At 41.0% G+C, this 114975-nt stretch overlaps 1 protein-coding gene, 1 long non-coding RNA gene and 1 other non-coding gene across 6 annotated transcripts; 1 reads left to right on the forward strand and 2 right to left on the reverse strand.

The window, feature by feature from the left end:
* Window positions 1–13286: 13286 nt before the first annotated feature.
* On the reverse strand, window positions 13287–90908 carry Jph1 (junctophilin 1). 4 transcript variants are annotated; one of them, XM_020177098.2, is made up of 6 exons: window positions 90280–90908; window positions 84732–85488; window positions 31652–31770; window positions 22847–23490; window positions 15808–15902; window positions 13287–14437 (listed from the first exon to the last, which is right to left on the reverse strand). In XM_020177098.2, the coding sequence occupies exons 1-5, from the start codon at window positions 90656–90658 to the stop codon at window positions 15822–15824; spliced, it is 1980 nt and encodes a 659-aa protein (XP_020032687.1). In that variant the 5' UTR covers window positions 90659–90908; the 3' UTR covers window positions 13287–14437; window positions 15808–15821. The 4 variants fall into 4 exon arrangements, with proteins under 4 accessions (XP_020032687.1, XP_020032685.1, XP_020032686.1 ...); XM_020177096.2 differs by having other exon boundaries at window positions 13287–15379; XM_020177097.2 differs by having other exon boundaries at window positions 13287–15382.
* Window positions 20736–21573, forward strand: LOC141421674 (uncharacterized). Its single transcript, XR_012446347.1, has 3 exons — window positions 20736–21150; window positions 21232–21321; window positions 21415–21573. It is a non-coding gene; the product is annotated as an uncharacterized lncRNA (long non-coding RNA).
* Window positions 72244–72377, reverse strand: LOC141422279 (small nucleolar RNA SNORA51). The gene has a single exon (XR_012446872.1). It is a non-coding gene; the product is annotated as a small nucleolar RNA SNORA51 (small nucleolar RNA).
* Window positions 90909–114975: the final 24067 nt, after the last annotated feature.

Genomic DNA, 114975 nt, shown 5'->3' on the forward strand with positions numbered 1-114975 from the left:
TCTGAGCAGAGCAAGGAGGGAAGAAGGGGCAGAGCTGGAGACAGTGTGTGTAGACAGTGAGGCTGGGAGATGGTTTTGTTCCACAGGTGGAGAAGCAGCAGCATCTTCAAAAGCAGGCTAATTGCTCTGGACTGTGCGACCCTCTGTGATGTATTGTGGGCATAAGGCATGATGTTGCTAGGACTGGGAGAAATACACCTGAAGAGCCACAGGACATTGTGGACGCTTGGTGTAGGTGTGCTGCCTAAATAAATAACCCCATTTATGGTTGAGATGTTTGGGGCTGAGAGACTAAACAGCATGACCAGGCTGCTCCAGCAAGTAAGAATTCCAGTCAGGATTTAAGGCCAGAGTCCACATTGTCCCCCAGAACCACACTGCTGGGTGGGGAGAAGGTCAGCCATAGAGAAAGCAGTATAAACACAGTTTCCGCTGCCAGGGGAAAAGTCGGCCTTGTTCAGCGTGGAAAGCTGGACCAGAAAACAGGGCCATAGAGTTGTGGTGCTGAAGGGCTCGAGGGAGGCGCAGTCTTGAGAGAGGCAGTGGATTCAGCTGAAAAGAAAGGGCACAGAGGGAATTCTGGGGTGCTGACAGATACCCTATGCCCTTCTTAGGAATGGGATCTTACTCCCAGGCTGTGGGGTGTGCCGCCCGCCCTCTGGGGACTGCTGGTCTGCAGATAGCCTCCTGGCCAAGGCTTCACCTCCTCTTGCTCCTCATGCCTGACAGGACCCAGACCTGGGCTGCTCTCCCAGCTGGTGCTGGCTCTGGAGACTCTCAGGATTATGGTCCCCACAGGGTTCCTGGGGGTCCTTCCTGCCTTCCCTTCCTCCTGGGCTGGCCCAAGAACATTCCCTGGAAGGTGTCTGTGTGCCAGTCTGTCTCAGCCTGCCTATCTAAACACAACCTGTGACATCCTGATGATATCTGTAGTTGTGGACTATACCTAAGTCCACATGACACTGCCCAAGGGCTGAGATGGACATAGAAGGCTTGGACGCCCAAGAGCCCACTGGTGTCCTCCTACAGGACCTGAGGACTGGCCCTGTCCACTGACTGCTCCCTTAACGTTCTTGTCTGGGTGGGACATGTTCTTTAATGCCAGGTGGACCAGAGTTCAGTGTGTGTGTAGCATGTGGGAGAACTGTAAGTAGAGGCGGCCATCTTCCAAATTCCTCTGTAGCAGTTCTGTCGGGTGGGGAAGGAGGGAGTGTGGGAAAGGAAAGTCTGGAGGGACTCGCTGAGGAGCACAGTGCTCAGCAGTAAAGAGAATCAGAGTCCGACAAGGTCACTTAAGGGGTCTCAATCTTTTTAAAACTTGTGCTCAACACAAGGGAGGGGTGAGGATAGGGAAGACACCTAAAAAGCTAGCTAGCATTTGTTGCCCTTAATGCAGAGAAACTAAAGCAGATACCTTAAAGCAACTGAGGCCAATAGGAAAAGGGGACCAGGAACTAGAGAAAAGGTGAGATCAAAAAGAATTAACCTAGAAGGCAACACACACGCACAGGAAATCAATGTGAGTCAATGCCCTGTATAGCTATCCTTATCTCAACCAGCAAAAACCCTTGCTCCTTCCTATTATTGCTTATACTCTCTCTACAACAAAATTAGAAATAAGGGCAAAATAGTTTCTGCTGGGTATTGAGGGGGTGGGGGGGAGAGGGAGGGGGCGGAGTGGGTGGTAAGGGAGGGGGTGGGGGCAGGGGGGAGAAATGACCCAAACCTTGTATGCACATATGAATAATAAAAGAGAAAGAAAAAAAAAAAACAAAAAACTTGTGCTCACTTTTTTGAGGGGGTGGGATAGGAATGGAACCCAGGGCCTTGCTCCTGTACCCACTTTTGATGGATATAAAAATGTGGTGCTTAGTTACAAATACGAGAGTAGTTTCATTTATGTGTTTTTTTTTCTTTTATGTTATTTTAAAATCTTTTATTTAAGGTATATACTGTGATATTATGAGATATCTGCATATAGCAAAATGGTTACTATAGGGAAACAAATTAACATATCCATCAGGCTAAAAACATAATGAAGCAGGCTTAAATAAGTAGGTATCATAAGAAAAAAATATCTGCCTGAAAAGATGGCAGACATGAAAAATGGAGAACCCATCTTCTGTGAGTGATGGCTCAACCTGGAGGGAGGATGTTTTCATTGGAGTTCATTTCCTGCAGTTTGTGTTATGTAAGAAACCAGTTGTTCTTTATTCTACCTTATGAATATAAAACGATTATTTGTAAAGCTGAGGCTCAGCATTAGAAGTGCTCTTAGTATTGGGCAAGGCAGTATGTAAAGTTTGAACACCTGTGTGGTCAGTTCTGTGGTGTCCCCTTGGTGCTGAGCAGGTCCTGGGAACTCAGGGTCCCAGGAGTGATCTTGTGCACAGTGACAGGAGGGCACAGGCCTGGCAGTACCGCAGGACTGCCTGGCGGGCTCGTGGCTGGACAGGGTCAGCTCTTGTTTCCAGTGAGCTCTGTCACACTGACCAGGACCTGCTCTCTGATGCTGCCCTGGATGAGTCCTCAGAGCCAAGTGCTGGCCAGGTGAAGAGCCAAGACCCAGCAGGGGCACTGGCTCCCACGGCAGGGGGGAGGGGCGAGCGTGTGGGGGTGGCCATTCTTCTTTAGACACCAAGAACCTTGGGTCAGAAAGTGAGACCTGGTCCCGCCAGCACGTAGGGGCCTTTCCCCTATTTTTTCTAATTTCTAGGACAGCAGAAAAGTTGATTTACATCTTTGAATAAGGAAGTGGGTAGCTCAGAGCTCAGGTTTAGAGAGACTTGGCTTTGTCCTTTGTTGAGTCCTGCAACAGGACGGGGACCAGCCTGGGATCACCCGATGGTGGTGATAAAGAGCTGAGTTAGCAATGGTGGCAGTGGGAATGGAAAAGAGGAGACCAGTGGAGACACTGGAGCAGAATGTGTGAGAGGTAACCATGGCTTGGACAGACAGAAGTCCCAGTTCAGCCCCGAGGGAGTAGTGACTGGCAATACTCTTCAGAAAAACTGGGAAGTCAGTTCTCACAAATGCTGTGAGACAGGCTTCAAAAATAGATTCTGGCTTCAAATTCTAGCCCTATTACTATTAGCTGTGTGGGTGCCACTGGATATACTAGTCACCCTATGGAATCTGATTTGGGTTTTTTGTTTTTTATTTGTAAAATCTGGGATGATGATTATCTCATAGAGTTATTTATTGCAAGGAATAAATTAAATGAGAAAATATCATAAAGCAGTTACAATAGTCCAGCACACAATTGGCACTCAGTAAATGATTGTGATTACTGTCATTTGTGGGGTGGCAGCTGAAGCAGGGCTTATAGAGAGGGGGACATTCTAGTGAAGCTGCTCAGGTAATTCTGGGTAGGGGTCAGATTTGTGTGGTGTTTATTTAGGGTCTTTGATGTTCTATAAGACCAGTTCCCTGAAGCACAGAAATGAGTTGGTTTATGAAACGGTCTCATTTTATTTTTTACAGTTGGATGCAAGTGACAAGCAGGAATATTATCGACAAATTCTTTTATACCTAAAATTGAAATCATTTTTTCCCTCTTACTACCATTTTAATAGCAGGTGAGATTTTTAAAAAGGGGATCAGACCATTTATAATTTACTTAACATGAAAAGTTTAACAATATTATAAAAAATCCAGGCTTTTCCAATTTTCTGCTTCTCCATCCTTCTTGGGTTTTGGTCTTATACCTGCCTCATGGTTACAAGATCATTGTGAGAACATAAGACATCACATCTACATTAAAGATAGAAAAGAGAGAGAGGGAGAGAGGAATGTGCAGCACAATTGAGTTGTCTACTATTTATCCCTTTTCCCAGAAAAGCAAAAGGTTTTCCAGAAGACCCCTCTGAGTGTCTTGACCAGAATCAGGTCACATGGTCACTCCCAGGATTATGTCTGGGAAAGCAAGTATGGTTCTCTACCCTAGTGCGAGAGTTTTAAGCAGGTGAGATTTTGGTAACTTAGAGTTTTGGCCCATTCAGTGATTTATCTTTTAACTGTAGATTAGTGGACATCTTTGTAGATGAGAAGGTAGTTGCTCTGTTTCCAGGGGATAGGGTAACTGAAACACCATTTGAGAAAAAAGATGTTTTTCCTTTTTTAGCTTCCCCTGGGGTCCACAGAAGCTCTAATTCTCTTTCCTTTCTTTATTTTCCTCTTCTTTTTTTTTTATTTCAGTAAGTAGAGGTTCTCTCCAACTAGATAATAACTATAAACTATCAGTTGACTTCAAGATTAAACCCGTTGTCATCTTTTAAGTTTCTCTTGACTTCAGTAGTGGACTCAATTGCATAAGAAGCTGAAGGTACAGAAAGGAGGACGAAGCCTGTTCCACCTGGGCCACAGAGATTAGTGGATTTCCCCACTTGTGTCCCCAGGCCTGATGGCAATCAAGGCCCAGGTTCCTCACTGGGGCACACTGTGACATTTACAAAATTCTTAAAATAGATCATACTTGAATTCACCACTTCCATCATTCTCCTTTACTCCTCTTTCCCCATTCCTGGCACAGTTTCAACATATCTAACTTTTCCATTTTCATACATGCCCTGCTCCTTCTTGACTTTCTTGACTCTTCATGATTTGGCTAGAGATAGCACAAGCATTCACAGGTATTGATGTAACTTCATCAAATTCCTTGTTATAAAATTAATTAGAAAAAATGTATTTGTGATATATTCAGTGATTTCAGATTCAGTGATAAAACAGGTTATTATTGTGACTTCAAACACCTCTGTAATTGTATAAAGGGCCTAAATTAGTGAAATTGATTACAAAAAGTTGTTTTTGAACAGAGGCAATTAAAAACAATCTCAAAAAAATCTATTGAAGGTGGATGGTTGAACAACAATGTGAAAGTATTTAATGCCACAGAGCTGGAACATGATAAATTTTATGTCTATTTCAGCACACACATACACAAAAACTGACAAAGTACTAGCTGTAGCTGTGCTGAGGGACCTGCTTAAATGGATGTTAATGGATGTTTAATGGATGTTAATGTTTGTTGGGTTGCTGCCTCCTCCCCTCTCCCTTCCCTGTCTTAGTTAAGTGCAACAACAGGAGCCCAACTGGTCAAGGCAGAAACTTGGATGTCATTCTTGAATCCTACTTTTCCCTACTCTCTGCACCAAATCAGTCAGCACTGATTTAATTCTAACTTCTCAGCATTGCTTTAATCTGTGCATGTCTTCACCTCAGTTGGCATTCTGAGATAAACAAGGAATTTGGATGGCTCCCTTCTGAAATAAGCTCCTCTTATTCATTCTGCCATCCACCAATCTTAAATGAGATGGGTCTTTCCAAGGTGCTAAGAAATCATTTTTCTTAGCCTTTCTTGTTGACCTTATTGGATATGATCAGGTTGCTTCAGTCATAAGTTTTTTTTTAAATATTTTTATTAGTTATGTTTTGAAAACTGGAAATATCTCAACAAGACTTCTGTATATGCTCAAAACATCTTCCTCTTCTACAAAACAGTCACTCCCTGCCCCCTGCAGCACACTGACAATGAAAAGCAAAAGAACTGGGCGGGGCGTGTTATGGAAAATGGCTATCTTACATTAGCATGAGTCATTGAAGGGCGATGTTATTTGCTTTATTAATGTATTCATCAGTTAATTAACATTGATTCACCACCTATACGTGTGGGACCCTGTTAGTGGTAGACAGATGGAACGAAGCCTCTGCCTGGAGGGAGTGCACAGTCTTGGGTGGAGACAGAACAAGAGGTGATTGCTTTATAGAGTTACAGCTAACAGGGCAAGACGTCTGGGGTCACCGAGGAAGGGCATTCCCTGCAGCCTGGAATGGTCAAGGAAAGCTTCTCAGAGATCTGAATTTGAAATTCAGTCCTGTCCACATCTTGGGCTTTTTCCATTTCATCTGAGCATATAATTGATGTGACAAGCCCTGGATTTTAATAATCTCATTTGTATTTCTCCGGCTACCAGCCAGGCTGAACATCATTTCATGTTTGCTTCTGTATTTTCCATGTTGTCTTAACTATTTGTGGACAATCTCATACTGAAAGGTACTTTGAGGCAGATAAGGAACTTGTCTTTGCTCTTTAAAGAATTGATTTCCTAAATTCTACACATGTCTGTGGATAAAAGTAAGGATCAGGATGTTTTTCTAAAAGTTGCCTTGCTTCCTGCCAATCTCTGCCTTCTCTCTGATAATTTGGCTTCCTCTTCTGGCCTGGTGGTCATTGATGGAGGTCAGCAGGATGTGATAGGAGTTGTATGTGCAGACACTGTTGTCATTGTTTTTATTACTTTTTTAAATCAGTCAAAACTAAGGGAGAAAATCTACACAGATGAACAGAGGAAGGTACATGTGGGCTGGCAAATGTGAGAACTCTCTGACAAAAGCTAAGTATTTGAGTGTGCAAATCTTAAAAGTATGAGGCCCAACATCATATCTGGTTGGAGAGAAGTCTATAGAGAAACTGCTACAAAGCTCTTCCACTCATGTCATAGAAAATGGATCACCTTCAACCTCAGGCATCAACGTTTTGTCTCAATCAACACGGAGGACTCAACTTCCTGTTAGCATGCCTGATGGCAGTCAGAAGGGCTCTCCAAGTGTGCCTTGTGTCTAACCACTTGGCGATCAGAGGAAAGAATCCAAGCTGCCTCAGACGGAGGGTAAGGAACATCCAGGATTTGAAACCAGAGGTACCTGGCTAGGAATCTTGGTTCTGTAACTTATCCACTGTTTTGTGAAGCAATTCTCCCTACCTCTCTGGGCCATGGTGTTCTCATATGCAAAATGGGAGAAACATTCCTAGTTGTTATTGTGAGCATTAAATAACACGATAATGAGTTGCTATGCGGATATTAGGTGTGTATTCCTTTTCACACCTTCTATCTTCTCTTTATTATATCATACATACAGTCAAGCAAAGGGCCTTGAACATAGTTGGTGATGAATACTTGGATGCTGCTTGACTAAAAACAGCAGTGGTTCCATGAAGAACCACTCTGAGGACCACTACTATGTGAGTCCTCACCAGCAGCATGTGTTCTATCCCGCCAGCATATTAGAAATGCAAATTCTCAGGCCTACTCATCAGAAACTGCCAGAAAGGGCGCAGAAAGTTGTTGTCATTTCCAGGTGATGCTAAACCTTATTCAAGTTTGAGAACCACTGAGGCAGCTTCCTTCCCATTGTGGCCAATCCATAGTAAGATTTGGTGAAAGAAAAAAAACAAGTGTGTATTAATGATATAAAAGCCATTTAAAAGTATCAGGGGGTGATTTTTACCTGTCAGATTTTCCTTAAAATAATGAATGAAACACGTTTCAAGCAGAATTGTTTCCTGTTACTTACTGAAGAAAAGCACAAAGAATGTATATTGGTTTGAGATAAGCTATCTGGATGTCTCCACTGCACCAAGCAGATGTGGTTCATTCTCTTTTCTGTACTTTACATACATTTATGGCAGAATTTACAAGCTAAGTGTTGCTACATTGACTAGTTAGTGCTGGAAGATCTAACAATGTCATTTTGGTATGTTGTTATTTTTGATTAAATATATCTTAATTTTATTTAAAACCAGAGCCATTTGCCTGTGTTTATAGCACAATTAAATATACCAGTTACACTTATTAACACATTTCTGCATTTCAGTGATAATCCTGAGGTCCTGTGCATTGGGAGTTCATTCCTATAATCAGTATGGCAAGCCTTTGTAGGATCCTTTCTCACATACCTTCATTGTATCTTTTCAGCATATGTTTTTTGTGAGTAACAGATGTTAGTGAACACTAATACTTACTGTACATAATGAATGTTTTGTATTATCAAATATTCCTAAGGCTCTTATAGGAGATGCATCAATAGTCACCAGTGTACTTTCTAATGACCTTCAGAAGCTTTGAATTTCAATGCCATTTTCTTTTGAGAAGGAATCTATTTACTTGTGTAAACTATAAATAATTGCATACACAGACTACATTCCTTGGGGCGGGGTCTATGCTTAATGACAAAAAGGCTAGCAGACTTGCATTCCCATGATTGAAAGGCTTCAACTAAATATGTAATAAATGTGACAGAATAAGTAAAAATTGCTAAAATAAGTTATTTGTTGTAATAGTATCTATGTATGTTGAGTCTATCATGTGCCAGGGAGTTTATTTATTTTTTATTTTTTTATTTTTCCTTTTTCTTTTATTATTCATATGTGCATACAAGGCTTGGTTCATTTCTCCCCCCTGCCCCCACCCCCTCCCTTACCACCCACTCCGCCCTCTCCCTCTCCCCCCCCTCAATACCCAGCAGAAACTATTTTGCCCTTATTTCTAATTTTGTTGAAGAGAGAGTATAAGCAATAACAGGAAGGAACAAGGGTTTTTGCTGGTTGAGATAAGGATAGCTATACAGGGAGTTGACTCACATTGATTTCCTGTGCGTGGGTGTTACCTTCTAGGTTAATTCTTTTTGATCTAACCTTTTCTCTAGTTCCTGGTCCCCTTTTCCTATTGGCCTCAGTTGCTTTTAAGGTATCTGCTTTAGTTTCTCTGCGTTAAGGGCAACAAATGCTAGCTAGTTTCTTAGGTGTCTTACCTATCCTCACCCCTCCCTTGTGTGCTCTCGCTTTTATCATGTGCTCAAAGTCCAATCCCATTGTTGTGTTTGCCCTTGATCTAATGTCCACATATGAGGGAGAACATACGATTTTTGGTCTTTTGGGCCAGGCTAACCTCACTCAGAATGATGTTCTCCAGTTCCATCCATTTACCAGCGAATGATAACATTTCGTTCTTCTTCATGGCTGCATAAAATTCCATTGTGTATAGATACCACATTTTCTTGATCCATTCGTCAGTGGTGGGGCATCTTGGCTGTCTCCATCACTTGGCTATTGTGAATAGTGCCGCAATAAACATGGGTGTGCAGGTGCCTCTGGAGTAACCTGTGTCACAGTCTTTTGGGTATATCCCCAAGAGTGGTATTGCTGGATCAAATGGTAGATCGATGTCTAGCTTTTTAAGTAGCCAGGGAGTTTATTAAAATTATCTATTTTGATTTTTATAAAAACACTATGAGGAAGCAATTATGGCTCCCATTTTATAGACACTGAAACAGCACTTAGTGTTCCAAAATGGACATGAGTTTGTTGGTGCTGGGGAACCCGGTGAACACGGGGAAGACTTGAAAGAATGCATAGGGTGGGAACATAAACATGGCATCTGAGAAAGTGAATGTTAGCATGCCTGAATCCAGGATTTTTATGCTTCTTCACCCTTCAGACCAATCTCCACAACTACTCTGGGCTGCTTGTTAAGCCACATAGGTGAATTGTGGATGGAAACATTCTGGGGAGATGCATAAGGTGCTGAAGGGAGTTGCAATGCAGAGCCCAGGTTTTGCAAGAGGGTTAAGGCATTAAACACTGTACTGCTGAAATTCTTAAAAGCTTGGGCAGGGTAGCAAAAAAGTTCAGAGTGCTTCCTTTATAACTTAGGTAATCTTTAGGATGTCAAAACAAAGATAGATGAATTGACTTAACAGTTTTATTGGTTTCAGCAAGCTGATGGAAATCTCAAAATATGGTCTGCTAGGATTTTTTTTAGAATAGTAATACTATTTTGTGAAGAAAAGAAAGCGTGGTTATTAGAAAGCGTGGAGAGATGTTTCTATGCACAGAAATTCTAGTGCAAGAAAAACTATTCCCAAGTAAGGAAATACCTGAGAATAGCAAAGTTGACACTGAGCAATGAAGTTTCCCCGAATCCTTTGCATTACATGTATCATGACAAATTGGATGTAGATAACATCAAACTTTATTTTGAGCACAGAAATATTGTTTTGTGTGATATTACTCTGCAAATTCTTGCTTGGTTTCAGTGAAGAACAGCACACTTAAGTGTCACTGTTTATCCTTTTGAATAACATATGGTTTGGAACATTTTTAACATCTGCTACCTTTATCTGGCCCAATGATCTGATATAAAGCTGCTTTTTATCTTTAAAAATTATGTAATTTTTGAGATAGGGTCTGGTTATATAGCCCAGTCTGGACTTGAATTCTCTATCCTCCTGCCTCAGTCTCATGAGTGATGGGATTACAGGTGGTAAAGGTGCTTTTAAAAATGCCATTTCTAGCTCGTAGGTCATGGATTCTACTGTCTCGACAACAATGTAGCTCTATAGGCTTGAGCACTTTCTTGGTCTTTTGTCAACTTTAGAAGCGATTTGAACTTTAGGTAGTTGCTCTACTGGTTGGATGCTGTTGTCAAAACATGCCTAGCATATGAGAATGACTCTGTCCTCTTTCCCTTCTGTTTCTACTGCACAGGGTGGTGATACCTGTCAGATTTTCTTCCTAATGTGTGCCATAAGTGACAAGGTTGTGATATATACAGTCCGAAACAAAACACCCCACTTCCTTTCCTAATGCAAATATCATCACGAATTACACTCAGTGTTCAATATTGTTCTTGACATTTTATGAATGAGTTTGCCTGGGATGAGAAGGTGAAAGGAAGGACTTGCACATCAGATCTGAAATCTTTTTTTTCCTGTTGGTCCTGGAGATTGAACTCTGGGCCTCCACTGTAATCTTCCTCTGCTGATTTCTCTTCTCCCTCCACGCTTCTCAAGGACTGGTAAGTGCTGTACCAAGTAGGTGAACAACTTTATCAATCACCAACTGGACATAACACAGGCCTTTACTTTCATGCAATTCCACTAATAGTTTATCTAAATCAGACTTGTAGTCACAAGAACCCCAAGGAAGTTTTTGTGGAATATTGAGATACAGTGTGTCAAAAGAATACCACCTAGATGGTCTATACCCTGTTGGGTCTTCTAGGCACTAATGTGCATTTTCTGTTAATTCTGAGATCAAGTTCAAACAACATGTGCCAAGTTCATTTATAACACACCTTTTATTCCCAAATACCAATATATCGCATGGTAATCTTTAAGTAATAATTAGTACTCATAAGGTTCGTATGTGTCACATGTAGCACCTTACATGTAACATTAGGATTCTAAATACTTGCTATTCAAAGCTCTAAGTCAACTCCGCTAAAGCTGTACCAACTGAGTAGCATTAAGGGCTCATGATTGGCCAATAGGAGAAGGGGACCAGGAACTAGAGAAAAGGTTAGTTCAAGAAGAATTAACCTAGAAGGTAACACACATGCACAGGAAATCAATGCGAGTCAACTCCCTGTATAGCTGTCCTTATCTCAACTAGCAAAAACCCTTGTTCCTTCCTATTATTGCTTATACTCTCTCTTCAACAAAACTAGAGATAAGGGCAAAATAGTTACTGCTGGGTATCGAGGGGGTCGGGGGGAGAGGGAGGATGTTGGGGGCAGGTAAGGGAGGTGGTGGGGGAAGGGGGGAGAAATGACCCAAACATTGTATGCACATATGAATAAAATAAAAATTTAAAAAAAAGGGCTCATGATAGAGATATGGAAATAAATGGGTTCATTTCACCCACACTGCTACCTTGGATTTCATGGTATTTGCCTTATTTTTATTGTAGTAAAATGGGTGACAATGTGGAATAATGCCAGCCAACATTATGAAATGAAAAAGCACAAAATTTAATCAGATCTGGTACTCCAATACAAATTTTCAACTTTCTGGCTATGTGACGTTGGGCAAGTCATTTAACAGAGCAGCTTTCATAAGGGTGTTAAGAATCTAGTGAGGTGCTAATGTGGAAGTTTTTTGTGAGGCCAATGTCTCAAGATTCTCCTATACTGGAACTCACATGTGTTAGAAAAGGAACTCCAGGTACGGCCTTTGATCTTTGGTGAGACAAATTCACTAAGCTCTGCTTAGTTGGCTCTCACTGTTTCACTGTGTCTGAGACACTGGTAGGGATTTGTTTTCCCAGTTCTTCCAATTACCAAAACTAACACATATAATGAAGTTACTGTCAGGTGCTGCATACTGAACACTGTACATAGGCCATTTCATTCTCCGTGTCATCCTGTGAGATCAGTGCAATGATTCTGCCCATTTTGTAGATGAGGAAACCAGGGACCATGAATTACAGAACCACCACCAATCAGCCATGCCCACAGACAGAATCTCATCAATACCCTTTGTGTTCTGTATATTTGCTATTTTCTCTGACTTCTGTAAATCAGACCCCCACAGAGGCAATTCCAGCATACTGAAGCACTTGTCAGTGCCCTTGGCTTGAGGAAAGTGTCAGACAGGTAATTCCCAAACCTGGAATAATCCATCTGTCCGATGAACTGTTATACTTACTGGCAGGGATATGCCATGTCTTATAGTAACTTATTAAGTTGAAAGAGGCTATAGAACTTTCCGAAGCATGGGGGGAAAGCAGCACATGGAACTGAGTTATCTGCCTGGGGAGTCAGCTCACCATGACTCTGGAGATATAGTTATTGCATTTAGAGGGTGTGTGGAATATTTTCCAGATTTCATCCCTGCTCTGGCTGCAGCCCTGAAAATGTGTAGCTTGGACATGAATCTGGAATCAATAAACCATCTAACACTCTGTGTGTTCCTCGCCTGCTTCAAAAGCCTGTTTCAGTGCTCTTCTTTTTAGGACTGGCCAGGAGATGAATGGTTTCAGTTGACATCAGCTAAAACCTAGAGGTGATAACTGTGTGCGTTACTTATTTGGGGGTTCTACAGTACCTTAGCTGTCTATGGGAGTGATGAACCTGAGGGTTCATCAAGCAAGCTGTTTTGGTGAAGGACCTTTACCGCACCTATTGACAGGCAGTTGCCCACATGTCAAGCCAGCCTAGCTGGCACCTTGGATAGCCTTAAAAGGGGCACTGTGGCTGACAGTTCTGGTGGCAGCAAGTTGACTCAACTTCTTGCTGTGCCGGATCTGGGAGTGTGCTGCAGCAATAGGGCTATAGCAATGTATTCATTTATTTGCAGCACAATGGTCAAAAAACTAAATGAAAAGTACCCACACAGGAGAGAGATTTACTTCAACTGTGAGTTCTCCTTTAAAACAGGAGCATCTTAAAAAAAAAAAAACCTCAATGAGACACTAATCCAATTAAAAAATGCACTAGCCAAAGCAATGAATGCTATTTTTCAAAACTGTTTGAAAGGCCTCAGGTAAAGAAATGTAGAAATAGTGGAGTGGTGCATCTAACATCTGCCATGTGGCTTCTTTGGGCATTCTCCCCCTCCCCCCACACTTCTATTGATAGTTTTTCCTCAGATCTTTCAATACCACCACCACCAAAAATTTTCCACATACCTCAAGACAGTAATTTACTCACAAAGGAAACACCTCTGACTTTATTAATAACCAACTTTTTTTTTTATTAGAGCATACAGTTGTGAAAACTGTACATTATACATTTTGGTTTCAAGGATTATAAATAAAGGAACTCACAGGTAGGGAGTTCTTTTTCACAGCAAGAAACTTTAAATAAACAAAGTCATGTTTTATTAAGTACATTGGCAGACTTCATATGCTGTCCAAAATGTAGAGTACAGTATAACAACCCATTAGAAAGAGCCTTCATGTAAAATACAGCTGTGCACATTTTAGAAAAATACCAACAATTTGAGCTGTTTTAAAAAAGCTTATAAATCATACATTTATTTATAAATGGAACCAACATGCTCACTTTATAAACATACCCTTTAGTTATCTGTTACCCATTATTTCCAAAGCATTATTACACATTTAAATAAACACTTATAAGATTAAATATTTTTATTTTCTTTAAAAAAAAAAAATCAGCTTTCCCAGCATAAGGAGCTATGGGGTTGGGAAGGCGCAGTGAGAGCACTGAGGCCGACACAGGAACTTACACGTTTGTTCTTGGGTAAAAATGTACTTTCTAAATTGAAAAGTCGAAGCAAAATGTAAAAAATAAATATACAAGTTGTAATTTTTCATTTGCTCTCTTTCTGCCTTCTTTGTTCCATATTGGTCACACCCAGGATTCTCAACATATTGTACTTTTGTAAAAACACCACTGGGTTACTGCCCTGCAGCTGACACAGCATGCAGTCCACACCTGCGCTAACGTGGCATTCTGTGAGCTGACTCTTCTGCAGTGAAAAGGTAGCTTAACAAAGTAAAAAGAATCTGATTAAACCATGCAAATCGTGACAACATGTAGGAAGCGCTCCCCTTCCACACTGTAGTGTTTTAAAGAGACTTATGTACTATCCTCCCCAATTTCTTTTTAAATAATTACTTTTATAAAGACCATGAAGTTTCTCTAAGTAAGCATGCTTTTGAATAATGAAGGATAAATTATAAAACAGCAAAAACTCAGAATATGTCAGAATAACAAAGGACTGCAAAAGACAAATATTTAAAATAAAAATGTCTAGGCCTTTAAAATTCAAAATGAAGTTACAAAAGGACTTTGAAAAAACACAAAAGGCAGAAAATTGAGAAGCAGTGATTTAACAAAGCTTTATGCTCTACCTGAATACATCTGACAAAAATTTTAAGTTGGAAACAAACAAACAAAAAAGAACAGAAAAGAAAAAGAAGAGCAGTTATTAATAGTATCTTGCTTAACTTTCATGGGAATTAACATTAGCCTCTGACTAGATTTTACTTGGTTGTAAACTACGTCAGCAATGAAACCGAATCCTTTAAACACTGATTACTGCAATCCATGCAACATTTTGACCACAGTTCTTAGAATTCTGTTGTCTTTCAGCTTTTAAACTTTAGCACCTCCTAAGTGCATACATATTTCACCTTGGTAATGTTAAAAATTTTTAAATGAAATTATTTCTTAGAAAGGTATAAGGCCTTCAGATTTTAAAGATAAGTAGCCTTATCTTTATAGGTTTAGGAAGATAAAGTAGCCTTTTTTAAAGATAAGTAGCCTTTTTATAGGTTTAGGAAGAATAAATGACATGACAAATGATATATTGCTATCAAAACACACACATTTTCACTAGCATTTTGTTGTGTCTTTTCCTTGAGATGCAACCTGTGTATTTCTTCTGGCCAGGGCTGCAGGTGGCAGATGAGTATACAGCATATTTAAATCAACAGCAAAAATGAGCAGAGTCGTGCACAAGCAAACGTACGTTCTCTCCCAGAACATTCCAGGAGATGTTAAAGCAGCAGGTCATGGCAGAGACTGGTGAGTGATGCTGCTACCTATTTCTTCTAATGAGATAGGAGTGAATGTTGGAACCATGTCCACAGCAACACAATCCTCCGACCGCATTCCTCAGGCAGTCGTTTCCCCAGCTCACTACTAAAAACGTCAGATGGTAAAATAGTAGGGCAGCTGTTGACTTCCATCAAAAAAAAAAAAAAAAAAATGCAGCTCCATACATTTCCAGTTTAGTCACACTCTGCTAGGACAGATGGAGTAGCCAATGCCAAGAACTTCACCGGATTGGGCTGCTTCAGCAGATTTTAAAGAAGAATTATTATTATGTTTTGCTCTCCAACATGGCTGCGTGCTTCAGCTCTCAGGGGACCCTAAAACCACCAAAGCCTTCCCAGGGGAACTGAACAGGTCCTCTGGCTGAAGCTTCCAAGTTTCATTTCTCTCGCGATCTCATCCTAATTCCAAGCCTCCTTGCCTGTGTCTGTGCCATTTAAAGGGCTGAGGACACCATGGCAGAACTGTGGGCTAACACCACTAGTTATCATGACTTCACTGAAGGTCAAAACAGTTATAGCATTAAGTAACTCCGTTGAATCACAGTCAGGCACAGCCAAAATTAAAGTGAAGGACAATATGTCATTGTTAAAAAAATGCAAATTTGAATGAGCAAAGAGTGGTACTTATTGAAATTTTGTATAGAAATTAAGGCTATTCTTACCTGTCCTATTCCAATCAAGTTAGAAAGTGAACAAAAAGAATGGCCAACCCGATGTTCAACAGCATGACAAGGACAATCATGACTGAATTAGGGCCCTGGAAGGGAGACAGAACAAAACAAGCATAACATTTCCAAAATATGTTACACCAAAATATATTGTCAGAACTAATTACTGAAAACACAAGAACCCAAACATGGCTGCAGTAACCAAGGCACGAATGATGACAGCAGCTCCAAAAGGTAGAAACTAAAAATAGCAATGCTATGTTTAGATGGAACCATTGCTGAACTTTCACTTAAAGCGAATCTAGTCCTGAATTAGGTTAAAGATGTTTTCAGTAATAACCCCTTCCTTTTACCTCCCAATGGATGACAGCCTGGGTTGACACAGGTCACCACAGGGGGCTAGGAGCTGGTGGTAGTCAGACAGGTGTTTGTTAGGCAATTCAGAGGAGCAAGAGAGGTATCTGCATCAAAGCAGTCAGAAATGAGAGTAAAACCTGACAATGAAGCCTCCAAGGAAAAACTCTGGAAAACTCAAATTGAGGTTCCTCTTGCTCTTCGTCTCCAACTTTTTGGATCCTTCACATAGAAGTGCAAGTGAGAAGATGAATTCTTTCAGAAGCTCTACTTACAGGTTTACCTTTTCATTTCTCTAAACTATACCATTTCAGAAATCAAGTTCTATTTAACAAACTGCAGAATTCTTTTTGATAAATATCACTACAAGTACCAGGTAGTTGAAAGTCCCCAGACTCGGCTCATATGGTCCATCTGTTCAGATCTGGCTTGAGGAGAGGCCACCTTTGTTAGAAAGCCAGGCATTTACTATGAAAACTGTCTAATTCTTAAATGGCATTAGAAGCGTTCCCAACTGGCTGCCTAACTTTGTTCTTATTTTACAGATGAAGAGACAGTTATGCTATGTGTGGTTATCAAATACGCCTATATCAGAACAATGTTCTAGAGGCCTCACATGTACCTGTTTTGGTGTCAGGGTAAGAAGCAAGAAGACTGGACCTGCCATTGGTCAAATGCTAGCTCTTAGGTCTGAGTATGGGTCACCCGTCATTTACTGAGGACGTCTCCTCCTGGCCTAAGCCACACGTCCCTGGTATAGGTCAGGGTGCCCTGCCCTTTCTCTGACATTCACTCTTCACATTTCATAATCATTTGTTGTTGTATTGCCATCCCCCCACCTAAATTCTGAGCTGCAGTGGAGCTGGGGTCTGGTTGTTCTCCCACTGCATAGCCTTGCCTGACCTGTAAGGTGCCCAATTCATTCAGGCAGCCTGCATGTAATGAGAACCTCCTGCCTTCCAGCACTTTTCCAGATGCTCTGGGTGTGGCTGTTGAACAAAACAGATTTAATTACCTCATTAAAGAACAAATGAGTGATTAATAAAATGGGGGGAGGGAGTAAAACCCTCTCCCTTTGAGAGAGGAACTACTGGGAAGAAAACTTCCACTTCTCAAACCCTGAGTAAATGGGAAGAATGTAGGTTTTTATAATGGCAGGCAGAAGACTATTTTTTTTGGCAGTACTAGGGTTTGAACTCAGGGCCTTGCACTTGCCAGGCAGGTATTCTACCTTTTGGCTTTTAGGTTATGTTTCAGATAGGGTCTTGTGTTTTTTTGCCCATGCTGGCTTCCTACCTTTGTATAGATAGATGTGTCCCACCACTTATAGCTTGTTTGTTGAGATGGGGGTCTTTTTGCCTGGGCTGGGTTTGAATCACAACTCTCCCAATCTCTACCTCCCAAGTAGCTGGAATTACAGGTATGAGCCATGGTGCTCAGGCTTGGGCTAGGCATTTCTAAGTAGATTATTTTTTGTTTATTCTTTACATGTGATTAGTAAATTTAACAGAGCTCTAAGAAGGTAAGCATTCTAATAAAAATATTCAAATATATTCGAATATTTATGAATTACTTAGAACTATTTATAAGCTAAGGCCAAATTACAAATTAGAGCCAGAGCCAAACGTTAGACTGTCCACTTGGAAGCTCCAGGCTCTTTTATCTATATCCCTGCTAAAGCCCCAGGCCTTAGTTTAAAAACAATTTCCTATGAAGTTCTTAAAGACACTTTCATCTATATCCTATAATTCACAGAGTATTGCAGAAATACTATCAAATCTTGATATCAACCACCTGCTCTTTTAGAGGAATGTGTTCTAAATTAATAGGAACAAGCTTTTGCAATTCCTCAATTACGGCTAAGTTAAGACACAGACAAGATACAGAAAACTCTTGTAACTCAAAATACCAGAGATGGCCTTTCAACATCACACGTCAGTGCAGACAGTGAGGCAATGCTATTACTGCCATATATTTTGATTAGAGTTTGTTCATGAGTGTGTGAAGTTCATTTCGACTCTTTGGGGCCAGTGCATTACATCTGTAATTCTAAAAGGTAACTTAGTAATATGACAGATGAGGAAAAGTAAACTCAGAGCAGTAATGTAGTGTAGGATTCAGTGTCATAAGTAGACCCCAGAAAAGCAGGGTCACAGTGCCTTGGAAGACAACTTCAAAAGCTTCCTTCATGTAGAACTGGGGAACAGGCACTAGGCCTGGGCTCCATCCCCGGTGGAAGGAGACACACACTTAGGCGGTCTGAGTCTTTAATTCCCATCTCATAAACTGTGGTAAGGTCCCGTGAATTTATGTGAACCCTTTAGAACTGGTTAGTATTCTCAGTTTATAGCTTTGGTTGAATTTAGCAGCTTATTCTCTTTCTTCAAGTTTTCCTTAGAGTGATAATCTGGAATCAATGAACAATGAATGAATACTTTTTCCAGAAGGAGAAATACATATGCATTTTCTACTGAACACACACATATTTATCCTGCATATATTTCAGTACACATATTTATCCTTCCAGCGTAGCTCCACTTATAAAGCTATTTTTAAAGATGACTCAGGGAAGATAAGGGTAAACCAGCCACAGGAGGCTCCAATAGTTAACCAGGTGAAAAATAAAAAGCTGGGATGCTATGTTTAAGTGGTAAGACCAAGTCATGACTGTGTGTGTGCTTCAGAGACCCAGGCAGGCTACAGGGTAAAAAGCTTTAAGGTAAAGTCCCATAAATATGATGGAGGTCGCCAGTTGTAGCTTAAAATAGCAAAATGAAAAAAAGCTCAGTCTTACTTTTCCAGACTGACTGGGACAGGTGTCATGGAAGGAGTGGCAGCAGGGCAGAGTGTAAGTCCAGATCAGAAGAAACTTTCAGCAGTTAGGAAAATAAAACGAGGAGGTCAAAATGTGGACAGACTCACTCAAGAAATTATTCCTTTTCTTTTCAAGATCAAGAGACGATCTCTTGCTTTAAATTGTGGGGAATTATTAGGGGTTATTTTATTTACGTTAATCTAATTTCTCTAATGCATGCAAAGTTTAACTTAGTGTTAACAGCAAAGTTTGAATATATGTGTTTACTTTTTTCTTGGTGTGGTTCAAACTTGATGTGATAGATGCTCTAAGATTTAAACCAATTCAAAAAAAGATAGGATATATCTCAAAACGAGTAGTGAAGAGGTCTGGTAGAGATGAACCAATGTGGGTTGCAATACAAAAATACCAATGTGTGGAAGCAACGACAGGAATCTCTCTGTATAATTATCTTTATCTCAAACTAGCAAAAACACTATGTCTTTTTATTATCTCTTTAACAAAATTGGAGAACAAGAGGGCAAGAACAGGTTCTGCCTGAAGTGGGGGGTAGGATGGGGTGCCAAACAATGTATACACATGTGAGTAAATGTAAAAACGATAAAAAAGAAAAAAAAGCATCTGCCTGGGCACAGGTTCAGAGACATGATCTGTATGAAAAAAAAATCAAAATGAAAACAAATTTGGAAGCTGATCATAGTACTGGGTGAGACAACAAAGTACAGACAATTTTCAGAATGGTCGGAGATTCCTACTTGGAGGTCTCTTTTCTGTCTACTTACTAATAAGGCTTGAACAGTTCTAGCTCCTACAAGAGGGGGATTTCTACATGAAATTCCAGTATCATGTAGAATGTGTGCCCCTGGGATGGGAGTCCACACGCAACCACTGCGTCACAGGAGTCACAGGTTTGTTAAGGCTGGTGTAGTAGTAATCCCTGTGGTAGCCTCTCTTCTCCTACCTCTCACTCTCAGACAGTTAATCTGCTGTCAGTCTGTGTTTCTCAGGGATCAACATCTAGTGTGATCTGAGGATGGACCACATCTAGCAGAGTATTTTTGAACTATGCTTCAACTAGTACAGACAAACATTAATAAGAAATGATTTTTTTTTTTTTTTTCTTTTTGGCAGTACTGGGGTTTGTACTGGAGCTTCATGCTTGCTAGGCAGGTGCTCTACCACTGAGCCAATGTCTAGAGCCCTTTTTGCTCTGGCTATTTTTGAGATACGGTCTCTCTTTTAGCAGATCCCTATTCTACACTTTCCACCAGTACCTGGGATGACAGGCATGTGTTGCGACACCTAGCCTTTTCTGTTGAGATGGGGTCTAGTGAACTTTTTTGCCTGGGCTAGCCTAGAACCAATATCCTCCTGATCTCAGCCTTCCAAGTAGCTGGGATTATAGGGTGAGCCACCACGCCCGTTAGGCAATGCTTTTTGAGTACTACTTTGTGCTTGGCACTGTGCTAAGAACTTTATAAAAAGTTCATTCAATCTTCATAACTCCATGAGGTAGGGACGGATGAAGAAACCAAAGGTACAGAGCAGTTAGGACACTTGCTCAATCACAAATCTGGAAAGCAATAGGGCTGGGATCTGAAGTTTTGCACCAGGCCCCTTGTTCTGAGTTAGTAACCTGTACTGCCTCAGGCACATGCACCTGGCAGCTCAGTTGGACACGCAACCTACCGACAAGCAGAGATTCTGACTCCAACTAGATCTCTTGGCCGACCATGAAGACCCTTGACTGACTCATTCTAGGTCCCGCTCCCACATACCTGTGTTAGTGGAAAGTTCCTAGGAATTTTCAATTGTTAATTATCACTGCTACTTTGCAAAGCACCTTTCTGTCTCAGAACTGTAGTACTACCCCACTGTCTCAAAGCTCATTCGCTGACTACACTTCCTACAACTGTCCACTGCCTACTGTACAGGGAAGAGACGGTCCTCAGGAGCGTGAAAGGAAGCTTTCTGTCACCATTAGCAAGATAAATTTTCACAAGTCAATTCCAACTTCCCCGCAGTCACATCATCACACAGAGAGGCAGCATGAGTGCAGGACAGCTGCTGAGCCACTGGCCTACAGGGCTGTCTCTCCCTGGAGTGCTAGGAGGAACACTAGAGATGGAGGGTGCCTGGCCAACTCCAAGAACCAGAGGATTCTGCATGTAAGTAGAACAGATGACATTTCTAAATAAGGGGTCTGTGGCTTTACCAAATGTACCTGTAGTGCTGTTGTTTCCCTTCAGTACTCGAGATTGAACTCAGGATCTGCTGCTTTTGCCTGGCCCAGCCTTGGATCACAATTGTACTCCTGCCTCCTGGGTAGCTGAATCCAGGTATGTGCCACCATGCCCGGTCTTGTATTTTAGAGAAAAACTCGTACAGATAAGAGCTAAGTAAAATTTCCTACTTGTTTTTCTCTATTACAGACTCATCAGCAGGATACTGGGGCATATGCTCCCCCTAGTTCTGGAAGTCCACTGAACCCACTGCTGGGTACACCAAGGTAATAACTTGATGGCCTGTGTTGTTTGGATTCCCCCTTGTGAGTCATGGAAATTGATGCTGACGTGCACTTGAGGCCTTACGAGGACATACATGCTGAGTGTCTAAAGAGAAGACATTATCACACATTTAGGGACTTCACTGCGGAAAGCATTATGATAGCAGGTAACTGGGGCATCAATGGGGAGCACATTTAAGATGAATGCTTACTGAATGATCAGGCTTCTAATGCTGGTGTGCTCTGAAAGCCAGTTACCTCTGTGGAGGGTGACTGTCAGGAAGTTATTACTCCAGTTAATCTAATTTACATTTAGCTAATTAAAAACTTGAGAATTTGAGAAAAAAATAGTGGTTTATAGATATTAACAAAGAAACAAACGTAAGAAATTTTAAGCATAAGTTAATTCAAAAGATGAATTTCAATTGTTTAACCCTATGAGCACACTGAACAAATGTAAGAAACAGCTGTTCTATAAACTTGTTTGTCAGGGCACCAGTCAGTACCACTATGTACACATCTCTAAATGACTGTCTGTATCAGGTAAGGTATGGCGAATTCTCTAAGATACATTTAATATTCAACCCCCCCGTCCAAAGACAAATGTGACCAGGTCAGCAGGTCATTAGGTCAGTTGGTCAATTTTTTATAATTCAGATTTTAAAAAATCTTCAGAGGATGTACATGCTACAGAATTTGATAAAACAGTAATTTCATCTATTATTCAATAGACAAATCTCACGTGAAGGAGCATGTAGACATTTATCAGTAACACAGAACTTTCTGGCCAAATGATAATAACATTAATGACTGTGTACCAGAAAACTGAAATGGTGAGAGCTTTCACATCCTGAAGTGAAAAGACTAAAGCAGTTAAACTGCTGAATAATTTCTCATTTGGGAAGAAAAATGTAAAATCCAACTAACGATCTATGAGAAGAATTCACAACAGCTGAAAGAGATTTCCCTTTGTGTAAAGATGCTACCGGTGTGGTCAAAGGAGGGCCCAGAAGCCTCTTTGTGAGAGCCCTGAGGAGTGCTTGCTGGCCATGGGCAGTGGTTCGACCAAGCTACCAGGAAGCTCAAAGTGCTCATGGTGCTGGAATGAGGCTGTCCTAGGCTGGCCAGGCCTTACCTACCTGAATTATGTCTAAAGGGGGAAGCTGAGTGCACTCAGGAATTCCGGCCTAGAGAGCTCTTTGCTGGCTCAAGCTACAAATATGTATGCTCTACTCTAAACAACTCTGGGATCCAAGGACCTGCGCTAGCCCAGCTGTTGTTGAGTAAGTCAGCCCACGCTGCTCCCTGAACAAGCCGAAGGGAAGACACAAAGAGAAAACACTTGGGGCAAGACTTACTGAATTGGCTTCTTTTTCCAAAGAAGGGCACGAATCATTGCTTGCTGGATTCTTTGGTATAGCAAGTTCAGACTTCTTTGCTTTTGGCTCAGCTTTGCTTTCTTTGGCAACTGGTTTTGTCACAGATTTAGGAGGACTCCACTTGTTGGGTGATGGCCTGTGTGCCAGAGCTGAGGGAGACTGGCTCGATCCATCCTCCTCCTCCACGGCTTCTGGACGGTGTTGGGGGGCATTCAGCTTCACATAGTAGCCGTGATACTGAGAATGCAGCTCTCCGTTACTGGGGTTGGGGACATGGTGGCGGCCAGAGTACTTGGACATGATTGCTCCTGCCTCCTTTGAGGGAGCCTTTGACATCAGGGGCTTATTGACAATGGCTGTCACCTGCTCATCAGCCACACTCCTTTTATCTTGACTGAGTCTTACCCCTGAGCTGGGGTTTTGCTTCTTCGGGGGCTTTGGCGAGGGAGGCTGGGGAGAGTGGCTCTCTTTGGGGCTTGCCTCGGGAGATCTGGGGGGTGTCGTGCCTTTGCGATAGAAATGAGGTGATTCCTTTGGTGTCGGTGGCTTTTCTGGTACCTTTTCTTCAGGATTTTCTTTAGCATCCATGCCTTCCTGAAATCTCTGTTTGATGTAATCGGGGCCTGAAAAAAAAAAAAGAAAAAAGAAAAAGGAAGTGATAAAAATAAGGTGCAAAGGCTTGTATGTTGTCTTTTTTCTTTTGCTAAATGAGATTAACATTAAAAAAAATTTACAAGGCTCTGACTAAGCATGAGCGCATTTCATTCTCTAGGGAAAGAGATTATTACTGGAAGGGTGTTTTTAAGATAACACATACCACTATTTACAGTTTTGAACAGTCATAAGTGTTAAACAATTCTGACTTCCCTAATAATTATATCGTTCTTGAATTTTTGCAGAACATGAAGGTGAGCTGGCAGAGAGATGACATAATTAATCGGTTTATTCAAATATATAGTATAATTAAGACACAGAAAGTATACCCTTGTGTAAAGAAATAAACTGTCTCCTGTCTGGGTTTGAAAGTTTAATAGAGTATCTATAGTGCATGAGGAAACCCTGCAGATAACATTTCTGTAATGTTTTTAAAATTTTCTAGTTAGGAACAACTGTAGTTCAGGCTGTACTACACAAAATCACCTCCATGTATTCTCTTTACAGTTATGACAAACATTTGTATCAGCAGTGTTCAAGATAAGGCAGTTGTCTTTGGCTCTGTAGTCTTAGAATTTTAATCTTTTAAAATATACTTCAGGATTGTTTGTATAATCTTACTACTTTTTATAAATAGGAAAAAACTTTTTTTTTTTTTTTAAAGAGTGAGCCTGCTGCATTGTTATTTTATGGGGAATAAGCTTGTAAAGAAACAAGAGTGTGTGTGGCAAGATAGTCAGGCCCAGAGCTAAGGTTGCCAGCCGTCAGACATATGCCAGAGTGGGGCCCTGAGACAGCTCTCCAAGGCAGCTTCCTCCTCTAGGGAGTCAGCCTCAGCCTCTCCATAATCAAGTCATGCGCACACTCTGGCTACCACTTCTCTTCATCATGAAGTGAAGTCAAGGTCACAGACAGCACAGCTGGCCTCTTCTTGTAAACAGCAGGAGGTGACACACCATCTCTCAAGTATACAAGGGAGAAACCATCCCTACCAGCTTGCTAGAGCTGACCAGCTCTTGTCAATTCCACAGCACTGAGTCTTGTTCATCTTACTTCCTGCTTCCAAATCCACCCCTCACTCCAAACCAACTAAAGCTTTAACAATTATTCTTAATTGTTAAAAAAAATATGCTGCAAGGCTTAGGCATGGTGGTGCTTGGGAGGAGGAGTTTGTGGGGATAGTGGTTGGAGTCCAGATCATGTAAAAAGTTAGAGAGACCTCTGTCTCAACAAACAAGCTGAGTATGGTGGTACCTGCCTGTAATCCCAGCTATATGAGAGGCATAGGTAGGAGGACTGAAGTCCAGGCCAGCCTGGGCAAAAACTCAAGATCCTATCTGAAAAACAACTAAAATAAAAAAGGAATGGGGACATGGCTCAAGGGGTAGAGTGTTTGCCTAACAAGTGCGAGGCCCTGAGTTATAACTACAATACCACCAAAAAACAAAACACAACACAACACGTTGCACATTTACACTTGTAGTTGTTATTCCCATGGTGATCTGAGTTATAAGTTATTAGAGTGAGGTTGCTGTTTATTATACCAGGCACTTCCTGAAATTTAAAGCCTCACCAAAATTGTAGGAAGTAGGTGTTTTTACTCCCATTTTACTGATATGGAAATAGCAACAGCAGCTCTGGGATGCTTCAAGATAAACACAAGAAACATATAATGTAATATTTTAAAGCTAGAAATGAGATTTCCTGGGGACATATAGGCACAGGTTGTACAACAGTATTAGCAAATGTCCATCCTCCAGAAGGTGGATCCAACTCTTTGGAATTCAAGTTTCCCAAATCCATCAAGATCAATTGGCAACAATGGGTATTTCCTTCCTAAACTCGGTTAGGTGCCTCCTTTTTTAGATTGGCAGTTTCTTTTAACTTCTGTGACAAAAAAGGTAGTATGCATCCCTGGTCCAGCAAGAGGCAGCTCACTGAATGAAGAAAAGGTGCCATGTAAAATCATGTGAAAGGTGCCATCTTTCTCTCTGATCCTTCCTTGGCCCTGTGTGGAAAAAGGAAGCACTATGGGCACAGGAGGGATTGTCTCCATCAGCAGCCTCCCCCAGGTTTGACATTCATTTGCTTTTGGTGCTGGGAATTGATGCCAGGGCCTTGTGTGTGTCAAGCATGCACTCTCCCTAAGCTGCACCCCCAGTGCTGGGCTACATGTCCTTGCTCTGGTCCTTCCCAGAAGTGCCTTGTCATAATTAGCACTGAAGATTTATTTTTACAATCCCCTCTTCTTCTGTGATAAAGTATATTCTCTTAGCCTGTTGTTTACATACTTCTCCCTCACCCTTGCATTCAAAATGTCATCACAGTTGATTTTACTTGGCATCACTGTCCTTCGGTTTTACAGCAGTACTGAACAGACCCATCTATGTGTGGTGGTGAACGTACCACGCAAAGTACGGAACATATTGTTAAAAACGGACTCTTAGAGCCAATGGAGTTTTAATTTAAGCCACAGAACACCGAACCAACTAGGTATTTGAAATGTCTTCAGTCTAACAGATAGGTATAAAAGTTATTTTCCCAAAAAAACTGCCGGTATCTTTCTATCTTAAAATCAAGACACATAAAAACCTAATGTTTGACTTAAAAAATATACAGAGAGAAAAAAGTGGAAAAATAATAGGTGCTGGCAAACATTAGTGACACATTTTTAAAGCTGGAAGGAAAAGGTAAGGAGCCACTGAACTTTGAGAAACAAAGCTGTCAAAAAGCTCATGTGTTCCACTTTGATCATGCAAGACCATGAAAGTGCAGCGCACAAATTTAGGATTTACCCAGTGGCCTTCAGTCTACCTGCACCTACTGAGGAAGCGAATCAGAGGCAGAAATGAAGCTGTGCTCACAGATCCCAACAAAGTGACAGCTGCAAGGGACTACTTATTGGGGGAAACTTAGGGGATTCAGAAATATTGGGTCAAGAAAACTTAAGAAAAATTTAAAGATAGCAATCAAAGGGATATGCTTTGGTTATTTGAAAAAAAAGGGAAAACTGATAATACATGAATACAAAACACATTTTCAGCTGCTTTTTATAAACAGTTAAGAGAATTCTCCCTACCTCTTCATGTCCACTACACTCCTTGCAACAGACCAACCTGAGAATCATTAGGCCAATGGAGGATTACAAATTAATGGATTTATGAGCTAAATTTTAGACTTCATTGGGTGCAGTTATTGTTTAACTCTCAAGTACCAGTCTAATCACTTTAGCCTTTCCAAGTCTGATGTGTTGCTTCTTTGGACAGTTTTCTTGTCCCAAAGGTATTAGGAAAGGTATGTCTTGCATGATTACTTATGGTTATCTTTCTACTTTTTTCAGGTATATTCACCTACGTTCATCAACAGAGCTTCTGATGTTACTCAAAATCTGTTGAGCTCAAAGAAACTACTAGAATGGTGTAAGTACATTTTGGTACCAATGTTCAGATTAAAAAATGCCTAGCTTTATTATCATTGGAAAATGGCTGGCTAAGGAAATAAACTGGTTCCTGGGCATACTTGTTGGAAGTAAGTGTCGGAAGCACCTGGGGTGCTATGCCAGCGATTCTGATTTAATAGATTAGAAATCAAAGTCTAGAATGTGAACGATTAAGAAACATTCCACACCTGGAACACACTCAACTACAGGCGCTTCAAAGCATGCAAAATTTATGTGTGTTGGCTAGATGTGGACCTAACGCCCAGTGATTATTACATCCAGTTGGAAGTGGTTTGAACTGGACATATACGACTATACATCTGGTCTTTCCAGAGTAGGATTAAATGCATTTTAAACAAGACATTTAATGCAATGCAGAGGAAAGAAGTTTCTCCTGTTTTCTCTTGGAAGGCACATTCTGTGCCTGCTCCTTGTTCTGTGTAGAATGTGTGTTAGCTATGCAATGCCAGCCACATAAAGCTGATGGATGCAGGACCAGCCAGAACCCTGTCAGGGAGGGGAACTAGGACAAGTTAGAGTTGTTGCAGTCAGCATTTTCACTGGCACTCATGTTTTTCTAGATCATATCTATGAATCCTAAGGGAATTTCCCCCCAGGGGATTCACGTTGCGAAGAAGTCAGATGCAAGTCACCTGTTTGATGACACGCCATTTGATATGAAATGACAGCACCATCCACCGACACTGAAAGGTTAAGTAGTCATGGTTGGCATAAAGCCTCTGAACAGACAATGGCAGATGGTAGTAGCAGAGAATCCAGTTTGAACTTCAGAGGTGAGCCTCAGTGGGCCAGCTTTGGCAGAGGAGATCCATGAAGATTCCCCCAAACAAATGTCTACCAGGGCAGTGACCATATCAGATGCTGTATAGTGGCAGCAGGAATCCTTACGTAGAAAACATTTTCTCTGGAGACTGCAAATCAGTGAAAGAGGACCAGACTGAAAGATTCTGAAAAGACAACTAGCAGAAGGACTACTTCCTATAGGACCTTATGGTCCACCTGTAACAATACTCCAACATACATGACCACAACCACAGGTACTCAACACGAGCCATGGGACATCCACTAGATGCCCCGTATTTGGTTGGCAACTGATACACATTTGTGAAACTGAGTAATGGGAGTCAATGGTAAGAATACAGCAAACTCGTGAATCACCAATTTCATGTCTACTAGTGGATTGTTCAGTTTCACTTTTTCATGAAAGAGTATACTCAGGATTTTAGATTTGGGAGGTGACCTTGCAAGTCATCTATTCCTGGATGCTTCCTTCTACTTGCCAGAAATAGTACATATGATTGATAGACACAGGCATTTATGTAATGAAGATATGCTTGGATTTCTAAAGACTTCTAATTTACACCAGAAATGCAAGCTTAGTTAACACTTAATATAAGCAAAGCCTTTACTCTTCACTTTCACCTTAAAAAAACAACACTCTGGATGTAAGCACCCCCATGCTTCAACATGGGAAGGTAACACTTGTTGAGGATGCTGTCTAGGGAAATGGGCAGACTTCTCCTATAAGGGCTCAAAGTCAGTGCTTCAATTTCTTTAACCTATGCACAGACCTACTTAATATTACTCAAAATTAAAAACCAAATAAGAATCTTGATGGAAATTAAATTGAAACAGTGGGACAAAGAGCCATGCATATAACTTCCCTATTGGCCCATTCTCTCTGTACTTCTCAAAAGCTTTTTCTTGGTCTTCCCGGTTTAGGAATGAGATTTTATCTGCACTCTGAAGTACAGTTTGGGGGCAGACACATTACCAAAGCACACAAGGTTGATGCATATTACTGGAAGGCCAATTCATTAGCTTGCAGGAGCAATGTAAATGTCAGCCAGGCCACAGGACTTGCACTGATACATCAGTATATGCTTTTCCTGTTGGCAACCTCCAAGAGTTACTGGTGAACTTGGAATCAGGACAAGTTGCGTGAGACGAATCAGCTATGTAATAGCATCAGGCTGAGCTAGCCTGATGTGTCCATTTCCTCAGTCAGGAGGATCTTGCCAATAGAGCCATCCACTGCTGGCCACAGTTCCCTGCATCCTGCCCCATAATAGAAATGTCCTTGCCAATGCCACCGCAATACTCTGAGGTTTTGGCTCAGGCTTATCCTCCTCTGGACAGGGTTTGTATGGACACTGCCAATGTCTGCCTCTGTGACTCACTTTTCTTCTATATTTCCTAGGGTGACCGATTCATTCTTTAGAGGTTTTCATATATCCAGTTGTGTTCCAAGGAGCTCCTGCAGTCCTTAAAGCTATGCTGTAAGCGAGGATCACTGGACCAACCTCTGAGCAGTCAGTCAGTTTAACCCTCAGAAGGCAAAGTTCTTAGGGGCGCCTAACTGCTCACTCACACGCACTGCAGTTGCTGTTCTCTCTGTGTACACTGCTTCCTACACACACATTTCCACCCGCCCATTTGTATGCTTTTTATTACTAACCTAGCCCATGTGGCTAGATTTTTTGCTGCATTTGTAACTGAAATGTAGAATACATTTTTAAAGTAAAGGCATAAGATGATAAATGTTTGAAAATATTGCCAATTTCTGAAAATAGGTAATTTATCTCGAAAAGTGTTCAAAATGCAAGCTGAGAGACACCCTCTTCCCCGGGGTTCAGGCACATGTGTTTTGAACAACGGCGACATTTATAACTGAGATATGTAAATTAAGTGAGCAGGCTGGCGTCGAAGTACTGGAGAGCCCTTTTAACAAACGTGTCTCTGATGTGATCACCCTATAAAGGCAGAGTCCTCTGAGAGAAGCCATAACATTCAGTCCGGAAATATTCTATCCAGCTGCTGCTGAAGAGAGTGCTAGAGGGGACTGTGGCCTTCTGTCATCTCACGCTACTGGGATGTGTTCATTACTGCTGGGACGACGTGCTTGCATGAAGCTGTTTTAGCTAAGAAAGGGTGCAATTACATTTTCCCACAATATTTCTTACCCTCAAATGCTTTCACAGCCTAAAAGGCCTTTAAAATCATTCAGTCTGGGAAAGTGAGATGACCTTCTGTATCATTTACCTCTTAATAATACCTAATAGAAGTCTAGAGGGACCCTGTCCCCAGCACAATTAACAACAGAACCAAGAATTACCATCTGCAGACAACAATACTAAGTTTGTTTGCTTGCGAGGCAGCTTAAGCCCACTGTCTCCTGACTGTCCAGTTTCTCCCATCGGTAGGCCACTAGGGAGCACAGGACAACCCTCTGGCTTGTTGGACTCTTTCTGTAGTTCTCACACCCTGGAAGGGCTAATTCACCAAGGTTCTTAGACACCAGGAAAGTGTGAGTTAATTTCACACCAGAAAATTTCTATCAGAAGTCACTGAAAAAAATGCAGAGTCCCTTTTAATGTACACAGGTACATTAAATGACTTAAATCCTACTCAAAGACTTAAAACAGATGCACATGAAAGAAAATACATTGTTCATTGCTTCCCTTGACCTCGAACTCTTGGAGAAGTCCTCTGTGACTTCAACAAGGCACCTATGTCTGAGCAATGCAACGGGGCCTCTCTTCAGCTTTTCTGGTACAGATGCTGAGTTTTCTTAATGTCACCCTTTACTATTTACTTTAAAAGAAGCAACAGCCGACCCTCAAACCCTCAAAATCTGTAGGTCATTTTTTCCCATTCCTCCCTTTCTTACAGCGAAATTTCTAGATTTTCAGTGGCTTTTCCCATTCTGTTCACTTTGTCTTACCTGGACCTAAATACATACTGAGCACTAACACTGTGTAGGGTGCTGGGTTAGCGACAGGGAGTTAGTTATGCAGGTTGACCGACGTAATAAAAGCCAACATAGGGAAATTCTTTACCAAGAAAACAGAAATTTTAATAGAAACTTGAACATCCATTTTGGTCTCTTTACCTAGAAATCTGTTGATCTCTGAAAGCAATCACTATAAAGATGTTTACAAAACAATGGAGAAACATATGTAAAAAGGTGACAGTAGCTGTTTTGGAAAAAAACAAACAAACAAACAAATAGACTAAATCTACCATTATAGAAAGGGGTGGAAATTACTAGGAAGTGAGTTAAATTCTTAAACTTACTATAAACATTTGTTGCTTTCTACTAACATTTTAGGGACAGATGATCAATACCGATTTTTTTTGAGGTTGTTACTTTCATTCTCCCTTGGTGACATACATTTTCTTAATTTGTGCAGATTAACCTCTCTACAAGTGGTTTACTGAGTTATATCTCAACTACCTGAACATTAAAATGTTCAGATACATTAAAAAAAACCCACAATACTTTCTGGTTCTTCTCTTGTTGCTGACTTGGAGTGCCTCAGAATTTGGAGCTGTCACAGAATCTGCAATTGTCACTAGACACAATTTTTAGGAATCAGATACTTGTTTAGAGCTCTTGGCTCAAAGTTTGCTGATCAGGTGGTTGGGGGTAGGGAGGGTTGGAGGGCTGGAGGCGGTAGGTGAGGGGGAAGGAGGGTAACACAGGAGGGGAGGCACCCTGGAGCCTAACTCCAACTCCCAGTGCTGATGCTCAGACTTCAGGGAGTATTACTGTATTCTCCCACTTATTTCATGATATTGCTGTGATTCATGAAACAGACTTTTTAAATGAAAAGAAAAAGAAAACTTAAGCCAGTGCTCCAACTTCTCCCACCAAAGAACTGTTTTACCTGGTTGGTAGAAATCAGGTGATAGCTCCTTGGCCACAGCTCTTGCGATGTCACATTCCTGGCGGGCGGCCAGCGCGGCCTGGTCGGCGGCGTCAGCTTTTGCTCTGGCGTGTGCAGTCCTATATGGGCACAAAAGGGCCAGTCAGCAAAGGTGGCACCTTATTAATTACACATGGACAAGCAAATCTGGATCTGAGAAAAGAAGTATTAATTATGATCATGGATGACACCTGGAACAACAACTTCTTGGGTCACATCTCTGTGAACTTTAGTGATGATAACAGGTAAAACCGTGAGTCATCTCAATCATTCTTTCAAGGGAAATGAAATGTCTGAGCGAGGTCTGTGAAAACTGATCCTATGTGTGGTTGACAAAACTTACTGTTTGACTTTGGTTGGCATTCATCCCTGAAATTATTGAGTAGAATTTGAGCATAAAATTAATTTAGCATTATTCATGGACTGAATTCCTATGGTGGAATCAGGGTAGAATTTGATTAATGAAATTCTGCTCAGTGGTGGGCTGGTAAGGTGGCTCTTTGGGAAGGAAAACATAGTCAAACTGTTACTGGTAGTGTTTTCTGATTTCCATGGTGTGAATACTCTTACCATGGCCAATTTTGGACTCTTGGGTTTGTAGTTGGTAGATGTGCACCACTGGCTCTTACCTGACTGCTGGAGAGTTAACATTTAGTTAATGTTTTTTAGTGGTTTTTTTTTTTTTTTTTTTTTTTTTATGAAACACAAAGGAACCAGCAAGGCAGAGCATGTGAGGACAGAATGGATCTTGCCCTGGCCTGTTCTTATACAATGGAACCTCTTATCTTTCTAGAGGGCTGGGGAGAAGGGGCAGGGGAAAAGAACTGGGCTTCTTATGGCAAGTTAGAGGAATGGATGTCTACTGGCCTGTGTGGAAAGGATTTGGAGGTGAAAGAACTGGGAATTGTCCTTTTCCAAAGCAGGGTTGTCCAGTTAGTCTTCAGATGGTACACATGGGTACCTGTTTCTTATAATGTTATAAACTTTTATCATATTTTATTGGACCAGGCAGGCTATATATGACTAGTAGTAAAAGCATAACACAAGTCTGAAAGTGGTGCACAGACTTATCTCAGAGATATCAGGAGAGGGGAAGAGTGGCCTTATGCTCAAGCTGGTTTTCCAGGAGAAACACAGGTGGAGCTGAAGGAGGCCAGCAGACCCAATTTCTGGGCCAGACGGCAGAAGAAAAATGGGAAGATGGGGTCTGACCTGAGGCTAGCTAGTAGGAAACCCTATTCTCAGGTTATTTTCTCTAACCACCTCCTCTCTCTCTGGGTTCTCACAGACCCATCTCCTAATTTAGGACCTAATTGAGCCTGGCGGTTGGATGCACTAGAATGTAAGATTCACAGAGATTGGGATTTTCTTTTCTTTTTTTTTTGAGACAGAGTCTCACTAGGTAGCCAAAGCTGGCCTCAAACGCATGAGTTTCTGATTCAGCCTACTGAATGCTGGGATCACACGCATGTACCACCACACCCAGCTCTAGATTGAGACTTTTGATCCTCTGCTATAAATTCCAATGCATATACTACCTGGCACTAACTGAGGATCCACTTTGTGAATAAAAGATGATTGGTGTTTCCTTAGGAATAGCTAGGTACTTACTTAAAAATAAGTAAGATGAGAAAAGTATAGACAATAAAAAGAACAGTGGATGCCAAGGATTCAGGGTATATGTAAGGAAGGAGAGAACAGGTGGAGCAAAGGGCATTCTTAGGAGAGTCAAACAACACTGTAGTGGGGGACACATGATCTGGTGTACGTGTCAACATCTATAGACTGTACAACATGAAGAGTGGCCTGGAGATAATGATGGGCATCAACACTCATGTATCGATCGATATTGGTTCATCACCTGAACCAAAAGCATCCTCTAATGCAAGACGGAGGAGCTGTGTGTGAGGCTAGGGTGGGGAGAAGAGAGATATGGGAATTCTCCATGCTTTCCGGTCACTTTTTCTGGTAACTTATGACTGCTCTAAAATATAGAGTCCATTAATTAAAAATGAGCGGACCTATTTCCAAGCACTGAAATAGTTATATTATGAATCCTGCAGGATGTTTCCAATTATTTCTGTCTTTAGGGTATTATAAAATATGAAATGGAAATAAAACCAGAGGTTAAGAGGACACACTCCTAAGTGACTGGCTGTAGTGAACATGTGGTGCCATCCATGACAACAGGGGCTGCTTCACTTTTGTGTGCTCTGCCAGAGTCAGAAGATGCCCTCTGTTAATGTTCCTTTGTTTCTCAGAAAATCTCAGCTCTTTTTTTTTTTCCCAGAATGATTTTCCATTTTAGAATGATTTTCCATTTTATCTGCTATTCTTAGCTAGCAACTAATTATGTCTAGGTATAATTAATGAATCCGTAAGAGTACAACTATGCTACCTTATAATGTAATGTTAGGACTTGAATAAAGCTACAAAACTCAAGTTCAAACACCTTATTCCAACACATCTGCAACATACCACCATTCTGTCAAGTAAAACATTAGTATTCTCTCTGCCACTCATTACAACATGCTGAACTAGACAATAGGCAAATATAATCTATCCTTCCTGAAGACTTGTTTGCCATTTTTGTTCTTAAGCCTTTACTTTCCTACTTGCTCTTTCCTGTGAGGCCAAACAGAGAGTGCACTTTCCATCTAGCCCAGCTCCAGGTCTCAGAGCTACTGTACAGCTGGCCAGATGAGCCATCACTACAGCCCCCCTGAACCCAGAGTTCTGCTAAAGAGCTTCTGGTGGATCTATCATCAGAGTGGAAGAGAACAGGCACCAACTCCGAGTTTGCCGTTTATCGTCAGCCTTACGGGGCCAAGGCCACTGGTGTGTTTACAGGTGCAGTCTGGGCTTGCCTCTGGCTGTTAGTGAGTCCATGTGTTCACATCCCAGGCCATCCTGGGCTACACATGCCTCTTTGATGTACATGCTGTTGCCCCTGGGGTGAAGGTCAGACTGGTTAGTGTGGGTGATCGACATGGATGCCCTACTGCAGCTGGTCACATGGAAAATGTGCACACACAAAGGAAGCCTGATGCCCAAGGCCACTTCATCAAAAGAATGCAGTCATTAGAAGTATTTGGCTCCTCAAGAATCTCCATGCGCCCTCATTTCATTATCTTCCCCACTGAATGCAGGAGAAGTCACTGAGAAGCGATTCCTTTCAGTGAGGCATTGACCACTGACTTTCTTTTAAGATTCTCATTTCACAAATGAGAATCACAAAGTTTTAACTTGCAGAGAATTGCAGCATACGAGTGAAGCCACGAGTGAATGCTGAGATGCAGAAGCCCACGCAGCTGGCTAGGCTCCCTGCACACCTGCGTGACCCCTCCTGGACAGAGCCCTGCCAGGTCAGCTGCGCACGGTGTGCCAGTGACTGGAACCTGTGCATGCTAGGCATCACTTGAAGTTAAGAATGTTATTGCAAGTCGTTTTTCTAACCAGTAACTTGAGTATCTAAGTGTTTCTTTTTTTCGTTAAGGACTGACGAACATTCAAGTCACTTTACTCAGAAGAAAATGAACTAGTTTCCCCAATTTTTTTTTGGACCTTAAACACATACACTCAATCTTTCTTAACTCAACAATGCTTTTACAAAACGTATATTCAACCTTACACTGAACATATTAGGTGTATGCTCCTCTCAGGAACATGAAGGCCTGCAGATGTCCACCCCACCTTTTGGCTTTCAGTCTTTCATACATCTGCCTGACACAAGGGATGCAGAGTTTAATCTAGAATGCATCATGATTCTGCTAAAGGTAAAAACTGCACCCGGTATTTCTACTTGTTATTTATTCTCTTCTCAACAATAAACTGCTTCAAAAATGCTAATTTGGGTCTCTTTTAAATTTGTTATATATTAAGTCAAAGTTAGTTTACTGACAGAACTCTTAAACTTGATGGCAGAGGCTACTGCTGGTAATCAAACAGGTTTAGTGTCTGTCCTTGTGAGTTTCTTTGACATCCAAGCATCTGAAGAAAAATAGGGAAATTTGAAAATAAGAGTAGTTGGCATGTGAAAAATCTAAATCTTGGTTGAGGGCAACACCATGCTGCCAGTTGCTCAAACCAAGACCTTTCTGTCATCCTTCATGCCTCCCCGTGCCCCCCACTGTCAGTGAACACAGTTGGTGCTATCTCCAAAATATATCTTAAATCCAAACATTTCTTGTTCTCCCTGCTCCTGCCCAGGTCTCATCTTGTCATCACACCGAGGTTACTGCAAAGGCAGGGAGAGTCTGTTTCTCCATCTTCCTGCCCGCCTTTCCACTTCCCTCCTGCTTCTCTTGGAAATGCCTGACAATAATCAGAAATTCCTTCCTGGGTTATGGCTCATGGATCATAAAATGCAAAAAATATGACCTGCTAGTCTTCCTTTGACTGTGACATTACTCATTTATGTGAGACCTACATTTGAGAAAACCAATTATCTTGTGCAGACACAGTTGCAGCCCTTTTTAAGAAGAAATTAGTCTGTGGAACGAGGAACACTCCTAACAAGGACAAGGAGCAACTGGCTGCACAGATCTCAGTTAAAAATCAGAGGCACTGTTTCTCAATCTTGACATGGTTCTCTGTAAGAACACCTCAGCAGGGCTAGTATGTGCTCTTCATGCTGAGGAGCACAGAGGACCCTTAGATGTCTTTCTAGCTTCTAACTTTCAATCTTTTGTACATCAATACCTGACATAGCTGATGAAGAATAGACAATGATTCTGCTAAAGTTCCACCCTCAGTAAAACTGATTTGGGAAGATGATTTCTTAGGTGCCCCCATCTTTCTCATCTATTAGTTCTTGAGTGCTAATTTCCTTCATGAATTGCCTTTAAAAAAAAAAAAGACCTGAACTAGTGACTTCAAGACTGAATTCTTGTGTGGGAGGTAGTAGAGTGCTGGCTTAGCAGGTATGAGGGCCTGGGGTTCACTCCCCAGTGACTTACACACACAGTGAATTTTTAGATTCTGGTTTAAAACAAGTTACATCATCAGTGGATAGCTAATCCTATTTGCCAATGCAGGAGTTCAAATCTTTCTTTTCTCTAAAAGCAAAAGCAAGTTTTCTAGGTATAAAATGTACATAAAGGGTATAACATTGCTATTGAACTCTGGCATTTGATAGTTCAAGGGCCCTTACCTTTACATCTGTACTAGAAAACAGGCTTTGAAAGCATTCAGAGTCAGGGATTAGGTCAAGGCCTGTCTGAGCCACAACCGATTCTTCTCCATGAGATCAAAAGTTAAACCCCATTACTTTATCTCAGAAATGCTTTCACAGAACAGTAATTAGTATCATATCCTGGGCTTTTTATCAAGGGGAGAAAGGAGGAGCCAAGATTCATCTGAGGAATGTTTACATGCCTTTCATAAAATGCTATCCATTATGTGTTACCACTGTTATGTTTATAAAGGCTCAGGTGATAACAATGCTCCTATTGTGTAGTGCCAGGAAAAATTTGGTCTCTGATGATAAACTGGTTTGCTTCCTTGTATCACACAACCTGAACCACATAATCTATTGTTTCTCTTTTTGTTGAGCACCAGGAAACCTGGAGTAAAACGAGTCTTATTAGTCCGTGTGACCACTTATCTTCGCTAACCACATGGCTGTAGTTTTAGACTCCCAATGCTATTAGGTACATGACTCATGAGAGTACCCTGCAAATACTTTCTGGAATCGGGCAGGATATTTAAACAAAACAGCCAATTCCTAGATCAATAAGCTCTTAAATTTTCTGAACTCCAGCTCCTCTCAGGGTGGTGTCAGCGCTCAAGGGACACATGTAATGACTTGGGGATAGCAGATTCTACTATTTGATCTCCTTTTAGGTGACTTCCTCTTCTACAGCTAGAAAATTTTCAAGCTTGGAAAGTAAGTCTCCAGTTTCAAGTACCTTATAGACTTTGTACCATAACATCTGATCAAAAACTAAAGCTTAAAGCTATATTCTTTCAATAAACAGGTCAAAGGTACATTTTCCAATCCTTGATTGGAATATGCCAAATATTTTATTATCACAAATTGAACACAGAGCACAGAGCCTTCTGCATGCTAGGCAAGTGCTCTGACACTGAGCCCTTAATTTTTCTTTTTTTTTTTTGTGATAGGGTCTTTCTTAAGTCACAGCGACTGGCCTCAAACTCACAATCCTGCCCCAGGCTTCATGTGTACCTCAGCTGTGCACCATCATGTCTGGCTCACCTAAAATGTTTTATAAAGCTTATCTAAGATTTACCTTACCATGTTGTTTATGTACTAAGAAAAATCTAATATAAAAACTTTAGGGATGCTTTATTCTTGCAATAATTTTTGAAGGAAAGTTTAATGAGTGTCATTTTAAAGTTCAAAAACGTTACTACTAAATAAGATTAAAACATCGCTTTAAAACTTAACCACCTGTATTTCTCCCATTAAATGGGAGAAAATATTTGTAAATCACATATTGGAAAGGGGTTAGTATCTACAATAAGTGTAAAGCACTCCTACAGTTCAATAACAAAAATATCTTGTTAAAATAGGCAAATGACTTGAGTAGATATTTCTCCAAGAAATCTACAAATGCCCAATAAGTACACGAGAAAATGCTCAGCATCACTAAATGTGAGGGAAAAGTGAGTGAAAACCACAGTAAGATACCACCTCATCTCCACAAGGATGGCTACTATCAAACCAGAAAACAATAAATGTTGCCAAGGATAGAGAGAAACTGCAACACTTGTGCACTGCTGGTGAGAATGTAAATGCTGAAGCTACTGTGGAAACTAGTATGGTTCCTCAAAAAAATAAAAGTGGAATTATCACATGATCCACCAATTCTACTTTTGTGTACATGCCCAAAAGAATTGAAAGCAGGGTCTCGAGGAGGTAGCTATTTACCCATTCTCATGGCAGCATTCTAACAGCCAAGAGGTGGAAGTAACCCAAGTGTCAATGAATAAATAAATGAAAAGAGGCACACAATAATATAAACATTCAGCATTAAAAAGGAAATTCTAAATTTTTTTTTTTGGTGGGATTGGAGTTTGAAGTCAGGGCTTCAAGCTTGCAAAGCAAGCACTCTACTGCTTGAGCCACTCCTCCAGTCCAAGAATGGAATTCTAATAGATGCTACAACACGGATAAACCTTGAAGACATTAAGCTGAATGGCGTAAGCCAGTCTCAGAGAAATAACCATTGTATAGAGTAGTCAAAATTGTGGAGGCAGAAAGCCGAATGACGGCTGCCAGGGGTTGCAGGGAGGGACACTGGGGAATGGTTGCTTAATGGATACAGCAGTTTAGTTTTGCAAGATGAAAAAACTTCGAGTGACCGGTTGCATAACAATGTGAGTGTAGTACTAGTGAAATGTACATTTAATAGTGGTCAGGCCAGTAAATCACATACGTATTCTGCAATTTAAACAAATCAACTAATGGATAAGTATTTACAGAGCATCCTCTGTGCCCAGAGGAAGTGAGCAGAAAAGCCCATAGGTTGGGTTCTGAGTTGAGAATTCACCATGCTAAGCCCAGCCATGCATGCTAAGAGCTGAATGATGGAAGCAGCTGTAAAGTAAAGGAATCACTGCTGAAAATTTGAGGAAGACATGTCTGAACTTTGAAACTTAAGGGTAGGCTTCATGTCTATTTAGCCAGCCCCTAACATAAAGGCTGGCATACAGGATGTCTTAAAAAGTATGAGTGAAGTGGATAAATGTGTAAGGAGGAGAGAAATATCAGAGGTAACCCCAAGATTTCCAACGAGGCATCCAGATGCATGGCCTTACGATAGGTATTGTGTAGACCCTACTGTAAGTCGGAGGTGATAACAAGCTCAGTGTTGGACAAGTAGGATTTTACATGATACAGGCATTTATAGTAAGAAAGACAGGGCTATGGTGCAAACTGAAGGTCTAGATTGTAAACAGAAGTGTGAAACCATGATGAGTTTAATGAAAGGTAGACACACTCATCAAAAAGTGAGTCAAAAAGCAAAGAACTGAGGATTAAGACCAAAGTGTCGTAGGGGCCTGGAGGAAACAGCAATGTCACTGAGAGGTGGTAGGACACAGGTAGCTGGTGAACTTCTGGTGGAACCCCCTGCAAGGTCTGGTCTTCTTTTAGTAGTTATCTGGGCCAGGTCTGAATTTGGCTTTTATCCAGGGCAGCTGCCTTTCTCAGCCTGCCTGGCTGGTGTTTATGTAGTTGCTGGAACAAGTATCGATAGACAGAGGAATGGTCTGTCAATCCTGCCATGTGGTAAGGACAGCAAAGGCTGCTCAGTTTGGTAAGACCCCCTTGAGAGGGCAGATGGAAGGGAGTTGGTGAGGAACTGGGCAGAGGAAGTAAAGGAAGCAGGTGTGGGCCATATGCTGGAGACTTTTGACCCAGAAAGGAAGGAAAGAAGAAACTTGGATAGTAATCAGAAGAATTAGCAGGGTCAAGGGAAAAGATATTTTTTTTTACTCGTATTTTACGTGAATAAGAGCTGATCCTATTGGAAGGTGGGAAAAGATGCTCAGTGAATAGGAGAAAATGAAGTTTTGAGAAGATGACAATTGTTGGAGACGTGTTCTGGATGAGATGAAAGAAAGGACACAGGAAAAAATGTGGAAACAGTGATTCCACATGTTATTCCAATGTTTTAAGGTTATTTGAAGGATGATATGTTTGAAAGAGACAGAGAGGGTCATGGATTTTAGAACCAGACAGGTCTGAGTGCTCATCCATTTTATCACATTTGCTGTGCTTCCATTTCCTTACCTACAAAATGGGGACATTATTACCTTGTAGAGTTGATCTGGGATTAGGATCAATTGATATGAAGAACTTAGAATTAACTTAGGGTATTTGTAGATAGATGTGCATGATTCGTCTTCTGCAGAAATTAAGGGAAGGTGGGGAGAACCTGAAGGAAAGAGGTGAGGGCTCAGCATCAGAACCATACACGGTTCTAAGGAGTGGAAGAAAGAAGTATGAGAATTGTTGAATGGGACCAGGAGAACTGAGTTCAGGTCAAGATGATCCTCCATCTTCCTCTATCTTTTCAGGAAGATGCAGGGATGGCAGAAGGTGGCCTGATGCAGAGACCTGGAACAGGAGGATGGGGATCACTATGTAACTCACCCTGAAGTTCTGTATACACAGCCAATAGCAGCCTTTGGGCCAATGAAATAGAAAGGGCTGAGTTAGTATTGAGAGAAAAATGTAAAGGGAACTTGATAAATGTAAAGTCATATAAATGTACACTTTCATGGCCTTAGGTGTTCTATTGATTGAAACAGGGTCTCTGTCTTTCCTATAGCAAATTTTATAGAAAATGTCTTATTGTGACTGAATTTGGCTTACTACCACAGGATATACATTAATTCAAATAATGCCTAGTATGCCTTTGTCAACAATAGGTGGAGAACGTTATTTAAAAATGGATGTATAGTCTTTAAAACGAAACTAGATATAATCATGACATTTTCTCTTCGGCACTGTCATAGAAAACACCTGGATGTGCCTGGTAAGAATGCTGCACCCTTCAGAACCTGAGAAAACCTTCTAAATAATGACGAACATTAAAAATGCTAATTCTGTTATTTTAAATTTCCACACCAGTGCTCTATTCCTTGTCTTTTGCCAAGGGCCTGTTATGGGTAGGAATTAAAGTATGGCTAAGAATGAGAGCAATTTTAGACTACATAATGGCTAGACTATAGACAGGATGGTAGCTGGGGTTTTTAGGTGCATGACAAACTGACCAAGTGACTGGGTCATAAATTAACCCACTCCACACTTACTGCTTCAAATGCCCATTAAATGCATGCTCTATGGTGTTCAAATGATTCCATTCTATAAACACACTTACAAAAAAATTAAGCAGTCACTCCTTAAAAATGACACAAACCTTTACAATGTCTCCTTGAACTCATAGTTGAAAAACACTCCCTTATGGAATAAGGCATCCATTTTCTATCTTATATTTTCTGAAATTACTCTCTAAAGTCCCTAAGCTGCCACTTTGCCCTTTTACTTTGTTCTGTCTAGATGTGCCTGAATTTCTTTATTGGGTTTTTGATGCTAAGTAGTGTGAACATGAATTTGCTTGGGATTAGCTATGAAAAACCATTCTGCATCTAAAGCAGAATCATTTTCAAGGTATCTATTTTGAAGTTAAGAATTTATGAAAGGCCTGAATTGTGAGGAATGTTAAAATATAATGGGGATGGTTATTCTCTTTATTCATTTCACATGTCCTGGTAGGAACTGTAGTCTAGTTTCTTCACTGATTTCATGCTTGGTTTACAATAGTTCAACCAAGAAGTCTTTGACTATTTTTACTTTAAATCTCCAGCCTTTTTCTGCAACAGACACTGTGGAAAACAATATAACATGCACAAAGTATTGCTCTGACATACATGAACACCTCTGAAGTGCCATGACTCTTGAAAATTCTCCTTTACTGACATTTAAAAAAACACAGTTGTAATTTAGAAGAGACTCTGAGAGACCCATGGTCCTTTCTCAGTGACAATTACTTTTCCTTCTGTAGGTATCTGAGATCCAGAGAGACTAAGAAATATATTCAAAGTCACACAGCTATCTAGTGAAATGAATGTGTGGAACCCAGGTCTCTTAACCTTTAGGACAAAGATGAATATGTTGTGCAAAGAGATTTCTTTATTACTTTAGCAAACATTCTGTTATTTAATTATTTAATCTCCCAGTTATACCTTTTGTTCTAAAAATTCATTTGTTTCCATCGTTTATCCTACATCCATGCGTTCTCTTTGAATCTGTTACTGGTCTCTTTGCTTCTCTAGGCAGTCTTTAATTTTAATAGATTTATGAAGCCTACTGAAAAATGCAAAAGTGAGCTTTCTTCTCCTACTTCTATTTTTTAAAACAGTTTTGGCTGACTTACAAATGAAATAACACAGTCTAGAAAACAGTCTTACTAAGGACTCCAGGACAGATTCAGTTTTCATCAAGGTTATTCTTTAGCAGGAACATTTTTAGGTGGTGTTAAATATACTACAATTCATCCAACTCAGAGTTGCCTTCCACAAAACACCAAATTAGTAATTAACGCCCCCAAGTTTAAAAGGAAATATCAGAAGACCACCCAGTTCTTCCTGAATTCTTAAAAACTTTCTTCTTTTTCCTCATGAGAATCTCAAATTCTTTTCTGTTCCGTTTACCTGTATCCAGCTATGTTAAAGTGAGAACGGAAACTTTTCATCTGATACTCAACAGATGAAATAATAGCTTATTCAAAGATACTTAGAAAAAAACGGCAGAAACAAATATACAGATCAGGGGGACTGGTTTTCTGTTTAGTACCTTTAAATAAAAGTAACACTGGGTATAATCTTGGGGCAAAGGCACTTCTGCAGATGGATGTGTGGACATCAAGACAAGCAACAGAATCTTGTTAAATTCTCTCTCAAATAGGAATCTTTTCCTTTTGGTTCTGATAGATTGGTAGCGAACTGCTTCAAAACTTACATCATCCCTTTAGTGCTTGTGATACTTGGAATATTCCTGATCAGGAGCCTGCCGTCTGCCTGGTTATCAACCCTAAGCACATTTTAACGAACTTTAAAGATCTATTTATCTTCCTGGTGGGACTGATTGGTTCTGGGGCTTGCCAGTAGGATGGACCGATGCCCGCTGCAGCTACTGAGGAGTGCATGTCCTGCCTTTCTGGACTCCACACTGTAGTGACAGATGAATTAACACAAATGGAACTACTACTCACCAACTGAAGAATCAGCCTGAGTCCAAAGACACTCAAGAAGAATTCCAGGCACAAAGGGAATGTTATCCCCAAGAGGAGGAGGAAATGGAGGATGTCATTTCCATTGAGGTAAGGATTTCCCTTCAGGCCCAAGAATTCAGGACCTGCTGATTGTCATCTTGTAACTGTGGGAAGGTCAGGTTGAACTCTGGAGAGGCAGTAAGCAGTTACCTGATATTAAGGTCCAGGACCACCTGCTGCTTGGCTGGTATCTGACAGCTGCTCTAGCAAGGTCTCCAGTTTGCCCCAGAGTATCTGACTAGACTTTTAAGTTAGAATTACTCAATATGCTAAGTTTTAGCCAGCCATGAGTACTGGCATTAGTTGTTCTTGCCAGTTCTGCAATGATAACAGAGCTGGTGACAAAAGAATGTGTCCTTGCCTTACTGGCTGACTCTCCTGTCTGAAACATGAATGTAAAAAGTCCCCCTGCACTTAATGTAGAGACCCCTGTAGCCAGGACAGCCTCTCTAGGATCCTGGTGGAAACTTGTAAAAAATATTTTAATTCTAGACCTAAATAATACTGCAGTGGATATGAATGGAAGATGGGACTTCATGTGCTATACTTTATTCTGGTATGAATGAAGGGCATATACAGAAAGCTCTTTTATAATTTCAGGTGGAGTCTCCTGGGGTTGACCAGTTACCCTGAAAACATGAGGGACATCAGGGAAAAGGGAGCAATAGTAACATGCTTCTGAGTGTCAGTACTAGTTTCTGGAAGAAGTCCATCCTGAAGGGGCCTTAGCCCTGGACAAGCAGGTGTAGACACCATTGCTCTGATAGACAGGACTTCTTTTCAGGAAGGACTGGAATAAAATGGCATTTGCACCATAGAGTAAGAAGGAAAGTTAAGAAGCATCTTTGCATGTGCAACAAAGAGATTTCATTGTTGATAGCAATGGGAGTGTGTCTGCTGCTGGCATCCATGTTGCTAGGAGCTCTTACTAACTTGAATGTCCTCTGTTCTCTGTCTTTCTGTTGCCACATCTCCAGGTTACAGGTTGCTTTTGAATCTGTGTTCTCTAGAATAGTTACCTGGCCAGTTTCTCCTGTGTTCTTCACTGCTGTCCAAATCCTCACTTCATGGTCAGTTACTGCTGTTTTCCACCTCAAACAAAACCTCGCCATACTGAATGACCTGTAAATGTCCAACAATGCTTTTCGTATTATTTGCTACTCTGGGCACATAGGTAATTCTGCCTAATTCTAACTACTCACTCATTTTCCTTTCTGGTAGCCTCCTTTTGGGAAAGTGTTTATTTCAGGGGGTGTCCGGAACCATGGATAGCACCCAGTGAGCTATATACTGGTTTTTCCTATACATACATACCTATGGCAAAGTTTTACTTATAAATGAAATCACAGATAAGGGGGCACTGTACACATCAGCAGCTCTGCCCTTTCTGAAGCCCTTAGCTTTCACTACTAGATGATCACTGCTGGCAACAGTCAATTAGAAATGACGCTTCTCTACAGTATTTTCTGGGAGATCACCATTAACAGCAGCTCAAAGAATAATTTTGTATGACACGGAGACGTGAACAAGGTCTGATACTGGTCTGAGAGGACTGTGGCCTGAACTCCCATTTCAATATGATAAACAGCGTCTTCCAAGTTACTTATTAAAATATTTTTCTAGGCATAATTCCAGAAAATAGCTTGTCTACCTTATATCTAAAAGTCTGAAATTAATTTCTGAAACAAAATCCTTTCTTCTCTAAACATAATGGGAAGACCTGGGATTATTTTTAAAATATGTTTTGTAATCTTAACTATCAATTTAACCACATTAATTATAACCATCAATTTAAATGCTGTAAGATGATGAATACCTTGTATCTATTAAATATTTCTAAAGATGTACTAAATATTTGCTTGGTAGGTTTAATCTGACAGAATTTTGAGAGAATACACAAACATATAATATAAACACATTTTTTAATATTTATATTTCATTGAAAAAGATATCTGCATTAACCAATGTTTTCACTGTTATGAGTATTTGAAAGTTTTTGTTTTCATTTAGGGCTAATACTTTACTTTTTACCCTTTAATAAAATGTGTTTTGGTTTTATTGAATCCCAGTGACTATGACAGATTTGGGATCAAGAAAAACTAAAGAATTTCAGGAATGAATACTTTAACGAAAATATTAGATAAAACTCTTGTACTAACTAGCACTGCCTTGGGAACTAGTGAAATCAGAGCTGCTTATAGTTTTAAATTATTAGGTACAATACCAGGCTCCTTTGTCAAATAAGGTTTTATTATAGGGCTATTATGTAATTAAATTCATGGGTTAAGAATGTCTCCTCTGCCTGGAAAGCCTAATTGCAATGGTATTATCCTTGACTTCTGATGAGAAATCACTAAATTAGAATTCAGTCTCCAGATTTTATTTTTAAAACACAGCCCATTTTTCTCAGTTTTTGAAATAGTCCTTTAGGCTTCAGAGTATTTAACCAGTCTTCTCTTCATCTGGGAACCTCTGCTCAGCAGGAATGGAAGCCATGCAAGCAGGACCCCAAGCTGTCCCATCTCCTGTCATTTTCAAGCTCTGCAATCTAGTTCAAAAGCCCATTTTTCCCGTCCCTTAGCCATCTCCTGGCGAAGAGCCCTATTCCCTGCCATTTGCCACTTGTTCTGAGCTATTTTAATTCTGGACAAGTTGTGGTAGTAGGCTATATTTAAATTGGCGTGCACTGTGAAGAAACACAGCAAATGCATGTGGCACCTTTTCCCTTTTTGACATAATCCAATTGTGCTTTGGCTCTGAATCAAGCTATGTGACATTCTGTATCATACACACCCCAGCATACACATTGGCTTGACTCCAACTCCAGCTCCCCAGGTGTTTATCACTCAGTCGGGGGGCAGTGGGAGTCTTCTGGGAGGGATGAGCCATGCCAGGGAACCATGGAATCGTCACCAACAACTTCAAGAGTGAACTGGGAAACATGAACAACAATGAAAGGAAAAGCAAAGACATCACAGGTTCTTGGCTGAGTACCACTGGAATACTAGGAGAACAACTTTCCAAAGACCCATTTCCAGATATGAATTGATGAAATATATTGTATCTGTTAAGAGAGCCTTAAAGGAAATGGCACTCACACAAAAAGCCAGCTTTCTTGAGTTTCTGAGCTTTCAGAAATGGGCATACTAGGAAACACTTGGTTCTAACCTATCCCTCCCCACCTGCCTCTTCTGTGCTACACAGGAAGTATGAGTTCTAAAGACAGGTTGGAAAGGCTGGCAGATCATTGAATGTCAAAGAGAATGTAAAAACACCATTCTTCAGAATAGCTGCTCAGGTTCTCAGACTTACCACTGTTGTGAGGCATCAGAAGACAGTTAAAATTTCAGGAAATATGTCACAAATCTAGGATTTTTGGCCTAGAGACTTTTAACATACGTGACGCTAATACTGAAGTGCCCATTTGGCTGGTCATGGAATGAAAACCCAGTCTGGTTACAAAATCACATTCTTCTAGCAAGACAGAAGAGCTTGAGTATAGAAACCAGGGTATCTGCCTATGTACACTGGAGCTATTTACTTGGACTGTTTGCTCTATGAGAACTTTTTTGCTATCAGTCAAGTTTCTGCTTGAATTTTTGCTGAATAAACTTTATTATCCAAGCAGGGAAGCAGGAAAACCATTTTAGAAATATTATGTGAAAACAATGTTCACCCGCACAGACTAGTCAATTAACATGAAACCACTTCTCAATGTCCTTAACGAAGGAGGAGCCTTCTGCAGTCTGTTTGGTTACATGTAGTCAGGGATACAGACTTTCAAACTTATCTTCATGGGAGCAAAACACAGAGTAAGAAAATGGATCAAAACAGAGGTGTCTGTTTTTACTGGAAGGCATGCAAGTGGCACTGAATATAATTATGCTTTGAATATCATCAAAACACAACTTTAAATAAATCCCATACTACCCTCTCTCAGCTTTCAGAGAGTGAATTCCAGATTTCAATAAATAAGATACCATCTTTTTTCCTGAATGCATTTCCAGGCATCCTGATATGCTGTGAATTCCAAATTTCAATAAATAAGATGCCATCTTTTTTCTGAATGCATTTCCAGGCATCCTGATACGCTTTTAGGTAAGAAAATTACCTAAGTAATTCTACTTTTTCTAAAGTACTATGCAGACTCACCCCTGCCCCAACCTTGACGACAGAGTTGGGGATAGAACACAGGCAATGCTAGGCAAGTGCTCTACCACAGAGTTGCACACCCATCACAGGCTCTTTTTTTCTCTTTCTTTTTTGGTGGGACTGGGGTTTTGAACCCAGGGCTTCACACTTGCAAAGCAGGCCCTCTACCACTTGAGCCACACCGCTAGTCCATTTTGCTCGGGTTATTTTTGGAGATGGGGGTCTTATGAACTATTTGCTTCCGCTGGCCTCAAATCATGATCCTCCTGATCTCAGCCTCCCACACAGCTAGGATTATAGGTGTCTGGCCCCAGGCTCATTCTTAAAGGCAGCATGGCAATGAAAAATGTGAGATTCTCCCTGGTAATTCTCCATAGCAGTAAGCCATGCACTTACTACCTGGATCAAGAACTTGCCACAGGAATACTGCCAATGGAGGATAATTGGTCACATCACAACAGATAATGGGAGTGTAATGTCCCTAAAACACTCAAATTCTTTAACATAACTACTCTAACAGGCATCAGATTTTCCTCCAAAAGCAAGGTCATGAGGTGGGCTCTTCCTTATTTTCTGTTTTAGGAGAGAAAGATTGATCTCTGAGAGATTTTTCTTACTTGGGTCTGAAAAAAGGCAGGAAAACAGAAACAAAAAAATGAAATGCTTATTATTAGAGCTTATGTAGCGTCTTGTGTGCATCCCTGTACTTATTATCAAATAACACACATATACACAACCTGGGTCATTATTTCTAGGAAAGACAGTAGAAGGAAAGAAAGGAAAAGAGAGGCTAGGAAAGGAACCACCCATTACATAAACGAATAAAGCTGAAGTGGTAGAGGCCAGAAAAAAAAGGGAACATGAGCCAAAATCCTAAGTTTTTAAGGAAAGAAGGGGTGAATGGATGATCCCGTCCCTACTGTCTACAGTAGCCATGGGCCCAGGCTCCACTCATCCTGAACAAGAGGCTAATCCAAAGGTATGAGCAAAGAGATGACCTGTGAACTTTGCCCTGTGCCAGGGAGTCAGCTCCTGGGTCTGGTCGTGACCTGGCAGCAACAGGATGATATACAGAAGAGAGTTACAGATTCTTCCCGACCAGTGAATTTTGATCCCTAAAATGTTAGCACTGGAAGGACAAATACACAGGGATCATGGCTGTATTAAGCAACAAGTATTGATGATGGCAGTAATTACAGTTACCATTTACTGAGTGCTTTTTTATGTGGCAGGTTTAACTCCTGTTATCTCAAAATTTACAGCCAATAGCTCCTGCAATCCACCTTGGATTACCTGTGAGTAAGTGATGGGAGCTGGTTTAAACTGAATTTCACCTAAGTATCCAAGCTCACATGCCAGTCTTAATCAAGCTACAGAGTTTTCCCATGGTGCTCTTTCCTCATCATCAGAATTACTAAAAGATGAACATTTTTTTCCAGATACAATTTTCAAAAATTTTCTGAAATTAACATACCATTTCTCATGTGTGAGTTGGCTCATGTATATAATGACCTTTCAGGGATAAGCAATCTTTGTTTAGTAAAAGTATGAAGGATTGTAATAACAAGTGACTGCTAGCTACACTTGCTTCTTCAAATGCTTTTACTCTAAGATAAGAAAGTTACTGAATTACATGGTCTCCCTGGGCTCTCTGTAAGGTGATGAGAGGTTAAATTGTGGATCCTGTTCACTGGGATTCAGCATGTGACACCTGCTAAATCCTCTGTAATGGGTACTCAGGCCATTTGGGTAGCATATGAAGCCTCCTGCCTGCCAGGCCACCCTGAGGCACACAAGCATCCCATCTTGGTCTCTGCTGTGCTTGGCCATCTGGAGGCTCTGACTGTTCCCTCCTACCCACTGCACCGGGCATGTCCTCAGGTGTCTTTGCATTTGTAATATTTGGCACTGAAATCCAGGGTACTTCAATCTACAGCACATGGTTACGACCACAGCATTAAGTGTAATCCTTGGGTTAGATTGGCAAAATGGAAATGTCATCGCTCCCCTGGCTTTGCTCTATAGATGTGGAGATTTTATTCAGGATTCGTGGACTTCAAAAATGCCGAAATAAAAATACTTCTTACGTCATACTGGAACACACTCAAAGTCAAGTTTCTTGCTGTCTTTTGACTCCATTCCTGTAGAGGTTAAGAGCAGGTCTACAATCATTCTGCCTGGATGTGTTAGTTTTCACCACTCCCAGGATTATGACTGCACAGTGACTTGGCCTCACTGCACCTCAGGTTCTTCATCTAGCAACATGAACAGCAGCAGAACCTAACCTTCAGGTTTCTATGAGACTCACAGGTGATGCATGTAAAACCCAAACACAGACCATGAAGACAATGCCAGACATAGGTTAAGTACCATCATCATATGCAGAATACGTGCTCAGTTAATAACTTAAAAATTCTAGATAATATATTCACATGGCTCTAGAACGTATAAAAAATGAACAGGATGAGTCTCCCGCTGTAGTCCAGCCACAGTTAATCAATGTTGCTGCTGTTATAACTTATTTTGGCGGGACTGGGGTTTGAACTCAGGGCTTTGTGCTTGCAAAGCAGGTGCTCTACCACTTGAGCCACACCTCCAGTCCATTTTGCTCTGGTTATTCTGGAGATGGGGGTCTTGGGAACTATTTGCCTATGCTGGCCTTGAACTGAAACCTCCTGATCTCAGCCTCCCAAGTAGCTAGGATTACAGGTGTGCATCACAAGCACCTGGCAGTGTGTGGCTGGCTTTTAAAAAGGATTTCCTCAGAGTTTACATATCCACTAGAAAATACGCATATAAAATCCTACTCCTCCCCTTTCTAAACAAAAACATGAAATATATGCAACACTTCTGTATCTTTAAAAAATGCAACTGGAAAATAGTGACCAAGCAAAGCATACAACAATGTATTGTGCCAAACTAATATATTCCTTTACCTTTGTGAAGGATAACAGTGAATACAGATACTCAGGTGGAGCAGGGAGGCCAAGAGGAGATGGGGTCCTGCCCTGCCCTTTGCATGCAGTGTGACACTGGGCAGGTTACTTGTCTTAGGAGGTGTGAATTTGGTACTGTCCACATGTTTGTTGTGGGGATATGATGAAGCAATAATTTTCATTTCATAATTTTACAAATTATGAAGCAAGACAGACATGCACGTGTGCTATGGACACGCACAGCACTAACTGGTTATAATCCACAAGACCTCTCTCTCTACTCTGGAAGCACCAGCAGTCGATGTGGGGAACACTACAACCTCTATTTATGGCTCAGTTGCTGGATGGCCAAAGGATACGTTGCTTTGAGTCACATGTCTACTTTTCTTTGGGCAACAAAGACCTGCTCCAAGGTGCTGTCTGTGCCTAGAACAACATACTCAATTGTGGATCCAGTTTCTTTGGGAGCTGATCTGAACTCTTGTCACTTTTGTAAGTTTTACCTGATGCTGGGTATAAGGTTTGAAAATAAACCAGAGTTAAAATGGAGAGTAGAAAGTTGAACCAAGACTGTTAAGCAGTTTTCACTTCCTCAGAAGCAACCAAATGAGAAGAATGCCCTAAAACCAGGGCTGCAGAGCTCACCCTGCATGCTCTTGACTGGCTGCAGCAGAAGCACCATCTGTCACAAGCAGAACAATTCTATTTGTTTATTTTTCTTACTTTTTTTTTTTTTTTTTTTTTGGCGGGTCTGGTGTTTGAACACTGGGTCTTGCGATTGCTAGGCAGGCACTCTATGACTTGTGCCATGCCTCTAGCCCTTTTTTGCTCTTGTTATTTTGGAGATAGGGTCTCCCCTTTTTCCCAGGCTGGCCTGGATCATGATCCTTCCATTTTAAGCTTTCTGCCACACCTGGGGTGATAAGTGAGTGCCGCCACACCCAGCCTTTTCCACTTCGATGGGGTCTAATGAAGGTTTTCTCCCCCCTGGGCTGGCCTTGAACCATGATCCTCTCAATCTCAGCCTCCCAAGTAGCTGGGATTACAGGCATGAGCCACTGGCGCCTGGCTTTTAATGTGCTTACTGGAAATATAACATATTCTCTCCTCTCAATAAATAAGCAGGCTAAAGTGCATATATTCTGGCTTACAGCTACCTCTCAACTTCCTTGGCTTTCCCCTGCCTTTCAATAAAACCTGAGACCTCCAAGAAACACACTTTGAGAACCACTGGAAAACTGCAGCCCTCTAAAATTCCTTTCAACCTGAATACTAATTGTGGAAGCTGCACTTTCATTTCTAGGAAAATTTGTATTATATATATATATACACACACACAAATAAAATAAATGATCTATCATAAATTAGAGTTTTCTTTTTTTAAGTGATGATTGCCTTCTATTAAATCCGATGGATTATTTTGCTTTGGTAAGTAAAGCTAGAGGTAGTATATTCGGGTACAGCGAGGCAAATATATCTTCCAACCAAAATTTTCTTATTATTTGGAGGATACTGAATACTCCATAATAGCTCAGGAGGTAAATATAGGATCATGAGTTCCAGGTCAGCCTGGGCTGCACAGACACCGTTTTTTTCAAAAAAAAAAAAAAACCAAGCAAAAAGAATACTAAATAACAGGCCTATACACAACATTCAAATAATCTGTGGTAAATAAAAAGTAGTTGTATGTGTTTTTAACTATAGATGAAAAAGTCTAGCAATAGCTAGAGATGGGAGGCTCATGATTCAAGGTCAGTCTGGGCAAAAATAAATAAATTAATAAATGGAAATAAAAATTCTATCTCAAAGAACAAGCTGTGTGGCAATGTGGTGGTACGTGCCTGTAATCCCAGCTGCAGAGGAGGTATAGGTATGAGGATTGCCATCTGAGGTGAGCCTGAGCAAAAACGTGAGACCTTATCTGAAAAAGGATGAAAGCAAAAGGACTGGGGGTGTGGCTCAAGTGGTTGAGAGCCTCCCTATGAAGTGCAAAGCCCTGACTTTAATCTCCAGTACCACAAAAAGTCTAATAATAGATGTTTATACATGTGAACGTAATACGCAAGAGTCTCAGCTGATTGTTTTTCTAAGGGATCTCTTATAGCAGTCAAAGTCTTTATTCTATAACCTGCAGATTCAACCCAGAATTATTAATCATTATATCAACAAATTTCACAAAATCTGGAAACTGAGAAAGCCCTCAGAGCTGATTTAGTTCCCAATCATTTACGTAGACTAGGAAGCTGAGGTCGAGACGTGCAGACAGTCTGTGAGATCATATGGGCACTGGGCCTTTGCCTTCTCAATTCCAGCATCCCTTGGTCAGCAAGGTGGGCGTTATCACCAGAGCCGACCCCAAGGGGCTGTGCAAAAATATCACTTCCTCAGCTACAGGTGATGAAAATTTGGGTGAGGGGAGAGGGCTACGACCACCATGAACTATAAGCTCATCCATGAGGGATGGCTGGTTTATATCCACCTACCAAGAACTGGGCCACTGCAGTCAAGCCTATGGGTGTTTCCCAAATATATTTTTATGTTTTGACTAAGCATTCATCTTTGTTATTAGGAATAAAATGTGTGCAGATGGGAGGGAGGAAAGGAGACAAGGACCAGCCTAGAGAAAGGTGGACGACGGGGATATCCAAGAGGAAGACATATGACACCTCTCTCCTGTGTGTTCAACGTGGCCAGAGTACCTAACAGTAAACATTCTAGAGTTAAATTTAACATCAAAAAGCTATTGTAGGACCCTGAAATGTGAGAATAAAAATTTTTAATATTTATGTGAAACTGTAACAAGCATATAGACACACTCTTACAACCCATAAATATACAACACTGCTCTATAATTAATAAGCTGGGCACTTTATGCATAAAATTATTGTGCTGGACACTGAGAATAACTCTCCAAAGTTATCATTCTTTTCATGTCACTTGTAAGTAAACACTGATAGGTTGTGTTGTGTCAAACTACACATGGAGTACAGCAGAGCCAAGTCTGAACCCAAGCGCACACTTTGTGATCAAAGCCCTGGCTCCTCCTTCCAAATTACTCTGCCTACCAGCTGGGAAGAATTAGAATGTTATGGGGGAAAAATCTCATTTGTTGTTATACTATGTTTTGTTTTTAAGTCTTAAACATCTTAAAACTTTTATATTCAAGTCTTATAAACCCAATGAGTTTTTACCACACTTAAAAAAAATGGTCATTTATAATCAATTTTGCAAATACAGATAAAATTAACCACCGGCTGGAAATTAACTAGCACAGCTAAACCAACTCTGCCTACCATGAGCCTCTCTGGATCAGAATGTCACCAGTGGTCACTTCGGCATTTAAGGATCGCCTTAATATAGCAGGAGCAAAAACCCTACTGATCCCTCAGCCAGCCAATTTGGTTAAGAGAGACGAAAATACCAAGTGGGCAGATGTGTTTACCCAATTACTTCAGTCGAACAGACCCAGCCTTTGTATCCAACACACTGAAATAACGCCATACTTCTTTAGAAATGTTTGTGTTTATCAAACTTTCTAACTAAAGTTTGATGAGAACATTCTGTTTTGTGAGGGTCTTTTAAAAATGCTGAAAGTTCCGATTGCTGGGAATTCAAACACCAAGCCCTGGGGAAACTGAAAAGTGATCAGATTCACCATCATTGTCCGGTGTGGTTAGTAGGAGCTACCCCAACCCAGACCCAACTCATTCCATACTCATTCCCTCACACCCATCCTTGTGTGAGCTTAGGTCATGGCATAAATCTCCTTGGATTTCCCCTTCCCACACCCTGCCCTTTTCTTATAACCATGGGTACCACCCACCACCAACCTTCTTTCCAGGAGAGCTGAACAGCATCCATTTTTGACCTAACACATAGGAGGATGGGGAGAGGCTACACAGAAATGATCAAGCTGGCTCTTAGAAACACACTTGTGAAGTGGTCCGATTCAGTCTGAGGTTGGGTGACTTTCTTAATGTCCCATAGTTACCCCTTATTGAAGGCTCAAGATATGTCTGGTATTATATGAGCTCCATCTCATACATAAACTCATGGAGTCCCTTTGATTTCCCTATGATGAGGGCTCTGTAAGTATCCTAATGTTATTGATGAAGACAATCAGGCTAAGAGACCTTATTAAAAACTTGCCTGGTCCAATAGGAAAAGGGGACCAGGAACTAGAGAAAAGGTTAGTTTGAGAAGAATTAATTTAGAATGTAACACACATGTACAGGAAAGCAATGTGAGTCATCTCCCTGTATAGCTATCCTTATCTTAACTAGCAAAAACCCTTGGTCCTTCCTATTATTGCTTATACTCTCTCTTCAACAAAATTAGAGAGAATGGCAAAATAGTTTCTGCCTGGTAGCGAGGGGGTGTGTGGGGGAGTAAGGGATGGGGCGAGGGGGGAGAAATGACCCAAACATTGTATGCACGTATGAATAAAAGAAAAAAAAAACTTGCCTGGTGGAGTCAGACTTTGTGTTCAAAGCATGTGTTCTTTCCACAATTCCACTACTTTAAATTACTGTGTGTGAATCAGATCAGTCCTCTGTGCATGTCTACCAGCCTGGAATCTTCTACCAAGTTTCCCTATCAAGGACCCAGACTCTGATTAGGGAAGATGTGTGAATATTTTATTCTAAAATGGAACACCCAGGAGCCATCTGCCCAACCACAGAATGCATTCCATTCCATTCTCTACTAGAAAGTTTAAGTCTCTTTCTCTGCCATTAGGACAGAGATGCTAAGAATGTACATGCAGTGGTGGGTGCCAGTTTTCTACTGTAGACAAATAAATTAAGAACTTGAGAATGTACATATTTGAAGTTAAACAGGTCCCACAATATTTTACTAGAGGCATTTTAATGAGTGAATGGGATCTTGGCTTTTAAAAGACAAACGCAAGGACTATTATAGCACTGTCTGTTGTGAACAGGTGCTAGTGTCATAGACACTAGGGAAACCTAAGTGTCCTTCGCAAAGGGAGTGGTTAAAATGTGGTTTGTACAGACTTTAGAGTGCTATGCGACAGGCAGGATCAATGGATCAGGTGTACATATGGCAGCACGGATAACTTTTAAAACACTTTGTGGGAAATATTTATCTATAAAAGATACATATAAAACTAAAAATATAAAATATTAAAATACTTCTAAAATTATAAATAAATGAGCTGTGTCACATGATAGCATTCTACTAAAAATACACAGAACTATTCTATATTTTTGAATATACGCATGATCAATAACATATACTGAGGATACATTATTGAGTACTTATAGAGGGGGAAGGGAATGGGCCTGTGGAAGACAGAAAACAAGAAAGGGGCTTTACACTGATCCTGGTGCACAGAAAGCCAGGAACTGAGGACTGAGAATTCTTTATTCTTCTACAGGAATGGTTAAAAAGGGAAAGGAAGGTAGGAGGGATGGGAGAGAGAGGAAAGATGTATAGATGAGTATGACAGAGGATGAGCATGAGTTAAGGAATGCAGCTCAGAGCCTGGACTCCACACACTCATTTTTAGCTTTTAGTTCTATTTTATTTTATAGTGGCGTGATGTAATCACGAAATTTCAGAAACTTCTTTTAACAGTGGGCCTGTTCACGTACAGCCCCTCCTTTCAGAATCTGATTAGAAGACCAGGTTATAGTGTGAATACTAACACACACTCAAAATTGTACTTGTTGGTAATAGACTTGAACCTTGGATTTAATCTTATAAAAAATGACTCCATTTTCTTTCTATAAATATATAGACTGGCATAATATAAACACAGGTGAGCCAGTGTTTGGATGGGATTTACAATGTGAGTTTTCTTCCTCCTTCCCCCACAGCTGCACCCAGCAAAGCCAAGGGGTGGCAGCCATTGCAAATTTCCTTGCCCCTCCCCCTTGTCTGCCTGTCCCTTAGCCTCAGGCCAGCTGGGGAGACACTGTGGTAGCAGGGTGGACAGCCTTCAGGAGCCAGGGCTGGTGAATGAACTCTGAAACACTGACACATCACTAAAAATAAGTATGCTTACGTGCATAACACATTTTTGGAACAGAAAACCAAAGTCTCTCCCTTATCCTCTCTAGAGACTTGTGTGTCATTCTTATTCAACTTTATATAAAATAAAATGCAGGTGCAACACCTCTGAGCACTGTGGGCAGTAGCTTCTGCTAAGAAGTGAAGGAGCTCAGGGCGAGTAGAGAGGCACTGTGGATCAGCTGCTCGCCCGGATTCCATCAAACGCTGATAAGGCTCACTCGGGCATTGCCTTATTTAGTCAGACTTCTCTGCCCAGCACCGGTGCACGGTGACAACTGCGCATGCTATTACAAGTCTTTCTCCTTCCAGTCATCTGCTGATACGCAAACTGAAAAGCGTGTCCTCACCATGGACCAGCAATCTCATTACTTCTAGCGATTTTGCTACAAAGATTATCATAAACACAGTGCAATTAACCCTGAGCTTACTTGGCAAAGGATTTCTCAAAAGGAATAATGCAAACTCAATTCTAGTTATTATGGCTCCTCCTTGCCACTAAACAAATTATAATATTACATATTATTACCCTATTGGCTTAGGTAAATTATACAGTTTTTCCACAGACTAGTATGATTTCGAACTATTCTTTAAAAATGAATTATAGTATTGTAAAGGAACAATACCATATTATATTAGGAATATTAGGAATCAGTGATTTGAGCTAGACCTGATTATGCTAGTAAAGGTATCAAGATGAGTCACACACACAGTTCTGTATTTCAATTATTGGCTACTCCTCTAGCATGAGCCAGTGCCACTTGCTTATAGAACAGGGAAGCTCTTTACATACTGAAATGGAATAAATTACAATGTTTATTATTAACCACAAACCAGGGCTCAGGCAGTGTGCACCCTAAGTAATAACCCTTTATCTGCAATTCTAATGGGTATTGTCACTCTAGAGGCAACCTACTTTCAATCTATTGAAAATGTATTCCTTTTCTAAAAAACTTTACTTTTACTATTAAAAATAAAACCCAAAATTTTATTAGCTTAGTGTCAAAATTTGTAACACTTGAATGTAACAGATATGAAGGTATGCATGTTTCTTTATTCACTAAGTGCGACTATTTACTTTTCCTGGAGAATTGTTGTGTTTGATTGTTTGGTGCTTCTCAAACCCCCTAGAGAAAGTATGTAATTTTATGCTATCTCTACCATATTACAAGTTCTGAATCTAAAGCACACCTAGACCCAAAAGATTTTTGGTTGGTGCTTGTTTTTGAGACAGGGTCTTACTATGTAGACTAGGTTGAATTTGAACTTGCAATCCTCATGCCTCAGCCTCCTAAATTCTGGGGTTATAGGAATGCATCCTCCAAAAGGTTTTGTATAACAATTGTAGACTTGTGTATGTGACCACCCGTGTCCAAGGGGATAAAATGTATGTATGTAGAAATATCAGAAACAAATTTGTGATACTAATATTTGCTGCCTTGGGGAGGAAAGCACCTGATTAGGACTGGGAGGGAGATTTATACTCAGTCAACACCATCTCGTAACTTTAAAATTTTGAAATATGAACAAGAATCATTAAAAAATTAAAATGAAAAAAAAATTAGCATTTGTAAACAATATGGCAAGAGCCCAATCTATTGAAAATATATCCTGTTAGCAAGTTTTCAGCAGGCAACATTGCTCTCCCACAGTTGGTGAGTACCTGTGACCAGTCCTTCAATTCCAGCTTCTCACTCTCATCTGGAGCATGCCCAAGTCTTTAAGGCTGCCTTCCTTCCTTTAAAACACTGTTTACAGTTCATTTCTTTCTTTCTTTCTTTTTTCATTTACAAAATTGGAGAACAGGAGGGCAGCACAGGTCCTGCCTAGGGTGGTTGGTACCAGTGGGAGGGGGGAAGAGGTGAAGAAAGGGCATGAGAGGATGAATATAGTGCAAATACTGTGTACACATGTATGCAAATGGAAAAATGATACCTGTGGACACTATTCCAGGAATGGGGGGAGGGGAGATAAAGGAGAATGACGGAGCAGGTGAATTCAAGTATGACATATTTGATATATTGTATGAACATTTGTAAATGCCACAATGAACCTCACCCAGTGTAATAAAAAACAACTGAGAAAAAAAGTAAAATAAATTCAATTAAAAAATACATTCCATTTCTTAAATGAAGCTTTTATCTCCTTAACCCACTTGTGGTTGGTTACTCTTAGCTATGTCACTATAAAACACACATAACTGGCTGCAGATACATGCTTATTTATTTGTCCTATCTTCTCCACGACCCTGGAAATTCATGGAACAGGGATTAACTACTCCGCCTTTAAGTTTTTATTTGGCACAGTATTCCTTACATTGACAGTTTATTATACTGTGTGTATATCTGGTCTTCCCAAGGAGCTTTCCAGGGCCAGCCCAAATAGTAGGTGATAAATATTTGCTAAAGTGAATTAAGCTTGTAAAACACAATCATTTCCCACAAAAGCTTTATAATGAAAATCAAATGGGAAAAAAAAAAATCAATCCAGGCTTCTGAAGACTCAAGTACTACCTATAAATGAGAAGTGCACACAGACAGGCAGAGCCCTAGGCTGACAAGAAGCTGCTCTGAATTTACAGCTTCCAAGCACTGATACAGGCTCTTTCGGGCAGTGGATAAGAGCATCCTGGAGTCTCTGCATACACATGAAACTGCTTAGGAGGAATGACTGTCAGTTAAAAACTGCATTTGTTCCCTGTGATGTTAAAACAATGATCTATTGATTGTCTTCCCTGAGGGACCTAAACCAAGTGAGAATTAATTTCTTTAAAAATCATAGGCTACTACTATATTTAGAAACAATCTCAGTTCTTTGCTCTCTTACAATCGAAACTACTTCAAAATGATTTTTGAAACTGAGAGTAAGTTTTAGTGGTGTACATATATAATTTAACAATTAGTTAAACTGCTTTAGTATAGATACGCAATTGAACAACAAATTATAGAGTCAGTTTCTCTCTTTTTTTTTTTAAGGCAGAAGCAAAGACATGGCTGGGTGTTGGAGCCTCACGTCGTAATCCTAGCTACTTGGGAGGCAGAGATCAGGAGGACTGAGGTTCGGAACCAGCATAGGGAAAAAGTCCACAAGAGCCTATCTCAAAAACACGTAGCAAAAAAACAGGGCTGGCAGAGTGGCTCAAGTGGTAAAGTGCCTGTCTAGCAACTGTGAGGTCCTGAGTGCAAACTCCAGTACTGCCAAAAAAAAAAAAAAAAAAAAAAAACTAAAGAAAAAAAACCAAGCAAAGACTTTTGAAGAAGAGTGAAATTTCATTCAGTGAAGTAAAAATTTCCCTCTAATTACACATTTCAGTCCACTGTTTTGGTGTTGGCAACAAACCTTTGTATTCAAAACCATCCAAAATAACAAAAATAAAGTGTTTTCTCTTGGGAATTAATCCTATTGAGGAAGCACACTTTAACATGTACTTGTTTTAGCTAATAATCACAGATTATTTTAAAAGAAAAAATACAATATTGCTTAATAAATACTTAAAGTGAAATGTGTGCTGAATGCCACAGGGAGGATGGAAGGAGAAGGCAGCCCCAGGAGGGGCTTTGGCAGGGTGTTCTCACCTTCTCTTCCTCCCTGGGTCACCAAGTCTCCCACTGCCCAGGCACTGATGCCTGTGGTCGCTGTTCACTTGGTTTGTCTCACTCAAGGGTGGCCTATGAAAACCCATTTCTTGAAAAACGCAAGTAAGTTGGCTTTCAAGTAATGTCCATTGAATGAACCCAATTGCTGAATGACTTTCAGGATAAAAATGGTCACAGTTCAGCTGTGCATTCCAAAGGACAGAGAACAGGGATCTAGAGGGGAGAAGTGGGAAATGTTAAGAAAAATGGGAAGACAAGAGGCAGGTGTGGGAAGGGGGCAAGAAGTGGATTGTGAGAGCATGTGACCAGCCACGGACACGCTGTGCCACGATGTCAAACAGAAAGTTAAATCCTTCCACACTCTAAAGAGAGGTGACTGTGTGCGGTGTACTCCACTTAGCAAGTGAAGAACATGACACCACAGACCTATAAGTGTTAATGACAGGTTATTTTGAATAATCTTATTTACAGGTTTCAGATGAAAACTAGCTAATATTTTCATTGTGTACAGGTGATGTGGTTAAAAGTGACTCTCAAACTATCCACTTCCTCTTCATGGAATGAAGAATTTTACCTAAGTGTTTATTGCTGGGCAAATATGGACTCGCCCACCTCATATGGGAAGTGAAGGGAGTTGGATGGGCTACTTTGCCTTGCACACCAGTAAACCAGTGCAAAGAAACACAGCTTCACTGAAACCTCAGGACCCACGAGCCTGCAATCACAGCAAGGTACATTTGTTACAGAGACTTCATCATGTTTGAACATGAAAGGTCTCCCACAGGCTCACGTGTTCAGGGGTCCCCAGGTGGTGGAGCTACCTGGGGAGCTGGGGCCTAGCTGGAGGAAGTGGATCACTGGAGGCATGAATGTGAAGTGTACCCTTTCTCTGCTTCCTGTTGCAATGAGGCGAAGGACCTCTACCACACACATCCACTGCCATGATGCTTTCTGGCCAAAGAAACCACGGACTGAACCCTCTGAAACTGCGAGCTAGAATACATCTTTCCTTCTTTAGGATGTTCTTTTACGCATTTTGATCACAGCTTTGCAAAAGTAATCAATACAGTTTCCTGTCTGAAAAAGTGAAGCAGTAGTTCAGTTAGGTCTGATTTTCATTTCTTTACAAGGATTAAAAGGAAATGACCATGGTGGCTTAACCAACTGCAGTCATGGCTCTGACGCAGGTGTCTCCATCACAAACACAGCACTGGCTGCGGAGAAAGATAACGTAAATCTGCCTAGCAAGAACAGCAGCATGGGCTAAGAGAGCCACGACGGGGACTAAAGCTTACATGGAAAAAAAGATAACTCCAAAGGTGCTTAATTGAGGAACACACAATAATCACAACTCTTGCCCAGAATCCAGAAACCAGGCACGCTGGAGAGGGTCCCTAGGCTCCCGGCTGCACTGCCCCTGTCATCTGTGCCCCCTTCCCCCCCATCCTTTGTTCTGCTCAGAATGAGCTTGGCTCCATCTCTGCCTGTCCCAATCCTTCTCATAGTTCAAGATTTCATTCTAACTCCCTTCCATGATGTCTTCCCTGATACTCACACAAGGATATGTTTCTTTGCTTTTTTAAGTTTACCTTACCTACCACTTATTCTTCACCTTGTATCACAGTGATATGTTATGCTCACAGTGGGATTGGGATTGGGATTTCTCTTTCTCTGCTTTTTTGGTGGTACTGGAATTTGTACTCAAAGCCTCACACTTGCCAGGCTTTACCATGTGAGCCATGCCCCAGCTGTTTTTGTTTCACTTTTCTGATAGGGCCTAGCATTTTTGCCTGGGGCTGGCCATAGCTGGTAACTTATGCTTTCCAGTAGCCAGGATTACAGTGTGTGCCACCATGCTTGGCTTGTTGATTGAGATGGGATCTCACTAATTTTTTGCATGGGCTAGTCCTGAACCACAATCCTTTCCATCTCCACTTCTGGAGTAGTTGAAATTACATCTCTTATTTCAGTACCAACCAGGCAGCATCTACTCACAGAAGTACCAACAAGTGTGCATTAATAAAGTGGGGTGGTCTTGGGCTCCCACAAATTGCTATAATAGACATGGTAAGGGGGTCCTTGTGCACTGACTTCTAGCTTACTATTTTTTGTTGTTTTAATAAATTTTTTATTAGGATATATTCGTTATATGGGGGATTCCTAGTGACAATTCCGATTAGACTTATATTGTACATTATTTACATCGCCCCCCCTTGTCTCTTCCCCTCTACACCTCCCCTGCCCCACTTAAAGCAATTGCAAGAGGATTTTTAGTTCTGTTTCATATAGATATATGAAGTCCATGTACCATATACCGTCACCTAAATCTCCTTCCTTCACCTTCTTCCCTCCCACTAGAACCCCCCCACACCTATTTTACAGTCCTGGTTTTCATTATTAATATTTAAGTTGATGTTCAAAGGGGTGTCTCAATGTCTGCCCTCTGTGGGTGTGCTTTACTGTGGTCCTTTCAACCCCTTCCATTACTCTCCCTTACCCCTTTATGTCCCACTCCCCATTTTTCAACAGCTTTCAATACACATCCTTTTATCCTCTACCTTCCCATCTTATGTTATGCAGTATTACTGATGTTCTATCACTCTTTTCCATTCCCTTTTTCCATAGAGTAGTTCCACTGTTACAAACATGTTCTACATCTGAGTTTGTTTATGATCATGCTTGGTTTTGTGCATAGGTTTATCTTTGGCTCTATCTTCCACATATGAGAGAAAACATGTGGTCTTTGTCTTTCTGAGACTGGCTTACTTCACTTAACATGATGTCCTCCAATTGCAGCCATTTAACTTCAAATCACATGTCATTATTCCTTGTGGCTGAGTAACACTCCATTGTGTAAATATACTACAATATCTTGATCCATTCATCAGTTGTAGGGCATCAGGGTTGTTTCCAATAGGACACTATTTTAAAATTAATTCTTCTGGCATCATTTTGCAGATTGCAAACTTACCCAACTGCATATGGAGGAAGAGAGTGATCTTAGCCTAAATGGACAGACTTAGAAAAGGATAAGATGATGTTTCAATAATATTAAGACAGACATTTCACAGGTCATTTCATGGGCTTTTTTTTTTTTTTTAATGAAACAGAAGCAACATAAGGGGAATTTCCTCATACTTTAAAGTCTGGCTATTCTGCTGACCAGGTTTGTTGAAACCACAGGAGGTAGAAATATGGACATGCAGATGTATAGGGGGCAGTTGTGCTGAGAACAAAGTCCACTCAAGTCCTTTTGAGCAAGGCAAGGCTCAGGACAAAGACACAGGTGCTCAGCTCAAAGCTGGCTAAATAACCATAGGAGACAGTGTGCAGTGGTAAATCAGGCTGGCCTTAGTTTTAAAAAGGAAACCTGCATCACAACAGTCTCTGTAGGCAGTCTGCACACACCCTAGAGTAGCCTTCAGGAACTTCAAACAGAGGTGTGGTCACACACACTGTAGGCTGGGGATTTTTCCGCACTCGTATGGAAAGTATTAGAAGAAAAGCATTTATTCTACACCAGAATTTGGGTGGGAATTTCTACAGCTATCTTTCTGAGAGACCTGTGAGTACCAAAGAGTTCCATTAGCCCATAACTGAACACATGTATTACCTAAATGTCACAAAAATACAAGATAATGCCTTGGAGGCATTATCACATTTTCCATGTGCCTGGTGTAGGAGCTAAACTTCATAAAAAAATCTCTCCAGGTACTTCACAACAGGAGTAAGAGTCACAGGTGCTAAAACACAGTCTACAGACCTAACACATACCAACTCAATAGCACTTGCTCTAAGCCTGTAGGCTCTATTAATTATCACCTCTATTCTACAGATGAGGCAACCAAGGCTTGGATTGCTTGAAGCCACTCAGCAAAGCAGAAACAGAGCTGGCACCTGCAGCTCTCAAGGTGGCTATTCTCCAATACTCCATGTTGCAGGAAGATGTCAAAATAATCCCTTAGATCTCTCTGGGCAAAACCCAGGCTGTCATGTTAAAGTTGAATTGTTCCTTTTCTCCCTTCAGCGTTTCTTGGCATGCAACTCACAGTCACTTCCTCCCTGAATTTGGTCACCATACTTGACTTACCATCTCTCCTCCCAAGACCAGACTGATGGAAAGGAGGAAGAGCACTTTATTACAGGTGACACTGTGGAAGGGTCCTAGGCACAACCACCACCCATGAGATATTTCTGCCAGAAATAGGAGTTTGCACTCCATTGTTAAAAGACCCTGGGGACCAGAGGTGAGTGTCAGCTTTCACCTCAGCCTCTGGAGAGGTGGACACTCCAGGGATCAGGGTGTCTCTCCCCTGCAAGAAGGCATTCCCTTCTCTCAGACCTGGCTTCCAAAATACAATACAGGGTTCCCTTGGGTCTGATCTGGGGAGCCATGGGAGTGATGACTGTGTGAATCTGAGTGAGCACCTCTGAAAGTGGGAGTTGGCAGAATCACCTAACCTATAGCAACTAAACAGAAGTGGCTCAAGTGACTGGAAGGGGAATTCTGTGACTAAGCCCTGCGCCCAGAGCCTGGGGACTTCTCCCTGCAGAAGATAAAGCTCTCCAACTTGCTCTCTCTGCCCCTTTCTTAGGCTGCTGAGTGACTAAACTGATAACACAAACCAACCTTTTCACCTCTGCAGTTTCAGGTCTCAGGGGGGCATTTGATCACTGTCCAGCTGGACAGAAAAGAGCCAAGGCCAAGTTGGCCACATTAAATGAAAGAAGGCCAACAGCAGGCCTGGATGGACCCGCGCTGATTCAAGCACAATGAAGCCAAGAAAGCCAAAAGGAGCACAGGACTAAAATTCGACACCAAGCTCCATTCTTCCAGAATTCCTCTTCTTGGAACGAATCTTTCTGGTGATGCTCCCACATATCCCCTCACCTCCACACAGCTCCTATTTAATTTTTAACTGCATTGCTAGTTGTTTATACACCCATTTGTGACACATGGTTATACATTTCCTGGAGAATATGGACTGTACATTTTTTTCTCCCAAGGTCCCTACTGAACTTGTTTTACATGGAATAGGAATGTGGGGACAGTCTGAAGTGATGTCAGAATTCATTCTAACACAAACATGTAATGTCTACTTTCAAGTTTATTAATTCTTTTCACCTTCAGCTATTACTATTTTTCCATTTTGTACCTGAAGCAGTGTGCGAGATATGCCATGTGTGAAGCCATGTGACTGATGGACAGCACTGACAGCACCAGGGTTTGAGAGGACTGTCTGGCTGTAGACTGCAGGCTGTGTGTCCTTACCCTGTAACCCCAGACTGCTGCTCCGTGTCCTGGAGATACATGAGTGTGAATGACAATAGCATCTTTATTTTTGTGAACAGATCTTTTCATCGACCATGCTTTTGGCCACGTGGGTCCCTCTGCTTGGACAGGTCTTCCTCTTCTCTGCATTTCTGGAAACTCCTCATCTCCTCATCCTGTCCTGAGTCTCTCTTGGCAACTCCCGGGGGTTAGACCCTTTGCTGGGCTTCCACAAACACTGTCACAGCACTTTTCATACCGTATATATCTGCTGTCTTTCTTGTCAACCTCATGCCTCAGAATGTGAGTTCCCTGAGGGCCAAGACTGCCTTTTCATAATTCTCAACATGGGGGTAGTCAGCAGTTGCTGGCTGTTAAGGGTTTATTAAGCTGAGTACTGCCCACTGTGTTATGAGCACTCACTTAGACTTGAGCTTATTTAATTCTCCCAACCTCCTGCAAGCTAGGTGCTAAACTGTCTCATTTTGGGGGGTAAAGAATCTAAGGCTCAAGAGGTCACTGCATTTGAATAAAACTTCCTGACTCAGAAGAAGACTCCCAGAGTCTTTCTGGTATCCTTGTCCCCAAACAGAGGGTGGGGCATACTCCAGGGAAGAGCAGGATGGATGCTCTCCTGCAGTTTACCTCTGAAAGGAGTGGGTACAGTGGGTACTGACCCAAATCATGGGTCAGTAGGAGTTCTAAAGCTATAACTTATTTGTCTGCTCATCTCATCTCAGGGTACCCTCTAGCTGAGCCCGAGGAAGTCAATGTCACAACCATTAAGTACTCAGTAATGAATAATCCTTTTCACTAAGCTGAACAACTTTTATGTAGCAACCTTAGTAAGGAGATTTAAAATGCATATGTAATATATGTAGTACTGAGCTGATATATGAACTGTCAGAAACCCCGACCAAATCTTAGCCTTATACTAAATCGAAATCTCTAAGGAAGAACACTGATTCAAAGTAGATAAATCAATCAAAATGATGTATTCTGAGTGCCTACAGTGTCTTGCCACCTATGCTAGATTCTCTGTAAGGTATAAAAAATTTTGAATTTTTAATAGCTATTTAGTATGTATTAATAAGCATAAAGTAGCCACTGAGGTTTAAGAATTTCTATTCGGGATTATCACTTTCTTTCCCAGCATTGTAAAGTAAATATTTTATTCTGGGTGCAACCCCCCAGAGTTAGTTCCTGTAAAAATGATTCCAGCTTGCTTTAGATTTGTGCTTAATTATTAGGAAAATCTTTTAGTAACTCTATCTGGCTCTACAGCTTATTAGCTGAGTATTTATTATTTCGGACTTCTAAAAATTATTTAGAATTTGAGTGGAATTTCATACTAATTACAGGAGTCGTAATGGATGAAGGAAAGGACGCATTCCTGAGAAAATCCCGTTATGCAGAGCCTATTTTAAGTTCCTAAAGTTCTTTTTCCCTGTTTGGTGCATGGCTTGCAAATATAGCAACTTGCCCCAAAGTTTCACTTATTCCTGCTAAGAAATGCCTCCTCATCCCCACCCTCACAGTTTTATTACCACATAACTTACAAATTGCATATATTTACAGTGTACAATGTGTTTTTATATATATATAAACCATGGAATCATTAAACCAAGCTAATTAACATATCCAAGAAATCCCTTCTTAACCTCTGTGGATTGAAAAGAAACCTTTACATCTCTGGATAATTAAAATTCTCCTATACAACAAAAATATAAAACATGACTCAAGAGCAACTTGTACCTGAAGAGTTTACAGTACAAACAATCATATTTTGACTCATTTGTTTATCATTTAGTAAAAATACTTTTTCTTTTCAGTTTGTTCTATGAGCCTTAAGAAATAACTGTTGGTGGACCACAGAAGAATATTCTGTAACTAGTGTCTTACTAATAGAAAAATTAGACCGCCCATCAGAGACCCCTGTACCTCACTGAGCACCTACTCCCACCTGCCTGCTTCCTCCAAAAAGGGTGCCTGATCAGAACCAGAAGAGGTGGGGCCTCTCAAACAGGGACCTGCCGCCACCAAGGAGCTGCAGAGAGGCAGGACTGTGTTTCAGGATGGCTCTTGAACCTATGGCAGTTCTGTAATATGTAAGCCAGAAAAGGAGGGTGAACAAAGCACACCTGTGAGGAGTTAGAGCAGGGACCAGGGGGAGAAAAGACATAGACTACGGTGGAACATAAACCCGAAACACACCCTCAACTCCCACAGGTTCCTAAGCTGAACCCAAGTTCCCTTTGCAGAACTCCTAACTCACTGCTCATCCTACCTACGGCATGTAGTCACAATGCCTAGGAACACCCTCCCAGAGGCACAGCCCTGGACCACACAGTGTCCATGACAAAGTCTTCATCCTGTTTAACCGGCAGCCCCTGTGAGGCAGGACAGACAGATGAGGAGACAGAGAAATTAGATTGTTTTTGATAAACATTAAAAGAGACAGACTCAATTAGAAGGAAGAAGTAAAAACTGAAAAGCCAGAACAGCTAGCCACTCCCCCCCACCTCTTTGTAGAAGTTATAAGAACAGGGAGACGTAACAGGGCTACTGGACACTTGCCTTCCTTTCTGAAATGTTACCAAGCTGAAAGGCGCGTTGAATGGCTGACTGGACAGAAAAATGAAAGGGATGTCTAGTAAAAGAAAGTCCCAAAACACCCATTGTCCCTGACTTTAGGTGGCCTAGGTTACAGCTCCATGTTTTAAAGTGATAAACAGCACCCACCTTAGCTACCCAGAACCACCGTCTAACGATCAGGGCTTGCTACACAACATGGCCAGGTGTAGTCCTCCAGCTCAGAAAGCACAAAGACTAAGACAAGAACCATCATTTTGAGTCTTTACTCCCATTTCCTATGTGGGGTGCAGAAAATGTTTCTTTCTGCCCATTTCTCCTTACTTTTATCCTATCACATTAAAGTAAATCCCTGCTGAAACTTCCACCTTGTGGGACACCTTGAAATGCTTTTCATGTGTGACTTTGTGTGGAAACTGGGAATCTGAGGGAATTCTCATTCTAGTGTTCCATTTTGCACACAAAGAATTAAGAAAATGTGAAAAAAGCCTTTTGTAAGGCAAAGGTCACAGGTGTGAATTCCATTGTTTCCTTATAGACTTAAAGGCAACAGCATGAAGACTTAATTACAGCTCTTAGCAGCTATATGAAGACTGCTCTATTGATTACACCTTCAATAAAACGGAAATGCTAATTTGGTTAGGTTTCAGATGGAATTAAAAAAATTTAAAACAAATCACACTTGCTTGGCATCTGAGCATGAAATAAATTTCCTGATTCGTTATCTCTGCCTTTTCTCTTCTCCAATGCTCTCTACTTGCCTTCCTAACAAGTGTTTATGACAAATGTCAATGTGAACTTTTGATTTTCATTTTGTCCATTTATTTGGGACGCTCTTAAATGCTCAAGGCGTCACAGTACCATCCTTACATCTTTGATGGTATCTCTCTCGTGTTCCACCGTCAATGTCTCAGCACTGCAAGATTCATTATTTTGCTCCCTGATGCACCCCATCATTTCTCATGGCACCATGTGCGCTCTTAGTCAACCCTCCTTATATCCTCAGAGCTTCAGCTCCCTCGTCCACAACCAGTTATACACGAGTTTTCCCTTATCAATTTCAGGGGTCAGTTCTTTTTGCCTGGATTGCTTTATTCACGTCCTCAGTGCCTCTTCTTCCCCGTCCCCTACTTTTACTGCTTGTAATCTACCTTGTGCAAAGTAGCTAGAATTCTTCTCCTCAGAGGCTGTTTTGCTCATGTTACTAACTTCCTCGGAACTCTGAGATGGCTTCCACTTGTGTGTTGCATAAGGCCTGCTCAGTGCTTTTAAGATCTTTTAACAGTCAGGCACCCAGTATCTAACTGTCCTCTTCTCCTGCCATGACTCAGCTGTGTTCCTTACAAAGTGAAGCCCTGGAGTCTGGGATTATACCCGCAGACAGGGTGGTGCAAAACCCACAAGAGCCTGGAGTATGTTTCTGCAGGCACGTTTGTGACTAGGACTTCTCAGATGAGATGGAGCTCTAGAGTCTAAATCTGACAGTAGGGCTATATCCAGCATTTCTAGCCTCCTACTTCTCTATCTTGTAAAAGATAACTCTTTGCTATATACCAACAGCATTCATTTTCAGTACCACTACTGCTCTCCGCACATCTGTGAGCTTTCTGGATCCTGGTTCCTGGTGGAGGATCCTTACCCTCCCAAGAGGGAGCGTAGAGCGTTAAAAGCCGCTCCAGTGGCCCGTGGGCCGATACTGCCCCCAGATAAGGACCCCTGGCGCTCCACTGACTCGAGTGTGTTCCTTTTCCTCAGGCTGTGAGTCATTAGATACATGTCCCCCACCCGGCACTATCTCCACTGCCTCTCAGGCAAGTCATACTTCAGCTTTCCTTCAAAATGTCGCTCGCTGATCAAAATCTTTTTTTTTTTTTTTTTCTTTTTTGAGGCAGGGTCTTCCTGTGTCACCCAGGCTGGCCTCAAACTTGTGATTCTATTGCCTCAGCTTCCCCAGTGCTGGATTATGGCTGTCCACCACCATGTCGGACCCTGAAATTATTCCTGATCATCTCCATCTGGCACCAGACATGCCAATTATACCAAGATCCCCATCATTAACACCATCTCCAATTTCCCCCTTTTGTCAGTTACTTGTCATTTCTTAAGGGCCAGCATACACACAAACACATTTTACACAGATACTGTGTGTGGGGTGCTTCTTCTATTCTCTTTCCTTTGTAGGCTTACTCTTCTGCTTCCTTTAAAATCTCTAAGATCTTATTGAGCATTGAATGCAGTGGAGGCTCTGTAATTGTGGCAAATACAGGGACTGTGATTTAAAGAAAATGTTAAAACAATATAGTAACCAAACTTTAACACTACAAAATTACATGTTACTGAAGACTCAGAAGTAAAAAAAACCCTCAAAACGACAACCAACCAATCCCCTAAACATGATTTTCTCACTCTTGTTTTCACTTATGCAGTGAAACATTAGTGACTGCCTACTGACTTTATAATCACATTTCAATAATTCCAGCAGTGAGTTGGAAGTTATTCTGATTTAGTAAAGAGTAAGAAGAATAACTCAACAAAATGCTTTTACTGGCTGGGGATGTAGCTCAATGCTAGAGTGCTTGCCTACTGGGTGCAAGGCTCTGGGTTCATACTGCAATATGAAGAAAGCAAAATGGTACTAAGGCACATGGCCAAATATGAAGGCGTCACTGGAACTGCTTTATAAACAATTCAATCTACTCATTTTTAATTCCTGCAAGATCAACCATTTTGTCATTTGTGCAAATTGTCTTGAAGCCTTTATGGAAGAAAGCAGAGTACCAGTAAACACAGAACAGGCTCAACTGCTTTGTGTTCTTTTTAAATTACTTCCTATTTGTATGTATTTGTCTCTCCTCTCAGCCTGTGGTGGGGTCAGGCCCATGAGGTAAGTAAGTAACAATACTTCTGAGAATGACCACTATTCAAGCCATGCTTCTTTACACAATTTTTAATTTTGATATTCATAACTATAATCTTATTCCTAATAGTTCATACAATAGGACCTTTCCCCTTTTAATCAACATCTTCAGACTGAGGATAAATCTGAAGTTGTGAAAGTAAAATGTCAGAAATTACTGAGTAATTTCTGTAAGGTACACTGTTCGAACTGCTATATGAAGGCAGGTTCAAAACAGGCAAAAGGACAGAAATTCACACAGCAGGGAGACCCCGACTGAGGTTTTTCATAATAATCTGGACCAATTTTTCCACTCCTTACCCCCACTTTTATTGATAGGAAAGAGATGCAGAAAAACGACTTGTTTCATGTTTGAAATAAGTCACCCATATTCTGGGGATGAAAGAACAAACCTTTCTAGTAACCTAACAGGATCAGTAGAATACTGACCACACATCATAGACTCACTTCTGCACTCATTACTGCCAGCCCAAGGATTGCTAACTTTATCCCAAGTCTCATCTCTGCCACCCTTGCCCTTGACTAGTTTTTTATCAAAATCTCTATTTAAAAGGCTTCCATCCTGGGCCCCACTTGAACACTTCCTCTACGTAGTCAGACTATCCATCTCGAAGGGAGACAGTTCCCTGCTGAAAGCCCTTTGATGACTCCCCAAAGCCAACAGTAGAAAATGCAGCCCCCAAACCTTCTAGATGCTGTTTCTCTCATAACCCACCTCCACTTACTAAACTTCAGCGTGCCTGAGGGACTCTGGGAAGCTACAAAGTGAGAATTTCTAGGTCTCATTCAAAGAAAACTCCGGTTTGGCTGCAGAGGTGGATAAACTGTTTACTCTGGAGGACAGGACTCTCTCCTGAAGAAATTGGGTTCTTCCACACCTCTGGTCCCAGCTACTCCGGAGGCCCTGAGTTCAACCCCAGTATGGCTCTGTGACTATCATCAGATCAAAACAGGAGGGGCATGTGTACTAGTGCATATGCACTTGGGGGATGTTTAGTGCTGTCCAATACTTCTTCCTCATCTGGAAACACTGCCAAAAAATTAGTTTATTACAAAACAACTGATTTTGATGTCTCTGTGTTCAAATACTGCTAATAAGATCCCACTACCACCCAAACCCGTCTTAAGACTGCAGAAATAATTTGTTAAACTTTTAAAAGAAACCACTAGTCATTCTTCCTTTTTGCATTGTAATTTTTTTTTTTTTTTTTTTGGCAGTACTGTTTTTTTTTTCTTCTTTTTCCTCCTATCTCATGTCTTCCCATTCACCATATAGACCAGGCACAGGACCTGGGTTGTGATGTGTAGGGGGCAGGTTTACTTTTCCTCCTCTTTATCTATACAGTCAGTATAAGAACACAGCTTGTGGTAAGCAGCAGGAGGCCCAGTACTGGGTTCTAAACTCAGGGTCAAGTTGCAGGTACTCTACCACTTGAGCCACTCTGCCAGCCCATGTTTGTATTGAGTATCTTCAAGATAAGGGCTCACGAATTATTTGCCAGGGCTGGCCTTAAACTTCGATCCTACTGATCTCTGCCTCCTGAGTATCCATGATTACAGGCTTGAGAACCAGTGACTGGCTGCATTATAAAATTCTTACATATTTTTGGTTGAAAGCATTCCTATTATCAGGGCTAAGTTTATGTATTTGAAGATACACTTTTGCTTGGTTTCTTCATCTGTCATGCTTGTGATGGACCTTGAATGTAATCACAAACAACTAAGAGAAGTTAAGCAACAAAAGATGGTCTGGAGTGAGCGCACTGCAGGCAGACAGGTGCTTGTGCAAAGTGCTCAGGGAACTATCTGTAGTGAGCTTGTTCAGGCTGGGTTAGCTGCTTACTTTGGAGAGTGTGTGGGGCTAGCCCTCTATCCTATAGCACCTGCCAGCTGCAGAAGGGTGCTGCAGACTAGGCTGGGTATTTGCTTTTAACAACAGGTTTGTTTCTTATTCATCTCTGTATTCCCAAGGCCTAGTGCCATGTTTGGACAGAGTTGGCACTAAATAAATGTTTGCCAAATGATGTTTCCTTAGCTAAATAATTTCTGAGAGTGATTTTTGTTCTAGAATGATGTCAAGAAAAAAAAAAATAGCCCAACAGATCATAGATCTTGCTCACTGGCTAGGTCCCCTGAGCACAAATCTTAGAAAGCATAATTTCACAAATTCAAGAATAGAAATTCTGACACCCAAATGCAGAATTCAATTTTGAATTATACTGTCATAAGGCAACAGATTCCTAGTCACTTAGTGTGAGAATTGCTTGACTTTTTCTTTCTCTGCAAGCTCCATACACATCTTGGTTGTTAGGGCTGGGATCTGAGCTCTGTAAGTACAGTGTAACTCTCAGAATTCCAGGCCTATCTTCCCATTACCATTTGCGCTAGCACCTTGAATGACAGAGGTTAAAAATCCAAACTCTTCTTCTTCTCTAAACCTGTCTGGTATCTTTCCTGTCTGGTGTCTTTCGGAGTAAACAGTGCTACCCTCCAGTCACCTGGCCAAGCCAGGCACTCAAACAGTCATTCTGACTTTTCCCTTATCTACTCAGCTACCTGATGAGTCCTGGTAGATCTTGTATAGGCTGCTCTCATCCTTACACTCTCCCTCTTTCCATCCACACTGACACTGCTTAGCTCAATCTATGGGCTCCTGCCTCGGTTAGTAGTTACCAGATGATTACTTAATCTGTATCCAGTTTTACCGTCCCTTTCTTTCCCCGGTGATTCTTCTAAATTTGACTATGTAATTATGTCAAACATCCATCAACAGCTCTCCCTTATTCTTGGGATAACTTCCTTGCTTATCTCTCAACATGCCCCTCCAGCCACATTTAACATTTTGCCATATTCCCAGATACATGTGGGCCATTGTCCTTGGTACCATACTCCATCTTCTTCTGAAAAACTTCCACAAATCCTGTGGTTCTCAGGCTGGATACTACCTGCAGAATCCCGCCTCCAGCCACACCTGGGAATAAGCCCCTTTTACATGGTACTTAAGCTCACCAGCAATATGACAATTATCCAATAGGTAAATGACTTGTATAATCTGCCTCAACTGGACTCCATGAAAAGAGGATTGGATCTTAATCATAATTTTACATTTATATGGTAACTGACTAACATAACAAAGAATGACTAACATTAGTATTTTACTAAGAGACAAACCTTAAAATGGGTGGGCTACCAGGTGTCTTTTCTGTGACTCTACTTAAGCATTAACTAATATGCTAACTGATGACAGATAAGGGCTAAAGTGCCATCTTAACAGCATCTGTGTCTTTACCATCTATCCATCCTTAGCTCAACTGATTTAAGTCACTGTACTGAGCACGGGTGGGGTGGGGAAACTGATGACAGATAAGGGCTAAAGTGCCATCCTAACAGCATCTGTCTTTACCATCTATCCATCCTTAGCTCAACTGATTTAAGTCAATGTACTGAGCACGGGTGGGGTGGGGAGCAGGTTACCAGGGTTGGTGGAAGGGTGGGGGAACATCCCTGACTTGATACATCTCCAGTTTTGCCCTTGAACCTTAAATTGCTGGCTCCTGTGGTGCATCTCCTTAATATGTTTGCACATATACCTTACACCTTCCCAACATATACCTTACACCTTCCTCTAATACATGAAAGTAAATATATGAAATCTTGAAATTTAAGAATCAAATTAAAAAATATCCCACACCAATGTAAATAGTTAAACAGGGACTCCCAGACCAAGCAACTAAGAGCAAAATTTGGTTGACTTGATACAGTAAAATTTGCCAAAATTTTTTACCTTATTTAAGTTTTAAAAAAATTAACAAGAAATAAATAAAAACTATTTGCTAATCTCTGGCATAACCTAATGCTTTTAAAGTGCTAGAAAGTGAATAAGTATATTTTAGTTGGCTTCAATAAGTTTCTTTTGGTCCTAAGAAGATTGACTTCAAAGTGTTATACTATTTTGAAGGCAATCTTGATTGCTTACATGTTAATTAAATTTCTGAGAAAGAAGCTTAGTTTGAATTTAGCATATTATACAAATAAATGTGAAACACCAACTAAAATAGAAGGATAAAATGATGAAAAGCTGATTTGGTTTTATTCTCAGGAGACTGTTGTACTAAAGCTGAATGACTTACATAAATACCTTTGGCATTTGTTGGATCCTGTTCCTAAACACAATGTTCATATTTCATCTATAATAAGAAAAGCATCTCAAAGATTTGCAAGGCACTAGTCTTGCAAGCATCCAGTTTGGTGTCTTGAGTAAAGTGAGATTGGCAGAGTCAGCTTAATCCATAATGGAAAGTTGTGAGCGGGTGCTCTGGCTGCCTGGCAGCTGGTGCTATGTTAGCTTGCACACAGGACTCTGCCACTTGTCCCAGCGGCTTCAACAGGTCAAAGCTGAAATCTACACAGTGTATGGAGCAGAATATGAATAGTATCACACTTTGGTTGAGGGCAGGGTTTCCGGAAAACATAATAATAGGGTGGTTTTCATTACAAATGAAGCCATAGTGAAAAATTTCTGTTTATTTATATTATCGAGAAAGCATTGTTTTTTAGAGTTAAATGAGATGGAATGTGTTGAAATTTGTACAATCTAAGCAAACTTCAATTTCTACATTAAGACAAGGTCAATATGGGTCTCAAACCTAGCTTATTCTCACCTGGGTTTTTTGGACTGTAGAATTAAATACTGTCTCGTGTCATACCACACACAGCATCTTCTCCTTGCCTTCCTTGTTTAGTAAGGTAGAAAGCCTAACCTACATGACTCAAGTTTGGTTTTTCTTTTCTTCATTTCTTTTTTTTTTGGGGGGGGAGTGGGGGTGGGTGCTGTGTATGTGTGTGTTTTCAATGGAGAAACAGTCTGTAAACATGTTTACAAAATAGCTCTTGAAAAATATAAGGAATACAGATTCTACAAAACAAAGCAAATTCCAGTCATGAGGCACTATAGGTTGAAAGCAACAGTCTCATCTCCAAGTTATGAAAACTACAATTAAAAAGCTACTAGACAGAAAAGGTCCAAGTTTCTAGCCTGGAAAAACCTGAACGCATGAAGCATTTAATAAACTGAATTTTCCCCTAACACATAAACAAAATGATAGATCTGAGCCTGGAGAGGTCAATCCAACTCTGAGGCAACACAAACACCTAACACTTCACCTGTGAGATGATCATCTGTCTTTCTTAGGTGGTGGGGGAAGGGCAAGGTGATCGTGCAGCTTACAGATGTGGGAAGCAGAAATACTGTATACTAGAAACTATAGTACACTAGTATACTAGATATTCTTGTATACTAGTCATGGTGAAAAGACCCTCAATTAATGCATAGCTGGGGGGAAGACTACATTCCAATTTTGGAAAATTAATTCAGAAGGACAGGGAAGGAACTGAAGTAACTGCATTTAACATGAAGAATGCACATATGGTAGAATGGAGTATCTTTTGATAGAAAAAAACAAGGCACAAAAGAAGTCCATAGCTAACTAGATGTTAAGTGTTTGTTAGAAATGATTTTTAAAATATTTTTGCATGTAAAATTTTGCCAAACCAGTTAAAAATAAAAATTAAGTTTAAAAATATTTTTTAAACTATGTCTTTTTGCCCACGTTTACAACTGAAAATCAATTTCTGTAAGATAGGAATAGGAGTTCTGCGGAGTGTACAAAATTCCTCTTAGAGATCAAAAGGCCACCCAGCTAGGTATCATATTTCACAGGCATTACTTTTGACTGAAGTTTTAAAAAGCATGTTTTTAATAGACTGAAAGTCTGGATAGCTCTGACCCTTCTATCCATTATGGCCTATGTCTAATTTTCATTACATTGCTACTTGCTTAGACCTACTTGTTCATCATCAAAACACATGCCCACCCCACTACCTAAAGAGTGTCTGAATGGGTCTGGATTGGGAGGCTGGGGGAAGAGGTTTGGAAAGCAAGGTCCTTAGAGGCAAGATATTCTAACAAGGTTCTTGTAACACAGTGTGTTCTCATATTTTGTGTAATGGCCTGTTAAACTGTTGAGTGATTCATGTTGGAGGTGAAGGACAGAATCTGCTGCAGGAGTTTCTCTGTGTTCCCCAGTGACATTTCCTAACACTACTGTGGCCAAGCCTCACTTGGCTTGGGGATAAAGCAGAGCTGCCCCCAGGGAGGTCATCTTTCTGATTCCAGATGCTCGTTCTGCACACCCACATACAGAAGCTCCTTAGGACTGCTCCTGGGCCCTGGATATGAAGAAGCATGTCTTTCTTTAAACAACCCAGAGACAAGTGTGAGAAGAAAGCCAGAGGTTACTTGCTTTCTCCCATGGGTGTTCTTTGGCAAAGAGGAGAAACATGTATTTAAAATTTTTCAAGTGCAACAAAAAGTTATAATAGGCCTCAATGGTGCTGGTGATCTTCACTACACTCCTACACGATATGCAGGTAGAGTATAGTACCCCAGTGTAACTGGACAGAAATCCAGCAGGCATTTTCTTGCCAAGACTTAAAAAATATAATTGCCTGTGGACAGTACAGTGACTTTACAGAGATCTGAGGCTGGATTTTTTTTTTTTCCCCCCTGGTGCAAGGTAGGTAAATGTTCTAACACTGAGCCACATTCCCAGCCCCATGGAGCAAGTTTTGGTACACACTCTATGAATATGTGGTCTAGATTGGTGGAGTTCATTCCTTTCTTTCTACTTATCCCTATTTTTTGCTTCCTACCCTCCCTACCTCCATCCAGTCTGGCTTCTTGGTCTTCTATAAAGTTTCACTTAAAAATGGTGCTGTTAGGATCAAAATATTTTCCTAGACATTAACTGAATGCAGTGCTGGATTATAAAACCCTGTGACACACTCTGTGATAGTTAATCTTGATGGTCAACTTGACTGAGCTGAGAGACACCTAGGAGATTAGTAAAGCACACTTCTGGGTGTGCCTATGAGGATGTCTCTAAAGAGGATTATCTAAGGTGGGAAGACCCACCCTAAATCTGGGCTGCACCTTTTATAAAAGGCTGGGGGCCTGGATGGAACATAAAGGGATGGGAGGAGGTTCGTGAGTGCAGGCATTTTCTCTCTGCTTTCTGGCTGCATGAGCTCTACTATATCCTACCACCATGATGTTCTGGCTTGCGAAGGCTCAGAAACAACAGACTAGCAACCATGGATTGAAACCTCTGAACTGGGAGCCAAAACAAATCCTTCAGTTGTTTTCTCATAGAAAATTGGTAACAGAGACATGGGGTCATTGCTGTGATATAACTTCACCCCCTTTCTCTCATTCAATCCTCAAACCCCCCCTGCTCTGAAAGATGAAGCAAATATTACTCGTGTTCATGGAAAGGTTTCTGAGCCTTAGACTCTGAGTGTTTTAACCAAGCCCCTGGAATTTATTTGGAGAAGTACTGGTGATAACAGGTAGGAATGGGGACTGGCAGCCAAGGGGCAGATAGGAAAGAGCACAGGCAACATAGCTTAAAAAAAAAAAAAAAATTAGCTCTTCTTAGCTGTAAATTGTCCTTATCGTTACCTGTTGCACAACCTCCTCATTAAATTAACTTAAAAAGCCATTAGAAGGAATTCACCTTCCTGTAAAAATCATCACACTAACAACTCAGAGTATCCAGAGACTCAGCTGAAGAAACAAACAAAAAAAATTGGAAAGGGCAACCTAAAATTGCTCTTAAAAATATATGACCATTAACATTAAAGAAACATTATATAAATTATTAATTTTGATTAAAAAAAGAGAATGGGTACCTTTTTGTCCAACATAATTTAAGAATTTCAAAGATCTGGCCTTTTGCAATAACTTGGCAAAGAATGAGTTTTCCTAAAATCAGTAGTAGTCAATTTACTTTGGCTCCATAATGTGCACTGACTCATGGTTGAATCTGGATTTTAATTACTAGTAAGTGAAATACAAAACAAGTCAAGTAATCTTGTAAAGGACTGTTCTAACTCAGCCAACTTTATGTGTTAAATTGAACTGTATCTGAGCTCAACAAAAATGACTCCAAAAAAAGTGACATGACAAAAAAGAAAACTCAAACCAACCCAATTAAACAGTCAGCAAAGTTTGATTTTTTAGGAGACAACCAGGTCTTATGTTCTGGCTTATTACATACTTTGGTGATGTCAAATATACAAGATGGGTCATTGTTACTTTAGTTAGTACACGTTTTGGCTCCCTGTAGTTTCCACATCTGTAAGGGAATCAATGGTATGTGTCGCTGAGTGGCTCAATATCTACGAAGAATGGAGGTAAGTTTGGCTTAACTTGAAGCTCTATTCCCTGACCATGCCATGGTGGCTTAATGGAGGAAAGGGTACCTGTGACACGCACTTTTACATCTTCTGCATTTTCTTGACTATCATCAGATTACAGCATGATGAATTATTAGAGCTAGGTTTCCTTCCTTCCAACTTATAAATACCCAGCAAAACCAAATTAGAAGCTCTGACAGTATTTGTACCCTAAGTGGTGAGGATTTAATCCAGGATTTGTAAAATAATTACAAGAGCACTTACCAATATCCTCTGATTTAAGCTCATGCTAGGGGCACAAAAGGGAGCAGAGTTGTCTTCAGGGGTAGGCTGCCATTCCCAATCCAGTTGGGGAGATATTTTAAAAAAATACAGATATAAATGGTAACTTTGATTGATGGGGAGCGGTATAATCTAGACTGATGGAAGTGGGGTGGGAGTGAGGTCAGAGAAAATGTCTACGAGGAAGAGACGTTAAGCCTAAATCTAAATGAGGACTGAGGTGCTGCCAGGGGGAGCCAGGGCAAGGCTGTCAAGTAGGGAGAAGGGTTGCAGGAAAGCTGGCATGGCTGGCATTCTGAGAGAAGAGCAGTATGAAGCTGGAATACTTTTTAAAAGAAAAGTATGGGAAACAGTTAAAAAAAATTCCACAGGAAAAGTATGCATCATTTTTATATGTAAGTCTACAACTGGCGAACACGAAAGCCACTAAGTTCTGAAGACAGATGTAGTGAGCTCACCTGTGCACCAGTCACCTGAGTGTGAGGCTCTCCACATTCTGTTTGATTGCTTCTATGCTGTATGCCACCATCACTGTGGCATCAGCCATGCAGGTGTGGCTGGGCAGGGGCAGAATAAGCTCCCTCCTAACATTACCTGTCTAGTTTAGATGCTGCTGTTATCACCACAAGTGACACTAATGTTCAGTGAGGGGACAGCAGCACATCCCACACGACACTTCAGAGTAGCACTGGGAGCCTGGCTAGCCATGCACCAATGAGGTTCACTAGCTTCAGTGAGGCTGGTCAAAGTCAAGTGAGGTGTACAGAATGGAACCTACCTCCTACCTCTCTAACCACCACCCTCTAACCTCTCACCCTTTCTTCTCATGGCTCTGATACAACACTGCTGGTATAAACACTTGCAGGTCTCAATCACTTGAGGCCAGCTCTCTCTCCCATCCCTGTCACCACGCATCTTCCATCCTCTAGTGTGACAGTTATTTCCTTTAATGTTTAGATCACACAAAGCTCTGCTCTGAGTACATCCCTGCCTAAATGATCTACTTGTTTCCATGGAAGTAGAGTTCTTGAAGGGTCACTTCTCATTTGCTGTCTCAACCACTTTTCTTTAGAGTATCTTTCTCATGGAGCAGTAACTTCTCTGAACAGCTCTCTTAAGGACTAAACAGTGACCAATTGAGAAATACAACTGAAACAACAAGGTTGTTGGTTAAAGGAATTATTGGTGGCAAAAGCTAAGGAATAGACATAGAACACCTAAGAAACAAAAACCACAGGGATAGTGAGGTCATTTTGGAAGGAGCCTCAGTCTGCCCCTGAATGTGAGGGACTTGGGCCAGACAAGATCTTGTGGCCCTTCAGGATCTAGATTGTGGATCTTTAGTCTTCTCTACCCAGATTCTGCCTACTATATTTTCTAGAAAGTAAATACAATGGATTGGGGGCCTGCCCATTTTTTATTTATAATGCTCTAAATATTCTAGTAACTCAAGAGTCCAATTGGCCAGGTACTATCAAAGGGTTAATGTGGATGACAGAAAGAGAGGGGACTGGGCTCAGGTGCTGGCTTGGGTCTTCCTAGTCATAAAGTGGCAGGACAGTGTCAGCTTCTACAGAGCAGGACAAGTGGGATTATACAGTTGCCAGCTACTGACGCGGAATTGTGATGGTGAGACATGTTTATTTCTTAAAATGTTCATAGATGCTCTTCTACTTTTTTTTTTTTAACATTTCTTAGAAAACAAGGTTGCGACCCTTTTCTGGTCATTAGCATCCCTTATGGTTTGACTTTAATCACTAACCCGATGGTAAACAATCTGCATGTTCTGTATCTACCATGTGATGTTTCATCTACAAACATGTCATGCCCATTTCCTCTGGCCCATAAGAATTAGGCAAGGGCCTGCAATCAGTCTGCAGAAATAAGCCTCTTGTGTTTTGACACTATGCCCCTTCTCTTCAGAAAAGCAAAGTCAACATGCCAATATCTATAGATCCACCATGTTTCTTGAATCTTTGGGCCAAAGAGGGTTGGTTCTGTATTTCCTGATTTACCTGAGGAGACACAGTTGAATATGATTATCATCCCTCAGAGCCACCTTGAGGCTTTGTCTAAGACAAAACAGGGTGAAGATACAAAAACAGATCCAGTTCCCCAGGACGTAAGAAACTGAAGTCTCTAAAGCTTGGGTATACAGGAATAGTGATGAATGCTATCTGGGTAAACAAACGGAATGGTCAAAAACTATTAATTGGTCATTTCCCATTATTGTGAACAGCAGAACTCTTCACTTCTAGATCTTATTCTGCCATTTTTGGGCCAGGCTGGGGGTGGTAGGGGTATCACTTCATTTTTCAATGTTTTAAAAAATAAAACATTAGGCTGGGGATATAGCTTATTAACAGAGCAGTTGTCTAGTGTACACAGATTCTAGGATCTCTCTCTAGCAACTGCAGAGGGGCCAGGAACGACTACACAGATACTCTGGCATCATAAAGGGCCACAATTTATGACAATAACATAGGAAGAAGTCCTTCTCTCCCAGGCAGCAATATCCAAAACCTTAAAATAGGGCTGGTGGAGTGGCTCAAGTGGTAGAGCGCTTGCATAGCAAGCACGAGGCCCCCAGTACTGCAAAACAAAACAAAACAAACAAAACAAAAAACCAAAACCTTAAAATAATCTCTGTATTTTTAAAAAGTTTTTAAGACTGTAGAACTCTACCCTTAGTGCTATGAACATGGGAATGTTGGTCCTTCAGCTACTGTCTGCAAAATGAGTTGCAAAACTGTGTGAAGGATTTGTTATAGCAGGGAATATGGAAAGGGGACTAAAAATGAAAAACAGAAATGTGTGACTGCATGTTTTTGCCTTTAATATTTTTGTCTGTTGTGTCATCTGAATAGCATTTTTTGTTGTTATTGTTGAGGTTAAGGACACGTAACATGAGACCTGCTCCCTTAAAAAACTGATATGCAAAATCTGGTGTTAACAACAGACACGCTGTTGTACAGCACACCTCTAGAACTTACATGCCACAACTGTAACTCCCCATCCCCCCATTCCACTCCCTGACAACCACCATCTCACTGTCCATGAATTTGACCATTTTAGATGCCTCTTCTAAGTGGGATCATGCAGTATTTGTCCTATGACTGATTTCTTGCACTTACCATAATGAATTGAGTGTTTCTTAAACAGCTAAGTGAAATCTTTATCAAGAAGTCAGTTGATTGAAAGTATAAGGTCTTAGGCTAAAGATGTCCTGATTGTAAGTCGGTAACACAATGCTCCCACACTGTATGATACAATCCCCGAAAGTCTTTCAACAGAGAATGTGGCTAGACCTTACCTAAGAGTTTTATGTTAGTATAATTAGAGACTATCTTTGCATCACAAGTAATCCTCTTTTGTTATAAAGTTTCCTACAATTGAAACTGGTCAAAAAATTCAATAATCAGATTAAGTCATTTACTAGTGTGCCCTGAACTGGTTTCTTTTTTATTTGCCAAGAAAGAACTTGTCTCTAAGTTAAAGATGAACATAAAATGGAAGCATCCAGGAGTGCATTTAAATTGGAGGCTAGAGGCTGGCAAAAATGTACAGTATTAGTGCTGAAAGCTAAGGGCCAGGGAGGCCAGCAAGATTACATGTGCGGAGTAGCCTGTCTAACAAACAAACTGAAAGGGAAGTAAATCCATGTTTAGTGACTGGAGAAAACTGTGATCTCCAACAAAAGATGCTTAGCAGAGAAGACAGGAGAAACCACTCGTGAACATTTATGCTGGTTAACAAGAAACATTTACTTAACGTAGGATTAGTCTGGCATAAAGAGGAAAATCTTAAGGACTACAGTAATGTAAAAATGTCACCTCTTCCACTTTCCAATTAGTGCTTTAGACACTCAGAAGTAAACAGTCCTAAAACAGGGGTATTAAAAACTAGGAACTCTAGAAATCTGGAAGCATTACAAGGTGAACCCTATGAAGCTGCCATTTTTTTTTTTTTGTACATAAAAAGTTCAAATGTTGGAAATTTCACATGGTGCAACCAAAAAAAAAAAAAAAGTGGGGGGGAGACACTCACTGATTCAATGCTAAGAATAAAAACCTGAAGACATGCTAATATTTTGTGGTTTCAAAAAAGAGGTTTACTATGGCAGAAGAGTACTACTAAAGCAGGAATAGAATTTTTAATGTTCTATGTCAAATTTATACCTCACATCAAAGTGTAGATTAAGTATGCACTTAAATAAGCCTAAAAAACAAAAATTCCCGTGTAAAACAATCCTTTTTCATTTTCTACCTAAACTATAATAACATCCATTACTAATAAAATTCTATTCCTAATAGATTTCTCCATCCTTCTTGCTTGATCCCTGAACCCAGCTATTAATGGTAAAACTTCAAGCACAAAGTCCGTCTTTGCCCCCTTGTGAGTCTGTTACTCCAGGCTTTCTCCTACTCACTCCAACCCTTCTCTTCTGCTCTACTTTCTTCCATCCTTGGCACAGTGAGAGTCCCATCTGTCATGTCGGGTTCCCCCACCTCTTTCCTCTTAATACATCAGTGATCTAATCTTTCCTGCATAGAAGGTGGTCATTCTATGAGCCCTGGTCGCTTTGCCTTTTCCATGTAAGAAGGACTGTTTTCTTTAAGCAATGCATGCCAGATTTCGTCATGCAACTTTCTACTTTTGCCTTATCTAGGTCTTGGTGACGTTCTCAAAGACAGTTTCTCCTATAAGGCTTCACTAAATAGAATCTGAATTTTATCAGTGAAGATAATTTTACATGAGGCATTGCACACATATCCAACTTAAGTATTAGAATAAAGGCATGTGTCTGTTCTAGGTCTGTTTCCATGTATAGGGTATATTCTTTCTGGCACACAAAACAGCGAGCCCTGTGTGGTGATATTTCAGAGGTCTTTCATTTAAAAATTAAACTTCCAGGACTCAGAAAGATGGGTATACGGTTGGAGCGAATTCTAACACGTTGTTAAATATTAGGGGTATAATTTAAACAGGAAAGGGGAGCTCCAAGCATCTTCAACATTTTTTGGTAATGGTAAGTTTTGGACCACACAAGGTACATTTCTGACTCATTCTATTGGGTTCAGTCATTTTCACCCTTTGATTTTTTTTCCCTGCAAGTGTAGAAACCTACATGGGGATGTCACCAGCAGACTGACAAGACTTAACACTCCAGTATTTTGAACCACCCCCCTGCATTCACATACCTGGAGTTTGCTATTTCCACTTTGGTTCTTGCCATGGCGGCTGCCCTTTGCGCGCCTTCAATTGCTCTGTCCACCTTCTCCCTAGTTTTTGTATTTCTTATGGGTATAAGCTGCTTCCTTATTCCACGGACCAGAATATTATTTTTGTATTTTCCCTCTTCTTTGGAGCCATCAGGAAACACAGTGCAGCCATATCCATGCCGCTTGTTGTTTGCCCACTCGCCTTCGTACTTCATGCCATTGGAGCGCTCACTGATGCCGAAACCATTGCGCTTGTCGTTCTTCCACTCGCCCATGTAGGTTTCTGTGGTGGTGGCGTCCACGTGGTCTTCCACCGGGCAAAAATCACAGTCGACGTCGCCGAAGCTGATGGTGGAGTTGGCATCGCTGGAACTAATTCTGCTCATGGCTGCATCACTGCGCACCGAGCTGCGCTTGCTGGAGATGGAAGACTTGGACTCAGACTTGCGGAGTTTCATGCTGCCCAGGAGGGAGCCCCTGCGGAACAGGCCGCCCTTCTTCTTGCCCAGCTCAGCATCGGCATGGAAGTTGAGCACGAAGCCACCCCGGGTGCCCGCGGGGCTGTCGGCCGCTGCCGCGGCGTCGTGCAGGACGCTGCCATTGCTCTGCTCGCTGCGCAGCGAGGCCAGCGACGTGCGCAGCGGAGAGCGGATCACCGTGGCCATGCCGTAGGGCACACTTTGGCGCACGCCATAGCCGTGTCGCATGCCTCCGGCCCACTGGCCCTGGTAGGTACCTTGGAAAGACCCAGGAGAGAACAGCGTGAGGCCGGGGGGAGCTCAAGGTCGCCTGCACACACCACCAGTCCAAGGTCAAATCCCACCCGCCTCCTGACAATACTTTTCATCTCTTGTCATCTTGGCTTCTTAGCTTTAATGCAATTGTATGGGATTTTCCAATAGTCTGGTAACTTTTGCTTTTCACTTAAACATTTACGTGAGCTCTTCACTTGAGAACCACTCCTTTCTAATACAAAAAGAATAATGAAATTAAAGTATCGGAAAATCTTGGGAAGCCAGTGGAACAGCAAATGAAGAGTCTATTTGTGTGTGTGGCTTCCCCCCCCCCCCAATTTTACTAATTTAGCTAAAAAAATTAAAAAATGACTTTTAGGGCTATGCCAGTAAAACATTGCAATAAGCACAAAGGCTGAAAATTAGTAACAGTGATCTGAATACTTTTGTGTCAAAGGCTGTTCAAACAAATGGTCTGCGTGGAACCCTCTATTTAGGGTAGGGAAAATCCTATCTAGGATTAATAACTGGGCTTCGGTGTACCTTTGAGCAGTTACTTGACAAATACAGCATCCATCCATAGTACAGTGAACCATTAATATTAAACCAGTTTAATTTTTGTCCAAGTAAAAAAGTTAAGTTTTGTACATTATTTGCTAAATCTCTGCTTTTTCCTTATGGATCTCCCTAGCATTAGCTACAATGCTGTGAATCACATCACAGACTGGCAGCACCCTGAGGGCAGGAAATACCGCACAAAGCAACACAGAATCTCCAAACACATTGCTTTTGTGTCCTGTGGATTCTGGGTGTTTGATGACTATGTTTAAACAACCACAATGGCTAAAAATGGTACATCCTTTAGCCTTGGAGAAACTGATGAGATAGGCTAGAGGAAACCTTGCCTCTCTCTTACCTTGACAGACTTGAACTTTGAGCAAAGGTGTAGTCGATAGTGTCCAATCAATCACTTTTTCAATGACTATTAAGCCTTTTCAGCATTAGGTAATCTCTAAAGCATTTGTTTTTTGCAACTTTCTCTACTAAATAAGCAAAGATATTTAAAAAAAAAAGAATCTGGTACAGGCTTTTAAATAATCTTTGGAGAAAATGAAGGTTAACAATTAAGGAATGTAGAATTTTCTTTACAAAGTTAAGGCCATTTCCTTTAACTAAAGGCAAGTTTTACATTATAGTATCCCTCAGAAGCAGCTATCTTGAAAATTTTAAATGTAGTTACTGTTATTCATAACAGTTCTCAGTGTCACAGAAAATAAATAATTAAACCAAAAGTTTGGACAGATTTCATGATTGCCTTCTCTTTCTTTCATTCTGACATATTTATGTCAACAGCAGGTTGACAATAAAACTAAGTGGTTCTATTACTATGAATGTTATATAATGAGTAAATGTGAAGTCTATGAACTAACTTCTGGGTCACAGCTCTCTCAAAAGATAAATCCTAAAGGATAAGACAGAGTATCTAAAAAGCATTCAGGATGAGAAGCTTCTTAAGGAACAGCAGCCATCTCTGAACACTACCCACCTCACCAGGAAAGGGAACTGAATAATTAGGAAGTATCAACTTTGACTTTCCTTTTGCCTGTATAAAATCCAGGATAAAAGGTGTATATGACTTATACATACTAAAAATACCTTATCTTTAGTATTTTGTTCCATTAAAAATGCTATGTCATATCCTAACTTTTCTACCTAACAAAAAGCTTCTTTTGCTAGAATAATTTGTAAAGATGTTATTTGATATCAAGTATTTATACTTTTAAAACCTAACCATACTATCTGAGTAAATGTTTAACACTGATGGGAAATTAATAGGTAGTTTCCTCAAACTGATATTTCCAGAAGTAGAGCCAGTATTTAGAATTTCCAAAGAAGTATTGCTTGAAAATTCAGGCTACTTAAGGAATAGCAATAATTAGAAAGTTTAACTCTCTGCTTGACTATCCAATAAGGACAGAGTGGGGAGTGACAGCATTGGCTACATTCTCCTTTTATTTTGTTAAATCACAGTATGGGCAAGAATTCCTCAGGGCATTGCTAGTAACTAATTTATAGTCAGATGCTTAGCAGTTCATCTGAAATTTAAAATAGATTTAGTTTAGTCAGTGAACCTAGAAAAAAGGGGCCTATTTCTTTCTGAAGCAGGTGGGTTACAACTTCTTCCTGCTGCTCAAATAAAGTCAAGTTCCCCTTCATTTCTAAAGTAGAGATGCATATTTCACAAGTGTAAAAATCATTTCTACAGATTTTCTTGTAAATTGTGTTCATTTTGGGAGCTAATTTTTAAGCTCTAGCCATTTTAACTGCACAATCTTGAAATGGAAGGCATCCAGTTTTGAATGAATTTTAGTCAAATTTGGACTTCTCTATGCAAACTTAAGTTTCTATGCTTCGAATGGCTATGAGCAAGTACAAATACAGTTAACAAAACTATGGGGATCCCTAGATGTTTTCCACGGTTTTCTGAAAAGTGAAAAAACAAATTACAAAAGATCACAATTTGTGCAAAAAAAAAAGAATTACAAGCACCTACACTTGGATGAGCACGGTACTAATCTGTTCTTAATATTCAGGGGTTTCTATTTCAGCAACACTAAATCACTGATAAATGATATTTCTCACATGAAATTACTGCTTCCTTCTCTAATACATCATAAAAAACACAGACTCAGAGTCTTCCTAAAACTGATAGAGGGTGGATCTGTTGTGATATGGAGAAACAGGCTAGCTCTTAAAAGTCAGAACAGGGAAAGTGATATTCCTATTTGGACCAAAACCTTTGTATGAAATAAGTTATAGCAATATAGTATTTCCACTTAAGACCATTTTGTGACTATAGTGTAATAAAATGAAGTGACAGGAGGAAAAACAGAAAATTGACTAACAGAGAGAGGGCACTGAAAAGTAATTTTGTAAGTTTTTCTTCTTCCTAATTGCAGGACAGTAGGGTATTAGGGTCCCCCCGCCCTTGCTTTTTTTTTTTTTTTTTTTTTTGGTAGAAGAAAACCACAGTAACTATGCAGATGCCCAATTTTAACATTTAAGAAAAATTTTAAGTTACTTTTAAAACACAAGGCAGATCATTCATAAAAGTCATTCTAGAGACTTATTTGGGCTTCTTCAACACAGATACAAAGTTGACTTTTACTGTGCTATATATATTTTGATTACTAGGTATAATGAATACTCTAAACCAAGAGATTTTGTTTAATGAGTAGTAACTTTAAAAGACTATTTTTAACCTTTCAAAATTGAAGTGAGAACTATCCACGCCTTCTAAAAGGGTTATAAAATGCCTGTTTTAAAAAAAAGTACTGCATTCCACTTTCGAGCATAGAATTTAGGCATATGGGAGAGCAGTGGCCTCCAATAAAATCCAATCACAAACCAACATAGGGCTTGTGACCAACTCATATTATGTTCATTCATGAACCTAATAAGCTAGTGTGGAACTCAGAACTCATACAGCCCACAGAAAAGTATTAAATTTTTTTTTCTTTTTAATCCATGAGAACCATATCCTTTATTTATACTGTAGGATGAAAAGATGTCCTTTTTAGCAAATCCCACCATTCTGCTGTTTTGCATTTGAAACACAGCCCAAGTGTTCTGAGTAAGTGAAGTGTACAAATTGTATAAGCTTTTATATAAGCAACTGCATAACTGGGGTTGCAGTGGGCTGGATAAACTTTTAATTGGATTCCTTTCATATCTTCCAACTTTGGGCGGCTTAATTCCAAAAGGTGACATCGCCTCCTACAATCTTTTGCAATTAATTCTGATTGCTTGTTATCAGAAAATGTACTTCATCAAAGCACGAGCCATTCATCTTTCTCAGCTTTGTATACAAAGAAATTCATCAAGTTTTGACACCCGTTCCAATAATGTGTACTTTTCCAAATACTGCTAAATGTAAAAATAAGGTGACTTTTGTTCACAGTCTGGCATACTGTTTAGGTTTATATGCTTTAATGCAAATCAGTGATTGAGTACTGCCATTCCCAGAAGCAAAGTAGTTGTTAAGTTAGCAGGTATAGAAACACAATTTTCAACTGTGTGTGTATATATATATATATATATATATATTTTTTTTTTTTTTTTTTTTCTTAAATGCAACTTCGCTGCCCATTCTAAAACATTTCCTCAGTGATCTGTCCAAAGATCTCCCGGTCAGCAATTCTATTGATCGAAAAGCAATCCAACTGAATGGAAGGAAACTAGGAAGAAAAACCCGCACCCTCTGAAATCCACCTGTCCGCTGCTCCCACAACTTGGACGTTTCCAAATGCTCGCTCCATAACGTTCAATTCCCCAACATCTTAGTTATGGGGTTCTGGCTTCTATCTTTAGGCTACTAGAAGCGAAATACGAGACTCCACGTGAAACCAATCCGCGCAGCGGCCAGCCGGCACCGGCAGCCTCATCAGCCTCACCAGCCCAGGGCGCCCGCTCCAACTCCACGGGAGTGACGATTTCAAACCCGGCCGGGAGAGGGAGGGATCTAGAACGTAATGTGACGGGCTCAAGTGACAGCGTCCTCGCTCCAGTCCAACCCTCCGGGTGGCAGGGTGGTACGGGTCAGGTACATCCACGTCTCGCTCCCCCGGGTGTGGACGCACCGCGATCAGGGTCACCCCAAACTCGAGCGCACCAGGCGCGTCCCAACGCCCCCCTCCAGGGAAGTGGGTGGGAGGCCGCCCAGGTGTTTTGGCGGGTTTCCGGACACGTGCGCCTCGCGTCCTGCCCGCCTCCCCGCCCGCGACGCCGCTCACCTCCGTCCCCGTAGGTCTCCACGCCGTACCCGTCCTGCAGCCCGTTACTCCAGGTACCCTCGTAGCGAGCGGGGGTGCACAGGCTCTGCCGGACCCCGTAGCGCCCCTTGAAACCATGTGACCACTCCCCCCGGTACATCCACTTGCCCTTCGTCTCCACCCCCAGCCCGTGCCGCTTGCCCTGCGCCCAGTAGCCCTGGTAGGTGTTGCCGCTGGGCCAGGTGTAGCCTCCGACCACCTCGAAGCCGTGCGACCAGGAGCCCGAGTACTCGCCCTGGCCCTTGGGCCCCGTGCAGATGCCATGCCCGTGCGCCTTGCCCTCCTCCCAGCCGCCGCAGTAGGTGCCGCCATCGTCGAAGTCGAACCTTCCGCCCGTCATTCGGGGGGCAGCCCCGGCGCGCTCCCCGCGGGGGCACGGACGCAGGGCACGGCAGGGTGTAGCTCGGGGGTGGGGGCCCGGCGGGCGAGCTCACGACTGCGCCCCGAGCAGCTCGCGCCGCCGCTCGGCTCCAGTCCGACGCCGCCCCCGTCCTCCCCTCCTCTTTCGCCGCCGCCACCGCCGCCTTTCTCCTCCTCCTCCTCCTCCTTCGCCGCCGCCGCCCCGGCCAGCGCCGCGCGCGAGAGGACAGCCCAGGCAGCCGAGCGGACCTTCAGCTGCTCCCGCCCGCCCACGTGAGCCGGGCGCCGCCCCGCGCCCGCCCCTCGTCCCCTCCCTGGGCGCCGAGGCCCTGCCCCGCGGCGCTCCCGCCCCACCGGGCCCTGCCCCCAGCCCCCGGGAGCCTTGCTTCCCGGGCGGGCGTTGTGGGCGCGCGTTGTGGGCGCGCGTGTGATCGCGCGGGGGGATGCCGGTAGGAGGACAAGTGTGCCCGGCGACAATCACGCCCCGCAGATGAAGGCGCCCCTGCCTGCCTGGGTGGGGGCAGCTCGAGCGCGGGCGCTGGAGCCTCCCGTGCAGGGTTTTTCAATTGTGGTTAAGCTCCTGTAAGTGCGGCCACGTGTGTGAGCAGGGAAAACTCCTTGTATCTGTGTTTGTGTGCATGGGGTTTGGAAGTTGCATTCCACCCCCCACCCAGCATTGCAACTTGTGTACTCTTGAGTTTGCCTTGCTCAGCTGTCATCATGAACTAATATTCTCCAAATATATACAAGTTGTGCAGAATGTTCTTGTACACTCAACCCATTTCAAAGCACATATGTTTGTATTTGTTTAATGATGATACCGAGGGAAAACAGTGCAATTGGAAAAAGCACAGAATAAATTGGTTAGTTTTTTACTTGTAGTGACAAAGAGGAGATAGTAAATCTGTCTTTGCAGTGGTATGGGATATTTCTTTCTACATTAAAGCTCTTTCCCCCTAATCCTCATTTGTTCTTCTTTGCAGTCTTAAGAATTCTTCAGCCTGGACCTGTGTGTCCTTAGAGCAGATAGCTTATATAAGTTCCTGTAATGCACATACACCTGTATCTCTCCACTGGTATCCACGGTTTAAGAAAGTAAATGGAAGTTTTCAAGGAGGAATATGGTAAGTAAAACACTGCTGTAAACTTACAAAGAGGGTGCGACCTACAAAACCAGGGACAGACATCGGCTGATCCACTTTCCAGCCGCAATACTACCTTGTTGAATTCATTTTAGACACTTCTAAACTTTTAGACCTCTTTTTTTTTTTTAAACCATTTTCTGAATGGAAGTCACTGGATTTGCCGTTCCCTTTCCATGTTAGGTAGTAACTGGATATATTTTTAGTGCAGTGACCAGTGAAGGATTTGAAATTTGGCAAGAGGCAAGTTGAATCAGTCAGTATTGCCTCTCCTGAGAAGAAGTATTGATCTCAACCTCATCCTCAAAATACCCAATGGGAGACAAGTCTTCCAAGTTCACATCCAGGGGTCTTAGGTTGGCCTAAGAGCTGCTTTTCAGAGTATTCCTGTTATTCCTTAGGCTGAGAGGCCTTTCATAACTGGGTGAGCACCAGACATGCGCTTGGTATTTGATAATCAGATAAAAATATAAGGACAGGTGTCAGGAAGGTAGCAGGGGAAAAGTAGACTTTTCTGCATTGAATTGCACTGAAATTGACCTTGATCATCTCTCTCAGAGGTGGAGCTGGCCTTTCCTGCTTATCTGTCTGAAAGACTGAAAGAAAAATCTCAGTTTACACTGAGCCAAATCACCAAAGAGAATTAGAAACTCTCATCCATGGCGCTGCCCACAGAGTTGCCAGGAATAGTGCTTACCCTAGTGGCCTGAAATAATTAGGCATCTCACTCAGCGCCTTGTCCTGGACTGGGGATTGATTTAGGCCACTGGGAAAAGGAGGGCCCAGGGCTTTGCAGCTGAGCCATAGTTCCATTTCTCTGTTATGGGATACACTAGAATAAAAAGCTAACACAAACAGCCACATTCCCATCTATTGTGGGGTTGTTTGATAGTTGAAACAGTGTGGCTGCTCAAGCTAACGGTTTTTTTTCCTTTTTTTTTTTGTGGTGCTGGGGATTGAACCCAGGGCCCTCCGCTTTTCAACTGGCTTTCTTCACAGAGTAAGCTTTCTGTCTTTTGCTTATTGTTTGTTTTGGAGCTTAGACCCAATGTGTTAGAACACATGTTCTTTAAATGTTTAGTTTTTTAATTAGCTAGCATTTGTTGCCCTTAACGCAGAGAAACTAAAGCAGATACCTTAAAAGCAACTGAGGCCAATAGGAAAAGGGGACCAGGAACTAGAGAAAAGGTTAGATCAAAAAGAATTAACCTAGAAGGTAACACACACGCACAGGAAATCAATGTGAGTCAATGCCCTGTATAGCTATACTTATCTCAACTAGCAAAAACCCTTGTTCCTTCCTATTATTGCTTATACTCTCTCTACAACAAAATTAGAAATAAGGGCAAAATAGTTTCTGCTGAGTATTGAGGGGGTGGGGGGGAGAGGGAGGGGGTGGAGTGGGTTGCAAGGGAGGGAGTGGGGGCAGGGGGGAGAAATGACCCAAGCCTTGTATGCACATATGAATAATAAAAGAAAAAAATAAAAAATAAATGTTTAGTTTTTGAAGCATTCATTTTTTATTTATTTTCTTATTTTCACACAAATAAGGGCTTTTCTGGTATATAATGCACAGAGCAAGTTTCTGTTCTGTAATAGCTTTCTAGTCCATTTATGGTGGAATAACAAAGGATGATGTTGCACATACATCTGAGTGTAGATATAGAGGTTTGGGTAGAATAATAAACAAGACCATTTATTTCTTCTGGCTAGCTCTAATAGATTTCTTCCTTGGAAAGACCCTAAGTAAAAGTGAGAATCTTCTACCAGATAGGTGCTATTAAATTCCAACTAAACTTAATCCTAACCTGACTCTGTTAGTGGCTCTTTTTTATGGAAGAAAGTTTGTATTGAAGTTTTGGTGTTTTACTGAACAGTTTTTGGGTAGAGTATAAGCCATGCTTATATGTATTTATAAGCCTGCTGCCATCACAGTGGAATGCTTCCCCATCTCATAGATGTGTCAAAGTAAGTGGTGAGGTTTTGTGGCCTTGGTTGGAGAAGAAGGGGAAGAGAACTAGGAAGAAGAAGAGCTTCTGAGAATGGTGACATAGCAGATGGTAAGGCAGTAGAATAATTTTGCAGTTTAGTACTCAGGGTTAGTAATGTCCTTATTTTCCCTCTCTCTCTGAACCTTTGCCCTGGGTAAGGGGGTTGAATTTAGCTTTAAGAAGGGATTAGCAAGAAGAGAATGTGAAGGTTGGTGTGACAGGTGGGACGGGGGAGGCCATGAAAGCTCAGGGATCAACAACCAGTCTAGCAGTTCATTTTCCTCCACGCTTAAAACCCAGCTATTGTATGTTTCCATCCTAAAAACTTTTATCACAGCTAAATGGGAAGACACTGTGAGTGTGACTATGTCAGTTAACATTGGTAAGGAGTTTTTGTCTTGAATTTAATGATGGTATATTAATGAAAATGTAGTTAAAACTTATTGGTGTTTTCATTTCCTTGCTAGAATTAGTTATTGAGAATTTTTATTAAAAATTTACAAATGACAAAAATGCTAATCTGTAGGTGCTCATTGTCCAAAAGACATGAATTAAATTGTTTAAAAGGCACACACGATTAAAATTGCTTGATGTAAATTCAAATTTTATATTATCAAAATAATTAGATTATTTGTATCGATCCAAGCATTCATAAAGATTTAAGAAATTTGCCTGTAATATACTTCAAAAATTAAAAAATATGGTTATAAGCTTTGTGGACAGCATGAAATCAGAAGAGAATTCCAGAATTAATGGTATTCAAATCTTTTAAGGCAACTCCTCTGTGCCAGGAACTATGCTAAATTCTTTATATGTATTAATTTATTTAAAATTCACAATAACTGCATAGGATTAGTACTAATGTTACAACCATCTTCAGGAAAGAGGAAATATAGGTTAGGACATTTGTGTGCCTGGGATTACTCAAAGAGAAATGGGTGAACTAGGATTCAGATCCAGGTCTGGGTGATTCTTGAGGAAGCTTTTTATTGCTGTCCTTTATTGGACTGAGGGTGAGAGCTCATTTTAAGTTCTTAAATTGGGGGCGGGAGGAGGGATTAAGCAAGAAGAGGTGGTAAAGAGTTTTGTTCCTCATGTTTGTAGAATAACTGCCTGGGCAAATTGTAACGCTACTGTGTAGAATTTAAAAACCAAGATGGAGGAAGAAGAGTAAATTACAGAAGTTGAGGAAGACACATTCCTTTAGGAGAGAATGACCCTGAGACACACAGCAGAGTTGGGGTTGTAGCTGAGTGATGGGGTGCCTGCCTAGCATGCATGAGGCCCTGAATTCTGTCCCCAGCACTGCAAATAAACAAACAAAACCCAGAAATATCCACCAGAGGAGATGTTCAGTAGGCAATTGGGTGAAGGAGTTCAAAAATTAAAAGTTGAGAAGTAAATACTGTGGTAGTTTTTCCTCTCAGCAGTGCCTCCTTTTGACACTTGAACTATTCACTTACAACACTGGTGTTGTCAGCATCTTGTCTAGGTCATCCCCTGTATTCTTCCCGGGCTGATGGCTCATCCACACTTCTGTATGATGTCCCCCGCCATTATCTTGGGCAGCTTCATCCTGGTCTCAGAATCCATTGCTTTTTGCAGCTTCATGACTTTCATATTAAAATTCACTTCCTCAGACATAGCCTGGCACTGACTTTGACCTAGACGTAGGCCGGTTCTGAGGCTGGAACTTCACAGTTTCATTCTTTAACACCATTCGCTTGTGTTTCCCACTCTCTGAACAAACCTTCAACTCTTACCAAAGTCTTCACTCCTTTGCTGTCCTCCCCGTCTTCATGGCCCTTGCCTACCCTGTCCACAGACCCTTGAATGTCATTTCTACCACACTATTGCTGGCAGTCAGTTTCCTTTTCATAGTGGTCTCCTGGTGCATCTGTCTGGCTAGTTTCCAATTCTAAACCAGCATTTCTTATCTCCTGCTCTTAGGAACTCCTTTTGGAGTTCATGCCATTTACGAATTGACACTGCAAATCATGGTTGTGAGCCATGGGCAGACCACCCACAACACATGGCAGACCTTTTCCCAGGCAGCTCTAGATGTTTATCACTGTCCTTGAGCCCCTTTCAGTCCCAGCCTTCTTCTTCTGAGCAGAGGACCTTGTCTTTTCCCTCACAAAGAAAAGAGGTGACATTTGGAACACCCTCACTTTTTCTCTTTTCAAAACTTAGCATCTATGTTAATCAGCTTTCTGTTGCTTGGGACAAAATACCTGAGAAAACTCAACTTATAAGGAGGAAGGATTTATTTTGGCTCACAATTTCAGAGGTTTTAGTCCATGGTCACTTGGCCCTGTTGGCTTTGGACCTGTAGCAGGGCAGTCTATCATGACAGGGAGCATATGGCAGAAGAAATCACTCATCTCACCATGACTGGGAAGGAAAGAGAGAAGAAGTGGCTGGGATCCTTCTCAAATACATGCCCCCCAGTGACCCGGGCCCCACTTCCTAAGGGTTCCATCACCTGCCAGTGGCACCACAGGTTGGCAACCAAGGCTTAGGTGAGTCTTTGGGAATATTTAAGATCTAAACCATAGCAACATCGTTCCATTGTTGTTTTCTCCCCACCCTCTACTGCAGAGGAAAAGATATCTTTTTACCTTCCCAAGGTCTGGATTGATTCCTTTTCTCCTTTACATTTGCCTTAATTTCTTGCATTCTACCCAACAAACATGCTGTGGTGCTTCCATATTAGAAAAGTCTTATTTGCTTGGTCCTACTTTCTCCTCAAGTCTTTGTCTCTACCTTGATAGTAAATTACATTCCAATCTTTACCTTCCCACCTCTGATTCTCATACCACTTGATTTGGATTCTGTTCTCGCCAGTTTGATAACACTTGTCTGGCTGTTGTGGACCTCCTATCTGACAGATATAGTCGCATCTCCTCAGTTCCTATCCTGTTAATGGCAGCTACAAGTTTGATACTTACAAGCAATAATCGCCTGGGTTTCTGTGAACCCCCTATCTCTTCTCTCCCTCTTTCTCCCCCATCATTTCAGCTATCTCATTCCCTTTCTAGCTTTCTTAGTTTTAGGATAGCTTTTGTGTTCTAACTGTTAGCTTCATGGTACCAGAATTCTATAAAATTGTTGGATACTTGTTGGCTGGTACAGCTATGCAATCCTGCCCTAGAGGCTAATAGTCGAATTTAGAAACAGTTTAATTCATATATAATAACACCGCATGAGCCTTATTTAAATCTCAGGGACAGTGCTTTTGTTTCTTCCCCTGACTTGTCCCTGTGGCCCTCTGTCTGCTCTTCCTAATGGGGAAAGCGCCACATAGACCTAGACAGTGTTTTGGGAAAGCTGTAACAATGAAAAAGGTAATGAGGGTTCCAGGTATGCCTCAAGTGCCTAGCACTCGGCACTGCCTAGCAAGTGCTGAGTTCAAACCCTAGTACTTCCACAAAAAAAAAAAGTAAAAAAGAAAAGAAAAAGATAATGACAGAGAGAGAGTTAATAAAAGCTTAAAGATACAGAGTGGATTTCAGGTCTATTTGAAGACATAGTACCTGGAGCAAACCATAAAATGTATATATTATTTATGCATATATGTATATATGCTAACTCTGTTAGATTTCTATACATATGTGTGGTTTAGACTTTGCTTTTAAGGTCTTTCTAAAATATCTCTACAAAGAGGCAGGAAATAAAATATTTAAATAATAAAAGTACAATAGAAAGAACTACAAGTAGCCAATAGGACCAATTGTCTCAAGAGTTCAGAGGACATAGTGATTTTTGCAGATTATTCTGGGGAATCATGGGATATTGGTTAGCTTTTGGATATAGTGAAGGAGCATCCTTCCAGACATACAGTGGAATGATGCTCTTGAGCTGATACATCCTGCAGAAGGGAAGGAATGGGGGAATCCACGTCTGCCATTGTGAGAACAGAAGAGACCTACGGGAAAGAGTGCCTGGAGTCTGAGGAGATGAGACAATGCATTCATCTCTCTCACACTGCATTTAAAATCACAGTGCTTTATTCTGAGGATATAACTGAAAGGCAATTCAGTATTTGAAATAGTGCAAATGGAGAATGGCAAGAGAATAGAAAAGCATATTTGGGAGTGTCGGTATTAAGATATTAAAAGTTGTGAAAATTGATGCAATAACCTTTTCATAAAGCCATTGAATAAAGAAGGGAGGCACACAATATTGTTGAAAGTACAAGGAGTAAGTCAGCTAAATGATTCATAGCTGAAGGAAAGAAAAAAATCAATTATTAGGCAGTAAAAGAAATGTAAATTATAATTGAAGAATGAATGGTTCCAAGAGCTCTAGAATGAGATTTGAAACAGGAGTCACTAACAGCAAGGGGTTTCCTCCAACTGAATGATAGGAGGATGTTTTATCCTTGCCAATTGTTACAGCCCCAGTTTTCAGATCACCTCAGCATGTACTCTTTAAAGCCCTTGTAGGATTCTTCAGACACTGATTGCATTACAGATAAAGCCTAAATTCCTCTTCCTTTCCTTTTTCATGCTCTAGCATTTTCGTCATCTCTTGCATTTTGCTTATTATGTTCACATGGCAAGGACTTTTTCAAGCTGACTGAGACGTCAGAACTCCCTATGGGGTGGCCATGGTGCTGCACTGCTCAGATCTCCCGTTAGAGAGCCTGCAGTGAGGAGGGCACTGGCAGACAGCCTCCAGCTGCCACAACTTCAGATCTGCTGCAGTGCTCACATCAAGGCCATGGTCTGCCCAGAACATACCAACCAAAGTAAAAGGCAGATTGCTGCATCCTGTGTCCTTTAGTACAATAAAAGGAAGCAGAGCACTTGGTGACCTCTTGTGTTATGGAAGCAACATATACCTCACTTAGAAACGGCTCCAGTCTCTATGTTGGGTGACATGGAAGGAAGGCTGCCAGTTTTGATCAGTCTATTATAAATTGAACATGGTATATCCAGGATCAAGTTGAGCATGACCAGAGGCCAAAGAAGTTGCAAGAATAGGGTGCTCAGAACCTCCATATCCTCCACCAGGGCTGCTCTAATGCCCTTTCACCAGCTCTTTCCTGTGGCCAGATTGGGGTTCCTTACAACCAGCTGAAGGAGGAGGAAAGGCCATATTGGGTTTATGGATAATGGGGTTGGAGTGTGAACAGAGCTGAAAAATGAATGGAGGCTGCATTACAGCTATACTTGGGAGTAGCCTTGAAAGTCTAGACAGAACTATGTGCAGTGAACCTCATCGTATATTTTATGTGAATGAAAAAAATGGCCCAATGTCTGAATATATTTGTATTTCTGGGCAAGAGCTCACAGTCTGGTCATCTGGTCAAGGGCAGGGAAGAAAAAGAACAGGAAGACTGGAGACATGAAGGTCTGTGGTAGAGACACATGTATGAATGTATGGGGGAGACACAGTAAAGAGTTTTGTATTATATGCTAATTCAGTCTATGGAAGAGCTACTGAAAACCCAAGTAGATTACCAGTCCAGTGATTTTAATGAGCTTTCTCATCAGCCATCCCAGATCTGGAATAAGGAGCAGATGAATTTATCAGCCTCAGCTGCAGAGATGAGCCTAATAGCTAGGACTCCCGGTCAGTCAAGTCCAGTTAAGCTATTCCTGCCTTTGACTATCCAACCTACCAGCAACAGAGACTGTTCCTTAAGAACACCAATCACCTTTCATAACACATTGAATTACCAGGTTCCTCCTAGCCTGGGAGAACCAGTGGTTCATCCTGACTAGGGACAGACAGCTGTTCTGGTTATGGATTTGCCTTTCCTGCCAGAGAGCCTCAACCTCTGCCACCATCATCCAGGGGCAGGTCCATAAACATGGAATTTCATACAACAATGTTTGACCATGGGTCCCACTTCATAGTGAAAGAGGTAGTGATCAGTGGGGCCCTCTGGTCTTATCATGTACTGCATTACCACATACCTGTATTATCTATGAAGAGCTAACCTCATGGAATAATGGAATTCTCCTAAAGGCATAGCTAAAGTTCCAGTTTGCTGGTAATAAATCTGCAAAGATGAAGAGATATCCTTTTGGGAATGTGCACTATATCAGATTACTCTATGGCACTATCCCTAATAGGAAGAATATATATATATATATATTCCTAGAAACTAAGAGGTACATGCAACAGTACTCCACTTACTATCACATCCAATGACTTGCTCAGAATTTTTTTCTTTTTTGTCCCCAGAGGGGAAGCAACTCTTGCCAGAGGACAAAGTAGGAATTCTGTTGTACTGCAAACTCTGGCTGCTGCCTAGCAGTTCCATTGACTTGTGCTCAAGGATTAGCAGGTGAAAAGGGTAATCTCTGTACTGACAGGGATTGTTGACCCTGATGAGACTATTATATAATGAGGGCAGAAAGGAGTATGTGAAGAACCCAGGTGATCAATTTGGGTACACCACTGACTCTTTGTTACTATGAGTTCATACATGCAGTAACTTCAGATGGAATGGTATGACTTACACAGGGTTCAGAACCTCCTGGAATGAAAGTTGGGATAACATTACTAGGCAAACTACCAGAACCTGCTGATGAGATAGCAGGGAGTAAGGATAATTTACAGAGAACAGGGTGAGAAAGTAAGATTCCAAGCTTCCCTGTAGGAAGAAAGGCCCATGGTAGCTGCTCTCAGATGTGTGGAGAAGGTACTGTCTATAATGCAGTGTGTGTGGGAGTGGGGTGAGGGGGTGGAGGGGTTGTGGTGGGTATGGATGTGCACCACTCAGATCCTCTTTCAAGAGAATTTGCAGCAAGGAGGGAGGTTGGTGAACAGCCTCCAACTGCTGTGCTTTTAGATCCCAACAGTATTTACACCAAGTGCATTCACTTTCAAAACTGTTGCAAGCCAATAGCTGAGCACAGTGGGATTACAGGAGCTAGGCTGTTCCTTCTCCACACAGGCCTCCTCTGATAGGTGATATTTTCTGTGCTTCCCCAATGACCTAGCTGAAACTTTCTCAGGCTGCTGCAGTCTGGGGCTCTTCTACATAATTTTCCTTATGAGGATAATAGCCCAAAAGCTTTCCCCACCTGCTCCTGCTTCCTGTGGCCTTTATCCTTCACCTGGTAAATCTCTTGTATGTCGAACTCTGTCCTGGCATCTGCTTCTTGGAGGCTCGAACTGATACACTCAGTAATCTTAAAAAAAAAAAAAAAAAAAAACCCAGATATATGCACATTTATAGGTGGGTCTTGGTCAAAGAGAGCTAAATGTCTAATGCTGAACTGCATAAAACTGAATTGAAATTCAGATTTCATGTTCCTTGAAAAAGAATGAGGAAGCTGTCTATGTACTGATTATGGAAAAATCCCCAAGATCTACTAGGAAAAAAAAAACAAACAAGGTACAAAATAATGTATGCAGTGTGTAATATCTTGCTATATTTGTGTTTATGTGAAAATCTGTGAAGATAAAAAGAAAAATAAAATGAGTGGGAGTTGAACATTTCCCTGCAAAGCAATTTGATTTGTTTGTATTTTGAATCTTGAAATTATACTGCTTATTACTAATTAAGATGGAATGTCAGTCCTTATCATTTTAGCATTTTATTATTTTTGTTACTTAAAAATCAGTTTTGTATCATGCAATTGAATAGAACTGCAAGTTAGCAGATGAGGTGATAACATGGGTAAAGCAATGCATAGACCCAGTAAATTTTTAGGACCTTCCAAAACTTACTGTCCCAAATGGAAAAAGACTGCTTGGGTAATCCAGATGGTATGAGTGATTTCTGACTCACCAAATGATTGAATAATTCATAGACTGTCTGCCTGACTGTGACAGAAGTGGACATTTAAAAACTTCCAGCTGTATACTGATGTGTCAGTCCTGATGTATTTGTTGGTCTGAAAGTTTTGCTATTTCTAGAAAGAAGTGTGCACCATCATTTCTATCCACATGACAGCCTATACTAAATTCTACCTTATTTCCACACCTCAAACCCATGTTAGGTATTCCATTAGGACTGATAACTCATCAAGGCAAAGAATCTGTGGTGTACATTTCAAAAACTGCTTGTGCAGGTTCCGCCCTCTTATAGCAAAATCTCTGAGCATAGACCCATCTGTACATCCTGAGAACTTCCTTTGTGGTCCTACTGAAGGGCAATTTCTAAAACTCCCTCACTGACAATTACTGGGGGCACTTGGTAAATATATACATGCCCAGGTTTCTCCCTTGATGAATTCTGATTCTGTGGGTTTGCATTTAGGCTCAGGAGTCTCTATTTTTAACACAAACTCAAGCGATCTTCAGGGAAATATTATTGTAGGGTAACATCCCCATGAGAACCACCTTGTATTCTATAAAATGTTCAGATACATTCAAAGTTCCCTGGTACTAATGATCCTAATATGATTTCATCTTTTTTGCATGCACTCTCTCTCAAAGTTCTTTGCGAATTTTTAACAATATCTTCCTTGTCATTTTAAAAGCAAAATTCAAAAGTACTGGTAAGAGCATGCCTTCTAAGGGTAAGTGTACAGTGGACATTGAATATTTACAAAATAAAACATACCATTAATGAGGTAGCTTGAAACCCAGCTGTTAATAAAACTGAAAACAGTAGAATAGGTTAGTGGATGGACTTGTAAGATGTGCATCTCTTGCCTAGCACCTGGCACCTGACATCATGGAAGTGTGCTGTTTTTTTGGGACTCTTCTTTTTTGGCAGTACTGGGATTTGAACACAGTACTTTGCACTTGCTAGGCAGGCACTGAGCCTTTTTGCTCACTCCAGGCCTTTTTGCTTTAATTTTCAAATAAGGTCTTGTACTTATGCCTGGGCCAGCCTGGACACTAATCTTTCTATTTATACTCCCTGCATAGCTGGGATGACAGGTGTGCCATTATGTTCAGCTCTTGGTTGAAATGGGGTCTTGCAAACTTTTTGCCTAGGCTGGCCTCAAACTACGATCCTCCTGATCTCTGCTTCCTGAGTACCTAGGATTACAGGCATATGTGAGTCACCATGCCTGGCCTTTTGGGCCTCTTGAGAGGTTTGGCTCATTCACCATGGAAAGAGCTAGGACCCAGGACCTGGGCTATGCCTAGAGGAGGTCTGCCTTTTGGTGATCATACAACAAAGTATCCCTGCCCAGCTCTTGGGGTTTCCAGCTCCTTTATAGTTACAGCCTTGATCTTGCTGGCAAGTTCACATGGCCATGCCCTTGCTGGGCATTGTGTCTGCTGGTCACATTGACCTAACCCTGATTCTCAGTGTTAGCTCCTGGAGGAGCTGGCTTTCTTCCATTACTGCTGGGGGTTTGGAGCAGGGTTGAGACACAAAGGGCTTAGGGCTGAACATGCAGGAAGAAAATGATCCAAATGATCTTGGGACTACCACTTCTAGATTTTTTTCAAGGTGTTATTTAAACTTATCTGTTAGAGGAAAATAACAAATCTTTTCTAGTATTATAAGCAAGTAATTCAGTGACTAGTGAATTATATACATCTTAAGAGCTATTCTGTCAAAGCAGTAACTGAATCTTGATTAACAGAATCCCCAGACCCAAAATTGTACTCTTTTAGGTCATTTTCATCTTGATTATGGTGTATACTTTGTCTATGATTAGTGTCTGCAAGTGATGATGTAGTTTCTAATATTTTTTCATTTCCAAGCCCACACATTATTTTTATTTATGTTGCATAATAATATATTTAAAAATGTTAGAAAAAGCACTTTCCCCCTGTTTGCAGCTATTTCAGAGATGTAAGTAGAATCATTGGGTTTTCCTTTTGTTCATTTATTCATACTGTACATATGTAGCAAGTATAAGTGGGGTGTCCTGTAATGGTTTTAAGGTCATTAGCTCCATGCGCTCATAGAACTTAACAGTCCACTGAGGGAGTAGATGCTAAATCATTGTATGACTTCAAATTGTTGTGCAGAAGAAAAAGTAGTGCTATAAAAAGGAACATTTTCATTTATATTTGCAAGGTTATAGAAGGCCTCACCATTCATCCATCAGTCCTTTAAGTCATCCATCCATCCATCCATCCATCCACCCACTCATCATCTACTATCCATCCACTTACCCACCATCCATTGCTTTATCCATTCACCACCCATCATTTATCCATCTCTCTGTCATCCATTGTCCATCCATCCATCCAATAGATATTGCTCAGATGCTTCTCTACAAAAGTGACATTTATACTAAGTTCTGAAGAATTACTAGAAAATAACCTGGAAAACAAGTAGATCAGCTGGAGAAGAGGAAAACTCTGATGTAAACAAAGAGCCCTTGGTGCATTGAAAGGCCTGAGAAAAGGAACTTGTGCTCTGGCTTATTGAGCAAGGGAGTAGTTCTTGGTGAGTGATGCAGCTGGGAAGGAAGAAGGAGACTAGGGTCTGTTTGTCATCCTATTCCAAAAGCTCAGTACAAAACATGACTGTTGAGTTACTCACTCTGTAGCTGGGGAGAAAAAGCAGAAGAGGAAAAAGGGTATATTAGAAAGAAAATATAAATAGGGTGTTAAATACCAGCCCCTCCCTATTCTAATACAAACCCTGAAACAAGAGGTAGTACCCTCTTCTAGAGAGGAGTGTTTTCAGACTTGAGAAATTCACAAATAGCTTTGGAAGAAAAATAAAAGTGCAGGTAGACCTTTTTCCTACAGTGGCTTAAATTTATTATTTCTTTCATTCATTGTATATAGGTACTTCAATATGTAAAGAACAAAACAAGACATACCTCTGTATGTGTGTAGTTTATTTACAACATAAAGCCAGCCTAAATTGAAACAACTATATTGAAAGTAACAACCTGAATTTAATGTGACAGATGATGTTTTGCATTTTAAAATGTTAGGGTGCTGCCCACAGAGGCACAGCTTCTGAATGCCCGTGCATCCTGCTGGATTCTGGGAGGACTCTGCTGTGCAGTCCATCAGGAAGCCTGCTTATAGTGTACTAGCATACAGTATTGCTTGGCTTACACATTAGGCTCGCCTCCCTTCTCAGAAACAAAGCAGAAGGACTTTGTGCCAAACTCAGCCTAAACACAAACACAAAATCAGCCCCTGTAACCACGTAATGGTCAGTTATGGAGATGAAAAACCTGGGGAAAATAACCCGACCTCTTAGATTACATGGGTGAACTCCCTTGAATGTGTAGACTTCTGTTTGAAAAACAATCCTAAATAAAGAATAGATTATTCCTAGAGACTTCGTAGAGGTAAAAAAGGAAACTATTTCTTCTCACACAGAGTCATGGAGACAGGATAAATTGTTCTTGCAAACATTCTAAAAAGGGATCATTAGAACTCACAGCTTGGTCGGGTCAGGTGGGATCATTAAGGTTAGAGTGTAATGAGAGACCAGTTTGGGTGAGGTCACAAGTCCTGTGGTTCCTACTTACAATACTGAGGACAGGCAAGATTAGAAAGAGGTGACTTAAGAGGTCTTTTCCTTTCTAGCCATGTGGCTGAAAAAAGGCTTCAAGCACTTGCCTCAAAAATCAGGTGCAAAAACCTAACCACTGGGGTGTGGGAAGAAAGGATTAAGAACCCTGAGAAACTTGAGCTCTGCCCTCAGGAACATAAAGAACAGCTCTCATTGCAGTTTGAGTAGGGATTCTATAAAATTCAGAGCTCTCAGCAGTTTATGTAATTTACCAAATGCAAAGAGCAGCCAAGAAAAGAAATGTGCATTTTGTGACAAGGCAAAAAAAAAAAAAAAAAGACAAAAATAAAACTTACATTCATAAGTTCGCGTTTATCAGATTAATATATTTGAAATGTAAGCTAAAGCTGATTTTTACCGTTCTAAGTTATTACAAATCTTCCTGTCCATCAACAATGTTTGCTTCACGGGAAGAAGAGGGCAAGGTACTAAGGGAATAAATTCAAAACTTTCAACTTGAGAACAGATTTTCACTTTAGAAGAAATGGTATGTAAGAGATGAGGGTGAATATTTGTAAGATTCAGGCTGTGCTGAGAGAACAAAAAACAGTAGGGTTTGTAACGGTCATCTTTGGAAATTAAATGCAGGGTGTTCATTGTGAAACAGAGATGAGGGAAGATACAAGATATAATATCAGAACAGATTGAAGAGGTTTGGGACAGGTTGATTGGAGATAGAAATTTCCAGATCTACTCCCAGATATTTTGAGGATCTGATGGCTGAAGTGTCTTCTAAGACATTTCCTTCTTAGATACCTTGGGGAGAGTTGCCAGTGACCTCATCAAATAACCAGTACCAACCCTGGACAGCCACCATAGGACAGAGGGCTTGGTGTGGGGGTCTTTGGGCAGATAGAGGCTGATGGAGCTCTGTGGTAGACCCTGAAGCACTGCTCCTGGACCCAGGCACCCTCCTGGATCAGGCAGCAGTTTTCCTAACTGCTGTGAGTATTGGCCACCAATGCCTTGCAGCTGAGTCCTTCCCCAAGAGCTTCCCTCAGTCAAAGAGGGCCCCTTAGCCTAAGGCCATATACTTGCTGGGGGCAGCTCACATCTGATAGTTAGCTGATTATGGGGGATATAAAGATCTGCCCTTCTTGGTTCAACTGGAACAACTCAGAAAGGCTGTCACAGCTCCAGAGTTTCCTGTGTAGTCAGATTTGTTGCACCTTCATGGTGGGTTTATCTTTGTTACTCAATCCAACTTCCCTCACTTCCTTACAGGTATGGTCCTGGAGATTAACTTGCCAGTAAACCTTTGAGAGCAATCTAAAGTCTGTTTCCTAGTACAACAAGCCTCCTAAGGTCTCCTGGATTCTGGACCTTGAAGTATGGAGGAGATAATGAGTTCTGACTTTACATGAGTAAGAATTACAGGCTGTTGGGCTGCTGGTGGGTTGCTGTACTGTGGTGAGAGGTGAGGATATGGGTGGATATCACAAAGGCAAAGGATGGATAGAAGATATGGCTGCACTTTAGAGGCTCAGTTAGAACCAAGATTGAGTCACCTTTGATGGGGAGGGGTGGACAGCTGCATGCTGACCATGCCTGACCATGTTGAGAGCACTGACCACAGGTGACGCTACATATGAATCTTTCAGCAGCTGTAGCAAGGCCAGAGGTTAGGTTCTGAAGATCCAGCTGGACGAGACACTTCAAAGAGTCCAGTGAAGACCAGAGGATGATTATCAAACAAGGTTCCCCTCCCTTGACTCAAGGAGAACACTGAGCCATCAGAAAGACCCATCCCTACCCTCCCTTTCTCCACCAGAGTGAGCAGGGAGGGGAGTGACTGAACATTTACCCCCAAAGTGATTTGTATTATAGTGGAGGTGGCTGAGCTATCCAGAAAAAGCCAAAATTGAGGTTTTCTACTGTTAGCAGAAATGGGGCGTTAGAGCTATTAGTTTTGGTCCTATACACATAAAACAGTTCAATTTTTACACATGTAAGAAATTATTCAGAAGTATGTAACAGAGAAGAGGATGGGAAAAAAATCCACAATATCAGGGCAAAAAAGCTGTGTATACATATGTCACTTTGACATTAAGGACCAACTCTGGTCTAAGTACTTTTATTTGAATAGTTGTATAGTTTATGGACTTTTGATCAAGCTGCCAGTTGATTGGGCATTTTCCTGATCTGACTGCACAGGAAACTGCAGCTGTGACAGCCTCTCTGGCTGCCAGAAATACCAAATGCAAAGCACACATGCATGTCATTTTAAGAGTTAAAGATACACTGCAACTGATCTGATCCAAAGGAAACTTGGTAGCGTGAAACCTCCCTGCTCTACAATGAAAGGATGCCTCCTGTCTCTGCCTTAATTTTTCTGATTACTTTTAAACACATTTTTCTAACTCAGTTCTCCCTACAAGCCTAGGAGGTACTACATCACTTTTATAGAGGAAATGAAGGTTTAATGGGGTTCCACTGCTTAGCTATGGACCAGCAGGGATTTGAACCTGGAGCCTGTGCACATCACCCCAACAGCCTACTGCCTCTGTTTATACATTCTGCTCCTGTGTACATTATTAATTGGATTTGTAGGAAGGCACAAGACATCTGCAGAGGCATTTTAGCTTTGCGGTCAATCAACCAGATGAGCACAAGCATGGAGGGATAAGAGCTATGATAGAAGGATTTTCCAAATGGTAGTGAGGAGGGGTTAGTGGTTAAGTCAGAATTGCTCTCATTTGGTGTATCATGCAATGCATGGTGTAATTAGTTATTTTTGTGTCTAAGCTCTTCATTTAGAAAACCTGTATATAGTTACTTCCCAGGTGCTGTCACCCGTATCATTGTAACCTTAATTGGAGTGTCTGTGACTTGTCATTTAGTCCCTTTCACGTCACAAAAGAGGAGTGTGTTAGTAAGGAAAAGTGGAGGGACTGAGATTACGCACAGGCAAGTGGAAAATCTTCAAGTGCTCTGGATACTCCCAACACTCGGCACTGAAAAAGTCAATATGGCCAGATGTCTAAGCTGTGCTTATCAAGTTGTTTTCCCCCTTTTATTCATTCCTTAGCAAACTTACCACCAGTCGCTGTTTATGGTAACAGTGGGATGCTAACATTACACATGTACAATACTAGGCAACAGAATTGAAAGCTTTTACTGGCATACCACAGATCGATTTGAAAATGCCTTAGAGCGCCTGAGTTAACTTTCCTCCTGATGGAATCTATTTGGATCACTGGGTTTAGCCTTGTAGACTTGGAGGGAGTGGTGAAAGATGAACGGGCACTGCTCAGCCACAAGGGGAGGAAAACATCATCCAGCCCCTAGAATAGCAACAGCAATAAATATGGACCTGTCGCTCTTCTGCTGAGGCTGAAACGACAAGCAGGATCACATTTACCGCACCCAGCTAGCCTGCTGGCTGCAAAGGGTGGCTCAGGGGTTTGGAGGAATCATTGCAGAAAAGTTGATGCTGTTTTAGAGGCTTGTTACCGAGCTGTGACTCAGCGCAGAAGGAAAGAGGACACAGGGCACAGACCCCACCACAGAAGTAGAAGGGGTCTAGCACCCTTCTGGCCCCATGGGAAGGCGTTCTAAATCAGCTTTCAGGACAGCTGGCTCAGGGCTCTTGAGAGCTGAGCCGAGAACTTCCCAACACGTCTGTCTGCCTGAGAACTTGCTGTTATCTTTAGCTGCCCTAGCCATCAAGGCACACGGGTAATGAGGAAGGTGAAAAAAGAGGGCTCTTGCTGGTCATCAGTTATTTAAAGGGAGCCCATCGGATTTCAGCCACTTCATTGTACAGAATCAGCACCTTTGCTCTGGGAGGTCTAAGAGGAAGGAGTGTCTCTCTCCCTTCAAAACTCCTTAAGTCTTCCCTTCCAGACTTGGCCGCTGGGCTGCAGACATTTCTGGAACCCTAGATGCTTCACCTTCACCTGTCCATTTTCATACATATTCCAGTTTTGTACACTGTATGGCTGTCTCTAGGTTGTTGTGTTTTTATCAACATTACCTTCTTTTGCAGGACCAAATTTATTTTTTCATAACCTGTGTACAGCAGGAATCTTGAGCTGCAGTTTTTAAGCTGAGCTCTGCTGCTAATTCTTCCCATGTGTTTTGCAAATCAAAGCTTCACCTGGATCTGACCTTTTTCCCTTTTCTGGTTAAACATCCCTTCTCTGAAATGATAGTTTCTTATAAAGCCAACGTCCTTCTCTCTGTGATCTTTGTGGTTCACTGATCTTTCCAACCTGTCCCCACAGGGAAGCACTGGAAGCAGGTTCATTTTTGCCACAGTCACCCACTTCTGTCATGTGGCTTTAATATGCACAGACTCGACCCCATGCTTTCATTTGTCTCAGTTACATGCTGAGGATTAAAATTCATGTTTTCTCTATAGACTACAGTATTGCATTTATTTGAGAGATACAGTATTTAAAAAATTAAAGCCAGCATGTTTTAGACATAGACTTGATGTAAAATCCCATTGTCACTGTTATCTTCACTTTTTAGGATCTTATTAAGACCGACAAGATAAGTGAAGTAGGTTTTTGAAGCACTAGCTCTTGTGTTTGTCCTCTCAGCATCCCTGGTGACATGGGTAGTTGAGAAAAAATCATGTCACAGTGCCAAAGGAATACAGATGACTACTCAGTGCCTAGCACCCGCTGCTGTTCAGAATCTTATCTTGCCTATTTTTATATTCATGAAGCAAATTCTTACTTAGAGCAACCATTGCATCACTAGCAGTTTCTTTCTTTAAAGCTTATGTCTCTGAGTTTTCATGTCATTTTTAAAATATGGCCAGAGACAATGCAGACATAAATTAAGTGTTTCTACTTACTATTTAGTGACTTGAAGAACACAAAAAGCAAGGACATTTGAAAAACAAATTCCAATGTGTAATTAACTATTCTCATTTGAATTGTAAATATATGCACTAATGATCTGAACTCCCTAGACACCTTTAAACAAAAAAAAGAGAAGTATCTTGGAAGTATCTAGAAGGAAGTATCTTGGAAGACCCCCTGAATCATTTACTGGAAAATAGCAAGAAATGGGCTTCCATAGAGAGGATGAAAGGATAGTTAAAATGTATAGAAACACATTTTAAGTTAGTAGGAAAACACTTTAACTTTAGGAAATAGGACTAATTTAAAGAGGCAATTTCAAACTTAAATACCCTCTATGAAATGTGCATTTTCCAAGATCATGTCTAACATACCCTAGAGGCTTTTATAGTTGCAGACATTTGTAAATAGACCTTTTACTATTTGTTACACTAATGAAGGAAATGTTAGTGGTATTAGTTTTATTCCAATACTAGAACACACTGGGGAGTGACACCTTTTCCCCCTCCAGACTTCTCTTACCTGCATGTTATAAGCGATATTTACAGGATGTTAACATCTTCAAGGCATCCTCTTAGTGATCCACTTAGTGGGCACAGCATATAGGAAAGAAATGAGCTTACGTGGAACTATGAGTAGTATCCCAGGACTTTATCGAAAATTTAATATCTATGTGTGTTTTTGAAGTATAAATGGCTAAATCATTTGAAAGAACTTCTAAACAGAATTTATTGTATTGTTAACATTATTAGTCATTCTTTAGGGAACTAGAATTATTATTATATAAAATTACATAAACTATATTACTATTATAAGTTACATTAACTTCCCAAGTAGAGCCTCTTGAATTAATACATTGTTCTTGATATTAAATATAATTGTATGATCTGGGATGCAAGGAAGACCAGAGGAAATGTTTTGGACTCCCAGAACCAAGCATGGGCTATTCTCCAGTCCCTGTGTCTTTTTGCTTCAAAGTCAACAGGAGAGTAGTCTACACTTTTTGAGGGAGAAGTGGCAGTTTTAGCACCTTGAGCCTGATAACACTAGTAGCTTGGCACCATGGGGTTTTACCTGTCTGGTTTGTAGAAGCTGTTATAATTACTTAACTTTTTCTTACAGATACTATTAAGTCAACCTTTTGACTTTTGCACACTATTCTTCTCTATAAACTTTATGGATGGGGAAATAAGGGGCTGAGCATTATTATCTAATCATACTCTCCATCAGTAGTTGTCAAACTTCGTGCACACTAGAGACTCCTGGAGATTCCCAGGTGGGTGATGACCTGCTTATCAGGGGACCATGTTGAGAACCACTGTGGTAAATCAAACATGGAAGTCACATTGATTAGAGCTCTAGTTAATGAGCCAGAACCATCAAAGTTCTTTTATGAAATTAATGCACTCAGTGAACCATCTTTCATCTCATTCAGTTAGATAATACTTAGAGTTTTGTAGATACTTGAGAATATCACATAGCAAGAATTGTGTTCATAGTCAAGATAAGAATTCTTAAGAATAATTTCTAAATAAGGACACTTTTTTCTTGGGGTGTGGGGGTGTATTACAAAGTGTTCCTTGATTCCCATACGCTTTAATCCTACATACTGGTCACAGAGTTCCTTTGACACAGTATAGCTTTGTCATGGCACTAAGTCATGGTAATGGACACCTTGTCCACAGTATGCGTTTGGTCATAGCATGTCTTGGTCACAGTGTGCTTGCTTTCTCATGCCTATGTATATGTGAGTGAAGGCACCTTGTCTTTTGCTTATGTGCATTCTACTTACGAATCTTGTGTAATTCATAGGATTAGATTACTGGCATGTGTTAAGGCAGAGCAGGCAAGCCAGTTCCTGGTTGCTTAGTTAGTATTAACATTGCTACTGTCAGGAGAAAGTGGAGACAATTCTATTATTCTATGTTTATAAAAGATGTTTTTCAATTTTGGAAAATATGCTTTTGAGCTTGTTTAATTAAATATACTCTCTGCAGGATATCACCATTTCTGTTTTCCAATTTGTTAGGAAAGAAAAATAACAGGGAATGAGGTTTTCTTAAAAAATAGAGCCCTCTTGTGGTCATTCATGGTAGGACTTTTAAAACAAATCTGAAGTATTCTAATTTGTTAAGACTTCAAGATCTCTGGCTTAAATAAATGTCATTCATTTAAAAAAAATAGGTATTATCAAATACCTGGCAAAATATATAAGATTATCTCTAATATCTGATATCTAGTACCTATCAAAATGTATGACACATTTGTCTAACTAAAGAACTTTCCCAATCTGCTAATAAATGTTTAACAACCAATTCTCTGAAAAATATAACTATGACACCATTTACTAGTTTTTGTAGTAGAAATACTATGGTCAATTTCAGACTGCTTACTTGATATCACTGGACCGGGGAGTTAGGAAGAGGTGCACAGTAAGCACTCCCTTATCTCTTCATACTGTGACTATAATAGACATGAACTCTATAGATTACAATAGACAAAATAACTAGAAGTGATGAGTTTTGAGTATTTGCTAGCTTTAGTTTAAAAATGACTTATTAAAATAAAATGGATTGAACATCCGGCTTGCAAAATTCCTGGAAATTTACGTTAGCTATCACGAGCCAGTAGCAGCACACACTGGATATACTGGTATTTGCACTAGTTTGCTGCTGGTTATGGTGAAGGTTGTCATCTCTTCTGGGAAGCCTATCTGTGTCAGGTGCCTTTCTGTATATTCCTAACACAATCTTCCAGATATGAAAGAAACTACCATGGTGTATTAAAATTTCATGTCTCTTGAGCCAGTGACTACGACTTTTAACTCAATTTCTTCAGCATCTAGCACTGTGCCTGGCACGTGCAGGACTTAGTAAACATGTACTGAAAACATTAATTTGCCCGGACGTGGCTGCTGTCCTCCAGGAGCCCACAGTAACTCTGATGTACAAAGATACACAGGTATGGAATGCACAGACAATTTAATAGAAACTCTGAAAAAACATGTGAGTGGATAACAAGGATTTTGTATTACCCATGAGTGGCTTTTATTGGGCTGGAAAATAAAAAAAAGAGATTGTAGATCATTGAAAGTAGATACAGCAGTACTTCTACTCCTAGTGTGATTTTTTTTTTAAAGAAAAACACCATCCTTCCTTTCTTTTTGGTGGTTCTAGGGTTTGAACTCAGGACTTCAAACTTGCTAAGCTGGTGCATCCAGCCCTTTTTGCTCTGGTTATTTTTTGAAGATAAGGTCTCACTTTTGGTCCAGGTTGGCCTGGACCATAATCTCTCTTGTATATACTTCCTGCTATAGCTGGGATGACAGGCAGGTGCCACCATGCCCAGCTTTTCTGCATTGAGATGAAATCTCACAAACTTTTTTGCCCAGGCTGGTCTCAAACTACAATCCTCCTGATCTCAGCCTCTTATGGATTACATGTATGAGCCACCAGTAGGATTACAGGTGTGAGCCACCAGTATCTGGTTCCCATCTTTCCTTATTTCATCTGTTTACTGATATTTTAATGTTTGCATCTTTGAGAGATAAAAGCAACACATGTTGAGTTTAGAAAAATTAGGATATATGGAAGCACAGAAAAATAAAAGCCACCTATATTTTACATAGTTGACTTATTAGTGATGATAGGTAAGACAGCAGCTTTGGGAAAGCACCAAAAATCCTTTCTTAAACAAGATGCCCTATTTCTTCCTTAAGTCAGTGTGGAGGTTTTCAGACTGAGTTAAGTGTGGCATCTCTGCTCATCAGTGCCTTTGAGATTCAGTTTCCCTCCCAGCTCCTGGCCCAGCCATCCCTAGGGTGTGATCCATCTCTTCATTATCTAAGTCGGCACACACTGTCCTGGGAGCAGGATAGAGGAAAATGAACTTTTAGTTCAGTTGCAAAACAGAGAAATTGCTATGTTAGAAGTAATGCCCTTTTAAAGGTTTTTGTTGCACATTAATAAATTTACCTCCAGAAGATCTGTATATGTTTATACCCTCAATAACATACATATGAATACTGAGTAATAAATGCCGACACAGTAATCGGTCAGTTCACTCAGTGTTCACTACATGACTTTGCTGGTGGGAAGATGTGATGGAGGAAGTGCTCAGAGTTTGATGGGTAAGGGCTTTATTGTCAGGATTCTCAACTGTAGATGACAGATGGCCCAACAAGTGTGTTGAGTTTATTCAAATATTGAGGTGATTTGCTAAATTAAGGAAAAGGAATTGAGGGATGTGGAGTTGGAAGATTTAAACATGATCTTCTGAACAGGAATGGGAGAAGAGGATTATATGGATACTGTAGTGATAAAAATTTTGAGGCCTAAGGAGAGAAGATCAGGGTCGTATGACACCCTCTTACTGTCAGTGGAGAGGCTCTTATACACATGTTTTACAATGGCTGTGTTCCAGGTGATGTCCAGTGCTTTTTATGTCTTCTCCCATTGAGTTCCCACAGCACTTTGAGTTGGCATACAGTTTTACACCTCCATAGTTTATACAAGACAAAGTAAACTGGCTAGCAAGCATGAGGCCCTGAGTTCAGACCCCATACCATCAAAAAAAAAAAAAAAAGTGAAGGCCAAAGAGGGGTGAAGCTAGGGGTAGAGCTAGAATTTAAATCCACTCTTTTAAGAGTGAATGCATGGACTGGGGGTGTAGCTCAGTGATATAGCATGTGCTTTGTATGCTCCAGGTTCTAGTGTGTGTGGGCATCCCCCCCCAACCAAAACAAGTGACTTGACGGAAAAGCAAATTTGTCAAGAAGATTACTTCTTCTGTAACATTTAAATTAAGCTACGAATATAAGGAGTCATTATAAAGACTGTAAAAATGGGGCCAGTTGTGGTGGTGCATGCCTATAATCCCAGAAAACCAGAAGGCATAGGTAGGAGGATCTGAAGCTGGGCATGGACCCTATC

The sequence above is a fragment of the Castor canadensis genome, chromosome 3, assembly GCF_047511655.1.
Source record: "Castor canadensis chromosome 3, mCasCan1.hap1v2, whole genome shotgun sequence".
Classification (NCBI taxonomy): Eukaryota; Metazoa; Chordata; class Mammalia; order Rodentia; family Castoridae; genus Castor; species Castor canadensis.

Bases quoted from the DNA above. Each gene is read 5' to 3' on its own strand.
- Jph1 (XM_020177098.2), bottom strand. From the start codon at position 90,658: ATGACGGGCGGAAGGTTCGACTTCGACGATGGCGGCACCTACTGCGGC. The intron at 85,489-90,279 runs GTGAGCGGCGTC...GGTCTTTCCAAG, and splicing joins GGAGACCTACGGGGACGGAG to GTACCTACCAGGGCCAGTGG. The intron at 31,771-84,731 runs GTATGTGAATGC...GTGCCCATATAG, and splicing joins GTGGAAATAGCAAACTCCAG to GACTGCACACGCCAGAGCAA.